Raw genomic sequence first — 121,896 nt, 5'->3', positions numbered from 1 at the left:
CAGAATTTAGGACAATTAACTGACCTTTGGCTGTCCTAACATGGTAGGCTGGGGAAAGGGCTCTACAGAGGGGAGCCAAAGATAGTCGACACCTGCCACGCACTTATGGTAGGTGTAACCCAACACCTACACATCCCTAATGTTAAGTATTTCATATCAATCTTGCTGCAAAGTTCTGAGCCACAAACAATTCAAATCAACTCCAACTAATATTGGAACTAATAATTTTATTTTGACTGAAGCTTGCTTACTTCAAAGCACTAGTGAAAAACACAAGCTGAGACAAGTCCAGCTTAAAATCCTGGAGGGTGGGAGGACATCCTACGAGCAACAGACTTGAGGTTTTGTTTTTTTGTTTTTTTCTTTCCTATAACTGAAAAAAGATTTGGCTTTTTACTCCAAACACTTATTATGTTCACCAAAGAAATCAGTCCTTCAGTCTCCAGTTGTGACTGTCACTTAAGGACAGACAAGTGCCTAGACCCAGAGGGTCCTAAAAGAGCCTTTTCTCTGCCAGGGCTCTGATCCGTGAGTAACTGGAGTCCCAAGCCCGACAGAAGGCAGCAAGAACTTGGCTTTGAGGATTAGTTATAACACATGAACAAAATACTTATCTCCTTGTAAGCCCCAAATCACAAGAATGTGAGGACGAAGTATCTCTGAGAAAGGAGTGAAAAGCATGCACAGACATGCGTGCATGTACACGCGGGGGCTATTGCATATTGTTTTGAGGTCAAACATTTTAAAAGCCCTGTTCCCCCACTTTCAGTTCACTTGACTTTAGCAGCATGCACGGTGTACTGACACCTTTCTAAAGGTTTATAATAAGATCCATTAGATCTACAAGGAACCAAAACCAAGGGGAGTGGGTGGGCCATGGTTCCTCTCAGAAACTCTGATTCTTCCTTCATACTTCCTACGTAAGAGGCCAGTGCTCTTGAAGCTGGCTGTGCCCTTCATGGGTGTGGCCTACAGTGGCTAAATCCTACTCAAGTCTAGGTTGACAGGAAGCTAATAACCATGGAGTCAAAGTTCTTTACACCATTGAGATCACAGACCTGTGTTTTTTTTGTACAGTGAAATCCAAGGACCCAGGTTGCGTCTGGCTTGTTTTTAAATAGGGTACCTTCAACTCCAAGGTACCAGATCCCTCAGTTTGCTGCTACCACGCCTCATCTCCGTCACTGCACTCTTTCCTCATAACCCTCACTCTACACTCCAGGACTTTAAGAGTCAGCCCTCCTTAAGGACTATTTTACTGCACCAACTTTGACTCTGCGAAATGCCCCATAGGTGAAGAGAAAAAGAAAAAAAAGTAAAATTTTAAAAGGCTACAATGTTTTCTCCTTGACTTATTTCTGTCCAACTTTTAGATGACAAACTGTCCATTAAAGTAATTAATAGAAAAGCAGTACCCTCCTGTGCCCCCTTTGCAGCGACGAGGGGTCAGCCGCACTGGCAAGTCACCAGCCAGACCCCCTCACTGTCTTGTCCACACCAGCTGGAATTTCAGGCTTGGCTAGAGATGACTCTGGGGAAACTGTCATTTCCAGAAGAGAAGGATCTACAGGTCACCAGCACCAAACTCTGTGCCACCACAGCCTTACCAGAGTCGCAGAAACCTCAGCCTGAGAGACTGCGGAACACTTTCCTAACCTGCTATTGCTACACCTGGGTGCAGCAAAACTGTACTGCACACAAACACAGCAGATGGTCCTTGCTCACGCTGTTAATGAGAAATGCAGTCACAACAAATCCCACTGTGTAGCAATCGAGACTGTGACTCCTCCTAGGTGGCCCACTTCTAAATTGGCACAGGGGCAGGGGGAGGGTGGAACCTTCTGTTATACCTGAAGAGCCTTAGAGTTGGTTATGACAGGATTAGACCTTAGTTTTCAAAATGGCACAGGATTGAGAAAGGCGACTAGACCGGAAAGGCTGTCCACAAAGGTCTCAGCTGAAGGCAGTGCCTGTTCCCACCACCTACCTGACAAGGTGTTTGGCAACCTGCATTCCCTGCTGAAAGCCCCCACATCTTCCTGCTTCACGCTTGTGAGCAGAGAGACCGGTGTGCAAAGAGGATGGCTGTGCCACCAATGTGTGGAAAGCCAGGAGGCAGCTCAACTGACCTGTAGGTCCCTTTCCGTGTGGCCGGTTCATCTCAGCAGACATAAAGCCTCTCGGACATAAACAGTGCTTAACATCTGACTTACATTTATCTGTAAAATGAAACTGTCAAGATACTTGGAAAAACTATTTTCCTTGACTCCTGAGTAGGCTGATCAGCCAGTGGTGATCAGCAACTCCATTCCATTGCCAAACATATTTACAAGGAGGAGGGGGGGAAAAAAAAAGGTCTTGTTAATATGGTGCAAAGAGCAGTGCTGCCCATGGCTGTGAACAGCTGGGGTAGTTCCTTGCCATATTCGTCTTTAAGGAAGGGAAATCTAGCATGTGCATCCAGTGAGCCTGCATGAGCTCGGGTCCAGACTAGAGCTTGGGCAACGGGTTACACATTGCTGGCCATATAAACCCAACGGTAAAATTGCCTAGGGTAGAGAAGAAGGTCTTAAGAACCATTTGTCAAAAGCCCAAGGTTTTAAAATAGCCTTTAAGATGAATAAATATGCTTTTTTTTTTTAATTAAGGAAAAATGCAGGCACATTTTCAGGGATGATAGATATGGAAGATTTCCCTCATCCCACACCTATCCTCAGACTGTCTGCTCTGATAAACAGACACTGGGAACAGCGCCAGGCCAGGCAGGAGACCTGTGGGTGTGTGCCACACAGCTAGCACACCAGGACCACGTGAAACACTAAGGTCTGCAATTCTACAAATACTGAGCCTTTTTAAAAAATAAATAGTAACACATTGGGACGGGCCTGTGCTGGGCTGAAACGGCGACCCTGAGACCTCAGTCTCTCAAGATGACTCTAATCCCACACACTGTTCAAAGAGGTTCCTCACCCAGTGAGTTTTGCACTACTCAGTCATGACTGAGATCTGAGGGAAGCTATTAAATAGGGTGCAGAAAATGAGGGCTCTTGTGGGACATCTAGTGTCATATAAAAACACAGACTGTGTCACATACTGTGGGGACACAGACTCAATCCATGCAAGGAAAGCTAACCTGCAACCAGGCAGCTGGAAGGAGGGCTGATGCTGCTGCCCCGTGGACACCAGGGCACAGCGGCAGAACCTCCACCGGACAAGGATCCTAAGAGTTTGCTCTTCTCTCACTTTAGGAAAAGAAGCTTCTGGCATGATTGTTTCCGCAGCCGCAGCTTCCCAGTCAGGCCCTGGTGACTACCCACAGGCAGAGAGAGAGCATACACAGCTGGGCCAGGAGGCTTCCAGGAACCTTCCTCTCATATGCATATATATGGTTTTGTGTTTTCTTAAAATAAACTCCATGAACTCATAAAGCTCTCACCTGCAGTCAAACGCAAAGCAGAGCACCCTACTCATGAGGCTCTGACACACACACACCAGCCTCAAAAACATCAGCCTGCCAGGCTCAGGGGAGACCGGCTTAGTCCAAAGGCGAGGGAAACGCTCCTCCAGAATTCTTGGAGGCAGGAGTGACGTCATCTTCAGATGGGCTTATAGAGCAGTGTGGTGACGTACTTCTTCTTGTAGCGATGGGTTGCACTAAGGACCATCACACTGTCCTGCAGGGAGAGAAGCACACACGGTTAATTCTGTAGCTTGGGTGGCTGCCAGCTCTTCCCAGCTAGGAGTCTTTCCCAGTCACTCACTGTCCTATTCTTCCCTGCTGTGATACAATACTCCAAGAAAAACAGCAGTAAGGGAGAAAGGTCTCTTTTGGCTCCCAGTTGTAGAGTACGGTCCACTGCACAAGGGAGGTCATGGCATCAGGAAGTTGAAGCAGTGGACCATGTGGCCCATGCTTTCCCCACTTTATCCAGTCCAGGATGCCCTGCCCAGGGAACGGTCTGCCTGCAATTAACATGGGTCTTCACATACCAGTTCAGGTATGTTTCCCCACAGGTATGCTGGACTAGTATCTCTGGTTGTCTTACGTTTTTTCATGTTGACAACACTAACCAACACTTTTACTTTTAAAGAGACAGCCTGAAATAAGAGAGGCTGGGTTGGCTGGCAAATGTAATTCAGTTGCACTCCGGTCCCTGTTTTCTTGTGAGACTGGTGGGGAGCCTTGAGGAAGCTATATAAGGGTCTCTAGGTCCCCCCGCCCCCCTTTGTAAAACATTTCATAAGAAAGGATGATAGCTACCATTAAAGAGGGTCTGATGAGTACAAGAGAATATCAGAAAAAGTGATGAAGAAATATCTATGTATCACTTTATTCCCTTCTCGCTTCAAATTATAATATTGGATTTAAGCCTAGCAAGAAAAAAAAGTGCTGGCAACCATTCCCACGACAAATTTTAGTTAAGAAAGGGAAGTGGTCTTTCTTGACGTTCATTTCTAAGTCGCTTACCACCAAGATGAACTCAAAACGCCCTTTCTGACCTGGAAAGAACTGTGGAATTTCCTATCCATCCTTAAAGGGAAGGAAGGCTTTCTCAGACTGACCCAATCTGCTGGGTCAGTTCTAAATGGCCATACAACTGAGAGAACCCAACATAAGCCAACCAATCAGGACTGCCACTTTATCACAAAGAGTACAACAGAGCAAAGGCACCACCTTCTAGGATGTTGTGGCATTTGGGCATGCCACAGAAGAGATGACAAGGGACACCAACCGACAGCCACAGAGCAGTCACAGAAGGCAAAACTGAGCCAAATCTCAGAGCACCCCAAAAGTCCAGCACAGAGACCAGCACAGCTTACTCTCTCCCTTCACCCTGTACTACCCCTGACAGAGCAGTGCCAGACGAGCAGCCTGGTTAGACTGCGCTGATACACAGCCTAACAAGATCCAACTGTGCTCAGGAGAGCTGTAGATTTGGGGAGCAGGGGAGAGAAAGGCACCCATGAGAAGCCCTGCATGATGACAGACAGGAAGGGGCACCAGTGAGGGTTGAGAGGACTGGACCTCGGTCCTGTCTTACACTTACTGGCAATCTGACCTTCTGAGTCTTAGTTTCTTTATCTATAAAACAGGGGTTAAAAATAACACTTACCTCTCAAGGTTACTGTAAAAGTGAAATTCAGCGCATCAGGATCTTATGTACAACCGCACAAGCTATTAAAGTCAACTCTCTCAGTGATTTCCCTGCTCCAGCTGATATGAGCAGCTCACAGGGGAGCTGCTGGAGTCACCCTGGATGCTCTTCTTCAGAGTCTCCCCTCAACCTGAAGGCTCACCAGCTCCTCCAAGCAGCTCTCACTCAAGTCAGCCTGGACCACACACCTTTATGCCAACAGTCAAGCCACAGACATTAGAACCACAGAGAAACTAAGGACTGTAGGGCAGGAGTGGGAAAGACGGGGAGCATCTGGTCACCCCGACTCCCTACTGAGAGATGGGAACACTTGGGTTTACAGAAGTAGGACATCTTAAGGCAGCTTGACTGCCCACTTTTAAAAAGCCAAGCTTTACTGTCGGATTCAAGCATTCATTGAAGGATGCTAAGCCTGATTTTCTGCAAACGGAATCCAACAAGAAAGCCAAACTTGAGCAAACAGATGGTATAGAGGGTCCGGCCACCCAAGGAACCTGGGAAGCAGAAAGGTCCCCATCACTGGCAGTTCAGCTGTAAGGCGGACCAGAGACTGAGGTTTGCAACCCAAAAGCCCCCGAGGTAAGAAAAGACAGCTCTTTTATAATCCAACCACCAGTGCCAATCGTAGCTTTAAAAGCAGTAGTGACTCTCACCTAGAGTCCCAGTAGGATGTCCTCCCCTCTGTCCCACTTTCCTGGTAAGTGAAGACTTTCATGGGACATATCCCTTGGGCTAGTGTCCAGATATAAGTGAGTATATACCATTTGACTCTTTCTGCTTCTGGGTTAACTCACTCATTATGATCATTTCTAGTTCAACTTGGTGGCACTCAGAGGAAGGATAGCAGGCTACCAAGAAGAGACTTGATACTCTATGAGCATATACAGGGGGAGGAAGTCCCCCTCAGTCACAGTCATAGGGGAGGGGAGTAAGGGGAAAATGGGAGGGAGGGAGGAATGGGAGGATACAAGGGATGGGATAACAATTGAGATGTAATATGAATAAATTAATAATAATGATAAAAAGCAGTAGCGAGAGAGTTCCCACTGAGGAGCATGAGTGACCCTCACCCGTCCTTCCACCCAGGAGGCTGCTGAAGACCAGGGCCACCACTTACCTTGATGGACAGTGCATAGAGATGGTTTAGCATAACATGATTGGGCTCCGGAAGTAAGGCTGGGTCACACTAGGAGAAAAGATACCCCCACCCCACCCCCAGGAGAGATTAAAGGCAGACCAAACAAACAGCTTCCTCTTCCTCTGAACTCTCTGGGACTGTCAAGAACTCTGAATAGGTGTACACTTTGCGTCCCACAAGTCACGCATTCTCAGACCATAAGATCTGGAAAAAAAAAATCTTCAGAAATGCTAGGCCCCCAACCAACACCTGCCAATTTTCCTTAAGAGAGTGAAAACAAAAAAACTTGTTTACAAATATAGATGGTTTGGGTTAAAAGGGCAAAAGCAGTCTTCCTGGGCTCTATCAACTAAGTGAAATAGAAATAGAAAGCGTAAGGCGCTGTGACTGTTTTTTTATCCCCCAGTGTCAGGACTCCTTATCTTATGTTGGGATGGAAGTCATAACAGACATCGCCTCTACCCCAGTTTGGTTCTGATTTTACCAGAAACAGAGACAACTACGAGCTCTGCTAAGTCATAGTTCGGTCTGGGAACGGGGATTTGGTTCTGCCGCGCAGCTGATATGCACACGCCTTTAGAGCCTTAGTTACGACACATCCGGTGTCGTGATTCCAGCCCCAGGGTTAACTGCAGTTGGCCTTGATGGTCCTAGAGATGCCTAGACACTCCAACAACCTGCTCAGGATACTCACTGAAATATTAGTGTCCTTGTTAAGGATAACTTGGAGCAGGTGAGGGGGCAGGATCGGTGGGGATTTGAATCTCTCTTCAGATCGAAACGCATACATTTCTTGACCATAAGGCCCTGGGGGTGAGCTGGACAGGTCTGAAAAATAGTTGTGCAAACGTGAAGGAAAGTTGAAGGGTTAGTAAGAAGGCACAGGGAAAGCTCTCAGCACACAGCCATTCCTCTTAAATGTAGTACAAGTCCTGGACAGTAGGGACGGAGCCTACAGGGCCTGGAACCGTGATGAAGGAAAGAGAGGTCTGAGTCATCCTGAGCATGGACCAGGAAGCTTCCCAGCAAGGCAACATTATGTAAGGGAGAGATGCGAGGTCAGGTCCTGGGCTCCAGGAAACTGACTCCATTTGTCAGCCTTGGACAGATCCCCTTTATAACGGTCAGTGTCCTCTGTATCCTCCATAAGATAAAAACCTTCCTAATCCACAACGCTTTTGAGGAAATCAGAGTGGGAGCAGATATGACAATGTTTTGTGAACTCAACATGAAGAGATTTCTTCCTTTCTTTTTTTTCCCCCTGTCAAAGCAACAGGGATGTTATACACTCTAGTCTACAGTGATTACAGAAGACAGGACCAAACGGAGCCGTAGTCAAGGAAGTGCAAATGTGCCCCACAATAAGGTACCACATTTTGTACTCGCTAGGATGGCTGCCACTGAAACAGCAAGTACTGGCAAAAAAAAAAAAAGAAAAAAGAAATGTGGAGAAACAGGAAGCTTCAAACTACAGTATTCCCATTGCTGGCAGAAATGTACAGCAGTGTAGACACTTTGGAAAACAGTTAAACTTTGTGAGCCAGGAATTACATTACAGGGAGTAACACCTAAGATAAAATATAAGTCCCCACAAAAACCTGCACACTGAGTGCTCATAAGCAATACTTATAAGAGGGCCAAAGACGAAACAAAATCCAAATGTCTGTCAACAATGGACGGAGAACCAGAAAGGAAAGAACTGTCACACTGTGGACATCTACTCAGCCACACACAGAAGCGCAGGACTGGTAATGTTTCAATAAGGACAAGCCCTGGAAGCCAGCTAAGTGAAAGAAGCCACGCAGCGTGCATTTATATGAACTGCCCAGGACAGGCAGATACACACAGCAGAGGCTCCCTGATGGACAGAGGGCAGAGAGAGCCGAAGGGAACCGGGGCAGTCTTTCTTTGGTTGACAGTGGTTTTAAAACTCAATGTGGATATTTAAATAATAACCAAAAAGTGGATAAACTGTAAAATTTGAAAAGATGTGTTTCATGGTACCTGGATTATACTTTAAAAATGAAAAGCATTCAGTTTAAACCTTACAAAAAGCAAATCAACTATTTTTATTGTTTTGAATTTTTTAAATTTTATAGTTCCAGAGAAAATACTTTAGTAATAGTCTATTTTAATAACTCAGATTTGCTTTAATATATAAAGCAAAAGGGAAGAAGTAGAAACAATGCAGTGTTATTAAGCAAAGCCTCAAAAATATACGGGACAGGAAAATTTTCAAAGCGCTTTCAGTTGTTTTGGTCACATTATCCACAAAACACTCCTGGGGAAATAACATAAAATAATTTTCACATGTTGTCCATTATACTAAAAACTACAAGTTAGGCATTGAAGAGTCACACACATGACCACACCCAGTATCTGCATGTTCCTAATAAATGAGTTCTTACACCACTGGGTTAGGAAGCCGGGTGAACCCAAACATGTTTTAGCTCTCCCACTACATAATTATGATTGCCTGTCGTTTGCGATCACAGTGTAATCACAGTCTTAGTGGCCTCAGAATTTAAACCTCTTAAGATCATTGCCCTTCCCACCAGTGAGGATGCTCACATTAACTTCCTGAGTTTATACACTGAGACGTACTTTCTAACTAGCTACTCACTATGCCGTGGACCACTGGTCCCCAGTCCTGGAGACTCTGCCATCATGACCGGCGCACAATCGCACGACTAGTAGCAGAGGCAGGCTTTGCACACGAGCGACTGTCTGCGAAGTGGAGAAACGTGTGCATTTCTCCTGGCGGACACCTCTCCCATCACACAGTAACAAGTTAGTGTGCAGAACGTGCTTCTGCTACTAGAGTGAGCAAGCACTGATAGAGACCTTGGGGGGTGTGGTGTGACACAAAACAGAAGCACATGTGACTCTCTTCACACACACCCGCCTCCCCCCCCCCCATGGAGAGCAGCTTTTGGGTTTGCTTTTCTTCTCACACTCCCTCACTCCCTCAGTGACAATTACAACTGTAGGCTCTCGTGAAATCACAATTGCCAGCTGAGCTCTCAAACTAGCTGGTTCAGGTTACTAAGACAAACTAGCCACATCCAGCCTTTACCAGGTAATATGGCCAGATGCTCAAAGTGTGAAATCTTACTGGAAACTGCTTTTGAAATCACAGGCTACTGGTGGGTTAAAGGTAAAATGGGAAACAATGGCTCAGAGTAAGTAAGGCAGACACCACACCATGGGATTTGTGCAGGAGTGGTGTGTGTGTGTGTGTGTGTGTGTGTGTGTGTGTGTGTGTGTGTGTGTGTGTAAGTAATTATACCACCCTCGAGAAGACATAAAAATACAAAATAAGACATGAAATCACTTTGGGGAAGAAATATGCTTTGTAAGACAAGGCATAGCAAGAGAAAGCGATAGTATAAAATTACCTCGGCACGATGTCTCAGAGCTTTCCATAGAATCTAACTTTAAAGCATCGAATACTTCAAAGTCGGATTTCTTGACATGAATCAAATTATTAATTGTGCCAAGCTGGCTGGTAACGACAGGCTGTAACAGTGAGCAAAATTAATCAATTAATTATTATCGATTGCCTTTTCAAATCCATCTCTTCACCCAACCTCTCCTCTACACTTTTATGAAAAGCCTCTAGTGCGGAGAGGGCTGTTGCCCACTGCTCCGGAGGGCAGGGAGTCAGTAAGACCACTGAGGCTCCCCTGCAGATCAAGGCCTCACCTCTGACGGATCGTGAGCCCACTGTCCATCTACAAAGAACTTGTACTGGTGCTCTCCCTCTGGAAGATCCAGGATGGCCACAAAGTCGTTATGACTAGGGAAGAGAACAGACGGTCGGACGACAGAATGTAAAAGGTAACAGGCGATGATGGTGCCACCCCGTGACCCTCCACACTCCTGAGCTATCACAGCCCCTGTGTGCACCTCAACCCCATACAAATCCATTCTCACTTTCAGCATCACTCAGGACATGTACTTGTCACCTTCTCCCAGTAATTTTGTTCTAACCGGTGTGTGTGTGTGTGTGTGTATGTGTGTATGTGTGTATGTGTGTGTGTGTGTATATGTGTGTGTATGGGGCGGGGGATATTGAAACTACTTTGTTCCTGCAGAATGGATTTCTCAGGGCTCGGGAGATGGGCTCAGCCACTTAAGAGTGCTCTTTGTGAGCTTGAGGCCCCGAGTGTGAATTCCCAGTATCCGTGTAAAAGCTGGCCATGGCTACACACGCCTGTGACTGCAGCGTTGTCGGGGCAGAGAGAAGCTGAGCCTGAGAAACTGCTGGCCAGTGGAGCTAGTTGAAATGGAGAAATTGTGCTTCCGTGAGAATGCCCCAAGAAAACAAGGCTGAAAGCCAGGGAGGAAGAGCCCTGGGTCTTGCTGTGGCCTCCGCATGCACACATGTCTGCATATATATGTATATACATGTACATACACATTACACACATAGCACAGAATCCTCATAGTATGAATTAGGTAAAGACAGGTTTCAGTGGGAAATATTTCAGGGGATTGTTCCCATAGTTTGGCAAGACTTTTCTGAGAAAAGACCTAATATACAGAGGGCCACTCTGACAACCCCTTAAATCGTTCGCTGTTGCTTTGCCAGCAATAAACTGGCATTATACCTAGAATGCCACAATGTAGTTTGCTTTGATACAGAAACTGAACAGGAATGAACTAGTTCCGGACCTCCTCCAGACACTAAATGGCTTGAGAAGCACACACGAACAGCGCTGTTAGAATCTGCTCCCTAGCCCAGGCCCAGTCTCTCCCCTGAGAAAGGGTACCAGGTGCTTATTCCTGCATTCAGGAGACTCGACAGAGACCAGAGACACCTGTCCTCATCTCTTTTTTTTTTTCTTTTTTTTACTTTTTATTTATTTATCATGTATACAGTACTCTGCTTGCATGTACTCCTGCAAGCCAGAAGAGGGCGCCATATCACATTACAGATGGTTATGAGCCACCATGTGGGTGCTGGGAATTGAACTCAGGACCTTTGGAAGAGCAGGCGGCGCTCTTAACCACTGAGCCATCTCTCCAGCCCCCCTCACCTCTTAATCAGAGGGATCTTGGTGCTCCAGTTGTTGAAGGACCCAGAGATGAAGACCTCCTTGCCTCCTTCAGACCAGCGGATGACAGTGGGCCGGGCCTGCTGCGTGGGTTTCACAGAGTCATCCAGGTCCTGCTGCCAAGGCACAAACTCTTTGTCCCCCGGGAGCTGTAAGAGGGAGCAGGTCATCCCTAAGATAAATTGTCACCTGAGGGTTTTTAAGAGGTCAGTTTCCCTCGGGGTATATGAGGTCCTAGGCCTCAACTAGAGACAGACACCCCAAATTCAGCAACTATGACAGAATTTGAACAAACTATAGGAAAGAACTAATAGAGGCTCCAAAACGGTCAGATGGCCTCTGTTCAAGCACTGCGCACTCTGCAGAGCTCGTTCTTGTGGAACCCTTGGATCACCCTTCAAAAAGGCAACAAACCCTTCCAAACCCTCCCTCCATATCACCAGCTTAACCTGTATGCAGGCAATTAGGATACACTTCTGAGCATCTCTTAGAAAAGTACACACACACACACACACACACACACACACACACACACACATGAATATATGAAAGTTCTTTAAAAGAAAATCAAGCCATGTATATGTTTTTCAGAGACAACCTGTTCTCAACTGTCAACTGCAATTAAACTAAAATTCCTAAGTAATCAACAACACTGTTTTAGCTACTCGGTTATACAACGGGACATTAAAAATGTAAGGGCTAGAGACATATTTCAGTGTAGAGAGTTTCATTTCTAGCACCATCATCCATCAATTGACGCAAATTCTGAGGCCAGACCACTGCTTCGGTCCGGCTGAAGCCTCAGGAGGATGAGTGACCCTGGAGCTCCAGGGGCCCAAGAGGAGAAGCAGCTTCCTTGAGCATCCGCTGTGAAGCGGGCTTTAAAGGGTTCTGAGGAAAATTAACTCCTTAGTCCCTTTCCCTTGCCATCCTTTCGGACAGGCGTGGGCAAACTGCAGTTTGCATAGCTTTTGTTTGGAGACAGCCACTCATTTGTTTACCACCTACAGCTTTCTGCTACCATGTAGATCCGGGGAACTAAGACAGACTGTGTGAGCCACAGAGTCTAAATTATTTATTATTTGGCCTTTTACAGAAAAAAAATTTTCTAATCTCTACTTTTGATTGGCTTCACTGACTGTATGGTACCAAGTCCAACATTACAAACAAAATCATGAGGGTTGGAGTAAGAAAAGAGTAGCTTATTTATGTGGGATTTTCCGAGCTTTTCCCAAAATGAAACAGTTTACCTTCTGTTCTGCCTCTGGACAGTCTTTAACACTACAGTACAAGTACAAGCCAGAGCAAATGGAGAAAGAAAATGAAGGACTTTTACATTATTCAGGGGACTAGATGAGACAGAACTTTGGCCTCCATAGTCTCAAAATAATGCACCGAGGCTGACAGTTGCATTAGGAATGTTTACATATGCCTAAAACAGCCCTCAGATTCTGGTTCCTCCATAGGATTCTGGCAACAAATGCTTGAAAAGTAACAATGTTGTAATTACATTACAATGAACAGCAACAATAAAAACCTCTGAAACAGCTGCAGTCACAGGTGTGAGCCACTATCCTATCAGCTCTAAGAAGATGAACCTTCTGAGGTACCCACTAAAAGGTTAGAACTACTATTTGTTGAGCTGTTTGACCTCTGTTTCAGAATGGTGGGGAGGGGAGTGGCCTGGAGCGCTCACTCATGACCTTTCAGCGCCTTTAAATGGGGCGACATAGCCACAGTTCATTATTACACTGTTCCAGTTTATGAATGTGTCAGATTTCCCATGAGGTTTTTAAAGCAATGTTGGGAGGATCCTAATGTACAAACAAGATTGAGAGCCACTGAGTAAGGCTACTACAAAGCCTGACCTTTGAAGCAAAGATGCCCCCTGCCCGCCAACACTGTTCTTAATCAATTACTTTTACGACTGAGGAGTTTCGGTTTAGAATGTGAGAGCTCCAAACTATTAATATGCCTGGGCTTTGGAGCAAAGCCTTCCTTCCACTTGTGACATGACATTTCTGTGGTAGGAGCGAAGACAGCTGACTAGCAGAAAGACTGTTTGCTTGAGTTCAGCCTTCAGGAATCAGCAGCTAACCAGCAATTCTGCCTAAGGTCTGCAGATGTTTAAGGAAGCTCAGCGGGGAGGGTATGGGGACTAGAAAGTTCTCGGTCTGGGTGCGGCATGGGTGATTGCTTAAGCTACTTCTCTCACTTCACCAGCGGGCAAGCTGTGAGGGAGAACGATGATCCAAAAGAGGCCCAAATTCACACAGGGCAGCCTGGCTCCTATTCAGGACACCAATTACTGCAGTCACAGTGTGACTGTACCCAAATCCTGAGTCATCAATGTAGGAATGAGCAAAAATACACGGCCTGTCACCCTGGGTAAGCTCTGGAGACGAAAATCCAGGCTGAATACAGGGCCCAAATGATGAGGAAGTCCTAAAGGGGGTGGAGGGTGGGGGGGGGAGGGGGAGGAAATGGCTCTCACGCTTCTAACGATGCTCTCAATCAGGATCCAAGAAAAGAAGGCGTATAACCCAAATTTCATGTACCGTCACAGTGGTAAATAGAACTCTATTTACTATCCTAAGCCTCAGTTCAGGGGTGAGTGATAAAGCAATAAATGTCAAATGCTTCCCAATCCTCTCCAATGCTCCGGTTTTTCTTTTTCACTCCAGACAGCCTACCAGGAGAAATTAAATGTATTTAATGCTGACATTTCTGAAAGTGATTTGGAACATTAGGGTAGCAATTACACCGCTGTCAGCTCCATCTGCCTCTGACCGAAAGTGGGCTCAGGCTGAAAGTCCTTGGAATTAAGTAAGGAGTTAAGGGAAGTAAACTTGCTCTCCCGCAAAGCTCAGCCAGGTGTGCAAAACTCACAGCTACGGTCGCCACGTTAAACAAACCAAAAACAAAACAAAACAAAACAAAACAAAACAAAAAAACTGAGCCATTACCCAGATGATGCCCTGTATTAGTCCCCAGGCTAGGCGAAAGTATTCAAGTCTCCAAGTGATTGTTGCTCAGAACCACGCAAAGGGAGAAGAGGGGTGCCAAGCACCCAAGAGAAAGCAAGAACGATCCCTATACAAAGGCATTTTCAGCGAAGAGAAATTCATCTAGCTATCTTGAGGAAAATGTGAGAAATTGAGCCTATACCAACAGCTCAGACAACGCGCCCTCCCAAGTTTCCGCGCGCGCTCACAACCTATGCGTTCAGCAAGCTCTACAAAAGGGCAGCCTGTACGCAGAACCAAGAATGGGGTGGGCAGGGGATGGGTCTCTGGTGCCAGTCCTTAAAAGACTTGGCCGACAGATTACTCAGAGCAGCAGGAAAACAACTCCGCGCCTCTATCCTAATTTGAGGTAGAACCTAGGAGGAATTAGCATCCAACACCTCTGTCCGCGGAAAAGCCTTTTAATGATGATGATGATGATGATGAACCAAAAAGGGCGGAGCAGCCGGCAGCCCGCCTACCTCACCTTGGAGTCGGGCAGGCTGAAGACGCTGGGGTCGTCGGTGCTCCCCACCATAATCTTGTGCTCCTTGCCTGGGCCATGGCCGCCGCCCTCAGCTCGCGCAGCCTTGGCACCGTGGCGCTCCCCGGACACCCGCTCGCTGGTGGTGTTTCCCATGGCTGCAGCTCGAGTCGGGGGCAACCTGCAACGGGGACCAACACCGGGCGGGGAACACCCCCGCGGCCGCGTCAGGAGCGCCCCGGCCCCGCCCCTACGCCCGGGAAGGGAATCCCCGCCGCAGGAGCCCGCTCCCGGGGTCCCCTCCCTTACCCGCTTCGGGGAACGCCTCAACTCGGGAACCCGCTCCAGGAGCCCCAGCTGCCCCCACAGCCCTGGCCCCGCAGATCCCCACGCTGCTCACCTCCGGCGATGCGCTCTGGGCTCTGGGGCAGAACGCACGCCGGCTGTTCGGCGTACAAGGAGACCAATAAAGTTATTGAAATTGAAGCCACACCCCAAACCAGGGATCCGGGTTTCCTCCTAAAATGGCTACAAGGCGGCGGACACGGCCCCGCCTCTGCCCCTGGCCCCGCCCACCGCCCTCGCGTCCCGCCCCCTGCGCTCCAGCCCCGCCCCCTCGTCAGCCTTGGTCCTCTCTAGCCACCAGCCCCGGCTTCTATGGTGGGTGCGTGCGCACCTCCAGCTTGGGGCGGGACCCAGGGTGGGGTCGGGATTGGGGCTGGGAGTGGCTCGCCTAGGGGCTGGGAACAGCCCACCAGACACCATCTTTTCCTAAGTAGTTTGTCTAATCATGGATCACCGGCTTGTTGGAAAGGCCGAATCCGAGGCCTCCTCATGCCCTAGGTACAGAATTAGAATCTGCACTTTAACACGATCACCTTACACTGCTTGATGGTGTTGGAGAGCAGATCCACATTTAAATGGTTTTCATATGCGGCTTACACATCTACCAAGCAACCTCTTTTTAGTTGTCCCTGGAGGCATAAAATAAAGGGAGGAGCAGAGAACTGACTAGACACGTAAGGTGTGACTGGCAGGTACTGCAGAAGGCTTGCTTAAATGTGGTGCCCGGCTCATTCTAGTGGCGTTTTCTGTGATTAGCTGTGTGGATGCATGCATACAGCTAATAAAGAAGTTTAGTCAAGGAGGTAACAAAGGAGTTAAGAGTGTTATGCCCAAATTTTGAAAGACTCCCCGAACAGACCACCCAAGAGCCGAGTCCAAATGCAATGACAAGGAAGTCTTTATTGCAGGTTCGAGCCCGGGCCACCCTTCCCATGCACTGGCACAGCAGATGCAGGGAAGTGGCCTCGAGTCTCAATTGAGATGGGTTTTTATAGGTTTTAGACAAAGACATGGGTTTTACAGTATACGATTGGATGACACTTGGGCAGAAAAGCTGTAAGCTGGGAGTTACAAGTCTTGGTGTTTCGTGATTGATTGGGTAATAGTGTAGGGGCAAGTTGGCCTATGGAAAAGATTGGTTGAAGCAGTCATGGGGCGTTAGGAACTTTGGCCTGGCTTCTCCTAATTGGTTGTTACTATGTGCCAGACCACCTGCTGGTCAGCCTGACCAACAGAGAATATATTTGGACTTTCCCAAGGGGAGCTGATTGTGTTGCTAGGGGTTGTTTTTCTGTTTGGACTAGTTTGTGGTTTTCCTGGAATCTGGGTTCAACCTTTGGCTAGGTTTAACACAGAATGGAATTTCTTTTTCAAAATGGAGTTTGTCTGGTCCTTTCACAGAGCACATGCTAAGGCTGGGAATATACTGTTGCCCTAGTGACCTGAAGCCAGTAGGCTAGGAAGTGAAGGCGAGACAGGCTCATGAGAGTGAGATGTGTGCCCCTGAGATTCCAGTGGCCTTGCGGTTATTAGCACTGACAGTGTCTTAGACACAGTCAAGGGCGTAGAGTGGTGAGATGAGGTAGACCATAAAGCCATCGGAGTAAGAAACTCAGAGGGGAGCGTGGAGAGATGGCTCAGTGGTTAATACACTCATTACTCATTTAGAGGACCCCAGTTTGGTTCTCAGAACCCACAAGGTGACTCACAACCATCTGTTCCAACAGGCAAAATACTCATATATAGATAAATATTTTAAAGTAAGTTATAGAACAGAATAGTAAGATGGCAAAGAGGGTTGGATTGATTTCCTTCCTCCTTAATAAAACTTTTTTTTTCTTTGGTTTTTTTCAAGACAGGGTTTCTCTGTGTGGCCTTAACTGTCCTGAACTCACTTTGTAGACCAGGCTGGCCTTGAACTCACAGCCATCCTCCTGCCTCTGCCTCCCTGACTGCTGGGATTAAAGGTATGGGCCACCATGCCCCACCTTCTGTAATAAAACTTTAACCTTGGGATACTGTCCGTCTCCGCAGAGATGCATTTCATAGCCTCCCTGATAGGTAGATAGGTGGAAATGTTACATAGAGCCTCTATGCAATCTTTCTCCATTTCTCTTTCCTTGTGTGTAGGATGCCCACAGGATGGCTAGAGTGCCAGCTGCCATCCTGACCCATGAGGCAGCCAAAAGCAATGGAATAGAAAAAGGAACTGTTGGAAAGGCTCTGCTGTTTGAAGCTGCAGACTACCCAGCCCACATAGCCATTCTGAGCTCGCTGTTAGGTGCAGGACTCCCTCTCCCCAGCAGGGCCTCCGGCTCTCTGCCTGACCTCCTCTGGAGAGTGTCTTCAGACATAGATGCCCCTGACCACATCTGATATGTGGCCTTTGACACAGCTTCCTGCTAGCTCACCCCTCCCTGCACCTATAGGATAAATAGGTACTGTGTTCCCATTCATACCACATGCAAATCAAGCATCTTACCTATGTTATTTTAAGAAGTCTTGACCTTATACCGCCAAAGCTCGTACCATAATTATCCATCACAGGAAACAAAATTGCCGTAGTAAGTTAAATCATGCTTTACTACAGGAACATAATCTGAGCAGAATTGAAGAAACAGTAACTTAAATAAATGGTCTCAGCCTATATTCTTTTTTTAAAAAAATATTTATTTGTATTTTATGCATTAATAGTGCTTTTGCCTGCATGTATACATGTGTACCATACACATGCAGTACCAGTGGGGGCCGAAAGAGGGAGTCAGATAGGCCAGAGTTGGAGTAGTGAATCACTGTTAATTCTGGGAACCCACGTCCTCTGCAAGAGCAGCAAGTGCTCTTAACCGCCGAGCCATCTTCAGACCCAACTATGCAATCTCTGTCAGAGAAATTTCTAGTATACTGTAGTTCAGGTCAAACTCTGAACTTAAAAACAAAACAGCAACCCAAACAAACAAACAAACAAACAAACTCTTTTACAACACCGTTAGTTTTAAGTTGCTAAGATGACACAGAGTCTCTGGATGCCCCACACCCAGTTTTCCTGGGAACATTGTCACTGTGGTGCATTTATCAATTTTACACCAATATTGACACACCACTTTTTAGGCAGAGTGTTAATAATCCTTCCGTTTTTATGTCATGTCCTTTTCTCTTCTTCAATTCTCAGAAGGGATACTTCCTCCCTCAAGGCCCCGCTATACTAGAAAGTCTTCTCAGACTTGCTTTTCATGTCACCAACAAGTCCAAGATAGTAAGGTATTTGTAGATCATCCTGAGGTTGCCTGGTTACTCGTGGCTAGCCTGGGCTATCATCTGAAGAGGAACACAACAGAGGTCATGCCTTGGGTACAACTACCAGTATGACTGCCATTGCCTGTGCTGATGTGGACCACCTGGCTGAGGTAGTCTGGCCGGTTTTTCCTCTGCAGTTGTCCCTCACCCTCTCCCACAGTAGGCTTCTGAAGGGCGTTGGTCTGTGCAGTACTCACCCCCTCCCACAGTAGGCTTCTGAAGGGCGTTGGTCTATGCAGTACTCATTTAAGAGAGTTTTGCTTCATTTCCTAGAGGGGTAAGTACATAACTTATTTGGAATCCTGTGTGGGAGTTTACCTATCCTGTCCCACTAATGTTTTCAATCATTTATTTATGACAGTGTGGACTCGGGATCTTTATGTTTCATGTTATAACCCAATACTAGGTTATTTATTGCTCAAATGTTTTTTGCCAATTTGGCCACTGGGGCCACTTTGAAATGACATCAATGCCCCTTTGACATGTACTATTCAGCCCTTTCAGTCCACTTCTTGTTTTGTTTTGTTGGTTTTGGTTTTGGTTTTCTTTCTTTCTTTCTTTTTTTATTGATTGTCCATGATTTAAATGTCATGCACCACATTCCCACGCATCTCCCCATCCCCTCATAGCCACCCTCTGCCCTTGCAACCTCCCCTCATCAAAATAAAACAAACAAACAAACAAAAATCCTGTCACGGAAGCTATAGCATATCACGAAGTACAGCCTTTTGCCTACACATGTTTACTTTCAAATGTTCATTGTGATGAGTCATGGGTCTGGTTTGAGGCCTACACCATCATTACCGGATCCACACTGGGACTGCTCTCTGATATACAGTTGTTGCCATGTGTCATGGAGCGTCTTAAGCTTTGGGTCTGCAGGACTGGCCCCTTCACATGTTCCAGTAGATCATGCATGGGGTAGATGTTCAGGTGAGGCCGACTCAGAGCCCTGGATCCGGGCCTGGAAGTAGCTTAGTGAGTCAGCCTGCCAGCTCTCCTGCTCCCACGTCCTCAGGGCAGGGCCAGCTCTCCTGCCAGTTTTTGTTTTTCAAGGAAGGGTTTTTCTGTGTAGCCTTGGCTGTCCTGGAACTCCCTCTGTAACCAGGATGGCCTTGAACTCACAGAGATCCATCTGCCTCTGCTTCCCAAGTGCTGGGATTAAAGGTGTGCACTACCGCTGCTTGGCAGTCTACTTCTTTATTCTGTGGTGTTATAAGAATACATTTTTGGGTCATTAGATTTATCATAGTTGGGGAAGTGGTGTGATTTTATACCATGTCCAGAAGAGCAAACCTGTAACCCGACGAGCCAGCACATGTTCGTCAGCAGCTTTGCTGTACATCATCTTTGTTTTACATCTTCACTTGTTTTAAGTTCAATATCCCAGTTTTTTTTTTTAAGATTTATTTATTATGTATACAGCGTTCTGCCTGTATGTGCCTGCACACCAGAAGAGGGCACCAGATCTTATTATAGATGGTTGTGAGCCACCAAGTAGATACTGGGAATTGAACTCAGGACCTTTGGAAGAGCAGCCAGTGCTCTTAACCTCTGAGCCATCTCTCCAGCCCCAATGGCCTAGTTTTACCTTCAGCTTTGGTTTAGAAATCGATGATGCTCTTGTAGTTTTACATATCCTAAGCAGAATGAGAGGGTCAAGTCAATTTAAAACTACATGCTTTAAAAGAAGCCTGTGGTATTAGTGTTGGTAAGTAGAGAAGACATTCCTGGAGGTATAGTGCGTCAACACCTTTACACACTGAACGAGAGCAACTTCACATTGTCAAAGAAGAAATGGTAAGATGTGAGGATTCAATTTATTTTTCGAACAAAAGCAATCTTCAGATTAAAAAAATCCCAGATTCATTTTCATAATTACAAACATCCCATCTCTAAAGGATTGGGGTAAGAAAAAGACCCGAGAAACCACGGCAGGGATCAGTGTTTACATTTGCAGAAGGCACACTGGGTGAGATGTTAGGCAGCTGTCCACATGCATATGATGGGTCGGAAGTCTCCCATATCTGCTCATGTGTATGCGCCTGATTCTAAAGCTGCTCTTTCAGCTGACCAAATTATCCCCCGCCTTAATGATTGGCAGCAGCCCATTTGCAGACAGGCTACACAGCAGTTATTTCTGAATTTCTGAAGGTGCACTGCCTGGCTCACCCAGTACCTATCCTTAAGGAGTTCAGGGCACCTGGCAGCTGATGCTTCTTAAGTTCTGCAGGTCAGTTCAGTTCCTGTTTTTCTGAACTACACTGTAGCACACAAGAAGAGCTGGTCTAGGCAGAATGTCCCTAGGTAATATTAACTCTAACTTAAGACAAAAAATAACCTCATTGATTGTTATTATGTAGACACTGAAGGAAGGACAGGGCTGGAGAGAGGGAAAACTAATCACCCTTGTAGATGCCACCTCCACAGCTGGCATTTACTTATTTCCTTGGCTAACATCTTATTGGATCCTAACACAAGCACTTACAGATAAAGCCAGGCTGGCTAACTAAAACTGCCAAATCAACCTGTTGGAAGATGGCAAATTACTTCAATGACTTTTAAACCTAGAGAGCAATTTCTTTTCCTGTCTTGTGTGTATGGTTTGTTGTTGTTGTTGCGTGAGACAAGTTCTCACTATGCAAGCCTGGTTGGCCTGGAACTCACTACATAGACTAGGCTGGCCTTGAACTTGTGGCGATCCTTCACTTCGAACTCCAAAGTTCTGGAATGACAGGCATGTGCCACTGTGTTCAGTCTAGCAGTTCTTTTTGTTTTGTTTTGTTTTCTTTTTAAGGAAAATAAAAGCAGGGGATAGGGTGGTGGCTTGGTGAGTAAGAATGCTTGCTGTGAAAGCAAAAGGACCTGAGTTCAAATCCCCAGCACCCATGTTAAAGATGGGCATATTCAGCTATAATAGCAAAAAACAAAAATTAACCTGGTAGACAATGAATCGTATTGGAAGAGTTCTATGAAGTCAGCCATTTATTAGGCTGATTTAGGGAATGACATCTTATTTCATAAACACCAATGAGCATTCATTAAGCATGTGCCACATGTTGGAACTTAGCGAATGGCACATTTTCTGCTTGGCCATGCAATATCCTCACTGTATTAATCATGAAGGCATCAGTTCCTCACTATCTGCACCCTTGTTCTTGGGCTTGCTGCCCTCAGCACTAAATGCGTTCTGTGGAAATTCTTGAAATAGGAATGTTGGCTCTGCTTACAAGGTCAACTTGTAGCCAGTATGTGCTTGATAATGTGAGCAGTCTTTTCAAGATGTGCTATTACACAGACATCTAGGTGTGCAAGATTAGAAACACGACAGATTCAAGCATTAAGAGCATCCTGCAGATGGCACATAAAGATGACGGAAGAGGACCTGTGCTCGTGGTCTGGGAATTACCAGAAGGAAAAAGTGGAGGCTCAAGAGAGGGAGGAAGAGGAATTAATAAACGAAAACCCAGTATCAGAGAAGGAAGAACAAGAAAGATTAATGATTAAGGGAGGGGTGGAGGAGGGAGGCAGGCAGAGCGTGGTGGGGCTCTGTACAGTGTGAAGCTGAGTGTTCGGGCTTGTCAGGGGCTGCTGGAACACCGTGATGCCACATCTAAAAATAAGCCAGGGCTACAGCAAAGAGAGCAAAGGCTAACATGAGGACACGGATTGTCGTTGTTGAAGCCCCAGCATCACTCTTTTCAACCACTCTTGTCATCAGAGGCTTTCGTATACGATCTTCTGTGGTGAGAATAGTTTTTCGGGCTCCTGCCCACTTTCCAGGGCCCTGTAGGCGATACTGAACCGGAGTACAGGGTCCCAGTAGTAACTGTAATGCCAGCTTGGGGTCAGTGAAGGCCAGAGACAGGAGGTTGGGCCTGACACCCACCAATTCTGCAATCTCTTCCATGGTGTCTATATAATCTCCCTGGATGGTGTGTCGCTGGCTGTCCACATACCTAAAGCAGAGAAGAGAGAAGTCCCAGGCTATCAGCAATTCAGCCAAACTGCCAGTCAATTAAGCAGCCAGTCGGAACCTTAGAGTCTGTGGAACTGATATTGTGCTAAGAGATGGGGCATTTGTTACCTTCCTTAAGGATTTTATGATGCACTGGAGTCTATAATGCATAGACACTATGCTCAAGAAGATCTGAAAGTGTGTAAGCCTTCAGGTAAATATTCCGGGTTGTATGCAAAATGGAAATGTAGAGACAAGGTAGATAAGAGAGCTGTGGCTAACAGACCCTTGAAGGATAAAGCTGCAGTGAGAACAAAGGAGGGATGGTAAAGCGAGGCACCAACACACTGAAAGAGTGAGGAGGGAATGGGCACGGAATATAGGCACGGGGTATCTGGGTGTTGCCTACAGCAGTGGGAATGGATATGGGGAGGCAGATGCAGAGGATGCGATGCTATGTGCCAAGGTTAGTGGGGTGCACAGAATAGGGCTTCTCTGGACTAATGCTGGGTTGGAAAGCTTGAGAAGATGAGAGAGTATGACATCCTTCAAGAGTAACAGGTCCTCTAGATGGAGCTAGATGGGGTGGTTATACCAAACATAGTAACTAATGTATATACATATACATATAATAAATATATTATGTGGTACAATATATTATGTGGTATATATATATATGTACACACACATATATATATGATGTATGTATGTATGTATGTATGTATGTATGTATGTATGTATACGGACAAAGGAGGTCTGGAGAGTGAATGGAAACCAGCTTTTTGCTCCGTGATGGATGTAAAAGAATAGCGAGAGGGAATAAGAAAACAGTTCAAGCCAAGCTAACTAAGATTGAGGAATTCAAAATGAAGGACAGAAACAAATGATAGGAAATAAATTTGAGTAGAACTGGTGGGACAGAATGGCAGAGGGACTCTCGGATGAGCATTTACTGAAATGAGACTAGATCTTGGAAAAGAAGATACAGGGAAAAACTTGGGAGCTTGGCTTCCTGGGTGCTCCAGTGGCTCGAACTTTGTGGGCATGCATTCATGTACCCCATAGTTGGACGTTAGAGCTTAGCATTCACAAAGGTTCAAGAAAAAGAAACCACTAAAACATTGCCAGGGTTGTCGCAAGCAGTGAATCATCTCCACGTATATGAAATGCTAAATATGGGCACAAAATTGACCCTCAAAATAAGGTAAGCAGTGTCCCCTGGGACTGTACACAGTCAGAAGGTCGTTAGAAAGTAAGCCAAAGGAAAAAGCATAGGGAAGTTGAAATAAAATAGTTTAGTGGCCCCACAAAAGGGAGAGACAACACTCCAAGAAGAGTGTTCGGAAGTGTCAGTGAGAGGACGACCGGAAGTGAGTCACCGGAAGTGAGTCGTGGAAGCCCTCCAAGAGAGCAGCTTCAGGGGTGCCCAGGGAGTTAAAATGCAGGGGCTTTGGGGGTGGGGAGCGAAGGATCAGAGCACAGGACCCACCAACCCCAGTGACCTGCACACCTTCAGCAGTGAGCCGGAGGGACACAGAGCCCCTGTAGGACAGCTGTTAGCCCCTAAAGATAGGGGAGCGTTTTCTAGTATAATCCCTTCTTTCATCTGGCAGCACGGCCTGCATGTAAGTAATCCTCACCAATATGCCCCATGTTCCCTTGGTTTGTTTTTCCTCCTCAACTTTTTTAAGGCCCTAAACATAGCCTTTAAACATAGCTTGCCTCTCCTTCCTCAGCCACATGGAAACACAGGTGCTATAATCCCCTCTGATGCCACAGTAATAATCGAAGCCCTTAAGCCCACACATGGGAGCTAAGCACAGCACAACATCCTTCTTACTGAGAAATACGTAAAGTATCCATATGTCTTCCTGGGAGAATTTCTTACCTTTTTGCCATATTCTCTTGAGTCTTGTTTATATCTGCCAACATTTCACTTTGGGAGGGCAGTTTCTTTAGCCCTGAAGAAAATAAAATTAAAAAAAAAAAGTTTTAGTTACTTCTATTCTGCCTTGTCCTTGAAAGACATTTCTAAATTATGTTGTTTACTTTTGAGATTATAATACAATTACATTTCTTCCTCCTTTTTCCTCCCTTCAAACCATCTTCTTCACCCCTTCTTGTTCTCTTTCAAATTTATGGCCTCTTTTTTCATTTATTATATATATATATAAATATATATGTAAATATATTTATATATATATAAAACATATATCTTCCTAACTATAACCTGCTCAGTCTGTTTAATGTTACCCCCATGCATGTTTTTAGGGCTAACTAATTGGTATTGCAAAACCAACTGGTGTCCTCCTCCCCGGGGAAGACTGTCACTCCTGCTCTCAGCATTTCTTAATTGCTATAGCTCTTTGTGTAGGGTTGACGTCTCATCGCCTTTCCCCCTCTCCTTGGCTTGTCTATTATTGCTTCTTGTTCAGCTCGTGCTTAGACAGCCATGTTGGTGAGACTTTGTGGGTGTAGCCTCGGACATTACTAGGAACTACAATATCACAGAAAACTCCCGGATCCTCCTGCTGTTACAATCTTTCCACTTCCTTTTCTGGAATGTTCCTTGAGCCTTAGATATGAAAGTTGTTTTGTAGATGTATCTGTTGAAAGTGGGTTCGACAGCTGTTGACATTATGTTCTTGTGGACTGTGTGCAGTTTACCTTTGCTCATTCAAATGCTGATTTATCTACCTCACTATCTGGTTTCAACCTGGACATTGTGATATTTATTCTAAGTATCTCCCGTCTCAAGTTTGTGTAAACATGTCACAATTTGTTCTCTGTATTGCCAATAAAAACCAACTAGCCAACGCTGAACAATAACAGAGAATAGGATGGGACATCCTGGTGAGTCAGTCGGGTAGGGGGATAAAAATAAGGAAAGAGAGGATGGAGCCATGAAGAGAAGACCAGGAGGAATGAGCTGGACCTAGATATGAGTAAAAAGCAAGTATAAAGTGGGAAATCAGAATGGGTGGAAACTGTACTAGCATAGAGGTTTAGGATTGAGTAATTATTGTGCAGCATTGTGCTATAGGCTAATAAAATAGACCCTAGTCTCTCTTCATGGTTATTTGGGTATAAAGCTGGTTAAGGAGTAACTGCTGGTTTCACTAAAATAATAATCCAACTAAACATTAATGATTTTTCAGCACACAGCTTTGTATTTCCTTGGAAGGCATTTGCTTTTCTCTGATGACCAACTGATTCCCAAATGTGGTCTTCCAATTGGGAAATGAAATGTGGATGTGAGGAAGTGATAAATGACCTAAAAAGCCAGTAAGAACTGAGGCACGAGATCAAAGTACAAGGGAGTGGGAGACAGACCTGCACCGGCACTGACATCTTGTAATAAAGTTTTTATACTTCAAAGAACAGAGGAGGCAAAAGATCCACCATGGTCCTTTATGCTGAAGGCCCATGGACAGTAAGCTCCGCCGCCTGAGTTCTGTTATTTGGTCAAAGCTAAGACCAAGGGCAACCCATAATACTCAGTCTTCACAAGTAAGTTTAAGCTCTGATGCTTAAACAGTTCCAAAAGTAAGAATTTGGTAGCAATTAGACAAAGCCCAAATAGTATTTAAGCCAAAATAAGTCTAGATCAAGCAGGCATCTTCATGGGCAAGCAGACACTAAGCACTACTTCATAAAAATCTGAAACATTTCATTTTAGATAGAAACAGGTCTTAGCTAATGCGATATTCTCCTCTATCACAAGCAGCTGTCTCACTTCTCCTGAAACATCTCTGGTCATGGAGACCTTCTCTAGTCTGAGGACATGGCATAGTGGTTCAGCTGCACTAGTTGCCTGAACATCCTTCGTAGTAACCTTCAAATCTGCGTCTATGCAACTCAAAACACTGAGCCCAACCCTGCCTCTGGAGGGAGGGTTGAGTTTCAACACTTGTTGGGTCTTGAAACAAGGAGCGATTTTTTTTTTTAAGTCATTTCATTATTAGATTAATCCTAAGTCCCTGGATAATGGGTTTCCCATTCTCTGCCATCTTGGTGGCTTCCCTTTTACAAGCACACGAAAGTAACTCTCCTAGTCATCTCTCTAAAGGTGGGACACAGAAGACCCCATGTGCCCTCTCACTTGAGCCATGGAAATTTCCCCTTATAGATCAGCAAGGAGACACTGCCGTGGCTCAGGTTTCAGTTACAGGTCTTCAGGGTGTTTAAGAAACTCACCTGAAGAGCTGGTTTCCAAGTTATTGCTCATAGTTTAACCAAAAGTTTTATTTTTAGTAACTCAACACATTATGGAGGAAGAGGCCTATTTCCTGGCTGAGACATAGCCAGTTCATTTTTAAAGATTCTATAGATGAGACAGGCAAAAATGTATAGAATAATCTGATGTGGTTCTTTCTTAATTCATCACCTCTATTCTTATTTAAGCATTCCCGTGTTTGAGCATAATTTTAAAAATCGTATTTAAATTTTGCTGGTCCAGTGTACTCAAATGGCATATGACTCACTGGACAGAACTGGAAGAAAATGAGAAATGATAGAAATTGGGAAATTGGATCAACCAAGAGAAAATTTTCAGTAGGAAGAGAAACCTATAATTGGAACAAAAACTCTGAACGTTTTAAACAGTTTTTAACAGTAATAAATTGTACTGTTATGCCATATGAAGAACCTTAACGGGTTCTCTCTGTCTTGCAATCCCTTACATCATCTTCCCACCCAACAGATAGCCAAGTGGATTTTTTCAATTTTCCTTGGATTCCTCACTATTCCAGAGCACACCTGTTTTATCTTGAAATGTACTGGCTGAAAGGAAAAGGTGTTTTTCAAGTTGTTCTTGTTAAACTGATATTATTCAGCCCTCAAAATTTCACTCCATGGTCTGTCTTGACCCTTTAAAGCAAGGCTGAGTACATCTACTTCTTCTTTGGACCATCCATCTGAGTTTTTTTTTAAAGATTTATTTATTGTGTATACAGTATGACCAGATCACGTTATAGATGGCTGTGAGCCACCATGTGGGAATTGAACTCAGGACCTCTGGAAGAGCAGTCAGTGCTCTTAACCACTGAGCCATCTCTCCAGCCCCCATCGGAGTATTTAAAAACAAAGCTTCATCCTTCCTCAGGTTTTAACTTGTGTAGCTTAAACTTCTCTAACTGCTTCGTTTGTATTCAGATGGCTTGCTCTCAAATCCCTTAAGTCCTTTTATTTTATGTGTATAATTAGCATGTATGTATGTATGTATGTATGTATGTATATGTATGTGTATGTATGTGTGTGTATGTGCAGGTCAGAGATCGGATCCCCTGAAACTGGGGTTAGATGGTTGTGAGCCACCATATAGGTGCTGGGAAATGAATCGGGGTCATCTACAAGAGAAGCCATCTCTCCGGCCCTGCTTAAGCCATTTTCATCTCTTCCCCCATTCATTACATTCTTGCTTTAAAAAAAATTATCTTCAGGTTTGTGTTTTAATCAGATTAGAAAAGAACAGTTATATTATGCTCAGATATTATGATTCTGTAATGATGCTGAATTTCAGGAGGTCGTCAGGATGGCTCCTCACACTGCTGACTCCCTGAGTCTATTATCCCGCACTCTGAAGCTTTTTCCTACATAGCTGAACCTGAAAGAGGGGCCAACAAGGGGTGGGGGAGTGAGGATTTGAGAAATCACATAGTTCACATTCTTGATGAATCTCTAAGCATCTCTGAACCCAGTGGTTCTCAGCCTTGCTCATGCTGTGACCTTTTAATACAGTCCCTCATGCTGTGGTGACCCCCAACCCTAAAGTTATCTCTGTTGATATTTCACAACTGTAATTTTGCTACTGTTATGAGTCGTAATGCAAATATTCAATATGCAGGATATCTGATATGTGACCCCTGTGGGGGGGGGTCATGGGGTCGACCCACAGGCTGAGAATCGCTTGTCTATGGCTGAAATTAAGTCATGCTAGGCTATGTTTGATAATTGACTTTATCTCTAGTGAAAGAATCCTTTCGCATCATGACATGCTCCAGCTGCTTCCAGTCTCAATGAGCAGGCTGTACTCTGTAGTGCTCACGGAGTCACACTGCCCTCAGAGATCCTAAGCCAACCCCACGTCTGAACTGAGTATCGCCAGGGATGGGACTAAAGGATGCTTCGCTAAGAACATCTTCTGATGTATGTCTGTGGTTGTCAATTACTCAGCTACTACTTTAGATTCATTTAAAATTACATTTCTGGCACTAGCTTTGTGCCAGGCAAAGGTATATTAAAATCAACCTAGCCTCTCAGTATTTAAAAGCACTTGCATAGGTACAACTAAAAACATTTCACTGAGATGTCAATGTGGATCATCACTTACCTTTGAACACCTGAGTGACCCAGCGTCCTTGGAGCTCTGAAATAGGCATAATGGCTCCCAAGGGCTGAATTAAGCCAATGATAGCAAGAGTTGGTTTTTCCAGGTTAGGTGGAAAGACTTTTTTATACAAGGACACCTTGTTCTTGACGACTTTGACAGAATCTTCAAGAAAAGGAAAGGCAAAGCTATAGCCTGTGGCAAAGATGACTACATCAATGTCATCCTCTCTGGAGCCGTCCTCAAATATGGCGGCCGTTTCCGTGAATTCCTTCACGTTTCCTTTCACCCTCACCAAGCCAGAGATGATACGATTTGGCAGTTCGTCATTTATTGTTGGATGCTGACTCAGAGCTCTGGAAGCGGTGAGAGAGAAGGAGGAAGGAAGAAAGAAGTCAGCACGTAAGGAAAACTCTGCTCTGGGGGTAAAACACCGCCCCAGTATTTGCCCCGTCTATCTGGTCTACCAGCTTGGCGCAGATCAGGACTTCAGGGCTGGAGATCTTGGGAAGGGAGGATGCTAGGGGTGGTAAAGGCCGAGTTTTCTCTGAGGAGTGTATAAGCGGTTTCTCAGGTAACTGCGATGCACTGGGGGCATATCTAAGGGTGCTGACCAACAATTTTCAGACAGCTGTCCTGAACTGGCAGAAATAGACCATGAGCATTATGTTCAGCCCCATTTCCGATCCCAAGGGCTCACAAGATAGACTTAAATCATCACATTCCAAACCACAAACTCATTGCATATGTACAGCAATATATGGGCGCTATGGAGACAGCTTTTCTGTGCACTCAATTCCTTGGCTCTCAAGCCCTTAGGAAGGAAGTAGGGCAGGTGTCATTATTCACAAGGAAACAGGCCTGGAGATGTTGGATGGCCGCCCAGTGTCACACAGCCTGCCGTCTTAGAATGGCTGTCACAGTCGCTTTCCATTCTTCTGGTCGAGCAAGTAGTGCTGTGTGGGGACGGCAGAGGGCAAGGTGCCAGATGCCTGCTTCCTGCTTTCTAAGTCTTTTTCTTTTCTTAAGGTCCATTTTTGTTACAGTTAATCTGCACAGATTCTAACCTTTATGAAGATTTTTACTTTTACATCCCAACACCAGGTTTTTATTCTCCTTCCCACTTTTATGTCTAAATCAGCCATCTACGCAATTTTGCACCACCAAACTCTTAATCCTGTATCTGCCTCTAACCTCTCCTGGGTACCAGGAACTGAACCTGTGTCCTGTGCAGAGCAGCAAGTACTCTTGGCCACTGAATCACCTCTCTCCAGCTCCACTTATTGGCTCTGCAGTGATGTTATTCTAAGCCTTATTTAGCAGACCACATAAAAATTCCCATGTCTCCTGAACACAAATGTGCTCATACAATATAATAAAGGAAAAGCTATTATACATGCCAACATTAAAAAAGAGAATTGAAATTATTATTTCATATCAAGAGCAATTATAGATATGAGAGGGGCAGCAGTAATGTGAGTATACATTTTAGAATGGAGTTTTAAAAGTTATAAATAATATTTGTGAGAAAACTGTTGAAACTGTAATATGCCAATATTTTGGGTATTTATCAACATTAAATTTCCTGACTGTGATACCTGTATTACAGACATAATAAAAATGCTCTTTTTTCTTATGTGATATGTGCTGAAAACTTTTAGGTAACCTGTATTAACGACTGTAGCTTACTCTCATGTGGTTAAAGAAAACATACGCACTTAGGTGGGTGCGCATATTGTGTAGATGTGGACCTACTGACACTTCAAGAGGGGACAGAAAAGAAAGCAAACACAGACAATTCATCAAACAGGCAAAGCTAGGTAGGAGGTACTTTGTAGTGAGTGGACTTTGTATTTGGCAATTGCGCAACTTTTCTAGAGATCTGAATCCTCAAACAAAAATAAATAAAAACGCAGTGACATGGCTCAGCGGGTACACATCACATGTCTTGGACCAAGACTGATGACCTGATTTGGATCCTCAGAACCCACACAGTAGAAAGGGACAGTCACAGCTGTCCTCTGGCTCCACGTGTATACCTTGCGTGGCCCGCACAACTCTCGATGCCCACCCACCCCTATCCCACCACAAATAAATAGGTAAAACTAAAAGGGCACAATAAAGCATTTAAAATTAGTCTTTAGAAATGCTTTCATAAAAGTTTTAATGTTGGCTGACTGTATGTGTGAGGTCATGTGTGCATGTGCCTATGTGTACATACGTCTGTGCTCTTGTATGCCACAGTGGCAGATAGCAGTCATAGGGTGACTTGCAGGGGTCAATTCTTTCTTTCTACCATGTGGGTCCTGGGGACCAAACTCAGGTCATCAAGCTTGGCGGCAAGTGTCTTTACCCTCTGAACCACATCATTGGCCCTGAGTCCATTGTTTACTATAATTTCCTTCTATACTCCCATTGCAGTCCACGCTTTTCTGTACCAACCCCACCCCCATTGCTGCACTGGAGAGTGGATGCAGACTCTCACTCATACTAGGCAAGTGATCTGCTACTAAGCTATATCCTCAACTGATTTGTATTTTTCACCTTTTCTCATTACGTTGCCCAGGCTGGTTGGCCTTGAACTCATCCTGCCTCAGCATCCCCAGTAGCTAGGATTATAACCCTGCACCATCAGGTCTGTCTCTGTATAAATTGTCACTAATCATTTCTCCCTATTGGTGTTTTTTTAAAGGGAACATCCATTTTATGGAATATGTCATTACTTTCTGTGCTGACCTTGGACAAGTTACTTTGTTCTTATAGTAAGGTTCCATTGTTTTATATATATAAAGAACATTAAAATAGACCAGCCTATGAGGTCATTGAAAGGGTTGAGAGTGAGCACTGGATTCACGTGGCTTGGCACTTACAGAAAATCCTCCAGAAGGCAAGGTGTTCCTACTGTATTAGTGTTACTATTAGGTCTTTTCCCCTCTGTATTTCATGCCCAGTATAATGAGTCCCAGAACACAGCAGGCTTGTTGGGTGAATGAACAAACGATCTCTATCCTTTATGACTGTTTCTTTGTTGTTGTTGCTGTTGAGTGCTATATGTAAAGCAATGGTACCATGAGAGGCCACTAACCATTAAAAGAATGATAAGCTGAAAGCCTACAGACCAGCAAGTTAGCAAAAGGATTTCTGATTCTATGCATGTTCTTAATGTCTGGGTAAAGATAGGTCTACGATGAGCCCACATCAGCGGTCCTTGTCTTTCTGCCTTGGACATCTGCAGCCCCACTCCCATCCTCGGGACATACCTGTGTTTAGGCTTCAGGCCAAACATTTCATGATCGAACCTCTGGTTCATCTGTTTTTCCATAACTCTGTTTTTTAGTGATGAACCAATAATCTTTGACAGATAGTAGGTAATTCGAGAAGAGACCAGCACATCAATAGGATAGCCACATTTCCCTACGCGGTTCAAGATCCAAGCTCCTCTCCTGGTACTGAGAAACACCTGGGGCACAGGAAACATTGTTTTGATCAGTCTGGCTCACAGTCTTTTTTTTTTTTTTTTTTTTTGGTTTTTTCTTGACAGGGTCTCTCTGTGTTAGCCTTGGCTGTCCTGGACTCACTTTGTAGACCAGGCTGGCCTCGAACTCACAGCGATCTGCCTGCCTCTGCCTCCCGAGTGCTGGGATTAAAGGCGTGCGCCACCACGCCCGGCTCTGGCTCACAGTCTTACAGTTAAACTGGTATGATCACTCTTGCCGTGATCTATGGCTACTTGATAAGCAAGCCCTTTTCTTATAAAGCAGTGGTTCTCAACCGTGCTAATGCTGTGACGCTTTACTACAGCTGTGGTGACCCCCCAACCATAAAGTTACTTTTATGTCTACTTCATAACTGTGATTTTGCTACTGTTATGAACTTTAATTTAAAGATCCACGTTTTCTGATCTAGGTGACCTCTATGAAAGCATCATTTGACCCTCCTCCCAAAGGGGTCGAGACCCATAGGCTAAGAACCGCTGTTATAAAACTTCCCACATCTATGCGTTTTTAGGTCTCAGATTAAATTTTCTGCCCCCTACAAGGACATCACTGGCCTTTCAGGGTGATCATTTTCTTTTTATCTCCTGAACTTTCCTAGACCTCACAGCCTGTAGAACTCATGAAAAACTGTAGACGTGGGGCTGGAGACACGGCTTGGTGAGAAAAGCATGGTCACTGGGCCTAGTTCCAGCCCTGGGACCTAAATGGTGGAAGGAGAGAGCCAGCTCCCATGGGTTGTTGTCTGACTCTCTCCATCACACACACACACACACACACACACACACACACACACACACACACACACCAGTAAAGCTAAGAATAATTGCAGATCGGCCGGGCGTGGTGGCGCACGCCTTTAATCCCAGCACTCGGGAGGCAGAGGCAGGCGGATCGCTGTGAGTTCGAGGCCAGCCTGGTCTACAAAGCGAGTCTAGGACAGCCAAGGCTACACAGAGAAACCTTGTCTCAAAAAAACCAAAAAAAAAAAAAAAAAAAAAAAAAGAATAATTGCAGATCATTTAATCCAAAACCTTCAGTCATTTTGCCACTGACATTGTTTGCAGTGTCACAAAAACTTTGTTTAGTTTTCGTATCCTCTTTATTATAACATTTGTCATCAATAACCCTGTTAGAAATATCATAAATATCCATCTCACTTATTGGTAAGCTCTCGACCGCTGACTCTCAGAGTGCTAACAGTACAGGGTATAATGTGCACCGTCACTCTCCCACCATATCAGCATCAGTCCTTATTGATATTTGTGACCTGTAAGGACACCACTGTGACAGGCCCTACACAGGGACCTGTTAATTTAATCAACACAGTAGCTCTTAAGCAAGCCACTGTCAGCCCCATTTTATGAATGAGAAGGCTGGAGAGGGTGTGGATCCCACAGCCTGAGGTCATAGGGCTGGACCGTGGCAAAGCTGACTCTGGAGCCAGTGTAAGAAATATTTCCCCAACTGATGAAGACCGCTGGTGGACCTGTAGCAAGCAGTCTTCCTAGGTCCCCTACTGGCCAAAGTCCATGTTCAAAACTGACTAAAGGCTGGTGTTCAATGGCCAGCAGGATTATTCCTTTTCCTATCCCGCCTCCCCCTCCGGAGGTTTCTAGAGCTACCATAGAGGATGCGCATCACTTCAAGGTCTTTTGTCTAAGCTCTCAAGCAGCAAGCTGCCTGTCTGCAGAGGGATGACACTCCCATCCCCCCCACTGATGCTAAGCCAAGGGCTCACACATGGACTGCTTCCGCATGTCACAGATGAAAGTGCATGCATATTTCTAAGAACCAGATGGTTCTGTGTATAAGCTGTGTATCTTTGGACAAGTAAGGTCAGTGCTCAGAGGTGTAGTTAAAAAGTTCCTCATTTGCCAGGTGTGGTGGTGCACACCTTTAATCCCAGCACTCAGGACGCAGAGGCAGAGGCAGGTGGATCTCTGTGAGTCCAAGGCCAGCCTAGTCTACAAAGTGAGTCCAGGACAGCCAAGGGGACACAGAGAAACTCTATCTTGAAAAACAAAACAAAACAAAACAAAACAAAAGTTCCTCCTGTCCTCAATAGTGGCAGCAACACATCTCTCCCAAAGGTTATTGTAAATGACAATGGACAGGAAGCGATCAACAAATGTTTAGTGGCTCTTACATGTCACTTTCAGTCTCTCATCTCTACCTGGTTACAATAAGCAGCACACTTACAAATCTCACTTTAAAAAGGACTGTGTAAGGAAATGATTTCGTCAGTATAATCTTGTATCTTCGTTGAGTCACTCCTTTAGTGGCAACAGGTAGACGCCTACCTGCTTCTCAGTGATGGGGATTAGGCTGTTTCTCTACAAATATGCTTCAAATTATTTTAAGAAATCTCCTTAATGCTACAGTTTTGCTAAATGCTATTTGCTCAGCAACTCTGCCCCACTAGTGCCTCTTCTCAGTAAGTACTGTTTCCGTGTGTCACCATGAAGGTGACTCCCTATGCTACCCCACGAGCTCATTAGGAAATAATTACATAAACAAAAAATGATATTTCTCTTCAAGAAGACATTATTGTGGGCTGGAGAGATGGCTTAGTGGTTAGGAACACTTGTCGCTCTTACAGAGGACCAAAGTTCAGTACTCAGCACCCATGTTGGGTGCTCATAATCACCTGTGGCTCCAGCTTCAGGAGAATCTGATACCTCTGTATTCATGCACACACACACACACACCACACACACACACACACACACACACACACGCACCCGCACACACACATGTATGCACATAAACACATACATACACACACACACCACACACACACACACACATGTATGCACATAAACACATACATACACACACACCACACACACACACCACAGACACACACACCACACACACACACACACACACCACACACACACCACACACACACACACCACACACACACACACACACACACACACACACCACACACACACACACACACACACCACACACACACACACACACACGTATGCACACGCACATAAACACATACATACACACACACTATAACAGAAATAAATCTCTAAAGAGCATTATGTCAAACTGCCTTGATACATTGAAATCCATTGGTCCATTTGAAGATTTGGATGTGTAGGGTATACAGGAAGCATCAGCCCCAAAGCTGCACCTGGGGCAGTGAACAAGCCCTGTGTGTTTGCTGCTGGGCTAGGGCAGGGTGGGGGCAGCTAGCTCCTTGGTAAGAGTGAAGCAGAGTAAACCAATTATTGATACAAACCTGCTTGGCTGTGTGGCTGATCTCGACAGCCAGGTCGCCTCCAGAATTCCCAATGCCGATCACAATGACTCTTTTCCCAGTGAATTCTACTGGGTTCTTATATTCCCGACTGTGAAAGTACTTTCCTTTGAATTTTTCAATTCCTATACGAGAAGAAAGATAATTGTTGGTTTTGTAGTAGAGATATTATTTGTCAAACCACGTGCTTTGTTTTCTTTCATGGAATTTAAAGTTTGGACATATTTTGCACACTTTCTTTATTAAGCAACTTTCCTTCCTTTCTGAACATTTTTGCTTCTCTTATTCTCTTGTTGTCTTTGTTATTTCTGTATCATAAATCATTCACAGTTTGAATTGCAGGCACAAGTCCAGACAGCCTCAGAAAACCTCCATTCTCCCTTATCTTTTCAACCCCACTTTTATGTGTATATGGGGCATATGTAAAAAACATTATTAAAAGTAAAAGCCCAGTTAATTCCAATTGGCTCAAATTAATTCCAATTAGCTCAAATCAAGAACTCCAGCCTTTCTTTTGGCCCTTAGGAAAACACAGTCACCCTGAGTTTAAATGTAGTCACGTGCTATTTGACAGGCATACAATCATTCTGAGAAGCATGTTGAAAATGGATTTTATTTCTGGACAGATGCATACACACCTAGACAGCACAGGTCAATAAACACGAGCGTGTGAGGTTGTTGTTGGTATAATATAGTCTACAATCCTATAGCATACTTTTTAAATACATAGGATTATATAATGTGTAAGTGTGTAACCAGTAAGTTACTTATTGTGCAGTATTATGCATTTCACAGGTGTACATGCTATAATTTTAGATAACTCGACAGTGTAGTAGATTGGTACACACCAGCATCACCAGAAACAGTGTTTTATGCTTCAGCATCACAGTGGCTAAGCCCTTACGAGACAAGAGGACATTTTCAGCTCTGTTACAATATTATGGGGCTAATATTGTATATGTAGTCATTCATTGACAAGATTGACATTTGTGGTTCATAGCGATGGATAGGCCTCTACTTTTCCTCTAGTCTTCCACACTGTCAACCTTTCCACTGCCAAAAACGGCAGCAATACAAATAACCCCGACATCTTCGGGGAAATGTATTTAACTAGGGTAAGAATTTATTTTTAAACCCCACAGTAAGATCACTCAGTAAGATGCTCCTCCTGTTTCTCCTAGGGGTCATATCACCATCATGGCTGCAGTGTCTTCCCTCATGGTGGGTTACTCACCAGGAAAGCTTTCCAGGGGTAGGTGAGGGTCTGTGTGATGGCCGGTGCAAACCAGGACTCCATCGAAGACATCTACCTGCTTTTTCCCTTCACACTCAGTGACCACCTGCCATTGGCCTGAAGTAGAGAAATCGGGTTGCTTCTTCACGCTGCACACTGTGGTCTAAAAAGTGACAAGGGACTGTAACCACAGCCTATAGAGTGTATGCCTTCCATGACACAACTCCCTACCGAATGTTACCTAAAGGGCCATCACAGGTACCATCACTTATAGGGAGGGCTTCTGTGGGGATGTTTGATTCGAGTACGTCACAGATGTCAACAAGGCAGGCTACAAAACTAAGTAGGTAATCCAACGCACTGCCCTCTGCTCCTGGAACAAGGAGACAATGCTAGGCCTCTTGCTCTACGCCCTAAGGCTCTGCAGTCCCTGAATAAAACCATGGGGTTCCAAGCACTAGCGAGCTATGACTAATGGCCCGTTTCTTCTCCATTCCCTGACATCCCCACATCCGTGTCTGTTTCTCCTAAACCTGTTCCCAGTGGCTGGCCTTAAACACGTGACTAAGATACAGGTCTCCCTTTTCACTGGGACTGGAACGCTACCCCAGTGGCTACTCTAAAGAGGACTCTGCATAGCATTACGTACACAAGAACGCACTCTGATGTGCTTCTGACCCCTCAGCCACAGTGTCTCAGTGGACCGAAGGAGAGCACACCGAACTTCCGCCATCTTGAAGCATACAAAGCTCTCACTGTCATGAGCACTGTCACGAGCACCAGTGCTTCAGCTTGGACCACACTTCTGCTCCATCTTCACCGGGCAAACTCCTACCCATCCTTTAAGACTCAGCCCACACATAATCTGCTCTAAAACTCAACCTTCCCTGAAGCCTGGGACCTCATGCCTTAACCTCCTCTGGGCAGCGGTGGGGAGCACTCCTCAGCCTGCGCCTCTTCATGTGTGCTGCTACCTTGATATAGAATATAATTTCCTCTGTTGTTTTGTTTTGTTTCTGCATTTTTACTGCTTATCCTAGAGTCAAGCTTACTCAAGAAGTGTGTCCCTTGTTTTTTATTTGTTTGTTTTTTGTTTTTTTTGAGATAGGGTTTCTCTGTGTAGCCTTGGCTGTCCTGGATTCACTTTGTAGACCAGGCTGGCCTCAAACTCACAGCGATCTGCCTGCCTCTGCCTCCCAAGTCCTGGGATTAAAGGCATGGACCACTACTGCCTGGCTCAGAAATGTGTCTCTTAAACAAAGGACCATCCATGGGCTGCAAATGCCTGGCTTTGGGAGTTGTCATTGAGTGCCATGTTGGGCACAATTTAGCAGAACAGTCAGGAGAAGGTTTGGGCTTTCCCCAGATGTCATAAATATATGTTATTTTTATAGCCATGATGCCAAAGTATAGAAACATGGAAGAAAACTTCAGAGAAAGAAGGAACCAGAAAACTCTGGGATGACCATAAACAAGGAAACATCTAGAAATTGACATTGAGACAGCCCCTTGTCTGAGAGCACCTGTGGTGGAGCAAGCAACTCAGCACAAGGCCGTGCTCCTCCCTCAGTGCTCGCCCCACTCACCAGAGTTGGCTTCTGGGCCTCCCCCCTGGCTTCCCAACCACCACTTCACTGGGCCCTTGTGATCACAAAAAAACAGCACAGTGGAGAACATGAAGGAGCTCAGTGATGGTGGACCAGGAGATTTTATAGTTCTGACTCCTACCAGCCTCCCCCCATCATCTGTTTTTATTAAAATTATCATGAGATGAAGGCTAGGTAAACACCCTAGCAGGTGGCTTCCTGTATCTTCAGTATATATATATGTTCCTCTGCACAGTGTAAGTACACCAAGAATGTGTTTATAATGGAGGCCTTTTCATGAACATGTCCCAACTACCAAGAGGACAAGAGTAGAGTTTTTGGATAGTGTAAATGCATGTCCATTTCAAGCCAGTCTTGACAGATAACACAGGTAAATAAAGCTACATTATTCATTGACCTGCTAAACAATTTCAAACAGGAAGAAAACAACATCTCTTACCTTGAACTGGATATATTTTAGAAGGCCAAATTCTTTGGCATACATCCTGAAATACTCTAGGACTTGGGAGTTGTGCATGAAGTTAGGGTAGTGGTCAGGGATGGGGTAGTCACTGAAACACATCATCTCTTTAGAAGTATTGATGATCACTGACTTGTAAATACTGGCCCTTCCATCTTCAGGATTTTCCTGTGGCAAATAAGAAGTATTTATGGCAACTCGAGGATCATCTTCATGATTTATAAGTAGCCGGTGAGCATCTAAAAACTTATCTCAGTGAACGTTGTTTCAATCAACCAACACGCACGTATGCATGCACGCACGCACACACACCTTCCAATATCTGTGTCCCTTGTAGTCATTTTTTTTTTTTTGGCTTCTTGAAACAGAGTTGTCTTTATAACTTTCTTTTAACCAGCGGCATTTAGCTCACACAACATTAAGTACCTTCCAACACCAAATTATAAGTCATCCTGCAGTACCTGCGTGAGACACCCAGGAAGGTCACACTAGTAGAAGCCAAAACCCACATAAGAAGCCCAGCTATCCTGAGACCACTGCGCAGAAAGCTCACGAAGAGGGTATCAGAAGCTGAGAATTATCCAGCCATCCCTCAGAAACTCTAGATGTTCCTATTTTAGTTCTATTCCTGGGAAAAGTCACTTTTAGTTGCCTTCTGATTACAACACATGAGACTGCAAGTGAGTCGAGAGCTGCCCAGTTCAGTGGGTAAGTCTTGGGAGTTTTCACATATTTGGCAGCACCACCAGAAAACACTATACCACGTGTAAAGCCAGGTGGGAGGCAGCAGAGGGGCTCAGCAGTTAAGAGCCGGTGCTGCTATGCAGAAGATTTAGTTCTCGCCACTTACACAGAAGCTCAAAACCATTTGTAACTTCAGTTCCAAAAGAATTGATGCCATCTTCTGGCCTCTGCATACATGTGCTACAAAGACATAAATTCAGGCAAAACACCCATGCACAATTAAAAAGACAAAAAGCTTAAGTTTAATCTCCAGAACCCACATTTAAAAATGTCAGGTTTGGTACCCTGTGCTTGCAATAGCAACACCAAAAAGAGGGTAGACAGGTGGATCCCTGGGGCTTGCTACCCGGCAGCCTCATCTTCGTAGCAAGTTCTAGGCCAGTGAGAGAAAGAGACTCTGTCTCATAGGCCATGCCTGAGGAGCAACCCCTGAGGTTGCCTACATGTGAACTGCACACATGCACACTTGTACACACACATGGACATAGAGACATATAGACACATATACACATGCGCATGCACACACACACACACACACACACACACACACACACACACACACACACACACCAGTTGCATGCCAGGCTTGTGGTACACACTTATAAGCCCAGTACTTAGCAGCTGAGCTGAAGAAGGCTGAAATTCAATGCCAACCTGAACTACACAATAAATTCAGGCCTCCTGGGCTACAGAGCAAGACCATCAACAACAACAACAACAAAACCAAGTGAGTAGCCTACCTATATGTCAGAAATGAACAAATGAAAATTTTCATTTGAAAAATACACCATTTATAAGACCATAATCCTATTAAATATTTAGGCATAAATCTAACAAAAGATGTATAAGGCAATATAAGTAAACTATAAAACACAAATGAAGAAACCAAAGATTGAAATAAATGAAAGCTTTTGTCTTTGTGGATTGGGAGAGTCAACACTGTTAAGATGCCTGCTCCTCCTGCCTTGCCCTGAAGACACAGGGCAGGTCCTGGCAGCATGCGTGCAACCACTGTATAGGTAACAGCAAGGGCATTCTAGAGGCCGCTGGAGATAGCCGGCAGTCTGTAGGTGTGGTTGGCCACAAGAACCTTCTTCCAAAGGTAGAAAAGAAGATGAACTTTACCCCAGGCTGGCCTGACAAAGTCCACTGCAAGTGTTAGCACAAACAGTGCCAACCGTGACAGGAATGGTTATCCTCGACATGGTAAGCTGAAAGCAGGGTTTCGAAGATCTTTCTCCCCGAACTGGAGAGCTCAGGCTAGGCATGAGAAAAATGCCCAACAAATTCAAAGGAGGATGTTCTACAAAGCACCCAACCCATCCTCAAGCCTGCCAAGGGCAACAAAACCAAGAACGTAAAATGAACAAAGCAAGAGAGTCTAGGAGAGCATCACTGCCAAGAGGAGCCTTGAGATGCACAACCACCAATGTGACGGGGACCCTGGGATGGAAAAAAAAAGGGCATCAGAAGAACTAAGTGGACCTAAGGGAAGCATGGGATTATGGGTACTGGCTCACTGGTCATGAAAAATGTGTCACACTAGTTTAAGATGCTAGCAATAGGGGAACTAGGCAAGCTCCCAGTGCAGAGGCCGCAGGTGTGAGCCACCGTGCCCGAAGGAAACTTGTAAAAAAATCAGTATCGGAAAATATTAGTCTATAACATGAAGGAGGCAGTACTAGTTTGTCAGGTGAAAAAAAAACCAGGGATAGGAAAACACAAGTAGTGGCATCTGAGGAGGAAGGAGAGTGTCTGGATCTCAGGGATTCACCACCAAAAATGGGACTGCTGTGCTCTTAACTGGACACTCGGTGCCAACGCGAGAACCCCAAAGTACTGGGATGGTGTCTTCATAAGACATCTACAATTAACTTATCAGTTAACTTAAAGATGATGACACTAAGAGAAGGCCAGCCAGACTCCAAATAGTAAGCAAGGGAGTGTCAGAAATAGATTTCAGTGGATGGATTTTCAGGAAATCACTGTTAAGTACATGAAATGCCCAGTAACCTCTGAGTGTTCAGTGCCTCAGCTTCCACAGTGATGGACGGTCAAGTGTGAGGGTGAAGCTTTCTGGCTTCAGGGGCATTCTAAGCAGACAGCAGGACAGTATGTTCCACGGGTGTGTGTGTGTGTGTGTGTGTGTGTGTGTGTGTGTGTGTGTGTGTGCGTGTGCGTGTGTGTATGTATTTATTACTTATGTTTTTGAGACAGAGTCACACTATGTATCTCTAGGTGGCCTGGATCTCCCTATGTATACCAGGCTATCCTTGTACTCACAGAGATCTGCCTGCCTGTGCCTCCAAGTACTAGGAGCGAAAGCATGGGCTATTGTATCCAGCTAGTCTGTCTGTCTGTCTATCTATCTAATTTAAACTCACAGAAATCTGTCTGCCTCTGCCTCCCAAGTGCTGGGATAAAGGATCTGGGCCATTATCTGGGCACCCTGAGTGGCTCTAGAGTGTAATGCTGTGTAAAAAGCCAGGATGTAACCCACAGGGGCGGGGGGGGGGGGGGGGGCTGAGGTGGACAGCAGGGTAGGTGAGGGTTGCTTCTAGGGTTTCTCTCTGCACTTCAACTCTCAAGCTTTCAGGTTATTTGGGGCCACTGGGAGAAACTCTGAACTTTCTTAACTCTTAACTGTCAGGCTGATGGCTCTGGCTGATGGCTCTGGCCTCTGTACTTTAACTCTTAAACTTGCAGGCAGACAGCCTTGCTATTTGGTGTCAATGTTTGTAGTGAGAAGAAAGAAAGAGAAAACCATACATTCATACAAACATACGAAGCTCCCATAGATCATTCATAAACATACATAAAGACACAGACAATCAGACAGACAGACATATAATTTTGTGGATGGTGAATGGAGGAAAACACCAATCAACCAACAACAGCTTTATTTCTGTCCTGGGTTTTTATGTCATCTATGAAAATATACCTCATCCAAAAAAAAAAAATACAACTGTTGCATAAACAGGGAGCTACAGTAGGACTATTGATACTAATATCTAACTAGAAAAAATTTTCATTATAAATTTAAAAACTGGTTTTATCTATATGCTCATTATGAGTTCAAAGCAGAAGTTTGATCTTTTTCTTATGTCAAATGTATGTTATGTGTTCAAAGCAAGGGTATTTTATGTAAAGGTTTTACTAAGAAACAGGTGTCTCTTTTGTCTTGTATATATAACCACTTATGATTTGTTTCTATATTCATCGTATATTCATATGCTCTTTCTTATCATGGTGTACACCTGGGCCGTATCCTTGGACTAAACCTAGAATGAGCGTATTTTCTTGATCATTAATTTGTTTCATCCTGTCTTCCCTCTTGGTGTAAATCAAGTGCTCGACACATGGAGGTTCGCAGAGCTCCTAACAGTTTTTGTTACACTGCAGGGGCATTTTCAAATTACTTGAATCAAGTCAGAAACTCTTTAAAATCACCATCAGGTGTTATAGAGTCATTAATTCATTTAAACAGCACTATGCAGCGAAGGTACATCTTCAAAATAATCTGCAGGCAATCTGCCCAACAGAGTGAAGCAATAGCTGGCGAGGGGCTCTGCCATGCCAGACACACGAGACAAGCATGGAAAGACAGCACAGCAACAATAAACAGTCCTGAGGCCAAAATCCTTGGCCTAAACCAGGGATAGACCCATCCTTTAGCCATGCAAAAACCAAGTAAGCCTTTTCCAGAAGCTCACTTGCTGGCATCTGCCAATGCAGCATGCAACTGCTCCCAGCACTGCTGAGTCATGCAGAGGTGTTACTGTTCTGATGGAATATGGGCCATTTTGACAAAACATGGCTTAACTGATTTTCATGAGGTGGCAAGCTTCTGCCAAGAGGACAATCAGAAAATACATTTCATTAGCTCTTTAGATGACAATCGTTCCAAGCCTCTTTAGCAGTATAGATCATGGGCCTGATAGTCTGGCATGACCTTGGTATGCTCCCAGCCTCCTTCGTTAAAGGGTTGCTTTCCTGTTTGTCTGGAGTTTGCCCAGTTGTGTCTGTACAGGGTTCAAATGACGCCTAGTGTCCTAAAGGAGAGAACTAGTGGCAGGAGCAAAAGCCGAGGAAGTGGACTGCCTCTTCTTAAGGGAAGGAAAAGCTTTAAGTGAACAGGGCCATCTTGTTTTTATATACTGTTCAAGGACTAGGATGGTCAGGTTACCTCAAGTGAGAAGAGAGAGAGAGAGAGAGAGAGAGAGAGAGAGAGAGAGAGAGAGAGAGAGAGAGTACAGTACATATAATTGCCCTCCATTTTATATATTAGAGATACAGTATTTTACTGAGCTTTGAGCGGGAAGACTGATTGGCTGCGTAGCCTGAAAGTCGCAGGACTTCTCCTATTTCTGCGTCCCCACAGTTGGGACTTCAGGGCAGGCTGCTCCATTAGGCTTCTTTTCTTTTCCTTTCTTCCTCCTCCTCCCCCCCCTTTCTCTCCCCACTCCCTTCCTTATTTCCTCTTGAGTGTTAGGGATGGAGTGTTAGGTCTTCCTGCCCTAGAAGCAAGCACTTAGCATTTTCTAGAAAAGCCATCACCCAGGATTTTTTAAAAAATTAAAAAATAATTCTATATGTGCAAGTCGTTTGCCTAATTGCATGTTTGTGTACTATTTTTCACACCTATGTCTTAGGGTCAGAAGAGTGTGAAAGATGCCCTGGAGCTGGATTTACAGTGCTTCTGGTGGGGGTGCTGGGGACTAAATTCAGGTCCTCTGAAACAGCAAATGTTCTTACCTGCTGTGCCATCTCTCCTGAAAAAGCATTTCAGGAATTGCTTTTTAATAAAAAGAATACTGAAGGTGTCGCAAGCAGACACCTGGCTCATTATCAATTGTCATTCGTTAGGAGCACGCAGGGAACTTCTAACGTTTGCTAATTCGCCACTTTGAAGATTGTTTTCCCGTTTTTTTTTTTTTAAGAGTAGCAAAGTTCAGAAACACACAAGCAAACAAAAGCCTTGGTTTTCGTGGCAACAGAAAAAGGAAAGTAAGTGGCATTTGTGTGGTACTTTGCAACAAGCCCAGAGAACAGAGCCAGCCTAAAATCTGATGTGAAGGTTACCAGGGCGGAATTCAAGTCACGGCCGGCCTTGCTCTTCCTTATTCCACTGAAGGGAAAATACGAGGTGGCAGCAGTCCTTCGAGTCTTAGGGGCTCGGGAGATTTACCTGGAACCGCCACAATCCTCCGATGTCACCCGACCTCTCAAAGCAGACAGGTTCCAAGCCTTCCTCCAGGCAGCATTTGATGCAGGCGAGCCCGCTTGCTCCAGATCCAATTACAGCAATCCTCTTTTTGGCCATGGTCGCCAGAGTGCTTCACAGACTGGGTCAGTGTCACTTGTCCTAAAGAAAGAATGACAAGAGAGAGTGAACACACGACAGGCCACGTTAAAGACCTGGGCAGAGGCACGCAAATACAATGTAACGAGATGTACGTCTGGGCAGTAGTCCGGCTCAGGTCTCTGCTCCACCAGCTCTGAGCTCCGCTAGGGCAGAGTAGCAGTGCCTCAGATAAACACAGCAGTGGCCAATGGGGAGGGGCTATACCGTCCCACCTCCTATCCCGCCCACCCACGGGCGTGCACCCTTCTTCCGCAACGCAAAGAAAACAGCTCAATACTCTTTGGGAAGAAAACAGTAACATCGGGTAATGTTCTAATCTACAGCTTTTCGGCAGCACCGCCCACAGGGAGACCCGGCCTCCAGTTCCATCCCTTTCCACTTTTCTTTGTGCCCACTTTCAACTTCCTACACTTTTTTTTTTAAAGTGATAAAGGATGGCCAGACTCAGCGCCTCAGAAGCAAACCTTGCTCCAATGTTAAGAAGAGGAAAGTTCACTTTCTAGACTCGCTTCAAACAGGCGCTCTGTCCCGGCTTCTCCTCTCCCCACTTACGAGAACAGATCTTTGGCCCCACTAGAAGAGCAGGAATTTAAGATTGCTCACTGAGCTGACGGAGGGGGTGGGGGTGGGGAAGCAGTGACACATGCATTGTGTTTCCTGGTCAGTTGAGGAGATCAAAGCATATGCTGATAACTTCAATTAAAATGCATACTTTAAAAAAAAAGTGACTTCTCTCTCAAAATTTCCAGTTTGAAATTTAACTTCAAAATGTCAAATGTCAAACTGTCCATATAATGGGTATATAGGATTTCAAGTGCTGGGGCAGAATGCAGTTGTACATGTTTATAACGGCACAAGTCATGGCTGAAGCCTTGTGTTGACTTGGCTGAAAATGGTTCGGTTGCAACCAATATCTGTCCTTGGTTCTGACCTTTTGGTATCTCTCTTCCAGACCAACGGTCAGCAGTCCTCCAGAGTTTATTGTACATTGTTCAAATGGCTTAAAGGAAATCAATTATGAAATCCTCTCAGCAAACACAGGAGGCAAGTACTACCATGATCACCTCCAGCATTTATTTCACCTGCTGGGAACAGGCTAAGTAAAGCAGAAGAAAGGCAGGGAGGCCAGCCATGCAAACCCCTCAGCCTGCCTCCCGTGTGGGCTCTCAATCTCCACAAACACTGCCCTTGCGTCAGGGTATTTTAATTTCTTTAATTTTAGCAACAAGCTAATCTACCATTTTCTCACCTCTTTGTTTTACTTTTTTTTTTTTTTTTTTGCCTAACTCCAGCTGTTACACATTGGCATGTTAGTTGATCTACTTCTTTTTTTTTTTTTAACTCAACTATCACTTGGTTTATTTCAACTACTTTAAAAATGACTTGAAAAATAAGTCATTGACTTGAAGAGCCATTTTGCTGCCTCAGAAAGATTCCTGCCAGCTCTGTTGTCTAAAGTATATGGAAACATAGCAAATACTCATAGTGGGAACCTATGAAACTGCACCGCATAATGGGGCATGGACCCTCCAAGCATACATGGGACAGTGTGGGTCTTGCCCCTCGTTGAATTCTCTCTAGAAATGCTCTCACAGACATACCGTAGGTATGCCCTAAGTGATTATAAAGCCAGCCACACTCACCATGGCGATTAACCAGAATGACTGTGTCTGTAAAGGTCATAGTAAAAGCTTTGCCGCAGCCAGGCACAGTGAGTGGCACGCCTGTAATCTCAGCACTGGGAGAGGCAGGGGAGGCGGAGCTCTGTGAGTTGGAGGCCTGGTCTACAAAGCAAGTCTAGGATAGCCAAGGCTACACAGACAAGCCCTGTCTCAGGGGGAAAAAGGCTTTCCCATGGTGCTATCTTAGAATAAACAAACCAAACCAAAAGACTTGTTTAACTTGTGTGAGTGTTTTGGGTGTATGTATGTCAGCATAGCATGTACATGCCCAGCGTCCCTAGATACCAAAGACGATGCCTGATCTTCTGGAACTGGAGTTACAGAAGATGGTTCTGAGCTGCCATTTGATTGCTAGGAACGAAACCCAGGTCTTCTGCAAGAATAGCCAGAGTTCTCAACTTCTGAGTCACCTCTCCAGCTCTCGTTATGATCTCTTACTTCCTATTTCTCTCTGCTAAGTCTGCACTTTGCTTACATGTGTGTAATAACTATCCCCTTCGGAGGCCACTTCCTTTAAGTTGGTAGCTACATAAAGTGGGATGAGTTTGGGTCCTGAAGGGAGACTAGCTGCCAGAGTGGGTTGCCTCCCATCCACAGGTTGTGATATGACCTGATCTAACACTTCGAAGCTGATTTGTTACAGTAGCAAAGTTTGTAACAGTCACGAGTAGTTAACGGATCACATAGACACAGCACAATCCCTATTCCGTGTCAATTCCCAGCAACCAAACAGCATCCGCAACTCCAGCTCCAGGAGATCAGGCACAGTATCCTGGCGCATACATATATGCACTGGCAAAACATCCACACACATAAGGATACATCTTGTTTTCTTAAAAGAGAGACAGAATATAAAAGCAACTGTTTTGTGTGGCCTGGGGAATGGATTATAATATAGTCATATTGTTGTTTTTAATGAGTGAATATATCAAGTATATAGTAAGCCAAAGTAAAAAGAGAGAGAGAGAAAGAGAGAGAGTAAAACACCACCAAAATGGATGCTCAAAATATCTAACAGAAACCAACTAGGGAGACTCAGGCCATTAGCTGGAGTTTTTGATTGAGCTTTTCTTCCTAGTTGAGTATTTTACGGCTGAACTTTTCATTTTTTAAAATGTATTTTTATATTATGAGATGAACAATGAAGGCGTTTATTGGAAATGGCTTATATTTTAGCCTTTTATTTTTTATTTTTTTCATGTTGTGTGGCATGCATATTTGCACATAAGTGTGTGTGTGTGTGTGTGTGTGTGTGTGTGTTGGAGAGGTTGGCTAAATTGCCTCTCCTGATTAATGCTCGAGTGTAATTAGCACAACAAGGCTTGCCTTTATTATTATGGCTTCTTTGATAACAGAGTTAGGCGCTTACAGTTCAGCGGAGAAGCCTGCTTCACAGCCCAGCATGTTGAAGGTTATGTAAAGCACAACAATGTTGTCTTAAAAACAAAAACAAAAGGCACCCGCGGAAGGAGAAGATCATTTAACGTAACTATATTCTAGAGACGGATGAAGGCCGCAGGCACTCCTGTATTCCTTCTTATATTTGTTGGCATCCCAAATTCCTTCTTGAGAAATATCAGTATCAGATGATGGCATGCCCATGTCGCAGTTGCGTTATAACCTTACTTCCCATAACCTCAATTCAAATCCAGCAGTGGAGGCCTGCGGTGGAGGCCGAGAAGCGTCTGTGCTTATCTTCTCCCTTATCCAATGGGCAGGATCTCCCAGAGAAACCACAGTTTGCTGGTATGGCTAGAGGCCAGCTCTGGGAATCTCATCTCTGCCTTCGCTGGCTGGAAGTACGGGCAGACCAGCATGCCTTCAGTCCCGTTCCTTTTCACGGTTCCCAGTCCTCCGACTTTTCTGGCAAGGGCTTAACCACTAAGCCATCTTCCCAGGCCCCTTTAAGTTGTTTTAAAGTTAGGGTGTTTTTATTTTGGAGCTGGTAGTTTTGTTGTTGTTACGTTATAGAGTTAGGGGTAGCAGTCTATCTCCAGGCAAGGGGGCTTGGAGGACATTTTGAGACAAACACGTTTGAGTTTGAAACGGGGTTTGGGAACCATGTTTTTTCGGCTGGGAGCTTTTTAGTGAATTTAAAGAACACATTATAGTTTAGTAATATAATAAATGTTGCCTTTGGCCCTTAAATTGCCATTCCTATACTATACTCTTATCCCTGTTACTGTTTGCTCACTCACTTGGCAGACTCACCATTAGGAACTCTCTGCTCTGTGTGACACTCTATCAGGAAGGACGGCTGGCTAAGTGACGCAATGGGCCTCCCCCGTCAGCTTCTGCTAGATGCTTCTGAGCCGCCAACTTGATGATGGTGACACTCTTTTGTTATTTGTACTTTACTTAAGAGCGTTGCCAGAAGAAAAGTAAATAAACAGAAAGATTACATAAATAAATAGATCACTTTACGATACCAGGCTTCTATTGAAAACTCAGTTCAATAATTGAATGGGCCTTCCCCAGTTGATTACCCCAGGAGATATTTTTTTTTTAAGATTTTATTTATTTATTTATTGTTTATACAGTACTTTGCCCCCATGTGTGCCTGCAGGCCAGAAGAGAACACCAGATCTCATTACAGATGGTTGTGAACCACCATGTGGTTGCTGGGAATCGAACTCAGGACCTTGGGAAGAATAGACAGTGCTCTTAACCTCTGAGCCATCTCTCCAGCACCCCCCTCCCCCAGGAGATATTTTGAGTCCCCATGTTGACAATATTTTACTATCTTTTTGTTTGTTTGTTTGTTTTTGTTTTGTTTTACTATCTTTATATCTCTCACTATTCCTTCTTTTTCTTCAGCTTGTAACTGTAGTCTTTGAATGAGAATGCAGCCCCCACCCCCACCCCACCATGGTCTCTTATATTTAAATGTGTGGTCCCTAGTTCGTGGATCTGTTTAGGGGAGGGATTAGGAGGTGTGGCCTTGTTGGAGAAGGTATGACGCTGGGGGCGGAGCCTCAAGTCTCAAAAGCCCACCTCTAGGTTCAGTCTCTCTCTCATTCTGCTATATGCTTGTGGATCAAATGCTGCCATGCCCACATGCCTGCTGCCATGCTCCTGCTGTGATGGTCACGGCCTCATCCTCCCATGCCCACATGCCTGCTGCCGTGCTCCTGCTGTGATGCTCACAGCCTCATCCTCCCATGCCCACATGCCTGCTGCCATGCTCCTGCTGTGATGGTCACGGCCTCATCCTCCCATGCCCACATGCCTGCTGCCATGCTCCTGCTGTGATGGTCACGGCCCCATCCTCCCATGCCCACATGCCTGCTGCCGTGCTCCTGCTGTGATGCTCACAGCCTCATCCTCCCATGCCCACATGCCTGCTGCCATGCTCCTGCTGTGATGGTCACGGCCCCATCCTCTGAAACTGTGCAGGCTCCCCTATTAAATGCTTCATTTTATAAGTTGCCTTGGTCATGGTGACTCTTTACAGCAATAGAACAATGACTAAGACAACTATGTCCTAAATACACTTATTCAAAACTAAAACGTGACTATCATAAATCATTCTCCAGATCACACAGAACATACTTGGCATAGCCTCAGGATATGTGAGATGCCAAATATCTTTAAATGTTACCCCATAATTGCAGTTTTGGACACTAAAGATATTTGCCCTCTTTATTCTTGCAGTGAACAGGTGGGCACCAGGTGTTTAATGGACACAATGAACAGGTGGACACCAGGTGTTTATGGATGCAGTGAACAGGTGGGCACCAGGTGTTTATGGATGCAGTGAACAGGTGGGCACCAGGTGTTAATGGACGCAGTGAACAGGTGGGTACCAGGGGTTTATGGACGCAGTGAACAGGTGGGCACCAGGTGTTTATGGACACAGTGAACAGATGGGCACCAGGTGTTTATGGACGCAGTGAACAGATGGGTACCAGGTGTTTATGGACGCAGTGAACAGATGGGCACCAGGTGTTAATGGACGCACCATTGCTCCTTCATCACCACTCGTACCACCATGGTCCCTTTTAATTTTCATGAGTTACTTTTTAAAATCAGATGTAGCATCTCATAGATTTAGCAATGAGTGTACAGGCAATCTTAATTTGCTTCATTGTGCCAGGTATGTAATTTAGATTCAACTTTTCTTTACAAAAAATAAAATTAAAAACAGTAAGTATGCAAGAGAGATGTTGAAGGGTAAACAGAGAATATGCTTTTTTGATGAAAAGGGTAAAAGATTTTAAGTAAATATAAATGTTGTATAATAAGATTTTTGTCTTAAACATTAAAAATAAAAACAGCTCCCCCAAAAGTATAAAGTGAATTCTTAGAAATTATGAGTCATACAAGGTTTATAGAGGATGAAACTTAAAGATAATATATAGTTAATGATTAAAAGTTATTAAAATTCCTAAGGTTATATTGATCTACTCATGGTAACATTTATTAAAAACTGACTTAAAACTATAAAAATATATGCCCAATAAAGATAATTACTTGTTTTGTATGTGTGCTAAATCTCTTAGGCTTTAAACCACTTGTAAAACAGTCCAGCAACAACAACAAAATCAAAATTCTTTTCTATCAAAGCTTTATTTTGATATTTACACAAAAGTTAAAAGTACAAACTGATAAACTTGTCTGGTCTTCAACTGCTAAAGCTGACAGGCTTATACCAATGGTGATGAGTCACTACAACAAGATAGCTGATAGATTGACCCTTGACCTCCAGGATGAACCAAGCCCAGGGAACTTTGGGAACTCTTTCAAGTCACTTGTCCTCTTGATCAGGAAGACCATGGAGGCTCCGAAGACTGGACTTTAACCAGAACACATACTATAGGGAAAATTGTCAACAGAGAGGGAAACGGTTCCTAAGACAATCCTAACTCACCAACAAATGATCCAACTTTTTAAAAAAAGTACCTAAGAGTACCTATGTACTTGAGAGTATCCCATGAATGTCTCAACTAACTTATAAAAAGTTTATCTGTGCCCACCTGTATGGTCTTAAACACACCCACCCAGATAACCACTTTTAGTCAATTGAAAGAGACAATCTGTCACAGTCCATAAAGTTATTAACTGGGTTCGCTTATCCAAAATTAAACCCTATTCTCCAAAATCCACTCAAAATAAAAATCAAAAAAGACCTACTAAAATAATAGACCAGCTAAACACAAGTTCTCTTCAAAATTCACACTCCCCCCAAAGAATGTGTTTTGTTTGTAACCCTCTGTGGATCAGAGGCTCAAACTAACTGTTGGTTCCTTGGGTTTCCTCGGTTAATTTCTACTAAATGGTGTGAGGGTCTCACCACTGTCTTCCTGCTGCTTGCTGCCGATACCAAAGCCACAACCATCACAATGACATTTTCCATACACAATATCGATATCCATGAATCTATGACTTTTGTCTAAACCACCCAGAAAATGTAGGAAAAGATGGAACTTGTTGACAGTAGCAAGCAAAACTAAAAAGTTCCTATAAATAGTCCAAAAAGAAATAATCAAAAACTGTATAAGGAAAACAATAAAAACTGAAAAAGTCATAGAACTTGAGGTACTGACTGCCGTCCCAAACAGGGTACTTTAATACTGTGAAGACAGTCAAGCCTTCCATTCTTTTAACACTACCTGGTAATGCCAAGTTAGCCTTGTCAAAATTCCACTTGGATTTTCTAAATGTACCTTGATGATTTAATTATCAAATGTATACTGAAGATTTAGAAAAATGTATTAATTTTTAAAAAAAGATTTATTTATTTAGTATCAGTGTTCTGCCTGCACATACTCCTGCAGGCCAGAAGAGGGCACCAGATCTCATTATAGATAGTTGTGAACTACCATGTGGTTGCTGGGAATTGAACTCAGGACCTTTGGAAGAGCAGACAGTGCTCTTAACCTCTGAGCCATCTCTCTAGCCCCCAATTTTTTTTTTTACTGAAAAAAACAACCCTCAAAACAAACCCCACCATTATAATGCTTGAAGCTGTGTGATATTGGTGTGGAGAAAATCAAGCCAATAATAAAAACTGTTAACAACATATTCTTGTATAAGGGAATCTAGCCAACAGTAGAGGTGTTATTTCAAAACCCTGGGTTAAGGATGTTTACTCCCTATTTGGGAAATAGATAAGATTCTGATTTCATAAAGAATAAAAAAGAACAAACCCTAGAGACAAATGCTTAAAGCAAAACCCCTAGATAAATAACTAAGAAAATACTGATGTGGTAAAAACCTTTTCTTACTAAAAGATAAATACCCATAACTGTGAAAACAGTTTTATATACAGAAATTCAAACTTCTACATATAAGGCATAATCGACAAAGTATGAACCAGACTAGTATCATAATTTTCTACATGGAAACATATTTATAACATATTCAATAAAGGATTAAAATCTAAAAAGTAGCCAAAGAAATGTTAGACCATGAGATGTGCGTCACTAATAATGACTGAAAAACAAACAATTGGTTCTGCTCAGAACCGGAGAAGTGAATATGGGCGTGCTCGCTCACCAGGAGTGCAGAGAAACGGTGTGCGCTCATGGGGAACAACTTGCCAGCTTTTACTTAAATGGTAAGCTCCGTTTGCCCATTGATTCCCTTGCAAGCAAGATTCCTGCAGAAATGGTTGCACATATTCATGACAAAACTGTACATCGCAGCCTGCGAGTGAGCTAGAGTTTAGCTGCAACCGTCAAATTTTGTGGACTCTGCGGCTAAGTAGTTTTCTGAAGGTCAACAGTTTTCATTCATTTTACTACCTCTGAAGTGAGAAGAGCCCATTGCGGTGGCTCAGTGGGTCAAAGCTTCCGCTGACAAGCCTGACAGCCTCAGGTCAATCCCCGGGACCCACATGGCGGACAGACAGAACCGATTCTTGCAAATTGTCCTCTTACCTCCACAACGTGTACCATGACAAGTCACATAACAACAAACAACAAGCCGGGCGTGGTGGTGCACGCCTTTAAAATCCCAGCACTCGGGAGGCAGAGGCAGGCAGATCGCTGTGGGTTCAAGGCCAGTCTGGTCTACAAAGCAAGTCTAGGACAGCCAAGGCTAACACAGAGAGACCCTGTCTCGGAAAACAAACAACAAACAAACAAATAAATATGTGTGTGTAGAGACAAGCGACCTTATAAATGAGGAATAGGGTATTAGGTAAATACATGAGCTGGCATGTAGCCGGTCTGGCATTATTAGTGAAAATTTTGAAATGGTTCCATATATATTCAATATGGAAAAGGACTCTAGATCATACTAACTACAGAGTATATGTTTAGATGCTTTTTCGCGAGATAAATCTATACCAGCATAGGAAAGTTTAAACCAGCAAAGTCCTTAGTGGATTTGGGTAGTTTTCATGGCAGAAGGTAGGGACAAGCTAAGCTAGCATGTTTAAAACTTCAACTCATGCTATGGGAAAACTGCTGCACCCAGCATGACTGGGGCTGGTGAAGGAATGAAGGAATGCCACAAATGGGCACAAAGCCCTGGGTTTGAGGGCACTGGCGCTCTCATGGGGAGACAGCAGTACCCCGGAAGCTCAGCGTGTTTATTACATAGAGTTGAATGGAGAAGTTGTTGCAGGACTTCGGGCAAGCAGCTGGATCAAGGGGTCAGGGGTAGCTAATCTTGGCAGAAGCAGTCTCTGCCAGGGAGCAGTCACTGGGCCGTAAGTATGCAGAGGGTGAAAGCTTCTGGGGACATTTCCTACACACACGTTAACATCCACACACAGACCATAAGGGAAGGCTGCGTCTATGCCACCAGCATTCAATTACTCACTTCATTGCTCTGTTCCCCATATGCAACCTATATGCATTACAAAAAAAAAAAAAATCCATGGGCTCTTCCCACTGGAAAACACTTGAAGTCATTGAGGACACATGAGTAAGGGCTTAGATACTGAATCATATAACAGAGGAGAATGTGGATTCTTGAAAATAATATGGGGTGGTGGTGGCACATGGCTTTAATCCCGGCACTTGGGAGTTCCAGGACAACTGGGGCTACACAGAGAAACCCTGTCTCAGGAAAAACCAAAACCAAAACCAAAACCAAAACCAAACCAAAACAAAACCAAAACCAAAACAAAACAAAGGGCAGGGCGAGTAATATGCCAAATCTGGCAATCCATGACCCCATCAATGTGTGTGTGTCAGAGTCCACATCTATAGCCTATAAAAATAGGAAACCACTATCTCTGTAGACCCACCCTGGCAGCTAGTGAGGTTCCCACTGAACTTCAACAATAAAGGCTAACTTTTCACTTCATGGTCTTCATTGGTGAGATTCAGACACTGAGGGATTCTCAGCTAAAGTCTTCACAATACCCTTGGGCATTCAAATTCACATTTAATTTCTTATAAATAAAATGTTCACTTTATATGATAGGTAACATTATTTCTCCTCATTTAAATGACTATGTCACATGAGGTTTTTGAAGCACTTTCTGATTACTAAAACTGTCTGGTTATAGAGATTATAGTACCTGGTATTTCTGGACAGTTTGTGGGGGTAAAAATGGAGGCGTCCCAGGCCTTCACATTCCAGTTGTGTCTTGGGGACATGAGCACATGTGTACCAGGTGTGTTCATTTTCAAACCTAGGATTCAGGCTTTATGGGGTAAAGGCTTTGGGTTCCTGTCAATTAGGAAAAAGAAAAGGAATGCTGGAAAAACCCTTAGGGTTGTAGTCTTGGTTAGAGAAACCAGTGTCCAAAGGCATTTGGGGACCATTTTACCTTTGTTCACCTTATTTAGATAACCTGCTAAAGTCAGCACACTCAGAATCTTCAGAGGCTGGTGAAATGGACTATACAGACAGACACTTTGCTGCTCTATAGAGAACAGAAGATGTGAAAACACATACAGCTAATTTGTTGGCAAGGGATGATATTCACAGGTGTTAAGTGAGAAAAGCAATCAGGCGACGCCATGGCAAATGGAGTAAATCTTTGTTCAGAGCTGCCTACAATATCCAAGCTATGTCCTCAAATATTAACTAGATGACATCCCAGTGTTGTGCCCTTACTAAAGAGGAATATTGATTCTCTGAAGTGACTGGGCTTTTCATATATTATGTGCTATTTTCCTACAATACTGACCTTCCAGGCAAGATTTGCCCACTGGTGCCATAGTGGCAAGAAGGTTGCCAGGGTAACCAACTGATTTTGAACTGGATTTGAGACCTGCTCTATAGAAGGGAATTCACACTTGGTCAAAAGTCTGTGGCTTGGGATGTCATAGACTTGAGTGGGAAATCTAGGAAACTGTTGCCTTGTTAAACGGTCACATTGTTAAGCTGCCTCCTAACTCTCTGCTTACAGGTTAGTGTTCCTCTCAACCTCGGCTGGAGAAGCTTCTCTCGATAGCAGCCAGCAGTCAAGGCAGAGACTCACAACTAGTCAAAGTGTTGACGGTAAGTGAGTGCTGGACCCTCAGCCCTAAATGAGACATTCATATCAGCACCTATCCCCTGGAAGAGTCAAGGAACATCACAGAAAAAGATCTGGGAAGACTGTAAGGATGGGGAAGAGTGTGGTGAAATGCAGACTTTGGATATGGGATGGCCATTGCACGCATGAGCTCACTGAAACTGTGCTTGCTTGCATAAGATCAACACAAGATCAAGTGGACAGGATCACTGCATCCCTCCAGGCAGTGCTCACTGGACTCACTGGGCCTCAAAGTGGAGGGGTAGGAGGGGCATGAGGTAGAGAGGGCGTGTCTTGTTGGCGTATGGCAGAATATGACCAAGATGCAGGTTTACATGTATGACACTGTCAAAGAATTAACAGGAAGACAGCCTATTAATAATAAGTATATGAGCCGGGCGTGGTGGCGCACGCCTTTAATCCCAGCACTTGGGAGGCAGAGGCAGGCGGATCGCTGTGAGTTCGAGGCCAGCCTGGACTACAAAGTGAGTCCAGGGCAGTCAAGGCTACACAGAGAAACCCTGTCTCGAAAAACAAAAAACAAAACAAAACAAACAAACAAACAAAAGTATATGTTAGCAGGGCGTGGTGCAGCATGTCTTTAAGAGGCAAAGGCAGGCAAAGCTGTATGATTTTGAAGTCAGCCTAGGACTACTAGGGCTATGCAGAGAGACCTTGTCTCAAGACAAAACAAAACCTAACCAAGCAACCAACCAAACAAAAAAACCAAAATACATTATATATTATTTGATGCCAAAGATGTATTGCTGCAGCGTGGTCTGGTGCCTTGTACTTGTTAACTGCTTGCCCCTGGGATCCTTACTGTTTACAAGCGGACTGTCCTTTATCCCAAGTATCACTCTATAACCTTGCCTCCCTGTTTGACCAATAAGAGGCCTACATCTGGGCAGGGCAGAAGGAAGGGGCGGAGCTTTAGAGACAGAGGATCTTGGGTAGGAGAGAGAGGACCAGAGGAGGAAGAAGGAGCAAGATCTCTGTGGAATAGGAAAGAGCCACACAGGCCAGGAGGAGGGACTCTGCGTTCTGCTGGAGAAGAGCAGCCCAGATGAACAGCCTAAACAGGGATTTTGGGATTATGGATGGGAAATATCTCAGATCAGAATGATTAAATGGGATGGGACTGGGTGATAATGGAAGGTAGTTTAGAAGGTTAATTTCTGCCCAGCCCCAGGTAAAATAAGGCTTATTCTAAAATACTATGGTGTCTGTGTCTTTTATTGATTATTATAGCGAGTTATATAATACTGCCATAATATTATAGGTATTTAATAATAAATATATTAGATTTTTAAAAAATTTTATTACATTGTATAATTACATCAAAGTCAGAATGTAGGTTTTTTTTGTTTTGTTTTGTTTTGTTTTTGAGAAAGAACACTAAGGTCTCTTTCATTTCAATTCACTGTAGGGCACTGATGCCATCTCAAGTCCAAAAGTAAATATCTGTACAAGCTTTTCTCTGTGTTTGCATCCCTTACAGACTCACGTCTGCCCCACTGGCTGCTGCCAGGGAACTACTGTTACCACACAGAGTAAGGACACAGAGAAGAGCAAACATAACCTGCAGGTGACCTGTCCTTGATTATGTTTATTTTGCTAGGAGTTGCAAATGCATTGCTATCAAAGGGGTGATTTGTTGCCAGATGCTTGCCTCTTTCTGTGGAAGAACAATAGGAAGAAGTAAAATAACTATGGTTATGTAACCTGAGCAATCAATTGAAAAGGAGTTGGGACTAGACTTTATCTGCTAGATAAGGCTGATTTGCTAGAATCATATGCAAGTTTCTTAAGCTTTCTGTGCCTTGGCCTGCCCACCTGTGGTGTATCTTCTCTGTTACCCCAAAGTTTTAACAAACACAGGCCTTAAATTTGGAACTGCTCCCAGGCACCTGGCTTGAACATTTAACAAGAACTTACCGAGTACTTACTCTGGGGGCAAGCACTGTTTAGTACCCATAGTGCATTGGGGCATGTCAATCATGCATACAGCATATAATGGCCAGCACAAGGACACTTGCATTTTCATCGCCTCAAACATCAGCCCTCTGTGTTGTGGACATTCATAATTCTTTCCACTGCTTCATTTGAAATATCCAATTAATTTGGGTCAAGCACTGGTACCTTACTGTGCAAAAACAAAACAAATGATTAAAGATTATTCTTCCTATGCAGCTGTACCCCTCCCTCTCTAACTACCCAAGCTCCATCCTTTCCTCCATCTTTTCTCTATGTGCTAGTTTGATGAGAATGTCCCCCATAGGCTCACGGTTTTGGAGCCTTGGTTCCCAGCAGGGGATGCTGTTCGGGAAGGTCAGCTGCCTTCCATCTCTCTGCTTACAGGTTAGGGTTCCTCTCAACCTCGGCTGGGGTTAGCTTCTCTCTGCAGTGGCCAGCAGTCAAGGCAGAGACTCAGAACTGGTCAAAGTGTTGAAGATAAGTGAGTGCTGAGTCCTCAGCCCTAAATGGGACACTCATATCAGCACCTAGCCCCTGGAAGGGTCAAAGGGCACCACAGAAGAAGAGCTGAAAAAGCACTGTTTGCTTTTGCTCAGCGTCAACCACCTTCTTCTGCATCCAAATTTTATTTATTACTGAGCTGAGGGGAGGAATGCGCCTCACAGTGTGCACATGCATGAGTGTGTGTGTGTGTGTGTGTGTGTGTGTGTGTGTGTGTGTGTGTGTCCGACGAGGATTACCTGGGAGGGTCAGTGGAGTTTGGAGTTGTGGCCTTGCTGCAGGAAGAATGTCACCTGAGAAGACTTAAAGGCTCAAACCGGTTCTACCTGCCAGCTCCCTCTTTGTGCTTCTGGTTGACGATTTGCGCTTCATGTGTCGGTGATGGATTCTTATCCCTCTGGAACCAGAATCCCAAGTAAACACTTCCTTCTGTGTGCTGCCTTGGTTTCAGTAACAGAAAAGTAACCGACACACTCCAGCAACCACTGTTCTACCCTCTCTCTCTCTCTGACATCAACATTTTCAGCATCTGCTTTAACCGAGCATGTTCAGTATTTGCCTGTCTGTGCTTGATTTATTTTAGTTAACAGGAGCCTCCTAGGCTCATGCATGTTGCTGTAAAGGACAGGATCTCATCTTTAAGTGACTGAATGATAGCCCATCATGTGTGTGATAGCACATACCTGCAGTCTTTGGCACTCAGGAAGCCGAGGAAATAAGATCACGAGTTCAAAGCCAGTGTAAGCTACATAGTGAGTACAGCCTAAGCTATATATTGAGACTCTGTCTCAAAAGATAACATACATACATGTACTCATATGTGCATGTATACACATATCTATATCCATGTTACACTTGTGTACACATATATACACCATAGTTTCTTTCTACATTTATCAACAGATAGACATTGAGGCTGGCTCTACATTTTGGCTCTTGTGGGGGAAAAAGCAGCTTCAATAAACATGGGGGCGCAGACAGCTCTCTGAAACTGATGATCGCTTCTTTAGATATATGCTTAGTAGGGGGAATTGCTAGACTGTATTGCTGTTCTATTTCTACAAGTACGAGGACCCCGCTCTTTCCATGACAGTGCTAATTTGCGTTCCTACCAGTAGTGACGAGGAGTCCCTTTGTCTTCATTCACTGGACACTGGAATTCTTCTTCTTCTTCTTTTTTTTTTTTAAGATTTATTTGTTTATTATTATGCATACCGTGTTCTGCTTGCATGTACTCCTGCAAGCCAGAAGAGGGTGCCACATCACATTACAGATGGTTGTGAGCCACCATGTGGTTGCTGGGAATTGAACTCAGGACCTTTGGAAGAGCAGGCGGTGCTCTTAACCACTGAGCCATCTCCCCAGCCCGACACTGTAATTCTTGACAGGCTCCGAATCCCTCCCTCCTCTTTCTGTCTTCTTTCTACTGTGTGTGCAGGCGGAGTCCCACAAGCCAGGCTTCTCCATCCCATTACTCCTAGTGGCGTGACCTGTTCAGTGTATCTACTAGTAACTCCCCTGCACTGTGCTGACCATAAACTCCCATCTCCTGCCCAGGCTTTGGCAATGGCCCCCTAACTGTCTCTCTGCCTCCACCCTGCCCTCTATAGGCTCATTTCATATAGGATCCAGAGTAAAACTTTGATGTTCCCTCATTTGCAGACCCGCAACTTTCCAGCTACTCCTCTCAGCTGTGTTTTAGATGCCAGGCTCAATGTAGCAGCAATCTATTTAGTTTATAGCTAGGATCATATCTCTGGATTACTTTAAATTAAAAAAAAAAAAAGAATGCTTTTGATCGAGTGGCCAGCGATTGACAGCATCGATTTAGCCGCTATGGCGATTAGAATCTGGTGGGAAAGAATGAAGTGAGGCAGACAGCAGGCGGAAATCCTTCCAAGAAGCCCCTGAATGTTACACGTCTGTCACAAGGCTTTGAGGAAGCACCGACACAGCGTCAGCCTAGCCTCACTGGGCCCCGCTGTTTCCTCAGCACCAGACACCTCCTTTTGAATTTTAATTTTGTTTATTATTGAACTGAGGGGAGGAACGCATGCCACAGTGTGTGTGTGTGTGTGTGTGTGTATAACTTGAGAGAGTCAATTCTCTCCTCCCACCACGTGGATTCCAGGGATGCCCTTGGGTCCTCAGGCATGGGTGGCCGGCCTCTTGACCCTCTGAGCTATCTGAGGGGAGCTACACCAAACAACTAATTAAACCACGCTTAAGGTCAAAATATGTGGCCTTGGAGTTTAACCTTAAATCGGTACCCTTCTCTCATTCACTCTCAAAAAAAGTTTCAGACTTCGCTCTACGCAGACATTTCCTGAAATTGTTTTCCGGAAACTTAAGTGATGACAAGACCCCGGTTACAAGTGAGTGCACAGCACTTGGGGGAGAAGCAGACTGCCTCGGGTGACAGCTAGAGCATCGTCTGCCTGGATTGTTACTGAAATCTGTTTCCCCAAGCACAGGAGAAATCAGGCACATGGAATGACACTCACAAGTCAACTACTAGGGGGAGCATTTCAGGCAGCCAGGTGACTTGAAGACGCAATAGTATGGTCGGAGGTACTGCCAGAGTCCTGATTTTGGGGACTCAATAAACCAGGTATAGCCATTTGCCCCTCCCCCCCAATCAAATGGAAAAAATAACTATGAAGTAAAGAACTTAATCAATAGAGCTCTATTGGGGAAACCGGAGGGGGGGGGTTGGGATAAGTGTGCTCAACTCCATTGGTTAAGGGCAGAAGATACATTATATTCTTATTCTTACAGGAGCCCACCAGTACTTCATATTGTTAAAAAAAAAAAAAAAAAAAAGGATCCGTCCATACCCACTGAGAAGAATACCTTCCTTGTTTTGAGTTCATCTTGATCCCAGAGGGATTCAGGAAGTGGAGCTGCAGTGACCTGGGTGTATCTGTCACCTCCCCCTTGATCAGGTTGGTAAGTGCGTTGGGTCTAGTTCTGTGTGTTCCTGGAGGAGGCTGCATGAGAGAGGCCGCTTCTGCACCCTGTGGACAGCCGTGGTCAACTCGGGTCACTTTGATCACTCATGGATGTTCTGGTTACACGGATACTCTTGGAATCTTGACGAGGGGAGGCTCTCTCAAAGTTTTTTTGTTTTAAGACAAGGTTTTATGTACCCTAGGCTGGTTTTGAACTTTCGTAGCTGAGGATGACCTTGAGCGTCTAGACCTCCTGTGACCTCCCCAGTATTACAGGTGCCCACAGTCATGCCCAACTTACTTGGCACTGGGGATCAAAGCCAGGGCTTGGTGCATTCAAGGCAAGCATTCAGCTAACTGAGCTTTTATACTTATTACTTATAGACATGCTGTACTCAGATTGCAAGACCCCCAAAAAATACCACCAGGATGCGATACCAATGCAATACACACGAGGACCTTTAATCGACTCCAGCTGGGCTCTGATTGGTCACCAACACAGTGGTATTCAGAAAGAGCCTCGATCTCTGAGCTGAGGGTAAATTTATAGCTTCCTATCCCTCCCAGCACCCCAAAGCAGGGGGTTCCTAGCCTGGGAATCATCTATTGGTTGAGTAACATAAAGAGATCTAAATATAATGTCTTAAATGACAGGCTACAGAAAAAGGTGCCAAGACCGCCCATGGCTTACTTTCTTTGTTCTCTTTTTTCCAGGGAAGTGTCTGATTTCTTATTAACCCTATTTCCGGTGGGCAGGAAGGAATGTGGCCATAAAACTGGGTCTTTTATCAACTCTATCTCCGGTGGGACCCTTCCGGTCAGTCACTAGGCAACACTATCTCTAGTGGGGCTGCTCTTTGTAGCTGGCCAGATTATCTCCTGTAGGCCTATTTCTTAACCTTTGCCACGGTAAGCCCTGAAATCCAATTTTAGTTCTTCTGGTATCTCAGACACATTCCTGCTATGTTACTCCATGCCAGTCTGAACTCACAACTCTCCTGCCTCAGCCTTCCCCAGTGCTGAGACAACAGGAATGTACCACCAGGTTCTTTACTTTCAACGTGTCTTGTCACTAACATACCTTAAGTAATAAAGTTAATCTTCTCTTGGTGTTTTCAGACATAAATGAGGAAAAGGGTTAGATAAATATAGGACTAATCCACCTTGTATTGCCAGTTTTGGGGCATACACACCTTAACTGAACACAAGCAAGCCGCTCAGGAATCTGACGCAAAGTTTAAAGGCGACAATAAGAAATGAAAGCAGAGACTGCCAAGCTTAGACCCTGCTGTTAGATACCCTTGGAGTTAGGAGCTTTGAGCAAATGCAGCCACTAAGCCCTTTGCTGGTCCCAGAAGCACACCCAGACCACAGTCCTGCACCTGCGTACTGCGGCGGCGCGGGAACGCGCGCGGAGGGCGCCCCCTGGCGGCGGCGCGCGCGGGGGCGAAGGCGCGGAGCGGCGGGGGCGGAGCCTCTCGGGATGGCGGGCGACTCGCCGCGCTTCCTGCAGGCGCTGCAGGCCGAGCTAGGAGCCGAGGCGGTGCGGACGCGGGTGCAGGAGCAGGACTTACAGCAGTGGGGTCTGACGGGTGAGGCGGCTGGCTGAGGCCGGGGGAGCCGGGCGGGAGCTGGGACAGTGCGCGCGCGGGCGGCGGCGCAGGCCTCCGTGGCACGGAGCGACTCCTCCGGTCTGCGATGCCCGGCCGACTGTGCATGCGCACTCACTTGTTGCGGCTCGAGAACGAACTCTTAAAGCTGCGCTGGACGCGTTGCCAGCAAAGTTTGTCCTGTCGTTACCTCACGTACTTTCGTGTTAAGCCCACTTGCCCTTACGAGCCCCATGTGTGGGGAATTTCTCGTGTGGGGAACCCAGGTGTTCGGACCCCCAAGTGTGCAGGCTCCCTGTGTGGCGAACCCAGGTGTGGTAGGTTGCAGATGTGGAGACCCCAGATGGACTTGGAGCCGCCGCTTCTCACAGCATCCGCTCTGTTCAGCACCGCCAGACGGTATCTGCTGGGGATGTAGTGCTGGCTTAACGGAAAGTGAAAATGGCTCACTAGTCGTCACTCATGAGGTCGTTATTTGTTGCTGTCGATAGCGTTCTGTGAGGTGTTGGGAGGAGATCAACGAAATAAATAGCGGCCCTCGGACCCTGGGTTTCTTAACTAGCAGTAATGTGCTTTCGAAAGTACAGTGAAGAATTCAGTTGACTTACACGTGCAGAGTGCTATCAGAATGTGAGGGTTTCTTCTGGAAAGGCAGTAAAAGGTGCATTTCTGCCAGGCGGTGGCGCACATCTTTAACCCAGCACTTGGGAGGCAGTGGCAAGTGGATCTCTGAGTTCAAGGCCAGCCTTGGCTACATAGCTAGTTCCATGACAGCTAGGGCTACTTGTCTTAAAAAAAAGTCTCCTTCAGTATTTCCTCCCTCTTTTCCACAGGTTTCCCCAAGCTCCGCTTACTGTTTGGCTGTGGGTCTCTGCGTCAGTTTCCTCTCTTTCAAATCCATGGCTTCTTTTTCCACCACTTAAATTGTTATTGTATGCATATACACATATGCCTATATTACCAAATATAACTTGTTCTGTGTGTTTAATGTCACTTGTATGCATGTATGCATCCAGGGCTGACTGTTTGGGCAACCAACTGGGATGCTCTTCTCTAGAGAAGACCTCTTTTGCTCTCAGCTTTTCTTAGTTACGTATAGTTCTTTGTGCAGGGTTGAGGCGTCTTGGGCTTCTCGCTGTCCATTTTGGCATGTTCGTTGGTATTATCCGCATGTGTGGGCAGTCACGGTTGCTGAGACTATGGGCTTAACTTCTGGGTTACTAGGAGATGCAATGTCACAGCGAACTTCCCTATCCTTCCTCCTCTTCCACTCTGTTCTCCGAGCCTTAGGTGTGGGAGTGTTTCGTAGCCGGGTCCACCGGGACTGGGTTCTGCAGCTCTGTGCATTTTGATTGGCTGTGGTTTTCTGTATTGGCCTCTGTCTGTTGCAAAGAGAGGATTTCTTGATGAGGGGTGAGGACGGCAGGTACCCGTGTGTGTCTAAGGACAAATGCTGACAGTTTGTTAGGGACTATGCTGGTTTGGTAAATTATTGGATGTACATTCTCCTCCAATAACCGTTACTTCACTAGCAGTGAGTAGTTAGCTTGGTTTCCAGTACTAGGCATGGCCTCCCTCTTGCCCAGCAGGTCTTAAGCCCAATTAGGGAGCTGTTGGGTTACTGCCAAAGTATGCGTGCCACGCCCGCATCCTCAGGGTTATTGTGCTGTGCCAGTAGCAGATGTGGCTCCTAGGTGTCATGGCTGGGTAAGACTGTTAGTAGCGTCTCTCCTTTGGAAGCTAGCATGATGTCTTCTGGTGCCATGAAAGCTAGTCCCAAGGGAGGGGGCATTCTCGCTAGTTCCAGCTCAGGGGTCTCTGGGCCCTCTTTCTGAAGTGAATGGTGTCGTCAGCAATAGGGGCTTACTTTCCATCTCTGGGTGTGCAACCAAGGTCGACAGCAGTGGGCTGTATATTTCAGGAATCTCCTGGACAGCCCTGAGCAACAGCTAGGGCTCCTCATGTCTGGAATCTGGGTTTTGTTAGGTGGTCTTTGGCTCTGGGAGGGAGCATTGTCATCCCAGGTGAGAAGACTTTGTGAAAGCTACATATGTGTATTTATGTGCAGAATTAAGTGCATTGTAGGTCTGTTTTGGTGTTAGATAATTAATAATATGATTTTTTTGTGGCTTTTTTTTTTTTTTTGACACTTACTGTTATTTTACTGTGCTCTTTCCTTCCGAGTAGTTGGTTAGGTTCCCAGTACCAGGAATGGTCTCTTTCTTGTTGAGCCTTCCCTGCCCTTCTCTCACCTGTGTATCTAATTTAAATCTGTGTTTTCAATGAATCCTTTTTTTTTTTTTTTAAAGGTTTTTCAAGACAGGGTTTCTCTGTGTAATAGCCTTGGCTGTCCTGTCCTGGGACTCTCTTTGTAGACCAGGCTGGCCTCGAACTCACAGATAATCTGCCTGCCTCTGCCTCCCAAGTGCTGGGTGTCACCGCCACCCAGCTCTAACGTATCTTAATTAATGCTTGTCTGTGTGTTTGGCTATATGCTTGCCAGTGGCCTCGGGAATGATATGTTAAAATATGTAGAAGGCCCAGAAATGTGTGCAGAGCAAATCCAGCTACACATTGTACACCAGGCAGAACCTATGCGCATGGGAAGTGAGCAGACAGGAAGTTTGAATGCATGGGATAGAGCCGGAAATGCAGAAGTATGTGTCAGTGTGTCGGCGGTGTGTGCTTACAAACTGTTAGCACAGAAGAAGAAGGAAGCAGATAGATAAATAATACTGTATATTGTTTTAATGAAAAATCCCTGTTTGTTCTATTTTACCAATAAAGACTCAGGAGCCAGATGTGGTGAAGAATCTGCTAGCTCAGAGAGGCAGAGAAAGCACCAGCTGACCTTCCTACTCAGCTCAGGCCCCAAAGGCTCACTAGCTCAGCAGACAGCCCAGGAGGAAAAGGCCTGTGTGGGCAACTTCACTCATGTGCACATAGCCAGACACGGCCAACACACACACACACACTTTCTCTCTCTCTCTCTCTCTCTCTCTCTCTCTCTCTCTCTCTCTCTCTTAAAAAGAAATCTTTTGTAAATAAGAAAATTAACCTTTTATAATGCGGCAGTTGCAGATTCACATGCAGTTTCAGGAAACAACACAGAGAGCTCTCTGTAGGCACCACCCAGTTCTCCCCAGTGGTACCAACTTGCAAAATCTGACATCAGTTAGGCATTGACATCTGTCTACACAGCCAAGATGCAGAACATTTCCACTGCTGTTAGCCCCTCCGCTTGCCTGTTGATGGCTGTACTCATTTCCTTACCACCATTTTCTTGACCTTTTGCAACCACTGTCTTCTGTCTTTTCATTACTCTTTCAATTTTCTCCTCCTCCCTCCTTATTTTCCTCCAGTGCTGGGAATTGAACCTGTGGCTTGGCTCATGAGGGCAATCACTCTGTCACTAAGTTACATCCCCAGCCCAGTCTTCTCCATGTCTATAATTTTGTCACTTTGAAAAGTGGCATGCGCAGGTCTTAAGTGATACATAACTCCTGTCACGTGATGTGTGATCTCTGGAGGTTGATTTTCCCACTTTTCCCGTGGATTTTTCTTCTTATTGGTGAGAGGTATAGATTTGCCACAGGCTGTTTACCATCTAGCTACTGAAATTGATGTGAATTGCTTCGAGGTTTTTTGTTTGTTGGTTTGGTTAGTTTTTATTTTTGCTTTCACCCTCCTCCCTTTAGCGTTAGAAAACATTTCTGTGCAGGTTTTATGTGAATATCAGTCTTTATTTCCCTGTGACAGACACAGGGGGGCTTCATGCCTGGGCCAAGGGCTGGTTGCATGTTTAAAGAAAGCATCAGTATTTTCTGAGTGGCTGTTTCCATCCTCCCCAGCTGTGCTTGCGTGATCTGGTCTCAACACTGTTGTTTTTTCTTTCCCCCTTGCTATTCTAATAGTGGTGGTGATGTCTTATAGTGGTCTGAATAAGAATGCTCCTATTTGCTTTGTCTCTTTGTTTTTCTCCCAGTTTTTAACTTGAATATTTTTCCACTTGATTTTTGAGGTCTTTCTATATTCTAAATAGTAGGATTTTCTTTTACATATATGAGTTTGCAAGACAGTTATTTTGCTCAAATTTATCAGATTTTTTTTTTAACTATTCTTTTTTGTTTGCTTGCTTTTGATGTCAAGTGTAAGAATTTGGTCCTCCAAGATGGGTCAGTGGGTAAAGGTACTTCCATGCACAGATCCAATGACCTGATTTCAATTTGTGGTGCCACAAGGTCATAGGACTCGGCTCCCAAGAGTTGTCCTCTGACTTCTACAAATCCTCCACCACTCATGTGCCTGCACTCACAAATAAATAAATACATACATAAACACATATACACAAATTAAAAAGGAAAAGAGAACTGTGGTCTCTTTATAGATCCCAAAGACTTTGTGCCTTTCCCCCAACCCCAGAACGTCTGTAATTTTACTGTGACTTTAATTTTTGATTCATAAATTTTAACATACTAGACTTCTGTTTTCATTCAGATTAGTGTAGTTCTTTCCCTTGAGACTTAGGCAATGGATTATTTGGAAGATTTATAAGTGTGCTTCCAGGAGCTTGGAATCTTCTTTGTCACATTTCTGTTGGCAGTTTCCAACCTGACTGCATTGTGATCAGCTCCTTTGTGTCCCCCTCCAGACCCCCCTTAGCCCCCCCCCCCCCCAACAGGGTTTCTCTGTGTAGCCTTGGCTGTCCTGGACTCGCTTTGTACCAGGCTGGCCTTGAACTCACAGCGGTCTGCCTGCCTCTGCCTCCTGAGTGCAGGGATTATAGGTGTGCGCCACCGAGCCTGGCTTCCTTTGTATCCTTTGAGGCTTGTCTGTTGGCCTTCGGTTTGCTGGATGCTCACTGCTGTAGGGTGTTGGCAGGCCTGTGGTCCGATTTGGAGGTGTTTTGGGAAACACATTTCCTTGTTTCCCTGACTTGCTGGGGCGCCTATGCTCCATGCACAGAGCCAGCCAGGTCGATTCTGTTGGGTCCTTCTTCTGTAGTCAGTGCTAGTGCTCAAGTGTCTTTCCTTTTCATTTGGTCTGGCAGCTAGGGTGGCTGTTCCCACACCAATTACCTTAATCTAGAAAACTCCTCAGACACGCTCAGAAATCAGTTTAGCTCCAAGGTGATGACTCTGCATCTTTTTAAGTCGACAGTGTAAACCAAAGCACTTTATATGTAGAAAGTTACAATGCCTTCTTGTCTTGGTTGAAAGAGGGTCTTTTGGTTTTTTTGGGGTTTTTTTGGTTTTTTTGAGACAGGGTTTCCTCTGTGTAGCCCTGGCTGTTCTGGACTCACTTTGTAGACCAGGCTGGCCTCAAACTCACAGCGATCCGCCTGCCTCTGCCTCCTGAGTGCTGGAATTAAAGGCGTGCGCCACCACGCCCGGCTTGGGTCTTTTGTTTTTGTTTTTTAAAGTCTTTTAGTGGGGCTGGAGAGATGGCTCAGAGGTTACGAGCACTGCCTGCTCTTCCCAAAGGACCCAGGTTCGATTCCCAGCAACCACATGGCAGCTTACAACTGTCTGTAACTCCAAGATCTGACACCTTCATACCAGTGCACATTAATTAAAATTAAATAAAATATTTTAAAAAATAAAATCTTTTAGTGATCTGCAGGGATAAGAGCCTCAAAGTGCAAGGTTTCCAGATGGGCTTTTAGTTTTACACCCTGGGTGCGTTCACAGGTCTGTAGTCTTCTGTCTTATCTATAACTTTAAATTTGCTCACATACTTTCCTTTGCCAAACTATATTTTTCACATTTCTGCACCTCTTTGATTTCTGGATTCTCATGGTAAACCTGACTAAAAGCAGCAGTTGCAGTCCTTGCCACAGCCTAAATGCTGAGCTATGTTGAAATTCCTTCTCTTAAATGTGTTAATCTCATACTTTTGAATTCAGCCTCAGAACCCTGGCAGGACAAAGCCTGGTTAGTTCACCAGCACACAGCAGTTAGAGTTCTCTCCCCATGAAGCATCGCACTCTGACCCCTACTCTTGAATTCAGGTTGGCATTCTGGTCTCCCAGCCCCATCCTGTCTACAGGACACTAGAGCTTCTTTATTTTAAACCAGTTGTACAAACCACAGAGCCTGGCCAGAGAGGTGGCTCAGAGGTTAAGAGCATTGTCTGTTCTTTCAAAGGTCCTGAGTTCAATTCCCAGCTACCATATGGTGACTCACAACCATATACAGTGAGATCTGGTGCCCTCTTCTGGTATGCAGGCACTCATTCAGGCAGATACTGCATAAATAATAAATAAATAAATATTAAAAAACAAACAAACAAAAAAACCACAGAGCCAGACTGATCACAGCAGTGACCCTACTTCTTGGCACCAATTTTCAGCATTAGTTTATCTTTGTGACAAGAAAGTGTAATGAAAGTAACTTAAGAAAGGATTTATTTTGGTGTACGGAGGTAAAGTCCATTGCAAAAAGCATGGAAGCGGGCGCAGGTCCCAGAGACGGCAGGGGAGTTGTGAGGCAGCGCGTGGTATGTGGCACGGGCAGATCTGCTCCCTGGTGCTCTCCTCCACTTCCTCCAGTTGGCCCCACCCCCTAAAGCTTCCACAACCCATCTCTGCTGGGGACCAAGTGTTCCAGTAAATGAGGCCATGGAAGACTCCAAGCATGATGAAGTACTCCGTATGATGCACTGTTGCATGTTGAAGCACACGGTGAAGCCGTCCTGTCTGCATCTCTGCTCGGCCACGCACGGTCCTTGCCTTGTTTGTTAATGAGTCGCGTTGGTAGCGCCAATGGGCGTTATGGAAATGCCAGCACTGAGTAATAGTGGCGTGAGACTCGGGCAGCGGAGGTCAGAACCTTGGTCGATGATTTTCTGTCAGGTGGATGAGGTGACACAGCACAGTGTGCTTTAGAAGGTTGAGTGAGTGGTGACCAAGTCTGCATCAAAAGTTAGCTGGGAAATGAGTACCGTGGCTGCTCAGGAGTGGGGTGTGGGAGGCGAGGCCTGCTGAGATTTCTGCTCATCGGACTGCTTCTGTTTTTTTGTTTCCAGGGATTCACCTACGCTCTTACCAACTGGAGGGAGTCAATTGGTTAGCCCAGTGCTTCCATCGCCAGAATGGCTGCATCCTGGGAGATGAGATGGGCCTGGGGAAGACCTGCCAGGTACGCTGCTGTGGAAGGAGTGCGGCTCACCTCCATACGCTGCTGTGGAAGGGGCGTGGCTCACCTCCATACGCTGCTGTGGAAGGAGCGCGGCTCACCTCCACACTCTCCGTGGTTATCTTGACCCACTCATTGCAGCAGCGTGTGTCTCTCGCTAGGGTGTCAAATACGTAAAGTTACTTGTTAAGGGAGTGTGATCTTGGAGTTGCTTTTTCAACTTACGGTTCTTTAGAAATTGTGCCAGTAGATTTGTTTGACCTGATGATGATGGTGATGATGATGATGGTGGTGGTGGTGGTGGTGGTGGTGGTGGTGATGGTGGTGATGATGATGATGATGATGGTGGTGGTGGTGATGATGATGATGATGTTAGCATATGTTTGGGAGAAGGCATGCTTTAGTTAGAGCAATTAATGGGCCTGGTCCAGGCTCTTTTCTCTATAGAAAAAGAAATTGACCTGCCCTAGCGTCAAGTTGACTATGACTTCCTTAGCAGTACTTTGTGTGGCATCTGCTTTCTCAGGATAGCATAGTGTGAATGTGGTATCCTGTGGTTTCTACATTCGCCTAGCCCACTAATGGCCTTGAAGGAGGCAACATCAAGCCCAGAGACCTGGAGAGCCTGGTGTGGTGGACGTTGCTAAGCACATGCAACACTGATACTGACACTTCTGTCAGGATGATAAGCAAAACTGCCTTGAGTTGACATGTTGTTTTTGGGTTTGGGTTGGTAGATAGATATCACGTGAGTTAATCATGGGGTTCACCCAGTCTATTGAATACTAATGTCAGTGTAGTTAGGATACACTATGGCAAAGGCAAGCTGATTAAAAGCCGTGGTGAAAGGCATTCCCTATCTTGACAGTCAGGGGTCTTATCAGTCCTCTTAGAAGCTTACCCGCCCCTTTCTGAGACCTGCCAGGGGTCTTAGGTTGGAGACTTCTTCATTTAAGCCAGGCACAGTGTGACAGTGTGTACAGTATGACCTCTGAAGAGGGTACCCTGAGATGTCACTTATCAACTGTGGCTTTCTTGGGCAAAGAAAGTTGGTCCTGGTATATAGGTGAACGGAGAGCTGTGCAGCTCGAACAAGGGTCAGTCTGCTGGATACTTTTAGGAGGACGACCGGACTCTTGGATCATGAGGACCCTCCGTGTGTCTCTGTGTCATTCACTTTGTCCTGTTGACCCTCATTCAGAGCCAGCAGGTCTTTCAGTCTTGAAGTGCTCCAGACTATGCCACCTCTACGTGTGGCTTGCCAGCAGGTTGTTTAGAGGTTTTGCGTTCTGTCATGAAGATTATTCTGGTCTGGAGTGTCCTTGCCTTGTACACCTGTTAGGTGTTCACCCTGGGTTAGTGCCAGCCTCACAGATGCAGTCACAGTGTGTTCTCTCTTCTTCGGGTTTCTGGAAGACTCTGTGTAGAATGAATGCCCTGTCTTCATGTCACGCTTCCTGAAGTCCACACGGGCCTGCACACATGTTTTGTTGACCTGTCTGTCTGGTTTATGGTGACAGAATTAAACTTTCTCAAGTGGCACCTTGAGGACAGCTGAAGAAAACAGCTTTGATGCCGCCAAGGTGCCGGGAGAAGCTTGTCCGGCACAGTTTGCAGTTGCATAAATGATTTTAAAAGAAGTTATTTCTATCATAAAATGAATGCAATTTTATTTTAAAAACTACCAGCTTCTCATACAGTATTCCATCATGCACGTGCAGTTCATGCAGTTTTTATTTTGTCAGTCTGATAGTATTGTAGTTTTGCATTTTATTTCTTACAGATATACTGATATACTTAAGTGTTTTAGAGGTAAGAAATGGGGGACTGTTATTGTGCTGTGTAAATTAATCTTGATAACCTCTTTTGGCCTGTAGCTTTCTCAGGGTTTGGATTTATGTTTAGGATAGTTCCTCCCTCCCCCTGGAAATAACCTCAGCATCTTGGCATAGCCATGTCCTCTTATGTAGTGCAGCATTTGGGTAGTGTATACAGGCGTGCCCTGAAGGAACACTTTGGGCTTTACAAAGGCTTTCATTTTACACCCTTTCTTCCACTTGTGAGGTTAATTGATTGGGATGTGCTCCAGGAAAGCAAAGCGTTTCATCTGCTGTTATAAAACTGGGACCAGAGACTGCCCAGCAAAACGAGCAGACTCTTTAACTACAGGTGGGAACGGGGAGAGCTACAGGGAGAGAGGACCCACGCTCACGGGTGACCCCAGCCCTATAAGGAGAGAGGACCCATGCTCACGGGGGGACCCCAGCCAGCACAGACAGCCACCACCTGCAGGCCATGCTTCCAGTCATGCCTTGACACAGCTGATGTTTAGAATTTGGCTGAGCTGGCCTCGTCCACCAGGTGCCCTGTTTTCCTTCCTTTCTATTGTTTCCTGGCTCTTTTCTTTGCATTAGAGGTTCAGTTACATAGGTATTGATCCTCACGGCTTACAACTACTTAATTGAACCCCTTAAATCCCTTTGGCAAGATTACTGAGGATTCCTTGATTCCCTCAAGGAATGGCGTATTCCCCTAACATGTATTGTACGTAATTTCATTGTAAAATAAGTTGCATGTAGGTGTGTGTGTGTGTGTGTATGTGTGTATGTTTGTGTATCTCTGTGTGTGTGCATTCTGTGTGTGTGTGTGTGTCTGTGTGTGTTGTGGTGGTTTTGAGGACTTTATGGTTATTTCTCATGAGGAAATGGGATCAGCACTAACTTCCTTTTTTTCATTTCAGACTATCGCTTTCCTCACATACTTGGTGGGAAGACTGAACGACGAAGGGCCATTTCTGATTCTTTGTCCTTTGTCTGTTCTGAGCAACTGGAAAGAAGAGATGGAGAGGTACAGAGTAAACTAGATGAAATTTTATTCTTTGCATTTCTTAAGATATTCTGGCTGGTATAGAAAATACAACAAAATACTAGAGTCTTACACAGTCAATGAGTTTATTCTAGGAAGGTCTGAATTGAAGCAAGGTAGGTAGACACTGAGGATCCAGTTTAGGAGGGTCCGGGTGTTATCACTACTGTTCGGCAATTTAAAGGTCAGTATTCCATGGGTATATATAGTCTTTAATCCCAGCACTCAGGAGGCAGAGGCAGAGGCAGAGGCAGAGGCAGAGGCAGAGGCAGGCAGATCTCTTGTGTGTTCGAGACCATCCTAAGTGAGTCCAGGACAGTCAGGGCTGCACAGAGAAACCCCATCTGGGGGGGGGGGCAGGGAGGGGAAAGAAAAAGAAAAGAAAAGAAAAGAAAAGAAAAAGAAATAAAGGTCAGTATTCATTTTTTTAGTGAAGTTTATTGGACTGAAGGAGAGGCATCCTTCTCATACTGACTAATGCGTGTGTGTGTGTGTGTGTGTGTGTGTGTGTGTGTGTGTTTCTTTTTATAAGCCAACATAATGCCTTTAGACCTGACCCTAATGCCTAAACATTTACATCGGGGCCTTACCATGACCCTAGGCACAATTTGGAGGCCCCAGGACTCTTTCTGGGTGCTGGGTCTCCTAGGGCCTGCACATTACACTCTCTCATGAAGTGTGGGTTTCCGTGTAATCTGCACTGTCTAACGTTTGCACTTATCTGCTTCTTTTCTTTGCTGCAGATTTGCTCCAGGTCTCTCCTGTGTGACATACACGGGTAACAAGGAGGAAAGAGCCCGCCTTCAGCAAGACATAAGGCAGGAATCTCGTTTTCATGTGCTGCTGACCACCTATGAGGTAGCTTTCTGCTTCTGTAGTGAGAACCCCTAACCTAGGCCGAAGACGTTGGTAACTCCAGTGCAATTTTAGTTAAACAGAGCGTACTTTGGGGGTCGGGCAGGAGGGAAGTGACCCTTCATCACATTCTGAAAGGGGCCTGTGACCACAGAAGTGAAGGGTCATGGGGGCTTCATGTGGCTTAGTTGCCTTCTTTCTCGTTCCCGATGCTTCTCGGGGAGTGGCTTTGGAGGTGGCACTTGCGCTGCCCCTTGGTTGATGAACAGAAGTGGTGAGGGAAAGGGGCTCTTGCTAGGTAACTGGAGCGCAGGGATGGAGGATGCTAAGTGTCTTAGGGTGTCTTCCTGTGCTAAAAGAGTCTTTAATCCCAGCTGATCTCTGTGAGTTCGAGGCCAGCCTGGTCTACTGAATGAGTTCTGGGACAGCCAGGGCTACACAGAGAAACCTTGTCTCAGGGGAGGAGAAAAAAAGGCACCATGACCAAAAGCAACAAGGGGAGGAAAGGATTTATTTCTTATGTATCTAATTAATAGTTGGTCACCTAGGGAAGCCAGGTCAGGAACTCAGGGCAGCAGCTGATGCAGAGGCCACAGAGCAGTGCTGCCTATTGGCTTGCTCCCTGTTGCTTGCTCTGCCTGCTCTTTCTCGTCTGTCTGTCTGTCTGTCTGTCTGTCTGTCTCTCTCTCTCTCTGTCTCTCTCTCTCTCTCTCTGTCTCTGTGTCTCTCTCTGTTTCTCTGGTTTTTCAAGATAGAGTTTCTCTGTTACACAGAGCCTTTGCTATCCTGGACTCTTTTGTAGATCAGGCTGGCCTCGAACTCACAGATGCTCCTGGCTAGAGAGATGGTTCAGTGGTTAAGGGCACTGTCTGCTCTTTCAGAGGTTCTGAGTTCAGTTCCCAGCAACTGCGTGGTGGCTGAGAACCACCTATACTGGGATCTGATGCCCTCTTCTGCCATTCAGGTGTATATGCAGATAGCACACTAATATACGTATAAATAAACCTTAAAAGAAAGAAAGGACGCCTTGAGCCTTGTGCCTTACTCAGTGAAGAACAGGCTATAATCCCACCATGACAGGAAGTAGCTTCTCTGCACTGGAATTTTCCTAGCACAGGCCGTTTTTAACTTGTCTTCCTTTCTTTTTCAGATTTGCTTGAAAGATGCCTCATTCCTAAAATCGTAAGTGGCTTGTGCTCCCCCAGGGACTGTTGCATGAACCTTGAGAGTCACGTGTTCTCTTCACACTGTGGAACTCTGCCCCTCTCCTGCGTGGGTCTAGTTTTGAAGTCCGGAAGGTGGGCATGGACTTTATGACTCCTGTTCAGTGTTTGGTTTCTTTTCAGTGAGCGTGTTACCCACGGGAGGAATGTGTGCTTTTCTCTTTCCCCTTTGTCTGTTTTTAACAGTTTGACTTGGAGAGGAGTGCTAGAGCTTGAAACCAGGACTTTGAACATGCCAGACCAGTGCTCTGCCCATGAGTTCTCAGTGTCCCAGCCTGTCGTCTCTCTTTTTTGAAGCGCCGTGTCCGCCTGCTTGCCTGCCCTCCCCTGCTGCGGGTGTCGGTATCTGTGTGTTTGCCTGTGTGTGGGAGTTGATTATCTTCCACTGTTTCGTAGCAGGGTCTGTTCTTCCTGCCACTGTGTGTCACACCCAAGACTAGCCGACCCTTGAGTTTCTGTCTGATTCTTGCCTCTGTCCCATTATGCCATAGGAGTGCTCTGACTACAGATGTGCTACCATATCCAGCTTTTTACGTGGCTTGCAGGGTTCGAACTCACGCCACAAGGCTTGTACATCAGTGGCCTTACCTGCTGAGTCAGCTCCCTGGCCCCTTTAGTTTATCAGTCAGTCACTGGAGAGGAACTGTGAGAATGCTCAGCGACACCAGGAAAGCTGGTCACAGAGCAAACCTATGGAGATAGAAGTCCAGTTAGGGGATGAAGAAGTGGGTCAGCAGCGAGGATGCCCGCTGCTAACAATTGCCCGTAACTAACTCCAGCTGCAGGGAATCCGATGCCTCTCCCCTCTGCCAGCACATGTGCCTGCATGTACACATACATGCAATAAATAAAAAGAAACCAGGCAATAAATGTGAAAAAAAAATTTTTTTAAAGATTTATTTATTTATTATTTATACAGTGTTCTGCCTGCATGTACACCTGCCCACCAGAAGAGGGCACCAGATGTCATCATAGATGGTTGCAAGCCACCATGTAGTTGCTGGGAATTGAACTCAGGACCTTTGGAAGAGCAGCCAATGCTCTTAACCTCTGAGCCATCTCTCTAGCCCCTAAATGTGAAATCTTAAAGGACAGTAAACTAGTCCATAAAGTATTTTATGAGTTATCCCATTTAAAATTTATAAAAACCAGGCTGCCTAGATGGCCTGGTGTGTAAAAGCACTTTCCAGGCGACCCTAATGACCTAAGGTCAGTTCCCCAGAACCCATGGTGGAAAGAAAGACCCACTTCCTCACTTGTCCCCTGACCTCCACAGGTGCACCATGGTATGCATTGGCTCATAACCCCCCCTCTCCCTCCCACCTCTTCTCTCTCTCCGTCTCCTCCTCCCCCTTGCGTGCGAGTGTGAAGCAGAGATAATGAAGGAGCTCTGCTTACTGCCCGCTCGCCCTGGCTTCCTCAGCTAGCTTTCTTATACAGCAGGCCTAGGGATGCCACTGCCCACAGTGGGCTGGGCCTTCCTGTACCAATTAACAGTTCAGAAGATGCATCGCAGACTTGGCGATAGGCCAATCTGATGGAGGCGATACCTCAGCTGAGGGCCCCTCTGCTTGGATGTGTCAAGCTGACAGCCAAGATTAACTGTTTATTACAGATAATGTGAATAAACAGCAAAACACGGCTTCAAACTCAGCACGCAGTGCTCTCCAGCTTCCTTTTAAGTCTGAACCGGAGTGTCACATTTCTCAGGAGAAACAGTGTCCTTCTGTCTGTCTCAGACAATCTGCTCTAAGCACACTGATAGGAAGAGTTACGAACCTAACAACCGGGGACCACTTACAACATTGACTCAGCATGAATCCCACAACATAGACGTGTTCTCTGAGCATTGGCAAAGGTTGTGTTTTCTGTAGTTGTGTTGTACTTACTGAGCATAGCATGCAAGTATAACACGGACGTTTAAGACCACGCCATAAACAGCTTGGAATCTTTTGGATTACAGGCGTACGAAGTCTTTGAATTAGGAGAAGTAGACTATTGGATTCTCTTCTGAATGCTGGGGTCCCCTGTACTTTTTCTCTTCTCTCTGGAGAACCTCTTTGTCCTGGAACACCCTCTGTAGACCAGGCTGGCCTCAGACTCACGGAGATCCACCTGCCTCTGCCTCCCAGGTGCTTGGATTAAAGGCGTGCGCCACCACGCCTGGCTAAGAGCATCCTTGATGGGGACTTGACCCACTTTCTTTTAATGTGCCCACATTCACCGTTCTGTAGCCTTGGCTCATGTACTAAGCATTTTGGATATTTGCCTGTATAAAAAGGGAACCAGGCCACATATTGGTGGTGACACTGTCTTATGGGTATACCTTCTGTCATGACCACTGTCCAACCATGGAGACTCTTAGTGTACCCCGATCCTGTTCCTCGGGGCTCCCTGTGCTCTCCGTAGGTCCCAGGTCCTCCCCGATTCCCCCCCCCCCCCCAGGAGATGAATGAGATAAGCAGCACGGGCACCTGCGCTCTCCATCTGTTGTTGGCATGGCTGTCCTCTTCCTCCTCTTTTGTAACTTCACGAGATGACTTCCTTTTCATAGGCCAACCTCTGTGTTAGTGTCATTCTCTAAGTTCTGAGGAATTTTCTTTCCATGGTTTGTCTGTCTGTCTGTCTTTGAGATAGACTCTTCCTATGCAGATCAAGCCTGAGGATCTAGTAGGAAAGAAAAGAATCAACTCATGCAAGTTGTCCTTCGACTACACGCACCATGGCACACATGTGCCACTCCCCAATTAAATAAGTGTAAAACGTTAAAATATAATGTAATATTCCACTGTGCTTACAAGTAAAACTTAATAATATTAGTATGGTCTACATTTTACTTGTGTTTAATTTTGTTTGCAATTATCAAGGACATATAACATTTATATATTGTTTGTTTAGCTTTTAATTTTTTTGAGAGAGTTTTGCATGTAGCCCTGGCTAGCCTTGCTGTGTAGCTAAGGCTAGCCTCACACTTGTAGTTTCCTTATACCTCTACCTCCCACCTGCTAGGATTACAGTTGTGTTCCAGAACACCTAGCTAGCATTCTATTGTAGTGATTATGTATGCATTTTTCTATAGCCATATGTTTTTATCACCTGTTATTAGATATTCATTATTTTCAGTTTTTGCTATTTTAAATAATACATTCTAGAACATATTTGTGCAATGTATTTACCATATTTGGGAAGGATTGCAACAGGTTTCCAAAAGCATTTGCCAAAATGTGCTTTTATAGCCAAAGAGTAGTAGGGATCTATGCCTGTGTCCCAGCACATGGGGAGTGTGAGGCAGGAGGATTGCAAATTTGAGGCCTGTTTGAACTGCATAGTAAGACACATGCAGTATGGACATGTGTGCGTGTGCGTGTATGGATGTGCTCTTTTGACCTGAGCTTACTGATAAACTGCCCTTGCTACCTACTAGACAACAAACCAGGCTCTGCAATGGCCACTGAGCACCTCAGTGTCAACAGAGCAGGAGGCACTAGGGCCATCCCTTTAGTGCCTGGCTCCACTCAGCACTTGTTGAAACCCCCGCTTCTTCATGTGCTGTGGCACAGCTCTCTTTACTTTGTCTTTTGGCTTTGACTTGCCCTTGTGAATCTGGCCAAATCCCCTAACCTCTCTGAGCCCCTGTCTGTCTCCCACTTGGCCCGGTCCTCTCTTCTCACCCTGTTCTTTTGGACTAAACACGCAGAGCGACAAGTTCAGCACCTGGCACATGGCTATACATGTTTCTTCCCTCTGATTTGATGCTGTCGTTCTTACCGCCTTTTCTTTCTTGGCGGGGGAGGGGGAGCCCCTGGCACATACCCCCTCATGTAGTTGTTGCCGGGCATGTAGCTGTGTCTCGGGAGGTGGTTTGCACGTGTTTCTAGAGCCGGGCTTGTGGTCCGTCTTTCTAATGGCACTTGCAGTCCCTTAGCAAGGTGACTACGAGACATGTCTGAGGCGTGCAGGAGCTGAAAATCACTTCTCTCTCACAGCTTCTCCTGGAGTGTTCTTGCTGTGGATGAAGCTCACAGATTGAAAAACCAGAGCTCCCTGCTGCACAGGACTCTTTCAGAGGTAAATTCACAGGGTGGTCTTGATTGTCATCTGACTGACTTAAGATAATCTTTTAAGGAGTAGTTTGAGTTTTATAACAAAATTGAGGAGAAGATACAGAGACGACTACTCGCTCGCCCCTCTGTTCATATTGATATTGTAGATGCTGCTTGGTTGGGAGAAATATATAATGACGTCTACCCACCATGGCAGTATCATGCATGGTGACGTCACTGCCCTGACAGCTCTGAGCTCCCCTGCTTACACATCCCCCCCTTTCCCCCTTTCTTTCTTTCTTTCTTTTTTTTTTCTTTCTTTCTTTTGTTTTTGTTTTTGAAGTCAGTGTTTCTCTGTGTAGCCCTGGCTGTTCTGTATTCACTCTGTCGACCAGACTGGCCTCGAACTCATGGAGATCCGCCTGCCTCTTCCTCCCAAGTGCTGGGATTAAAGGCATGGTTTTTCAAGACAGGCTTTCTCTGTGTAACAGAACCCTGCCTGGACTTGTTCTGTAGACCAGGCTGGCCTAGAACTCACAGAGATCTGCCTACCTCTGCCTTCCAACTGCTGGGATTTAAGGCGTGCGCCACCATGCCATCCCTCCTCTTAAGGAAGAGCAGCCAGGTATGGTGCATGTATGTAATCACGGTACTCAGGAGAATGATGGAGGAGGGCCGCATAGTAAGACCTTTTTAAAAAATAGGCTGGAATAGTGTAGATTTAACTAAACCTTTTTTTTTCTTTCTTTTTTTTTTTTTTTTTTGTCAATCAGATTACTGTAGGGCTAAGTGTTGGGGGAGGGGCACACCAGGAAAGTACGTAATGTCTTTTATCTTTTGTAAGATAATGTTTATTAAATCTGGTTATCAGATAAGACCCCACTCCAATAAAGTTCGTTATACCTTGGGAAATGTTTCACTTCTCTCTTGATCACCTTGGATTTCCTTATAGAGCTCAGTATAAATCTGTTTGCAGCAGCTGATGCACTGGGCATATTGCTCCTCTTCCCCAGTTTACCTGTGTAAAGAATTTAATAGCTCACAAGAAGACCAGTTCCATGGCATTGAGTATTCCTTCATCCCCTGCAGTCTCTGTGCATTATACAGAGTGATACATCGTTCTCGCCCTCTCCTGGCCTCCCCGCTATTCCGGAGACATGAGGTGGTTTGCCCTTTGAAAGGGGCCTGTCTTTCTCCTAGTTGAAAGGCTTGTTCCTTCGTGAGCCTACACATTAGTCTTTGTGGTGATGCAGCTTGGGTCCATCCTGTAATAAATCACTTACATCTAGAGTGCCATTTGTAGGAATCCTTTGGTCTGTGCTCTGTAGTTGCTAGCCTACAAGTTGCAGTTTTGGGTGTTTGAAAGCAGACACCACCTTTGTAGATTGCTGCTCCCCGTAGGACATCCTCTTGCCCTCTGACCATGGCCTTCTTTTTAGGGACCCTTAACAGTGTCTCTCTCCCAAGAGGCTTTTATGTCAGTCCGATTGTGCTGCTTTACCGCAACACCACAGGCTGAGGTCGTAATGAACAGACATTTATTTCTCACAGCTCTGAAGCTGGAAAGTCAGACCAAGGTGTCGAGGACTTTGTGCTGTATTCTTATATGGCAGAAGGGCAAGAGAAGGAAGAGAAGGCTAGCTTAACAGCCCTCGATCCCACTCAAAAGGAGCCTGCCGCATTGGCGCTGCATGTATTTGGAGGGAACACAGCTGAATCATAACAGTTGTTATATTCTAGGTGTCTGTCCTTGTAAGAGAATGCTTCATAAACTCTGTCAATTTATTGATGTACAATGAGAGAAGAGACAGGTACAGTAAAGGCACCCTGGGCTTGTGATTTGAAATGGGGAGACTGAGTTTTGTTGGTGACTTTGGAGCCTACACTTGTTTTTTAATTTTTTTGGTTTGTTCTTTTTGTTTTGTTTTTTAGAGACAGGGTTTCTCTGTGTAGCCTTGGCTGTCCTGGAACTCACTTTGTAGACCAGGCAGGCCTGCCTCTGCCTCCCAAGTGCTGTGATTAAAGGCATGCACCACCACTGCCCAGCGAGCCTTGCACCTGCTATTCATCAGGAAACTAAGTCTCAGAGGGATGGAGTGACAACATTGCTCTGGGACATGTCAGCGTTCCTTTTTAGGAGAGGTTTGGATTGTAGATCACTAGATGGTTGTAAAGAAAATACATTTATTTAGGTGGGCCGTGGTGGCACAAGTCTTTAATCCCAGCACTTGGGAGGCAGAGGCAGGCGGATCACTGTGAGTTCGAGTCCACAGAATGAGTTCCAGGACAGCTAAGGCTGCATAGTCAGATCTTGTCTTAAAAAAAGAAAAAGAAAAAGCCAAACAACCAAACAAGACCATGTATTTATTGGACTGAAAGGTGTGAAGGGGGATTCTGTCTGGTTTTATATCTGTCTGTTTTAACACTGTTTTTGATTTGTTTATGAATGTTGCTAGTGACCTCAGTGTGAAAACAGAGAGTTGGTGCTAGAATTTGTATGTCATATTTATAGTGCATTTCCCAACTGAAGTTGCCATAAAAAGTGGCAAAATATTTAATAAGGAATGTGCTATATAATATTTTTATACCTTATAAAGTACTATAAAGACATTGTTTCTGACTTTTATTTCCCAACTGTAAGTTTTGATGCCAAAAAGGACACTACTTTGAATGACAAACTTTACTCGTGTCCTGGGAAAAGCTGAGTACTGTGCCTTGTAGCTGTGACCTTCTGCTCTTTGACCATCTCAGCTCTTTACTGAAATACACCTTGTGAATTCTCATTACTGTACTTAAAAAACACCTCAGTCCACGTAGTTGAAGTCCTTCAAAAGTATTGTCCAACAGGCAGAACAGGCACAGATGGGTAGGTGACCAACGAGCATTTCAGAAAGAACAAAAGGAGATTGCCGAAACTTTTCTAGTAAGTTTTAACTATTGGTCACTTCACTGTTTTTTTTTTAAACTATAAAAACAGTGTATCCTTTTATGCTCCTTCCACAGCCAAAATCTAGAAAGATAAGAAAAGTGGAAAACACCATAACCCACCCCTGCAATAACACTGCAGTGTATCTTGTGTTTACCTGTGTGTATGTGTGAATATATGTATAGTTGCCCACTGTATTTTTTAAGTTAATTTATATATTCACTTTACATCCTGGTCATCCTTCCTCTCCTTCCAGTCCCCCCTCCTTTCCCCCTCCCTCTCCTCCTCCCCTACTCCTCAGAAAGGGGAGCTCCCCTATCAACCCACTTCAGCTCATCCAGTCACTACAGGATTGAGTTCGTCCTCTTTCCCTGTGGCCTAGCAAGGCAGTCCCATCAGAGGGAAGTGATTGAAAAGCAGGCAACAGAGTCCATGTCAGAGACAGCAGCCCCACACCCCACACACCCCGACACTCCACACCCCCCACCCTTACTAGTGGACCCACATGAAGCCCCAGCTGCCCATAGGCTACATCTGTGTAAGGGGCCTAGGTCCAGTCCGCGCATGCTCCTTGGTTGGTGCTGCAGTGTCTGCAGGACATCCCGGGCCCTGGTTAGTTGGCTCTGTTGGTCCGTCTTGTGGAGCTCCTGTCCCCTACAGGCCCTTCTGTCCTTCCCCCCACTTTCCCACAAGACTGCCTACGCTTTGCCCATTCTTTGGCCGTGAGTCTCAGCATCTGTTGGGATCTGCTGCTGGGTGGAGCCTCTCAGAGGACAGCTGTGCCAGGCTCCTGTGTGCACGCATAGCAGAGTATCATTAATAGTGCCCAATGTATTTTGATGTTTAAAATAACATGCATACATAGCCTTTTTATTTTGTTACATTCATTTCGATAGTCCCTCCTACGTCACCTCAGGGGTTGGCCATCCTTGATCTAATTAAGATTTCTTGTTAATGATTTTCTTTGTGTTTTCGAGCAAAGCAAATAGATTTACTGAGTGAGGAAGAATGAGCAAACCCCCCCCCCCCCGAAGTAGGACATGTCCCTAGGGAGGCCTAGTCTGCTTCTCTTAACTCTTAATGTCATTGCTAATTACTCGTATTTAATTACCAATAAGGAATTTCTTATTTTTGGTTTTCTCATTTGTTTCTGAGAGTTTAAAGAATTCTCTTCTGTTTGGGGATGTCACGTGCCATGGTGTCCAGAAACATACAGAAATCTTAACATGCCATAAGGTTTTTTACAGAAGGCATTGTTTTAGTCTGGACCTGCTTCTTAGCTGTAGTGGAGGGGCCTGATGTGTTCGCCTTCTGCGTCTCCAGTTCCGCAGCACTCGCGTATAAGTCTCAGTTGCCCCAGTAACTCCCCCACATAGGGTGCAACCTATAGTTTAACTCTCCGAGGTTGGCTACAAGTAACATATTGCCCATTCCACAACACTCGGTCAGGAAGTGACGTAACTTGCATCGTTGCAACACAGTCTTCTTTGTAGGACTATTTTCCACTTCGTATAGTTGAAACAGGAACCACTTCCTTCATCAAGGAAAGCACACAGCCCGAGTGCGAGCCTCCCGGTGCCGTGTGCCTCCGTCATCACAGCCTGAGTGCGAGCCTCCCGGTGCCGTGTGCCTCCGTTATCACAGCCTGAGTGCGAGCCTCCCGGTGCCGTGTGCCTCCGTTATCACAGCCCGAGTGCGAGCCTCCCGGTGCCGTGTGCCTCCGTCATCACAGCCCGAATGCGAGCCTCCCGGTGCTGTGCGCCTCAGTCATCCCCGTTAAGTCATGCTGCTGTGTGTTGGGTAACGCAGTCGTTCCTCCCGTGTGGGGGTTTTTAACTTTGTTGTTTTCTGTGCTTAAGTTCTCAGTGGTCTTCCGTCTCCTGCTGACCGGAACTCCCATCCAGAACAGTCTCCAGGAGCTGTACTCCCTGCTCAGCGTCGCGGAGGCTGATGTGTTCTGCAGGGAGCAGGTGGAGGACTTCGTTCAGCGTTACCAGGACATTGAGAAAGAGTCCAGATCAGGCAGGTGCCTCTCTTCCTAAGCATCCCCAAGAGGGCTCAGTGTAGATAGAAAAGAGGAGCGACAACCAGAAGAACAGAGAGGTAACACGCCACAAACCAAGGCCAGCGCCAGACGCCGCCACTATCGTCTTCGTTTGTCTTCTCATGCGTGACTCTCTGGCCCATTCAGTTCATTTTTGGAAGAGGTAGGAGGGTGCCTACCACAGGCCCACAGCATCAGTCAGTGTTCTGTAGCAGTGGAGGGTTTTTTTTTCTTTCCTTTTTTTTAACCGTGTACCCAAATCAAGAGTTTAAGAGATGTGGAAGTGTGTGTGTGTGTGTGTGTGTGTGTGTGTGTGTGTGTGTGTATGCGCGCATGCGCGCGCGTGCCATGCTTCACCCTTCATGCAGGTGCCATGCATGTATTGGGTAGGTATGCATTGGAGGGGCTTTTCCTAACAAAAAGCCCTAGACTATAGGCTACACATTTCTCCTATGTAACTCCCATGATTAGAGTTGCCAGATAAGTTTCATATATCCAGTCACGTATTACATGGGTATACTGCATTAAAATGTTGTTTGCCCATTACGTGAAATTCCAGTTTAGCTGGTTACTCGTCCTGTGTGTATATTTGCTGTTTCTAGCATTCCTAACGAGCAGTGTAATTATGATTTAGGACAGTTTTTAATGTTCAAGATACCGGATGAGGGACCAAAGGATGTGAAGCCAGAAGAACGCAAATCAGATGCTGGCAGCACTGGTCAGCTGGGTGGCCTCGAATAAGAGGCTTGGCCATAACATGAGCACAGTCACTTGCCCACCTTTGCAAGCTGTAATGCTGAGCAATAGGAATTCATGCAGGAACACCTGGGAATAATAAGAGAGCCTCCAAAACCCAGGATTATTAGTGAGAATAGAGTTCTTAAGTGTTCCCAGTGCGCAGGCTAAGGGCGAGTGACCATTCAGGAGTGAGCTGAGAACCCAGGGAGGAGGAAGCACAGACGGTCCTCCGCTTGCGTGGCTCCAGGACTTTTATGTTGTAGACCAGCGCACATTCAGCGGACAAGTGGGCAATGTGTGCGAACTTTGACTTGCTGTTGACAGATTTATGAGGTACAGTGTAGTGTTTCAACTCGTGTACACATTGGGTAGTGATCAGCGCAGGTAACTGGCATGTCACCAATTGAACTTCCGTCATTTCTTTATGATGCTTTCACCCTCCATAGTGCATTGCATATGTGTATGAAGTTATCAAAGAAGAAAAATCCGTTCTTCTTACTACTTTGAGTTATATAGCACATTATTATATATGCATGTATGAACGTATGTATGTTGTATGTATGTATGTTGTATGTATGTATGTATGTATGTATGTATGTATATTTAAGTGCTCAGCATCTGTAGTCGTTAGGGAAATGTGAATCAGAGCCACAGTGAGGCTAGAGGCTGGGCCTAGTGGTGAAAGCACTGGCTGCTCTTCCAGAGGACCCAGGTTGGGTTTCCAGCACATACATGGAGGTTCACAAGATCTGTAACTCCAGCGCCAGGGAATCTGATACCCTCATCTGACCTTCGTAGGCACATCACATGCGTGCTGCCTTCATACACAAGCAGGCCAAGCACTAATACACATACAGCTAATATAAATAAATATTAAAATATAAACTACAATGAAGTACAATTCACCCCCTTCTCCCTCCCCTAATCACAAATGCCAGTAAGGGCAGAGAGAAAGGGGAACCCACTAATGATGGGGTGAATATAAATTAGTGTAAACAGTACAGTACTGAGGTGCCTCAGAGAGCTAAAAATGTAGCTACCATGAATATGACAATCCAGGTCATGTCCAAGGGAGCTGACATCATACATTGTCCACCATAAACAGGCTAGAGTTCAGCTAAGCATCCACCACAGATGACTAGATAACTGTCATGCGGCACATATACCCAGCGGATGCTGCTTGGCTGTAAAAAACGTAGACATCTCCATCTTTTCCTAGGCTCATGGCGTGGTGAGATTGTCTCCTCAGGCTGCGTGGCATCAGAACCCACAGCTTTCCGGTCAGCCAGAGTGAGACTTCCCAGTGTCCCGTGTTGCTACAAGTGCTAGACTTGCTTAAATATATGCCAATATCACGACTGCCAATGAATCATAGGAATATCCAGCTTTAAAAAGTGTATCTTTTATATTTATTGCCCCTCTCCGCCCGTGTGCACACTATGGCACAGGTGTGGAGGTCGGAGGACAACTTGTGGGCGTCAGTGTTTCCCTTCTACCTGTGGACTCTGGGGATCAAGCTGCGGTCATCACGCTTGGCAGCAAATGCCCTTGCTCTTGTTTGCCTTGCTGGCTCTCAGCACTGTATCTATTTTATTTTAGTAAACTGGGTTTCTTTTGCTGAACTGAAGACTAATGTGTGGGCTCAGAGCACGACTAGTAAACGCCACGATGTTTAGTAGATTATGTAGATTTAAGTTCACTTTTTTCAACTTACAATATTTTAAATCTGCGATGGATTTACAGGCTCACAGCCCCATTGTAAGTCCAGGAGCATCTGTGATATGAAAGTTACTGCCCGACTCAGAACTCAGACCGTATGTTGTTAGTTGTCGAATACCTGGATTCTACTCTAATTTTTTTTTCCTTATATAGCAAATGAGCTGCACAGACTCTTGCAGCCATTTCTCCTGAGGCGAGTTAAAGCTCAGGTAGCCACAGAGCTTCCCAAGAAGACAGAGGTGGTGATGTACCATGGCCTGTCAGCGCTGCAGAAGAAGTACTACAAGGCCATCTTGATGAAAGACCTAGGTACAGGGTGTATGTGCACGCGCGTGCGTATGTGCGTGTGTGCGCTTGCGTGTATGTCTGCTGTGAAACCAAGTCTGGTTTTCATGCAGGAATTGCTCAGTAACCTGGCTCCCTCCCTCTGCAGGGAAGGGCTGGGTCTTAGATTCTGAGTGAGTCTCAGGCTGGCTGAAGTGTGTGTGTGTGTGCGTGTGCGCGTGTGTGTGTGAGTGGCGGTGGGGTGCTGCATATGTGTGTGTGTGTGTGTGTGTGTGTGTGCGCGCGAGTGCGCGCGCGGTATGCGTGTGTGTGAGTGTGTGAGTGGCGTTGGGGTGGGGCTCTTAAGAGTAGCGCCGACTTCACTGTTACATAGTCCTCTTTCCTCTGGCCCCATTTCCCTTACTGCCTTTTAGCAAGCACTTGTAGGCATCCTAGTCCTGCCTTTTATCTTTCCAGCCCATTGGATGCCTAACGAGCTGCAAAATGCTGTTGACTCAAACTCACTGAGAGGAATTGGTAGTGAGAGGGGAGAGGCAGGCGTGGAGTGTCTCTTATTTCTATCCACTCCTAACAGTTGCCGTGGGGGTTTAGATGTTTGAAGAAAAGGGTAACCGGGTTGCTAAATTCAACTCATGGTTTAGTGTTCCTCCTTAAATGTAGGATAAGTAAGTTTCTCACACACACACACACACACACACACACACACACACGCACACACGCACACACGCACACACGCACTCAGTCCAGTTTGCAAAGTTACACAGATCTGAGGCGCGTGTGATTAAATGTGTAAGGCTGTGGAGACGTGGAGGAGAGGCTGCTTTGGTAACCTGTCTTTCTTTCTTCCTTACGATTTCAGATGCGTTTGAGAACGAGACAGCAAAGAAAGTCAAACTCCAGAACATCCTAGCGCAGCTTCGGAAGTGTGTGGACCACCCATATCTGTTCGATGGTGAGTGAGGCAGTGCACAGCCCCTCTTCATTAACAGTCTGTGGCCAAACCGTGGTGTGGTGTGGCGGTCAGCGAGGTGTGCCTGCCCTTTGTGTCTTAGGCTGAGAATGTGGCAGGGTCTATACTCTTTGGTATAGCAGCATTACCTGACATATCTACATAGATTTCTCTAAGTTCTTCCTAATATCCTTTTAGGTTATGTTTCTCTTTTTATTTTTGACTCCAAGATCCATTTATAGATCCTGCATTGTTTGTCCTGTCTCCTTATTCTCCCAGAAGGCAGACATCTTTGTTGGGATTCATACCTGGGACAGCCAAAGCAGACCTGGCCTCCAGGTTCTCCCAGCATCCCTCAGTCCCTTCCTGTTACAGGGCCTGGCTGGTGCACCAGTTGTTTCCATGTTGTTCCACCAGTGGTTGTCTCATTTTATGGTTCAGTCAACTCCTCAGAGCCCTGTGGCACAGTTGTCATTGCCCAGGAGCAAGTCTAGGATTTGTGGGCCTGGAGTCTCTATCATAGGAGAGCCTAGTGCAGGTCTCATTACCATCAGGCAGTGAAATGAGAATTTTGGTTTCTTTTTTTTTTTGAGACAAGGTTTCTCTGTGTAGCGTTCCCTGTCCTGGACTAACTTTTTAGACCAGGCTGGCCTTGAACTCACAGCGATCCGCCTGCCTCTGCCTCCCGAGTGCTGGGATTAAAGGCGTGCGCCATCACCGCCCGGCGTGAATTTTGGTTTCTTAAAAAAAACACAGAAATAGTATAAGACTGTGTTTTCACTTTACTCCCAGGTGTAGGATATGGGGCTGCTTCGTAGCTGCTGACTGTGATTTGCCTCGTGCTCTAGCAGAGGCGTGGTTCTGCCAGCTGCAGACTGCTTCTGCAATTGTGTGACATTTGGAATTCTGGGAACTTTTCAGAGGCTATATAAGAGCTAGAGCCCCCAATAGGTGTGTTACTGGTTGGATGCTGTTGGTTGCCGTTTGGTAAGTATTTGTGCACAAAGAAGAAACAAGAAGAAGAAATTAGAAGCTTGGCATGTTAGCACACACCTATAATCCCAGCACTCTGGGAGGTAGAGGCTGGATCTCTGTGAGTTCAAGGCCTGCTTGGTCTACAAAGCGAGTCCAGGATGCCCAGGGCTACACAGACAAACCCTGTTTCAAGAAAACAAGAAAAGAAAAGAAAAATAGATATCCTGATGATGAAAATCAAACTTGACCCAAGGAACTCGGCGCCCCTAATAAGCAGGAAGTCGTCTAATGATAACATCATCCCCTTTCCTCTCCATCCTTCCTCCCCCCCTGTTTAGTGTTGGGGGTTAAAAGGGTGGAAAGGGGGCTGGAGAGATGGCTCAGCGATTAAGAGCACCATCTGCTCTTCCAGAGGTCCTGAGTTCAATTCCCCGCAACCACATGGTGGCTCACAACTGTCTATAATGAGATTTGGTGCCCTCTTTTGGCCTCCAGGTATAAAGCACTCATATACATTAAACAAACAAACAAACAAACAAACAAATCTTTTTTTTAAAAAAAGTGAGTGGGTAGAAAGGGCTAGAGAAGGGTGAAAGAGAAACAGAAGCCACAAAGTAGCAAACACTGGCTAAAAGATAGAGGTTCCTAATGCAGAAGCTGTGTAAACAATTCACAGGATCTTAACTAGATGCACATGGGGTTTTTGTTTCAATGAAGGAGACCATGTATACTTTAAAGGGCACCCTCTAGGTTATTTTGACTGCTACCTGTACTTCAGAATGTATATTATCTCTGAACCTGATTGTTGATTCAATTCTTGCGAGAGCTTCAAGAATCCAGTTTGGGTTTTCTTGACTATTAATGTTGAGGTGGGTTTGTTCCTTAGGTAAGCTTTTGGTTTTTTGTTTGTTTTTGGGTTTGCTTTTTTTTTTTTTGTCATTGATTTTTTTTGTTTGCTTTTGGGGTATGCCTGGCTTTGTGATTTGTGCCAAGTATTGAGGTTATCATACAAACACATAATCATACAATTCATCAACCAGACATGAGCCTTGGCTCGTTTCCAGTGTAAGGAGTATGGGCTGTCTTGTTGATAGGTGACAATCAGCATTTCTCCTCAGGCAGTCTCTTTCTAGTGGGGCACATTTACCGGAAACAAGTTCTTTCTTTCCTAGGTGTGGAACCGGAGCCCTTTGAGGTTGGAGAGCACCTGATTGAGGCCAGTGGGAAGCTGTACCTGCTGGACAGGCTGCTGGCATTTCTGTATTCCAGGTAGGCAGTGGATTTACGTTTACTACCCTGAGCTAGTAACCTCTGAGACCTAAATGCTGCCGAGCTGATGGGTTCCCTGAGGTCGGTCCAAGTTTCCTTTCTTTGCGGCCATGATTAAGGTTTTTACTTTCTCTGCAACTATGCTCATGGCCCCTGCTACCCCATCTGTCCTTACCCACTGTATGGTCACTTTTTTGTTAGTATTCACACAGCCTCTAGGGCCTAGTTCAGCATTGGCAGTGTCCTCCTTCGGTATGCTGTCTGACTCATCAGTGTGTGGCAGCCTTATCACCCTGACTGTGTTCTGCTCCACCAGAGGCAGCACTGGTCTTTTCCTCCATGACTGCCTGGTGGCAGCCTGGGTTAAATCAGGGTATATCATAAGGCTCTGTGGGTCTTGGTTTAAACTCAAGGGGACCTCGGGGAACACTTCCCCAGAGGCATGACTTGGGCATCAGAAGATCTTGTGTGGCTGCTTGAGTTTTAGCTTGTTCTCCGTGAAGAGAAGGGGTAACATCAGGTGTCATCAGAAACACTGCCTGCACCCTTTGAGATGGGGCCTCTTACTAGCCTGGAGGTCACCAGTTAGGCTGGACTAGTTGCGTAGCAAACTCAGGGATGGTTCTGCCTCCGCCTCTCCAGTGCTAAGATGCTGTGCGTACCACCACACCCAACCTTTTTATGTGGGTTGTAGAGATGAAGCTGAGGCCTCCTGTGCATGAGGCAAGCAACGAGCCACCCCCACCGCCAGCCCTTGGCTTCATTTTTCCTTCTTCTTTCATTTTTTTGGTTTAAAGATTTATTTATTATGTATTCAGTGTTTTTTGCCTGCATGTACTCCTGCACACCAGAAGAGGGCACCAAATCTCATTACAGATGGTTGTGAGCCACCATGTGGTTGCTGGGAATTGAACTCAGGACCTTTGGAAGAGCAGACAGTGCTTTTAACCACTGAGCCATCTCTCCAGCCCCTCTTTCTTTCTTTTTCTTTCTTTCTATGTGTCTGAGGTTTTGCCTGCAGGCGTGTCAGTGTCAGTATGTGCAGGGGGCACACAGAGGTCAAAAGAAGGTATTGGAGCCCCTGGAACTGGAGTCACTACAGTTGTGAGCTGCCATTTGGGTTCTGGGACTCAAACCCAGGTCCCGTAGAATGAAGCAGACAGCGTTCATAACTGCGGAACCGTCTCTCCGTCCCTTGGCTTGATTCCTAATCCATCATTTACCTCGTCCTTTTTCTTCTTTTATTGTGTACCTTAGAAGACGAGGATGTCATCGGCCCCTTCCTAAAACAGCGCTTCTCTGAGCTTTCAACCGAAATAGCTATAAATAATAGTGGCCATGTCCCCAAGTAAGATTAGTAATGGGTGGCTGGCCATGGTGCGTGTTTGAGTTTTGCATTCTACTTTAAGTAAATGTGTGTTTATTTTGCTTTTGACATAAAAGCTTGCATCTCCTTCACGTGAATGAGTTGACACTCCAGTGAGCTGTCCTGCTCCTCTGGGTCTTCCTGTGGCCTGTGGTGCATTGACAAATGCCCTTGGGGATTTCTCTCCAGAGTTTAAGAACTGATACTTTGAAGGGGACAGTTCCGGGCTTACGTATGTTCCTTGCGTGGAGTAGTACTTAAGAGTTTCTGAAGACGCCATTACATTATATTTTAGTATTCCACTTATTTATAAGCTTGTATTCTTTTTTAATCAAAGAATTTTGCCTGAGGGAAATATACCTTAAATATTACTAAAATTGTCACTTTTTCCTTTTTTTTTTTCTTGCCAGGGGCCATCGGGTTTTACTTTTCTCGCAAATGACCCATATGTTGGATATTCTGCAAGACTATATGGATTACAGAGGTGACTGTCCTTGTCCACTGCACTGCCCGAGTCACTTTTAGCTATAACAGTCACATATGGACCAGCCAGTCCTGTGAGGTGTGGGGATGACAGAGGAAGACGATACCACAACATTATTCAGCACCAATAGGACGGGGCACATGGAGACTGGTGTGCGGAGCAAAAGTTGGCAGCGTGCAGAGACGTGCGGGAGGAAGTGAGCAGCCACACTCCCGGGGGTTGTGTGGTTTCCGATTATGGGCACTGGGGCAACTGCTGTGGAAATGTTAGACAAGGGCTTTTAGCCTCTGAGCCATCTCTCCATCCCCTCTTGTCTCAATAGACAAGTCTCGATGGCACTAACCTTCAAGGTCCTAAAACATGCAGTCGAGCAGCTGAGCGCTCACTCAGAAGCTCTAGGCAGATATGCAAGTACAGATATTCCACAAATCAAACGGGGGAGAAATCAAACGGGCCCGTTATTCCTGTTTAACACTAAGGCGTGGGGCTATTACCTGAGTACTCTGTTTAGTACATAATAAATAAGTGTAGATAATTGGGTTGAGCTCAAGGCTCCTGATCAGGAAGTGGCAGATATAGACCTTGCAGTTTAAGTCAGTCCACACTGGGCCTCAGATACCGTAGGATAGCCAGGCCAGGGCACTCTTGTCACCTCAGGAGAATGACAGAGCTCAAGTTAGCTCTCTGGGCCTGGAGCGTGATGACAGGTGAGAGAGCCTCCAGCTTCAGAGGAAGGCAAGCACTGGGCCACCAGACACACCCGCTCCCCTGCACCCCGTACTTCTGCGCACATCTCCTCAGACACAGTCTGCCGTTGAAAGCTCGGAAACGGCCTGCAGTACATATTAATGCCACCTCAGCTGCTGTGAAGGGAGTATGAATGTGTTATGATGTGCTGTTTTGTAAAATGATAGTATTGCCCCCCTAAATTTAGACGTTTCCCCCATGGGAATTATTAGAAGCGGAGCTTTTGTTCCTGTATGAAAAGGATAAAACCGACAGCTACTTTTGGGTTGACTAGTATTTTTTTGTTTCCCAGAATCCTTGAAAAAGGACTTAAGGTTGTCCTGTTTTCTCCCCTTTGTCAAGGCTACAGCTATGAGCGTGTGGATGGCTCCGTGAGAGGAGAAGAGAGACACCTGGCCATTAAGAACTTTGGCAAACAGCCCATTTTTGTGTTCCTCCTGAGCACCCGGGCAGGTAGGCCACACAGGTCTGATTGAAAGCCGGCAAATGATCTGGCAGAGAGCTTAACACCCTGGCCACTAGTGCATCCCCCCAGTTCTCTGAAAGGTGAGGTCGTTCCCGAAGGGTCCAACAGGAAGGAATTGAGGCCAGAGGCTGGACTTATAGCATGGTGACTTGATACTCAAGCTGTGACCTCATCCAAGGACCGAAGCTGCAGTCTTGAGTCCTTAGGAATTATGCTCACCTGCTTTGACTCCCAGACTAGGAGCATCCAGAGGGATGCTTTCTGTGCGGAGCTTTGTTCACATCTGTGAATGCAGGCCTGAACTATGACAGCAGAATGAGGCAGTCTCCCTGCCTGTGCCTTCTTCCAGAACTACCTCTGTAACCAAGCAAAAGCTTAATGAACACTCAGTTGCTTTAAGACGTGGTCACAGTAAGATGGCTAGCTACTTAGGATCATGACAATGCCTATATATAGCTTCAGGCATTATTATTTATCACATCTGTGGTATATTATCAGTAAGAGGGTGAATGTTAGCTTTTGGAAATGATGTTTTTACAGATTCTGGATCATCCTTAAATCCTTTTTTGACTCTTAGTCTTAGTTTTATTTTGTAGAGAAAACTTGTCATTTATGTGCACATGCCTGCTCGTCTCCATGTGCATCACATATATGCAGGCGCCCTTGGAGGCAAGAAGAATGTCAGACCCTCTGGGACTGGATTTTCAGATAGTGTTAGCTGCTACACATGGGTCTGGGGGCCAAAGCCATGTGTTGTGCAGGAGCAGTGTGCACCCCCACCCACCTCCAGCCCCACCTTACCCACCTCCAGCCCCCTTATCTTATTTCTTACGAAGGGAAATCCTCCTGGAGTAGACACAGTGAAAGCAGAGATGATTGTTCCTCTAGTAGAGAGAGATCAGCATCTTAGTGACAAGAGCCTGGTTTCATTAGGAAGCATTCACTGAGCCATCAGTGCCATGAGGGCATATAAAAGAAGCACTAGATAGAATCCTTTGCAAAGAGATTATTTTGCCGGCATACGCCTTATCTGTCTAATATTAAAGATAACAATGCACGATGTAATTAGATTCCCTGGAGCTCCCTTTCTCCCAAGGTCAAAGCCTGCATCTCAGCCCTTCATTTATATCGGCATCTGTCTCTAGTAGTCTTAGGAGAAACTTAAAGGGTCAGGTCAAATGTAGCATAGTGGGAAGGCAGCTCTATTTGTGATACTTTGAAGCTTTCATTATTTCTCTACTCAGAGAACAGCTCTTTGTTTGAAATATCTAAAGTTAAGAAGGAGGAGCCGTCCAAGTTAGTAAATTTCCCTGGAGGGCCCTGAGCAGATCCTGGAGGTGCACAGGCACCTGGGCATTCGCCTTTTCCAGCAGCAGACCTTCGAGCTCTCTGTCCCTTTCTTGCTGCAGACTCTGCCTGCAGCATTTTCATTTGTTCAGCAGTCCGCCCTCTGGTGTTCAAGTGTTCCTGTGAGTGTGTCATATTGCCACCAGGGGGCAGTGATAGCTCATGAATAGGTCTCAAACAATTGCTACCAGAGCTTATTAAAAAGACATTGCTATGGGCTGGAGTTCTGCGCACTGCCATGCCGGGGTAGCATGCCCAAGGTCCTGGGCTGTTCCCTGGCACTGCAGAGAAAGGGGAACTGAAGAAGAGCTGCATCTTGGTAGCCTTAGCCCAGGAAAGATGGTGCACGCTTTAGCATAGTGTGACTCCTGACCGCCAGGCCACCAGGGGTGATGCTACACATTTTTAAATGACATGACTACCTGGGAGGTGTTAAAAGTGTAGTGAGAAAAGCCAGGCTGGAGCTGACGTGTTGGAATGGTCTACAGTACTGGCTGCTTAGGCAGCTCAGTAAAAAGCTCAGCCCAGAAGATTGAGGTCACCCTAGGCAACACACTAGGACCACATCTCAAGGGGGAAAAAAAGACAGACAATCAGACAGACAGACAGACAGACAGACTACAGTAGCAACCACAAAAGCCCAGACAGTGGTCCTAATAAGGTTCAAGAGCCAGACCTGGGAGACTGAGTCATAGCTCTTTTATCTTCTGGCTGTGCAGCTTCAAATATGTACTTTGACCTCTCTGGTTTCCATCTCAGCATCAACAAAAGGGCGATAATGAATAACCAGAGCCCATAAGTAGGGTATAAGAGTGGGTCTGTACAAAATGCTCAGAAGTGACAACCCATAAGTGTACGAACCGTGCCAGGTATCCTAGCACCGCTCAGTAATCACTCATTATCAGCTCTTTATTCCAGGTTTAATTTTCTGTGAAAGCTTAATTAAAATATTCTTACCCAGCTGGGAGTCAGTAGCCCCTTCTGAGAAGGAACCTTTAATTCCAGCTCTCAGGACAAGCCCCGTCAGGCTCCCTTGTCTCAGCAGTGATCGCTAATGACCCCGACAAGAGCCCGTCTATTTTGTATTAGTTTTCACATTAATCAAAGAAAAAAGGCTGTAATTTGCCTTTATGGTCCTTTTAAATTCCCCGGAACCCACGGTTGCACCTCACCCCTTCCCCTGCAGCACCAAGGGAAACCCAGAGAGTTGCTGCATGAAGTGCTCTCGGCTTTGGTTCTGTCACCCTGCATCTGGTTAGCGTGGATGCGGTTACAGAACGCCTGGCTAAGGTTTTCTGCAGAGCAGGGGAGACAGTCTTCCCTCCTGCCCAGAAACGTTACCTGTCCTTCACACCAGCATGTCAGAGATGTCACTGCCTAGCTGGGCTTGTGAGCGTGGGTCAGGGCCCTTCCCTTCCGAACGCCCACACAACTTGTCCCATGCTCACAGTTCAGTTTTGAAGGAACATATGTCCTTTTCTTTGCAGACTCTCATAGGCAAAATGCAGCCAAGTGTTTTAAGTATGGTAGGGTTGAAACTGCCTCACGCTCCTGACTTGAGCATCTTCCTCTGTTGCTCGTCCCTACTCTTTTGTTCTGTGATGATTAAATCCTCCCAAGTCAGGCAGTAGGAGGTTAAGGGAGCACATGGGACCATGCCAGGCTCTAGGGCTGTGGATGAGTATCTGGCTGATTTAGTTCAGTGTCACCCTGTCTGGGCCTTGGATGACGCTCCTCTCTTACCTTACTGCCAGGCGGAGTGGGCATGAACTTAACAGCAGCAGATACTGTTATTTTTGTCGACAGCGATTTTAACCCTCAGAATGACCTGCAGGCAGCTGCCAGAGCTCACCGAATTGGCCAGAACAAGTGAGTGAGTTCAGCGCCAGCGATTTTCCACTTCCTTGGTTTGTTAGATGCGCCTGGGTTGGGGAGGAGGGAGACAACATAGTCCCTTGTGATGGCATCGAACGGGGAGTTGAGAGGCCCCATGTGAGCCCAGCTTTGCTGCTGGGTCATGCAGCTGTCGTGGTTGGGTCACACTGCAGACCAGACTCATTTTGTTGAATGAGAAGCCAAATTATGAAAGGATTAGAAGGAATCTTTAGAAGCTATTTAATTCAGTGAACTAAGACCTATTTCACTTTAAAAAGAAAAAAAAAAAGGCCAAGGCTAACACAAAATGAACTCAATAGTAGTTTTGTAGAAATGTCTCAGAATGCTATTGAAAAAATCTTGTATATTATGGTTTCCAGTTTTGTGTTTTTATGGATCGTGTGTGTGTGTGTGTGTGTGTGTGTGTGTGTTTCTGCTCCCCCCCCATCCCCCATTTTATTAAGAGAGAAAGAAGGCCTGGAGTTGGATGGATGGGTGGGGAGGATGTGGGAGGAGACAGGACCGTGGACCTGGGGATTATAGTGTGCTTAAGAGGTTTTCCTTGGCCACAGGTGCGTACCACAGTCAGATCACCTCACTGTCCTTTCTTCCACTGTTCGGAAAGGCTCAGGGATAACTGAAGGCCAGATCTGTCTCGAAAGTACTCAGGGCCCAGTAAAAGTGTCCTTTGAATAGTGAGCACCCTGTGTAGGCGCTCGGCTTTGCTTCCTTTCAGGTGCCCTTGCCTAGTGTGTCTTTTTGAAGCCTTGTCTGTGCTTTTCACATGCTGCTGTCATTTGACTTGCTCACAGGTCTGTTAAAGTCATCCGGCTGATCGGCCGAGACACTGTGGAGGAAATCGTGTATAGGAGGGCAGCCTCCAAACTGCAGCTTACCAACACGGTCATAGAAGGAGGCCATTTCACCCTCGGAGTCCAGAACCCTTCAGCCGAGGCCGACTTCCAGGTTGGAGTCTGTTCTTCTCATCCTTGAGCTCAGCAGGATTTGGTCCCAGGCTAAGCTGTGCCTGCCTTAGTGCGAGAGAGAGAGAGAGAGAGAGAGAGAGAGAGAGAGAGAGAGAGAGAGAGAGAGAGAGAGAGAATGTGTGTGTGTGTGTGTGTGTGTGTGTGTGTGTGTGTGTGTATAAAAGGGCGGGTGTTGGGATAACTTGGGTTTAAACCCAAGCCCCATCACTCACTGGTTGTGTGGCTTGAAGCAGATCCATAACCTCGGGGATCTACTTTCTTTGCTTTTCTCAGCATGAGGATTCTATTAGTAAAGTCTGAGGACACTGAAAAAATTAAGAGAATTTTTTTAAAAAGGAAAGAAAAAAAAAAACCCAAGGTAATCATAGCAATTGATTCTGTACATCTATGTTAGTTTACTTTTCTTCTTGCTTTTACAAAGCACCAGACAAAATCAACTTAGAGGCGAAAGGGTTTATCTTAGTTCACAGTTCAAATTCAGCCTGGCAGGGAAGTCAATCCATAGGAGCTCCAAGCGGCTGGTAACATCATATCCACAGTAAAAAGGCAGGGAGCAGTGAATGTTTGGGCACAGCTCACTTCTCTCTTTTTATTCAGTCCAAGATCCAAACTCAGGAAGCCATGTGGCTTCTTGGTGAGACTTTTCCTGCATCAGTGAACCTCATCAGCAGGAGCCCTTCTGGGGTGTCTGGAGGCTCGAGTCCAGATACCTTCCTCTGAATCCTTAGCACCGAGAGTTGGCTTTCTTAGGGTTTCAGTGCCAAATGCAAAGCCAGTTGCATTGATTTTATGTGTAGCTGCCTAAGGAGTTTGCAAACTATCAGAGCCTACCTTAAAGGTTTCCATCTTACAAAGAAGACCATCTAGAGACAGACAGTCCAGTCCAAAGGGGCGAGATGCAAGGGAACCTGAGTTACTGTTTGGGAATATGTGGAGTTGGGAGCTGCCAGGGAGGAAATGCCCCCAGCCCTCTGTGATTGTTACAGTCACAGCAAGTGCGTGGGGCACTCAGGGACAGAGGACGGGAGAAAGCAGCCGAGAATCTCCGCCAGGTGTTGGAACTGCCCTTTGGTACAGTGGTGGCCATGGAGCATGTGGTAGGAAAGCACATTGCCAGCGGAGTCGGCTTATAATGAGATCAAAAGGTTTAGCAGTGAGAGCACAGCTGAGTCTGACTTCTCCTGTGCTTCCTGGAAAAGCCCGTGAGGAAAAAAAACACTGTGGTGAAGTGCTATAGGAAATGCTTGAAATAACTTATTCTTAGAAAAAGCATTGGAAACTTATCCATATTGTATCATTATAGACTTTCAAAGTCAGTAACTCTGATAATCCTTGATCACCCGTCTGCTTACTCTCATCCAACGGCTAAGTCCTGCTTGGTATCGCCCGTGGTGCATAGGAAGCACTGGCTGTCCATCAGAGAAGAGACGTGTCCTAGCCGTTAGCAAGCCGCATCCTGTGGTTTTTTGTTTTGTTTTTTTCCATCAGATCTAACTGAACTTCTGTTTTCTCCACTCAAGTTAAGTGAGATCCTCAAGTTTGGCTTGGATAAGCTGCTGTCCTCGGAGGGAAGCACCACGGATGAAATAGACCTGGAATCCATTCTGGGAGAAACCAGAGACGGCCAGTGGAGCGCTGACACTCTGCCTGCAGCGGCAGCAGGAGGCGGCAGAGAGCAAGAGGAAGGAAGTAAGATATTACAGTGGGTGGTCCATGTTGAGGTGACTTTTGTGCACAGTGGGAGGTGGGTCTTGCACATGGAGGACTCCCAGCGCTCTCTGCTGAGGAGGCTGGCTCTTCTCCAACGCCTGCTTCTGTCAGAATGAGGGCCCCTCTCGTATCCTGTGGCTCCACGCGTATGCCATGCTGTTTCTGTAGCTGTGGCTCTGCAATACGATTTGAATTTGAGTATCTTGACACCTTTAGCATTCTTTCTGCTCTTTGCTTTAGCTATTAGGGGGTTTGTATGCTTCTATATAAATTTTAGGATTTTTTTTTTTTTTTGCTAGTTGTGTGAGAAATGAGAGAGATTTTGGTGGCGATTGCAGTGACTATGTTGGTTGCTAATGTAGATGCTTTTACAATATCAATTCCAGCAATCCATGAGCATAAGAGCTCTCCCTCTTCTACTGTTTCTTGAGTCTCATTCTTTGGTGTCAGTCAGTTTTCATTGTAGAAGTCTTTCACCTCCCTTGCTGGACTTGCTCTTTTCCTGATTTCCGTGTATCTGTGGAGTTTATTTTTCTAGCCATTGAGTTCTACTTTTCTCATACTATGATCTGTAAGATACAGGACACGACTTTTGTTCTTCCACATTTGGTAAGACTTGACTTGTGAACTGGGTGTGGTGACCCATGCCTTCAATCCCAGCGCTCAAGAGGCGGAAGCAGGATGGATCTCCACGGGTCAGCCTGGGCTACGTAGCAGGTTCTAGGACAGCCAGGGCTACCTGACAAGAGCTTGTCTCAAACAACAACCACCACCACCAAGCAGGGAGATTTGATTTGTAGCCTAGGATGGATGGATGAGTACTGTAGGCTACGGTGAAGGATTGTGTCCTGTCCTGTTGGATGAAGCAGTCCATTTGTTCTGTGCAATAGTTTAACTCTGAGGTTTCTTTGTTGTTTTTTTGTTTTGTTTTGTTTTGTTTTCTAGTCTGGATGCCCTCTCTGGAGATGACAGTCTCCACTTTTATCATATCAGGCCCTGTCTGGTCTTTTATGTCTGGTAGTGTTTACTTTTATTAGATTGGGTGCCCCAAAGTTGGTGTCTATATTTAAATTGTTTTCTCTTTTTGATAAACTGTTCTCTTTAGTAATATATGCAGGCCTTCTTTCCTGACTAATTTTGGTTTGAAGTCTTCCCTAAGCTGATACAAAGATGCCTATGCCAGCTTGATTTAGGTTTGTTTCCTTGACAGGTGTCTTTCATACTTTGACTCTGAATTTGTGAGTGTCTCTACCAGCCTGGAGGGATAGTTAGATTTATTTTATTATTTGTTTGTTTGCCAGCTAGCCAATCTGTGACTCGCCTGGTGAGCTGAGCTCACTTGCACTTAATGCTGTTGCTGTTCCTGTGTGGCTTGTTCTTTGTTCTCTGCTGTCTCCTGACAGTGTTAGGAGTTTGCCTGTTACTGTGTTGGATTTGAAGGGTTCCTTCCCAGCTCCCCTTTATTCAGCCGCTCTTCTCCGGACTTTTATTCCTTCCTCTCCTACTTCCTCTTCTGTGTGTAGTATTCCTGTGAGTATCTCCTGCAGTGCCAGCTTGGTGGTCATGAACTGCCTCAGTTTGTGCTTGCCTTAAAATGTCCTCCATCATTTTCCTCCTCTTCTGTTCCTACGTGTGTGTGTGTGTGTGTGTGTGTGTGTGTGTGTGTGTGTGTGTGTGTGTGTGTGTGTGCAGGCTAGAAGAGGTCATTAGGTATCTTCCTGTTTCATTCTCAGCCTTATTCCTTCAAGGCAGGGTCTCTCTCCCTGAACTTGGAGCTCACTTTTCATCTAGGCTGGTAGCCAGCAAGGCCCAGCAATTCTCTTCTCTCTGTCCCCATCAGTGCCAGGGTGACAGGGGACCATGCCCAGCTTCTCTGTAAGTGCCAAGATCCCAACTCAGACCTTCATGCTTGGATGCATTATCTTTTTAAAGATGTGTTATTTTTATCTTATGTGTTTGGGTTTCTGTGTACCACATGCCTGTGGGGGTTGGGGCTAGAAAAGGGCGTAGGATCCCCTGGGACTGGAATTACAGATGATAGTGAGCTGCCATGTGTGTGCTGGGGACCAAACCTGGAAGAGCGGCAAATGCTTTTAACCCCTGAGCCATTTCTCCCTTCAGCCCTCAGATGTAGTGTTTGTTGACTGTGGCTGCCATCTTTGCTATTCTTTCTGGTTGGGTGAGTGTTTTGGTGATTCTTCCCACTGTGAGCTAATTTGATTTATTGAAATTTTCATCTTCAACATTTCTCTTTGTTTTCTTTTTGTTGTCCAAAATCTCTTTTCTCAGTTTTTATTAATCCATACTGCTGCCTTGCTTTGAACCTTCCCTCTGTATTGCCGACCTTGCCCAGGTCCTGAATTCATCTGTTTGCAGCCTCCTTCAGGTCATCTGTCGTCCCTACCAGAAACCTTTGCACTTTTCTTGGCTCAGTCGCTGAGTTGTGGTTGTTGGGCAAGTGCTGCTTCCTTGCTTGGTCATGTTTCCTGTTTCCTGTCCTGATTCCTCGGGCAGCACAGTGGTAGATAATGGTAGCTCCAGAGTTTGATCTGCAGGTGGCCTCAGAGCTGTCAAAGTCCAGGGCAATGTCCGTTGATGAGATCTGTTCTGCCACTGAGGGCAAGGCTGTCTCTCCCCCTGCACTTCCCAGGTGGAGCCAGCCCTCTGCGAGAACAGCAGGAGTCCTTAAGTGGCGAGCCATCACTCAGGCCTGAGGTTTACCTCTTAAATCTAACATGTGCTGATCAACTGTGCAGACCCTGTTGTGCACCTGACACATGTATAGGTGTTCCCCCACCCCACCCCCTGGAATTTGGTCAGTATTCTGAATTTTTGGATGTAAAGTTCGTTCATTTGTAGTTTGGGGTGCTGTACGTCCCAGGCTGCCCTCAAACTCACCACTGAAGTTAAGGATCTTTAGCTTTGAAATTCTGGTCCTCTCCCACCCGCCTCCAGGCCTGGGACTATAGGCATGTGCCACCACGCTGGTCTGTGCGGTGCTGGGCATTGGTCCAGGGCTTTGTACAAGCTGAGATACACTCCTAGACCACTGGAGTGTTTTTGTGTGAAGAATGCTCCTGACATCTCATGGTTGTCAATGACTGCTTCCCTGTACCCTCAGTGATAGGAAGTCGGTATCTCTAGCTCAGGCCTGCCTTCTGCCTGAGAACTGGGCCCTTATAAAGTGTTGCATCCGGTTTGGGGTGTGAGGTGGGATGGGCGTGACGTCACCTGCTTTTGTTTCTACAGAAGCTGATCTTCCACCACTCACTTTCTCTTTCTCTTTGCTATAACAAGGCAAGGAGGGGAAAGGTAGCCCCACATCCCCTGCACAAATACACAGAGCGCAGTGCCCTCTGAAATGTCGGGCCGCACCTACTTTCTAGTCTCTGCATTCTCCGTGGTGGTCTTTGCTCCGGTACCCAGGTCTCAGGGCATCCTCACTACCTCTGATACTGCTAGAGCCAGCTGATTGCTCACCTTTTCAGTGTTTGTCTGGCATTCTGAACGATAGCCTCTCATTCGTATTCTTCAAGATGTTTTGGTGTTTTCTTGTTCTCTGCTTTGTGTTCTGCTGTCATTTCAAGGGTGCAGTATTATCCTGATTCTTCTTTGAGACTACCTGTTACAGGTTTAGAATGTACATCACAGGAAGGGTGTCGTCTTCTTCTTCTTCTTCTTCTTCTTCTTCTTCTTCTTCTTCTTCTTCTTCTTCTTCTTCCTCTTCCTCTTCCTCTTCCTCTTCCTCTTCTTTCTTCTTTCTTCTTTCTTCTTTTCTTCTTCTTTGATTTTTTGAGACAGGGTTTCTCTGTGTAGCCTTGGCTGTCCTGTCCTGGACTTGCTCTGTAGACCAGGCTGGCCTGGAACTCACAGGGATCCACCTGCCTCTGCCTCTGCCTCCCAAGTCCTGGGATTAAAGGCGTGCGCTACTACTGCCCGGCGGCGGCGGCGGCGGCGGCAGCTGCTGCTGCTGCTTCTTCTTCTAGTTCTTCTTCTTCTTCTTCTTCTTCTTCTTCTTCTTCTTCTTCTTCTTCTTCTTCTTCTTCTTCTTCTTCTTCTTCTTTCCAGTTGCTTTCCTTCCTCCTCATTTTTTTTTTCCTTTAATGCTGTTTGGAATCCTTTGTTCTTGTTGGTAGTTTGCTAGGAATGCTCACATCCTCTGGCAGTGTGCTCACCGTGCTGGTAAAGTAACCCGAAGCTGACAGGCATCTGTGCTGTGAGCAGAGAGATGCTCCTGGGGCCTCCCTCCAGCATTATGCTTGGTGAGCAGACTGTGCACTGAGGAAGCCTTCCTACATTCTCATCTGAAGTCTTTAATTGGCCTGTGTCAGAGACAAAGTCTCCAGTACCATCCATGGAAGGGGAGGTTTAAGCTGTGGCTTCTGTGTTTCCAGTGTTTCTGGGGTGCAGATCTTCTCTTAGGCTCCCAGCTGTGGTCCTCTGCTAAGCTTCCGGAGGGTGGGGGTGGGGAGGGTCTGCTCCCTCCGCAGTTAGCCTGGGCTGAGCACCCTTGTTCTTGTTCCGCCTCTGTGCCTCCTGCTGCTCTGTTGTTCTCTCAGCCACTTTACATTCTCCAGGGAGCACTGAACTTTTCCGTTGCCTCATACATCTTTCTTAAAATCCCGTTAGTGTCATTTAGAAGTTTCAGGTGAAGGGAGAAAGAGATGCATGTGGCCATATTTTTTAAGTTATATTTGATTACCTTAAATACCAAAGCTTACATCCATTTCTTCACCCACTTAGATTAGTTTCAGCTTTATTTTTTTTTCAGCATTTGCCAGAACAAAATAAAATTGCAGTGTTTTCAGAAAGATCATTACTGTTCCAAGTCAATCTGACTGCTAAAAGATTACATAGTTTTAGACAAGGCCAACTGCCAGGAATTAACATTTGGAAGCTTGTCTTTGATGAATGGGTCTAGGATCCCTGTGTGGAGGCTGGTTGGACTGGCAGGGTATATGTGAGGGTCTCAGGCAGTGGTTCTCAACCTTTCTAATACTGTGATCCTTTAATATGGTTCCTTATGCTATGGTAACCCCCAACCACAAAATAATTTTTGTTGCTATTTCATAACTTTAATTTTTGCTACTGTTATGAATTGTAATATAGACGTATATTACTCAGAATAACTGATATGCAACCTTTGTGAAAAGGTCTTTCAACCCCCAAAGGGGTGCAGAGCCAGGTTGAGGACCGCTGGTCTAGGGTGTGGGTGCAGCCTCCTCTCGGCTGCAGCATGAGGGTGCATGCTTTAAAAAATCACATCTGTGGCTATGAGAGACTAGTCATTAAAGCAGCCCCAGGGGAAAAACCCCAAACAAGAGATTGGTTTATCTTGTACACCAGGGTTTTTAAAAGGCACATTTATGTGAGAAGTTAGAATTTCATCGTGTATGTAGCTACATATGTTGATTGTGTTTTGACACTTCTCAGATCTCTATTTTCTTTTCCACTTGTTGATAGAGCATCTCGTTGAAGGCCCCCTGCTGATTTAATTAGCAAATGCCAATTAGAATTACAGCTGGTTAGAGTTTGGTACAAGTGTGAAGCAATCGATCTCTCGGGAACGAAAAATGTTTTGCTTTTGTACTCTCCAGGGAAAAGGTACTTAGAGCTGACTTTCCAGTGGTCTGAAAACACATGCTTTGGTAACGTGTGCTAACGTGTGCTAACGTGTGCTGCCGAGTGCTCTTCTGCTTCCGGTCACACTCTCCTGTTCCTGCTTGCTGATCATGGATGACTCTGACTTGATTCCTCATCTTGATTGTTCACCATTTTCATGGAGCCGTGATCTTTATCTGTAAAGCTGCCCCGTGCTTGTGCGCTTTATCCTTTTACACAGTTACAGAAATCAAATGCTCAGAACACTCGCTGTCCCTCCTAGAGGACTCGAGTTGCGTTTCCACCACCTATGTTCGCTAACTCACTGCTGTCTCCAGCTTCAGCTCCAGGGGATTTGTACCCTCCCCTCGCACCCCCAGGCACAGTACTCATGTGTACAAACCCACAGGCACATGGATACATGTAATTAAAGTAACAATAAAATCTTAAAACACAGTGATCTTACAGAACAAGCACAGTTCAAGAATAATTCCTGTGTCTAGTCAGCTACTGAGGAGAGAGCACCCTGGCCTCGGAATCAGAAGGCCTCCTTCGTTATCCAACTGTGGGAACCGAGGGGTTATGACATCCCTGTGCAAGCCTCCGCTAGCCAGCGTACAGGTGTGAGCAGGAACCGGCAGTGTAAGGCAGAAACCAGCTGTGGGAACTGAGGGGCTACAACATCCCTGTGCAAGCCCCCATTAGCCAGGGTGCAGGTGTGAGGTGGGAACCAGCTGTGTAAGGCAGAAACCAGCTGTGTAAGGCAGAAACCAGCTGTGGGAACCGAGGAGCTACAACATCCCTGTGCAAGGTGTGAGGCAGGAAGTGCAGCGTGGGAGCTTCAGTGCTGTAAATACAGGTATCATTTCTGTGATGGTTCGTTTTCTCAGGTGACATGTCATTTGTTTGTTTACTATTACTGGGAGTGGGCTGAGTGTTAAATGTGTGCTTGGCATTGAAAAATGGGGATCTGCTAGGAGATCTTTATGTCGGTGAGATTCACGCTGAGGAGCAGAACGGGATAACCGAGTGGCTGGAGACTCAGCAGGGTGAGGGGACTCCACAGTCCCTGGTCATCAATGGGGTCATGAGCCGTGCTCTGTCCTATGAAAAGCGAGCTTACAGGATTCATATGCAGGGCCCAAAGGTATCCGCGACAGGAACTAGAGCACCGTGGTCATAAGCTGGCCTTGTCTCGTTTTTAGAGTATGACCATTTCCTTGTTCTTTCTCGTAGCTGCTTTAGTATTACTCCATTTCCCGGTGCTTGACATCCCTCTCTTTGGTTTTGTGTTCCTAGAAGACCACATGTACTTATTTGAAGGCAGGGACTATTCCAAGGAGCCCAGTAAAGAAGACAGAAAGTCATTTGAACAGCTGGTGAATCTTCAGAAAACTCTTCTAGAGAAAGCGAGTCATGGTGGCCGGTCCCTCCGAAATAAAGGCAGCGTAAGAAACCATAAAGTCCTCAAACTGTTACCCTAAAGAAAGCAAAGAATGATGCGGGGTCACTTTGTTCTCTTAGGATGGGTTGTTACGAAACAAGTGTGTGTTGACTGGTTGACACAATTTAAAGAGTGAACTGAACTCTAGTATAAAAACTGCAAAATATTCTAAAAGCGTTGGCCAGGCAGGGGAGGGGCTGGAGAGATGAAGCACTGCTTAGAGCCACCGCTGTTCCCAGGAGGCCCCGATTCCCAACACCTCCACGGCCGCTCACATTCTTGTGTAACTCCATTTCTGGGGGATCACAGCTGTCTTCCGATCTCCACAGGCTCCTGCACACACCTAGTGCACACACATATATGCAAGTGAAGCACCCCTACACATAAAATATAAAATAAACAAATATTTGAAAGACATTAAGAGACTGACAAGACGGTTCAGCAGGTAGTAGCACTTGCTGTGCAAGCCTGATGGCCTGAGTTTGATTCCCAGAAGCCATGGTAGAAGGAGAGAACTGATTTCCAAAAGTTGTCCTCTGGCCTCCACATTTATGCCTCCCACCCACAAATAATAAATTTTTAAAAATTCACATTAAAAACCAAGAAATTGAGCATTGTGGTACATGCCTATAATCCCAGCATTTGGGAACCAGAGGCAGGAGGATTAGGAGTTTGAGGCCGGACTAGCTCTATAGCAAGTTCAAGGCTAGCCTGGGCTACATGAGACCCTTCAAGTACACATTAAGAAGGCAAGTATATTTATACAGCTTCATGCAACTAAAAGCAGATTTGGGACCTCAAAGCCACCCCTCAGATCCACATTGTTGGCAAGAAGACGCCATGCCTGCTATTGGCATCCATGGCCCTAAGTCATAATTAATCAAATAATTAGTAGGATGCCTGGCACATCATGTATGCTCTCTTGTCATTAGATAATGAGCTTGCTGAAATGATGCAGTTCAAAAGGAATCATGCAATACATTTGTAGGAAGAGTTGCAGTAAGATTGCTTAAACTAAAATGGCATCCTACAATCTACGATTCCAGTCAAGAAAGAAAAGCTATCCGGAATTATGTTGTCCCTCATGAAATGGTCGAGACTGCCTCTACCAACCCCAGCAGTGCTTGGGCTGAGTTCAGTGCCCAGGGGGCACAGCACCTATGGGGCATCACACGGGCCAGAAAGTTAGGGTGTCTCACCATCAGCACCCCCCACCAGGCAGTGTGGCGATGCGGTGCTTCAGTTGCTCCAGATGCAGGCTGCAGAGGGGCAGGCAAGCCCCACCTCCCTGACTGCAGGTCTTTACCTCTCCAAGGTTCTCATCCCAGGCCTTGCAGAAGGGCCCAGCAAAAGGAAGAAGGTTCTGAGCCCCGCAGAGCTGGAGGACAGGCGGGAGAAAAGACAGGAAGCGGCAGCCAAGAGGAGGAGACGGATGGAGGAGAAGAAGAAGGAGAAGCAGGAAGCTGAACGCAGGAAGAAGTTTGTCTGCATTATACCAGGCTGGGGGTCCCTGTTGCTGGGGGGAGGCCTTATGTAGTGAGCCCACTGCTGACCTGTTGCTGAGGGGCCTTGTGTAGTGAGCCCACTGCTGACCTGTTGCTGAGGGGCCTTGTGTAGTGAGCCCACTGCTGACCTGTTGCTGAGGGGCCTTGTATAGTGAGCCCACCGCCGACCTGTTGCTAGGGGGGGGCCTTATGTAGTGAGCCCACCGCTGACCTGTTGCTGAGGGGCCTTGTGTAGTGAGCCCACTGCCGACCTGTTGCTGGGGGGGCCTTGTGTAGTGAGCCCACCGCTGACCTGTTGCTGGGGGGGCCTTGTGTAGTGAGCCCACCGCCGACCTGTTGCTGAGGGGCCTTGTGTAGTGAGCCCACTGCTGACCTGTTGCTGAGGGGCCTTGTGTAGTGAGCCCACCGCTGACCTGTTGCTGGGGGGCCCTTGTGTAGTGAGCCCACTGCTGACCTGTTGCTGAGGGGCCTTGTGTAGTGAGCCCACCGCTGACCTGTTGCTGAGGGGCCTTGTGTAGTGAGCCCACTGCTGACCTGTTGCTGAGGGGCCTTGTGTAGTGAGCCCACCGCTGACCTGTTGCTGAGGGGCCTTGTGTAGTGAGCCCACCGCCGACCTGTTGCTAGGGGGCCTTGTGTAGTGAGCCCACTGCCGACCTGTTGCTGAGGGGCCTTGTGTAGTGAGCCCACCGCTGACCTGTTGCTGGGGGGCCTTGTGTAGTGAGCCCACCGCCGACCTGTTGCTGGGGGGCCTTGTGTAGTGAGCCCACCGCCGACCTGTTGCTGGGGGGCCCTTGTGTAGTGAGCCCACCGCCGACCTGTTGCTGAGGGGCCTTGTGTAGTGAGCCCACTGCTGACCTGTTGCTGGGGGGCCTTGTGTAGTGAGCCCACTGCTGACCTGTTGCTGGGGGGCCCTTGTGTAGTGAGCCCACTGCTGACATGGCTCTAAGCCAGAAAACCTTGATCACTCTGGCAGCTCTTACTGGAGTCAGAGTATGTTTTTAAAGATTAAACCTTTATGTTTAGTCCTCTGTGCCAAGGTGAAGATGAGTTCTGTCAAACAAGAATCTATTTAGTGTGTGTGTGTGTGTCTGTCTGTCTGTCTGTGTATGTTTGTGTGTGTGTGTCTGTGCACGAGCTTGTGCACATGTGCACACACATGTGCCACGGTGCACACAGGGAGGTCAGAGGAGAATGTGCAGGAGTCTCTTCCCACCCTTCACCATGCTGGCACCCGGGATTGAACTCAGGCTGTCAGGCCCTGACACATTCGGTGGCTTCTTGTTGTAAGCGTAGAGGGAGGCGGTCGGGCCAGTCAGTAAAACTTGGTTATTTCTGCATAGGCAGAAAACATCGGCCAGGGGAGGTGCTAATCGCAGTCCCTGTGAGTGATGACCAAGGGGCCACTAATCCTCTCTCTCTGGTCTGGTGAAGGATGGCCTGGTGGGAATCCAACAGTTACCAGTCCGCCTGCCTGCCCTCGGAGGACAGTGAGCTCGAGGACCTTGAGGGCGGAGATGACTCTTCGGCCGAGCTAGATTATGAGGATCTAGATTCAATGTCCATCAACTATGTCAGTGGTGACGTCACTCACCCCCAGGCCAGCGAAGAGGACGCCGTCATTGTGCACTGCGTAGGTACGAGAGCTAGCTGTGACCCTGAGAATACCTTGTCTTTATAGATGCCAAGAAGTTAGAAGAGAGGTAAAATGTGACCTAAAATTGATGACCCCCGTGCGGCATCGTATGGGCAAGGGGCATGGCTCTTAGCAGGGGGACTGGACTCTTTTTTTCTGCTGGTTGTTATGCACCACCTTGGGCCCCATCCTCTTTATCCGCTCGCTGCACAGCGGATTTAAGAGGGTGCAATGAGGTGGCATTTGGGAAATAAATACATCCTGTGAGGAAAAGCGAAACCCCAAGTGTGTCCCTCCTGTGGCCATCACACTTTAAGTCCTTCACCTGGACTCCTCTTTCCCCAGTGACCACACTGAACGCTACGCAAATGTCTGCTTCTCAGAGTGGTCTTCCCCAGCCGCCTTATGCAGAGTGGTCTCCGTGTTACTTTCTGTCCTATTCTATCCTGCTCTCCTTTGTCGAGAGCTTTGTCCCCTGGTACACAATAACGTGTATTTGTTTATTTGACTTTCTCATTGCATTAGAAAATTAGCTTCATGGAGCAGGGACTTTTGTTATTGTTGTTCGCTGGTATAAGCTGGTGCTTAGAACAGTGCTTGACACGTAAGATATATGAGCCAATATGTGTAGAATAAACGAGTATAAATACAAGGTGTAACCAGCTGCACTAAAGCAGCTTTGCTTTGCTTCCTTCTTCCAGTGTGCGGGCGTGTGCACTGTGGACTTACCAGTGCCGGCTCCGTCATGCCCGTCTACTCTGTGTTCTCCGCCCCACCTCCTACCCTCAGCACTTACAGATACACTGGAGCTTCTCTTTGAGAACACTTACTTTCTGAGATTCCTGTCATGACCCTTCCTGGCACAGTGGCCACGTATACCTTCTAGAATATTCCTAGGAGGTCAGATATATTTCCTCGTCATTTTCCCACAAGCCTGTTTAGTGTGCCTTTGGCTTTCTAAGCCGCGGGCTGGCCTGGCCTCCTGTGTAGATGGACATCTTCTCTCTGCTGCAGATGATTCCGGCCGCTGGGGCAGAGGCGGCTTATTCACGGCTCTGGAAACACGATCGGCTGAACCAAGGAAAACGTATGAGCTGGCCGGGAAAATGAAAGGTGAGGAGCGAAGAGGAGGAGGAAGAGGAAGAGGAGGAGGAGAGGGCCAAGGAAAGAGCAGGACAGGAGAGGATGCTTAATATGGGCCATCGGGTGGGTTACGAAGCACTGCAGGACAGAAAAGAGCCAGCAGGACCTGGCTCCTGTCACCAGCTGCCCGTTGTGTGTACTGCTAAGGCGCGTGCCACCCCCCCCCCCATCCATATTTCCTCATCCATAATTTGTGGCTGACACATTCCCTGCTTCCCTTGGGGCTAGGATAAGGATAGTGGATATAAGTGTTCTGACTGAAGATGGTGTCCCTGTTCGCCCCACTGACCGTCTCCACAGGGGAGAGAAATCGGACACACTTTGAAACAGTTCTCAGCAGCTCAGGCTTGAGTCACCACAGCCAGGGCCACCACGCTCCCTGAAGATAGAAGTAAGGTTGTGTGAGGGCAGGGCCACTTGCTGGGCCGTGTTAGCCTTCTGCACTGGGTCCAGGGAAAGGCGCCTTCTTTCATGTGCGGCAGTCACGCCCCTTTCCTGAGGTGGCTGAGAGGGTAAGAGCCCTGGTGGAAGGAACAAACGCCTTCCACAGTTCTCAGAGATGGGGTGTAACTCATGCTTCTGCCCCTCATGGCGGGTGGGGAGGGTAAGCCGACGAAGCACAAATGCTGGCTCTAGTGACGCAGACTGTTGAGAGAAGTGATTGTGGATACTGCGCTGGCGGTTGGAACCGCAGAGACCCAGGGAGAGAGTGGAAGGAGGGGTGTGGGTGGGGAGACCCTGTGCAAAGGCGGGGGTTGTAATCACGATGGAGAAATGAGACAAGATGGCGGAGCCTGGGACACTCGCCACTCAGCCACTGAGGCAGGAAGAGGGAATGGGTTTGTAGAGAAAACAGGCAACTTGAGAATGTAGCATCTTGATGTAAAAGTTGAGTAGACTCTATCCAAAAGGCTTGGGACCGCAAGGGTTTCACATTTCAGATTTGTGTGCACGTTATGGGGATGGGATCCAAGTCTAAATGTAAAGTCCGTATGTGTCCCACACACACCTAACAGGCAGCATGAAGGTAATTGTGCGTAATAGCATTTTTAACGCACCCACCGCATGAGGTCAGGTGGGCACCTTCCTACTTTGGGATCATGTGGGAATCTTGAGTTCAAACTCAGATTTGGGCACATTTTGGATTTTGGATTTCTAGATTAGAGATAGGCACTTTGCACAAGAAAACAAATGGCGTGAAGGGGGTAAAGGGTTCCATAGTATCCAGACACCGGAGTAAGAGTGGTGTTGGGAGTGGCCACTGGCTCTCCCCCGCTCAGTGGCCATATTACCTTGAAACTAGAGGTGGCTGGTGCTGTCATCTAGGAAGAGGGATTCAATGGCATAAGCAGTGATACAGCCCCTGGCAGCCCAGGGCAGAGCTGGTACCCAGGCGGAAGGGGAAAGTTACATTTTAAAAAGAAGCCTAGCCACAGCCATGGAGCCCACTCGCAGGTAGTCTGCCTATTTGGGGAATCTGATTGGGAGAGTGTTGTAGCCAGGCCTCCAGTGTTTTCAAACGACTTTAGAGATTAGAGCATGCAGGATATTTATCATATTTTGTTGGACTAGAAAATTCAGACTGGGTCCATCAAGCCCAGAACTAAATTGGCCCATTTGTCCTGAGCATCGCCTTGATGTGATTTGGATGAGAGGGACATGCACAGATAGAAATGGTAGAATGCAGCGTGTGAGCGATGTGACACGAGCAGGGGCCTCCGAAGGCACCTCAAGCCCAGAACTCGCCCACCTCACTCCTCTGCCCTTCGGAATCTCTTGTGATGGCCACGGGGGCGCCAGGTTGGTGATGTAGGAGGACCACAGAGTTCGGAGAGCGTGAAAATGCAGGAGGGAGCCGCCGAGTACCTGCTGAGACGATGGCAGGTCAGGAGACAGGGAGAGGCTATAAACAACTCTTATAGACGGAGTACAAAGTTTTAATTGGAGCAAGCCGTGGTGGCACATGCCTGGGAAAGTTTGAGGCAGGAGGATTGCTGCAGGTTCAAGGACAGCCCGAGCTACCGAGTAAGATCATATTCCAAAAAGCAAGAAAATAACAAAAATGCGAATGGATTAGAAAACAAACAGGGAAGATTCAGAACAGCCCTTCAGTGAACTTAATGTTCTTCTTGCTGTTTCTCTTTAAAACCTCAGACTTGAGTTTGGGCGATGTCCTTTTATTTCCCATTGATGATAAAGAGTCTCGAGACAAAGGGCAAGATTTGGTAAGTTTAAAAAAAAAAAAAACCTGTCACACACCAGAACTAACTCTTGGCTCTTAACTGCTACTCTTGAACCCTCTCCTGTCCAGCCTGCACCTGCTCACTGCCCAACCTCTGCAGTAGCAGGGTAGCCTGTTAGGGCTGCCACATCTATGCCACAGACTGGGTAGCTTCAGCCTTAGAAACAGATTGTGAGTGCTGGAGACATGACCACATGGGGCAGCAGTGGGTCTGGCTTCTCTAGTGGCCTTTCTAAGAGCTTGTACATAACCAGCCCTTCTCACCTTGTCCTCACAGTCTTTCTCTGTGTCCACATCTTTGATGCCTTTCTCTGTGTCCTAGTTTGTATGTGTGTGTGTGTGTGTGTGCGCAAACATACATGTGTGTATATGGAGGCCAGCGTCAGTTCTCAGGCCACTCACCTTGTCTTTTTGAGACTGGCTTTCTCTATCCTGGAGTTAATTAGCAAGACCTGGGATCTGCCTGGTCTCCAGCGTCCCCCCTCTCACCCCCATTTGGCCACCACACCCGGCTTTTTATGTGGGTTCAGGGGTGAACTCCGGCCCTTGGACTTGCATCTCAAGTTTCCCCCAGCTCCCAAAGTTTCCTCTTAAAAGTACATGTGCGAGCTTGGATTAGGGCCCACCCTTGTTTGAACTTAATCTCATAAAGACTTTTTCCATATGTGGACACAAGTTAGGTTCCAAGGGTTTAGAGCCCTAACACAGCAACTGGGGAAAGGACACAGTCCATCCACAATGAGCAGGTAGGGCTGGTCACTCTGTATATCTTTTCTGTACCTCAAGGCTCCCATCCGTTATAGGCCCTGAAACACCTGCTTGTTCTTTCCTGACCTAACAGCAGGGCCTTCTTATACAGGGATTCCTATCTTTAAAAAAAATCATTTGTATAAATTTATGTATTTATTATTCATTTTTATTTATAATGTGTCGTGTGTGTGTGTGTGTGTGTGTGTGTGTGTGTGTGTGTGTGTGTGCGCTTGCCTGTGCGTATGTGTGTCAGGCTAGAGAACAACCTACAGATGTGCGTTCTCTTCCCACCACAGGGTCTTTGGGATCAAATTCAGGTCACAGGCTTGGCGGCCAGCCCCTTCTGTTTCTTTTATCATCAGTTCTCCACACAGTGCTGGCTCATAGAATATGCACAAAAACATTTCCTGAGTAGAATAAGAAAGTATGATGCAAGATTCTCAGCACTCATTTTTTTTGTTTATACAAAAGTTTGTGTGAAGGATGATACTTCCTAGCTGACAGAAGACAGGAAGCAACGCACACCCCCTCTGCTTTGCATCCTAAGTATCTCCTGCTTGCTTGTCATCTGGAGTATCTGTAGTGAGGTTTACTTTTCACCGCATCCACCTGACTGTCTCTGAGGCCCAAATCCGTGGATTTTGAGCCAGATCATTGATGAATTAGAAAAAGAGTTAGAAAGCGAGGCCAAGAAAAGCTCATACTCAGAGACCTGTGTGGCTACCGGCCCAGAGCTTTCCATTTCTTCACTCCGTAATGTATACAGCGCTGTACAAAGTGGGCAGAGGGGAACAACAGCATCTGTGCATAAGAAACAGAATCCGAGGGCTCCAGCTGGTGGCTGTGATTGTGGCAGCGGTAGGACACTTGCCTGGGTTTCATCCCTAGCACCCCAAAAGAAAAGGTGTTCACAGTGCACAGCAGCATGCCTGGATGAGGCCTATTGCTCAGGCCTCAGCAGGGCTGAATGAAAGAATTCCTGACAGAATACCAGCTGAGATTCTGAACAGTTCTCTTTTCCTGGGAAAACACCTAAGAGATCCATGTTTTGGACTCTAGCTTGACCCTATCTTAAAATGAGGAAGAGAAGCCTACGTAAGTTACCACAAAATAAAATGGGCCAGCCATGTTGTATGCTGTAGGATGCTGTTGTCCAGGCAGTGTCCAGTGTAGCGGTCAGTGTCTCTGTGGCAGTGTGGCTGCCTTGTGCCCTGTCAGCTGATGGGTGGTTATTCTTTCTAGTTGGCCCTGATTGTGGCTCAACACCGCGATCGCACCAATGTCCTGTCTGGCATTAAGATGGCAGCCCTAGAAGAGGGTCTGAAGAAGATATTTTCAGCAGCAAAGAAAAAGAAAGGTAAGCCTTCCCTCTGCTCAGGATGAGAATTTCTGTCCAGACATGTGCTGTGACTTTGGAAAGGAGATAAGGCGTGTCAAGACTCCCCTTGATTTGCATGGCAAGAGCAAAACAGAGGGTAGCCGGGCTCTTGGCTACTTTATCAGTTTCTTTTTCCTGCTGCCCCACACCATCCCAACCCCTTCCAACCCTCCAACACTAGGTAGGAGAGAAAGAAGGATGGAGCGGAAAGGGGCGTGGTCGTTTTGAGACTAGTTCCTGCTGATTAGGGGTGTCGAGTTCCTTGGGGCAAGACCAGTCCTCATCATAGGCAGGGTATCTCCAGCCAGCAACCAGCCAATGCAGCAACAGGGAGAGAACAACTGCCCCAGATCTCAGGGCTCTCTCATTTATACCCTCTGAAGAGTCCCCAGAATTCTAAATGTAAACTATCCTCAGCTGGCAAAATCACACCCTTGCCAGAGCACAAGACAAATCATAGTCAGCTGCTGTGGACAATCTGAAGCAGCCCCATATCCCACACCTGAGATTAAAAAAAAAAAAACATATTCTTATAATAAATATTTCTGTGCTTTTAAAGAAACCAAAAATTCTCACCCCACCAGAGGTCTCAGCCACATCACTTTGTGTTCATATAGCCCGTTCCCTTGTGGACTGTGTCCATCCAGTAGGCATTGTTTGTATACTTAAGAAGTATTGTTAATAAGAAAAAAAAATCTCAGATGTTCAATTTTGCTAATAAAGACTCAGGAGCCAGATGCTGGGGTGAACGCCTGCTAGCTCAGAGAGGCAGGGAAAGAACTGAGCTGGCCTCAGCTCACATCCCAGAGGAAAAGGCCTTTCTTCCTCAGCTCAGCTGACTGCTAGGAGGAGAAAGCCCTTCTGCTCCATGCTGTCCTAAATACCCCTCATCTCAAAGTCCCTCCTGCTCTTTTATCTCTGTCTGCTGGTTTCTTGCTCTGCCTCTTAACTTAGGGCTAACTTTATTAATTCCTGTGTACAGAAAGCTCTTGGGTTAAAGGTGTGTGCTAGGGCTCAACCACACCAAACAAGAAACAGGTTTTTACAGTTCGCAATCTCGGGGTTCACGGTGGGATCAAATATCCTGCAACAAGAAAGCTGTCTTCAGTTTCCTCACCTGTCACATATTGTAACTGTTCTTTTCTGAAAGTTTAATCTGTCCAACCCTAGTGTCTCTCAGTGTTTATGGAATTTCTTGACTTACGGGAGAATTTATGCTAGTTTTAATTTGATTCACCCATCAGTCATAATCTATGTCTACCATATCTACTTACTTCTAGAACCTTTTGGGGGTTTGTGCTCTACATAAAAACTTACTTACCCTTTCCATTTCCTCCATAGAATATTTTTGACATTGTAATTGTGTTCTTTGTGTAAGACCTTCAATAATTATTTTCTCCTGTGTATATTTTCCATGGATTATCATAATCTTTTCTTTTTAATAGCAAGTGTTCATCTTCCACGCATTGGACATGCTACCAAGGGTTTTAACTGGTATGGTACTGAAAGACTTATTCGGAAACATTTGGCTGCGAGAGGCATCCCAACGTACATGTATCCTTTGTGGTCTCGATAGTATGTATTTCAATCAAGGAGGACAATTGTGTTGTATCTCCTGATATTGCTATTTGATCAAAGGCTAAGTCTCCTGTCATGGTTTTTTCATTAAAAACAGATATATGGTAGCTGGGTATGGTGGCATATGCCTTTAATCCCAGCACTCAGTGGGCAGGAGGCAGGAGGCTTTCTGAATTTGAGGACAGCGTAATGATCTATAGAGTGAGTTCTAGGATAGCCAGGGGCACACAGAGAGACTCTGTCTGGAAAAATAAATACATAAATAATAAAAGGATATCAGGAGAAAGCTAATTGAACAACTGCCATTTGATAATATATCTTGTCACTTCTCTCGAAACCCTTCATTTTGTTCACTAAAGTTAACTTAAACAAGTGAACACTTTTGATGTATTCGTCTTTGAGTTTTGTTTGAGTTACAGTGCTAGAGGTTGAACCCAGCTTCCACATGCTAGGGAAACACATTTTCACTGAGCTATGTATGCCCCTGCCCCTTTCTGATGTGCTCTTGAGAGGCAGTGTGAACTCCATTGTGAGCATTAAGTCACCACCTACAATCACTACGTTAATATTTTTAAGACCTGGCTCTATAGGCCAGCAGTTTAAAGCTGTAAACTGTAAACTGGCTAGAAACAGCAGAACTAACCTCCAGAAACTCCATCTTTTCACCTTTATCCTTACTGAAATATGTGTACTCTGTGTGGTCTCTAAAGCATTTATGTTTTAATATGTTTAATAAAGAAGTCACATTTTATGTGCTTGTGCAATGTTGAGAATTTTAGTATACCACATAACAGTGACAGTCACGAGTCCTAACAATAGCAGAAAAGTTTCTGATAGGAAGAGAAGACATTATGCGTTTTGCAGTGACTACATGAGCACTGGTATTTTGGGTGAAGTTGAGTTAGATATGTCTTCCTTAACCATCTCTGCAGATACTATTTTCCTAGAAGTAAGGCTGCTGCCCGCCATTCACTGCCTACATCTCCTTCCTCAGCACCACTGGTTCCTTAGCAACCAGCCTGGCATCGGGTCCAGTTTTAGCAACCAGTTAGTAATGCCATGTCCCCAGGGTGACTGTGAGTTTTCAGGAAAGAAGGATGACTTCAGCTCTGTTCTCCACTCAGGAATTTCTCGGGTAGCTTTCTCTGAATTCTACTTTTGTTTCCCCGGAAGCTCTACTGTGATCCAGTTCCTATAATCCAGGAATGTACAGCTTACATGGGAAAGCCCTTTGGCTTCAGATTGCATAAGCTTATATAATAATAAATTTTCTATTGTTAATAGTTATGTTGCCTTTCTCCCCCTGAACCTAGTTTTCTTACCCTCCACCAGACTGATTTACAGAAGGAAGGGTTTCCAAGTAAACTGCTAGGTCAAAGCAGGTCAGATCCAGGAAACAGAAACCTAACTGAGCTAGATAGAGCATCAAAATGGCGACGGGTGGGTTCTGCATATGCCTTATAGGTATATAATAAGCATATTGGTGTGTCACTTAGTTGATTGCTTAAGAACTAAGGACTTTAAGAAAGATCCCTTCTCATTTATTTTCCATATCATATAGAACTATTTGAGGCACACAAATGTTTATTGAAATCATATGCAAATGACTAGCCTTCAATATGAGAGAAGCATTATATTTCTGCTATGACTAATAAACTGGAAATGGATTAAATACTTAAGTGTAAAACCTGAAAAACAGAAACGTCATTTTTTTTTTCGATCCCCTGACTAGCAACAGCCAGTTGTTGTTTCACTAACAAATCAATGGCATTAAAGTGAAGGTTCATAATCATGCTAAAAATAGATGGCCAGCCAACCCAATGGAAACCACAGCAATAGCTACAAGGTACAGCTAGCTTAGCTCAAATCTCATTCCAGGAAAAAAAGATCGGTAAAAACTTAAGGGCCTTCGCCAGCCAGAAAGTTAGCCCCCATTCCTTTACCCCCAAAGTTCTATACACCTAAGTTGTCTTTCAGATTAAAGCCTTTTTAATTACAAAATTAAAAAATTTTTGATTTCTCATTTCCTCTCTTGTAATACCCTGATTTAAGTGTTCTCCATATTCAGTTGTCATTTCACACACACATACACATGCAAAAACAGACACGTACACATACATATTCATAGACATACACATACATGCTCTCTCTCTCACACACACACATACACACATACACTCGTATACACACATATATGCACTCACACACTCCTCATGGACATGGGTTTTACTTTTGCTCCCCTGAGAGAATCAGTAGAAAGGATACCAGTGCCTCATTAAGTCCAGAGTGTTTAGTTTGGGGCTCACCATGACCTCCCAGTAGAGTCTATTTACTGTGACTGTTTCTTCCCTGTTGAACCACTCTTATTTTAGCTTCTATGACAAGATAGTCTGTGTGACAAAATAATCGCAGCTTATCTTCTGTCATGCTTACTTTTTTTTTTTTTAATGTCACACTCTTTTTATCCAGTGTATTATCTTCCTGGAGCTCCTGTAATCAAATGTCGCAGGCTACGTGGTTTCAACAACAGCCTGTCACAAGTCCAAGATCAAGGTATTGGCAGATTTGGTCTTCTGAGCCCTCTCTGCTCAGTTTACAGGTCACGTCACACACCCTTTCCTCTGTACATGTTCTTGGTGTCCCTCTGTTCAATGAACTAATAGCTGAGGATGTCCCAAATCTGAAACCACAAATAGACATGACCAGACAAGAACTTCTTCATCACATGTTACAGTAAATATGTAAGAATAATCAATAAACTCTACAAGGGCTACCAGAAGAAAATGCCATCTCATATGTAAAGAAACATCTGAGTAACATCAACCCTATAAGCCAGGAAAGCATGAACTGATATTACAAGCCTTGGAGGTAAATAATCAGCCCGATGAAGTCATCTTTAAAAACTGGTAGAGAATTAAAATATTTCCTTTAAAGCATAAGGTGCTGAAGAGATGGCTTGGAGATTAAGAACCGACTGCTCTTCCAGAAGACTGAAATTTAATTCCCAGCTCCCACACGATGGTTCATGTTTGTCTGTAACTCCAGTTCTAGGGGATCCAAGGCCCTTTTCTGACCTCCTCAGGCATCAGGCACGTGAGGTGCATGTAGACATGTATTTGGGCAAAACATCTATACACATAAAAATAATGGTAAACAAGGCAATTACTAAAGGAGTACTATACACAGAAAAAAAAAGACAGTTTCATCCATGAGAACACAGAGAAAAGTACATTACATGAAAATAAGGATGACCAGGAGACAGCTGGGAAGACATCACATCTGACACAGTAAATCAGAAAACCCCCAGCATTGCCAGAAAGACTACAAATAAACCAGCCAACCAGAACAACGAGCAACATGAGCGTCTGCAGTGCAGACCTCTCAATAGATAGTAACCTTGAATGCAAACCCCTTTAACTCACAAAAGACACAGGCTGACTGGATTGGAAAAACTAGATCCAATAACATGAGCTCATCATCAAGGCTAAACTCAGAAAATGCACGGATACTTGGAGATCGAACAATATGCTTTTGAGTGAACATTGAGTGGGTCATTGAAAAATCAGCAGAGGATTTTCAAATTCTGAAATCAAATGAGAGCACAGTCTACCAGAACCTCTGTGATGCAGCCAAATCAGCCGCAAGAGAGAAGCTTATGGCTATAAGATGATCAGAGAGACCTTAGCTAACCTCGTGATAGACCTTGGGCTTCAGTAACGATTACGGCAGACATGAATGGAACGATACATGTATAATGTCAATCAAAGACCTGTTTCTTTGAGAAGATAAATAACTGGCAAACCCAAAGTAAAACTAACCAAAAGAAAGAGAATACTCAAATTAATAAATTTAGAGGGGAAAGGGGAATCATGGGCTGGGGAAATGGCTCAGTGAGTGCTTTTCTGCCAGCATGAAAGCCTCATCCTCAGCACCCATGTAGGACGTCAGCCTCAGCTATTTGTGCTGGGAGCGTTATTGGGTGTATAGAGACAAGCAGATCCAGAGAGCTCATTGGCCAGCCAGTCTAGCTCAAAACATTGAGCTTAGGATCTATGAGAAACCCCATATCATGGTACTAACATAGAGAATAGAGGAAGCCACCCTGTCTCCTGTTCTGTTCTTCATGTGTGCGTGCACGGATATACACATCTTTACACTCCTGTTTGCTACTCCTTTTGCTAAAATTTCTTCCCAGGGAGATGTAAATAATGTATACTATTCCTCTTAAGGCTCCAATGATAAACAGGTACAATTACACTCTAGAAAACAATGAGTTTATTATTGGGCTTATAGGACATAGGTGAGGGTTTACTTTCTGTGGGTGTCCTCTCAAAGCCACACCAGGCAGTCTTTACCTAGGAGGGATGATGGCTTTCCCATAGCCACGTAGATGCAGCCCTTCTCCCTTTGTCTTCTCCAGCCTGTATACTCTAGCTGCGTGCAGTCAGGGAAGAGTTGTATACAACAGGTGGTAGGGAGTAGCTGGATGCTCATGCAAGGATCTAGTGACACACACACACACACACACACACACACACACACACACCCCTTCTACAAAGGGATGTAAACAGTCAACAAGGCCAGCTGGGATAATCTTGTGCAAGTTAGCACAGTTGAGTTCCACACGATGGCAGTTGTTTGTCTTGCAGAATAACTCTGCATACAGCATTTATGAGAGAAGGGTGGGGGAGAAAGGAAGGAAAAAGAAAAGGCAATGTTGCAACAAATTAATGAAATCTAGATCACTATGGAGCACACTGAAAACATATTCTAAAGAGCTGGAAAACCTAGAAACGTAAAGTTCTAAACACATTATAAACAACTATTTCTAGTTAGTTTTCTATTGCTGTAAAAAAAAAAAAAGTGTCATGACCAAAAACAACTAATGGAAGAAAGAGTTTGTTTGAGCTTACGGTTCCAGAGGGATGAGTCCAGTGTGACAGGGAATCTGGACAGCAGGCAACAGGAACAGCCGAGAGCTCATATCTCAAACTGCAAACAGTAAGTCAAGAGAGCAAACTCTGAATGGCACCTGACTTTTAAAAGTTTAAAGCTGACGCCCAGTGCCATTCTTCCCCCAGCAAGCGTACACCTTCTGAACCTAGCCAGACAGCACTACCGGCTGGGATCCAAGTAGTCAAACATCAGAGCCTGTGTGGGACATTTACAGTCAAACCACCACAGCATCCAAGTCTAAAGCCAGAAGATTCAGCAGACTCAAAGCTAGTGATCTGGTTGAAGAAGTAGTTAAAAAGTCTCCTCACAAAGAAAATTCAGGAGTGAGTGGATTCACTAATGAACTTTAGCAAAATCTTAAGGAAAATCTAAAGCCAACACTTCTTAAACTGTTCCACAAAATAGAAACAAGAATGAACACTCCCAAACTCATTCTGTAAACTCAATATCCTGACACCAAAACCAGATATTGACACAACTACAGACCATTTTCCCTGAAGAACACAGAAAAAAAAGTCAACAAAATGCTTGGAAACTGAAATTAAGAACACATCAAACTCATAC

General features: G+C 45.6%; 3 protein-coding genes and 1 long non-coding RNA gene across 11 annotated transcripts; 2 read left to right on the top strand and 2 right to left on the bottom strand.

Moving 5' to 3' along the window:
* Positions 1-210: 210 nt before the first annotated feature.
* PRKAB2 (protein kinase AMP-activated non-catalytic subunit beta 2) lies at positions 211-15,370 on the bottom strand. Of its 2 annotated transcripts, none has more exons than XM_084755738.1 (8): positions 15,244-15,370; positions 14,847-15,024; positions 11,337-11,503; positions 10,000-10,093; positions 9,693-9,813; positions 6,989-7,122; positions 6,274-6,342; positions 211-3,674 (listed from the first exon to the last, which is right to left on the bottom strand). In XM_084755738.1, exons 2-8 carry the CDS (start codon positions 14,997-14,999, stop codon positions 3,597-3,599), a joined length of 816 nt encoding a protein of 271 aa, XP_084611864.1. In that variant the 5' UTR covers positions 15,000-15,024; positions 15,244-15,370; the 3' UTR covers positions 211-3,596. The 2 variants fall into 2 exon arrangements, with proteins under 2 accessions (XP_084611864.1, XP_084611865.1); XM_084755739.1 differs by having other exon boundaries at positions 15,153-15,249.
* Positions 15,371-20,283: 4,913 nt separating this feature from the next.
* On the bottom strand, positions 20,284-63,196 carry FMO5 (flavin containing dimethylaniline monoxygenase 5). 3 transcript variants are annotated; one of them, XM_084757180.1, is made up of 9 exons: positions 63,059-63,196; positions 44,776-44,952; positions 38,823-39,011; positions 36,777-36,939; positions 35,525-35,667; positions 32,029-32,228; positions 28,772-29,124; positions 24,329-24,401; positions 20,284-22,441 (listed from the first exon to the last, which is right to left on the bottom strand). In XM_084757180.1, exons 2-9 carry the CDS (start codon positions 44,908-44,910, stop codon positions 22,096-22,098), a joined length of 1,602 nt encoding a protein of 533 aa, XP_084613306.1. In that variant the 5' UTR covers positions 44,911-44,952; positions 63,059-63,196; the 3' UTR covers positions 20,284-22,095. The 3 variants fall into 3 exon arrangements, with proteins under 3 accessions (XP_084613306.1, XP_084613307.1, XP_084613305.1); XM_084757181.1 differs by lacking the exon at positions 63,059-63,196 and adding an exon at positions 45,417-45,435; XM_084757179.1 differs by lacking the exon at positions 63,059-63,196 and adding an exon at positions 45,045-45,151.
* Positions 55,828-61,241, top strand: LOC311583510. 2 transcript variants are annotated; one of them, XR_014774553.1, is made up of 3 exons: positions 55,828-56,039; positions 57,557-57,643; positions 61,008-61,241. It is a non-coding gene; the product is annotated as an uncharacterized lncRNA (long non-coding RNA). The 2 variants fall into 2 exon arrangements; XR_014774554.1 differs by lacking the exon at positions 61,008-61,241 and adding an exon at positions 60,831-60,992.
* CHD1L (chromodomain helicase DNA binding protein 1 like) lies at positions 61,319-117,659 on the top strand. 4 transcript variants are annotated; one of them, XM_084757177.1, is made up of 24 exons: positions 61,319-61,478; positions 61,869-62,022; positions 70,121-70,233; positions 72,971-73,077; positions 73,839-73,953; positions 75,101-75,132; positions 79,160-79,241; positions 84,002-84,164; positions 86,797-86,952; positions 87,788-87,880; positions 90,025-90,121; positions 91,898-91,971; positions 93,061-93,171; positions 96,286-96,400; positions 97,219-97,372; positions 98,913-99,081; positions 106,003-106,151; positions 107,463-107,626; positions 109,084-109,286; positions 110,300-110,398; positions 112,583-112,653; positions 114,663-114,777; positions 116,244-116,352; positions 117,309-117,659. In XM_084757177.1, the coding sequence occupies exons 3-24, from the start codon at positions 70,210-70,212 to the stop codon at positions 117,385-117,387; spliced, it is 2,481 nt and encodes an 826-aa protein (XP_084613303.1). In that variant the 5' UTR covers positions 61,319-61,478; positions 61,869-62,022; positions 70,121-70,209; the 3' UTR covers positions 117,388-117,659. The 4 variants fall into 4 exon arrangements, 3 of the variants coding, with proteins under 3 accessions (XP_084613303.1, XP_084613304.1, XP_084613302.1); XM_084757178.1 differs by lacking the exon at positions 61,869-62,022; XM_084757176.1 differs by lacking the exons at positions 61,319-61,478; positions 61,869-62,022 and adding an exon at positions 62,914-63,076.
* The last annotated feature ends 4,237 nt before the right edge of the window (positions 117,660-121,896 follow it).

Source organism: Acomys minous (assembly GCF_964271855.1).
Source record: "Acomys minous genome assembly, chromosome: 14".
Classification (NCBI taxonomy): Eukaryota; Metazoa; Chordata; class Mammalia; order Rodentia; family Muridae; genus Acomys; species Acomys minous.
Note: the sequence above shows the minus strand (reverse complement) of the source record. Positions and strands in the feature narration are given on the sequence as shown.

Coding starts and splice junctions, on each gene's coding strand:
- PRKAB2 (XM_084755738.1), bottom strand. CDS start 14,999: ATGGGAAACACCACCAGCGAGCGGGTGTCCGGGGAGCGCCACGGTGCC. Junction 10,094..11,336: donor AAGATCCCTCTGATTAAGAG/GTGAGGGGGGCT, acceptor TCTCTTCCCTAG/TCATAACGACTTTGTGGCCA. Junction 9,814..9,999: donor GGGCTCACGATCCGTCAGAG/GTGAGGCCTTGA, acceptor TCACTGTTACAG/CCTGTCGTTACCAGCCAGCT.
- FMO5 (XM_084757180.1), bottom strand. CDS start 44,910: ATGGCCAAAAAGAGGATTGCTGTAATTGGATCTGGAGCAAGCGGGCTC. Junction 35,668..36,776: donor ACCCCTGGAAAGCTTTCCTG/GTGAGTAACCCA, acceptor CTTCTCGTATAG/GAATTGAAAAATTCAAAGGA. Junction 24,402..28,771: donor GGTCACTCAGGTGTTCAAAG/GTAAGTGATGAT, acceptor TATTTTCTTCAG/GGCTAAAGAAACTGCCCTCC.
- CHD1L (XM_084757176.1), top strand. CDS start 62,968: ATGGCGGGCGACTCGCCGCGCTTCCTGCAGGCGCTGCAGGCCGAGCTA. Junction 97,373..98,912: donor CAGCCGAGGCCGACTTCCAG/GTTGGAGTCTGT, acceptor TCTCCACTCAAG/TTAAGTGAGATCCTCAAGTT. Junction 112,654..114,662: donor GAGACAAAGGGCAAGATTTG/GTAAGTTTAAAA, acceptor TATTCTTTCTAG/TTGGCCCTGATTGTGGCTCA.